Here is a 142,163-nt window from a genome sequence, read left to right as displayed (position 1 = left end):
TAAAAATAGAAATAATAATAATAATACTAATAGCATAATTTTGTGGCTATCCTGGCTATTATTTTGCTGTCATGGTAATGGGCCTGTTTTTATGTGGGGCCTGGAGCTGCCCCATTGTTACTCTGATGCTGATTAGCAGCTAAAGTTTGAAAACAATCTACAAGACGGCGGAATCCATTGTTACACCCATTAATATCGCAGTTACACCTATGAGGAAAGGGTTAAGGCTGTGGGGGTTATTCAGACCTGATCGCCTGGCTGTGAATCCATAGGCCAGGCAAGTATTGATATACTGCGCATGGGTATAGGCGGTAGTACGCATGCCTGAGGCCATCCAGTAAGTATGCAAGTAGATCGACAGAAAGCCGACATTTGTGGGTGGTAACGTTTTCTGGTATCAGAGAAAACACAGGAGCGCCCAAGCGTTTCAGGGGAAGTCGTGCGACGTCAGCTCCGGCCCCGACCACCCTGTTTCTATCGCAGCCTCCGAGTAAGTCCTGGGCTACGTACAGACTGCACACACTGGAATCATTACATGGTGACCGGCTGTTATCTGGGAGTGTCAGGCAATACGCAGGCGTGGCCAGGTGTGTGAGGGGAAGTTATGTGACATCAGCTCCGCCCCCGATCAGCCTGATTCTATCGCAGCCGCTGAGTAAGTCCTGGGCTACGCACAGACTGCACACACTGGGGAATCATTACATGGTGAGGGGCGTGGCCAGGTGTGTGAGGGGAAGTCATGTGACGTCAGCTCTGCCCCCGATCAGCCTGATTCTATCACAGCCGCTGAGTAAGTCCTGGGCTACGCACAGACTGCACACACTGGGGAATCATTACATGGTGAGCGCCTGTTATCTTGGAGTGTCAGGTAATACATAGGCGTGGCCAGGTGTGTTAGGGGAAGTCATGTGATGTCAGCTCCGCCCCCGATCACCCTGTTTCTATCGCAGCCGCCGAGTAAGTCCTGGGCTACGCACAGACTGCACACACTGGAATCATTACATGGTGACCGGCTGTTATCTGGGAGTGTCAGGTAATACGCAGGCGTGGCCAAGTGTATGAGGGGAAGTCATGTGACGTCAGCTCCGCCCCCGATCAACATGATTCAATCACAGCCGCTGAGTAAGTCCTGGGCTACGCACAGACTGCACACACACTGGGGAATCATCACATGGTGAGCTGCTGTTATCTGGGAGTGTCAGGGCTAATGCAGGCGTGGCCAGGTGTGTGAGGGGAAGTCATGTGACGTCAGCTCCGCCCCCGATCAGCCTGATTCTATCACAGCCGCTGAGTAAGTCCTGGGCTACGCACAGACTGCACACACTGGGGAATCATTACATGGTGAGCGCCTGTTATCTGGGAGTGTCAGGGAATACGTAGGCGTGGCCAGGTGTGTGAGGGGAAGTCATGTGATGTCAGCTCCGCCCCCGATCACCCTGTTTCTATCGCAGCCGCCGAGTAAGTCCTGGGCTACGCACAGACTGCACACACTGGAATCATTACATGGTGACCGGCTGTTATCTGGGAGTGTCAGGTAATACACAGGCGTGGCCAGGTGTGTGAGGGGAAGTCATGTGACATCAGCTCCACCCTGATCAGCCTGATTCTATCACAGCCGCTGAGTAAGTCCTGGGCTACACACAGACTGCACACACTGGGGAATCATTACATGGTGAGCGGCTGTTATCTGGGAGTGTCAGGTAATACGCATGCGTGGCCAGGTGTATGAGGGGAAGTCATGTGAAGTCAGCTCCGCCCCTGATCAGCCTGATTCTATCACAGCCACTGAGTTAGTCCTGGGCTACACACAGACTGCACACACTGGGGAATCATTACATGGTGACCGGCTGTTATCTGGGAGTGTCAGGTAATACGCAGGCGTGGCCAGGTGTGTGAGAGGAAGTCATGTGATGTCAGCTCCGCCCCCGATCAGCCTGATTCTATCACAGCCGCTGAGTAAGTCCTGGGCTACGCACAGACTGCACACACTGGGGAATCATCACATGGTGAGCGGCTGTTATCTTGGAGTGTCAGGTAATACGCAGGCGTGGCCAGGTGTGTGAGGGGAAGTCATGTGACGTCAGCTCTGCCCCCGATCAGCCTGATTCTATCACAGCCGCTGAGTAAGTCCTGGGCTACGTACAGACTGCACACACTGGAATCATTACATGGTGAGCGGCTGTTATCTGGGAGTGTCAGGTAATACGCAGGCGTGGCCAGGTGTATGAGGGGAAGTCATGTGATGTCAGCTCCGCCCCCGATCAGCCTGATTTTATCACAGCCGCTGAGTAAGTCCTGGGCTACGCACAGACCGCACACAGTGGATCAATCAATGGTGAGGGGCTTGCGAATGGATTTGCAGCTAATCACCGATCCAGCGAAACAGTGCTAAGAAATTTGCAGGTTTGCACGGGGCGGGATTTCACTCTGGCGGGGTGGCGTATATCTCATCGCAGGGCTCTGCAATTTAGCTGCCCAGCGATCATCTCTTATATCAGACTGTCACCTCACCCCCGGTAAACGGTCACCACCAACAGCGGGGCCCTCTATCACCAAAGCCTGGGCATAGTTCCACCTCCACCCTATCCTTTACAACAAATCAGGTGAGGGGAGAATTAAGTAGGTGTAATGTAAGGAAGGCTGAGGGCCCAGATGGTATCAGTTCACGTGTCCTTAAGTCCTGTGCTGGTCAGCTGTGTGGGATAGTAGCGGCCATCTTCAATCTAAGCTTGGAGCAAGGGAGGGTTCCGATGCTGTGGAAAACCTTGTGTGTGGTACCTGTGCCAAAGTCATCACGTCCTAAGGACTTCAATGACTACAGGCCGGTGGCGTTGACATCTCAGCTGATGAAGTCCCTGGAGAGGCTGGTCCTTGGCTATCTTCGACCTCTAGTGAGATCTTCTATGGACCCATTGCAGTTTGCTTATCAGCCTGGAATTGGTGTGGATGATGCTGTCATACATCTGATGCAGAGGGCCCTGCCTCATCTGGAGAGAGCTGGGGCCACCGTGAGAATAATGTTCTTTGACTTCTCCAGTGCTTTTAATACCATTCAGCCCATGCTCCTGGGGGAGAAAATGGTTGACTCGGGGGTGGATCATCATCTTTTTTTTTTTAATTGAGTCTTTATTTTTCATTTTTCAAAATACATATATATAAAAAAAGACAAGACGAAACAATACCTATACAATACATGACAAAATCGATATACAAGGATAAGTATAAAAGTGAGTATTACATAAAACATGACAGCGTACACATAGGGGACGTATACAGAAATGAACACCTAGTAACAAGCGGGTTTGGATTTGATGGCTTGGCACAGGCGGGAAGGATGTTAGAAGTTAGCTCCGTTGACCCGACTATTGGGCCTGGCTAAGACGTTAAGTAATGGTACTGACTGGTTTCTTGGTTATAGTGAGATATAAGTGGCAATCAAGAGATTGTTAAGAGAGAAGAAAAAAGATGAGGAGAGAAGAAGAAGGAAAGAAGAGAAAAAGAAATAGATGGGGTGTAAAAAGTGGGATGAGGGTGATTCGAGAAGCATACAGGCCGGGTACAACCTTGATAAAGTGAGACAGTGCGAAAATACCTAAAGTGCTTGGTGCTAACGTGCCGAAGATTCGACGGGCGAATTTATATGTCTTATTTTGCTACCGACATTCGCCGAGGGATATGTGTAGTCAATTGTGTAATAGGCAGGAACCTGGGCCCGTTCTGTGACCCAAGGGAACACCTGAACGTGATTCGAGAGTGTCCAGAGAGTATCTAACCGCTTCTCTTCCCTGCAATTTTAATATAAGTGACTAGAATATTGATGAACATACTTAATTTATATACAAAGTGAGATCCATTACAAATACTGACGATAGTATAGCGTTTAAAAATATAAGTGACTCACTAACAGTGCTTAGCATACACCTATCCTTTAAACTGGTAGTATGCAGATAAATGCCAAGGGTGCCAAATAGAAAAGAATATAGTGCTACGCCCTTTGGATGCGTAGTAGAATTTCTCGTGTTCAAATATCGTGTTCACCAGGTTAAGCCATTCATTAAATATCGGTCCGTTTTTTGCCATCCAATAGCGTGCTATGACAACTTTAGCAATTGCGGTGAGGTACAATAGGAGGAGACTCAATTCTTTAGTCATATCACCCTCTTGCCATAACCCCATTACCAAGTTGATATCAGTAAGGTTAGCCTGTGCTACCCCCAAACCCTTAATTACCTGGCAGACCCTATTCCAGAACTGGTCAACTCTATTACAAGACCTCAACAAATGCCAAAATGTTGCACCATTTTCACCGCACTTTGGGCAAGCGTCAGCCCCAGACCCCCTCATCTTTCTTAACCGCACTGGGGTCAAATATGTCCGGTGAATGATGTTAAACTGAATTTGTTGAACCCGTATAGAGTTTGTTGCCTTTTTCGGGATTGCTAGGGCTGCCTGCCAGTTACTCTCTTTAATATCAGGGATATCCACCGCCCACCTCTGCATAAGCTGAATAAGCCCGTCGTCGGTGGCAGCGGCGGATAAGTATTTATATATTTTCGAGACGCCCTTCCGTGGGGTAAGTTTTCTCAAGAAGACCTTGATGGGGGTCTCTATAAGCCATTGATCCTTATCCCTTCCATACCTGGTAATCGCACTCCTTAGCTGTAGAAATCTGTGAAACATTGACCTTGGCAGTGCGTACTCTGCCTGAAGCTGATCGAAGGATTTGACTCTATTATCCTGGAATAATTGGCCCAGCGAGCAGATTCCATATTGTGACCAGAGCCTCCCCCCTTGCTGTCTAGTGATCTCCGGGGCTATAGGCAGAAGGAGGAAAGAGGATTCTCGATCCTCGCCCTCGGAGTTCTCCAAAGCGCATGCCTTTCTCCAGATTCTCACAGCCTGAGATACGATGGGAGGGTAAGATCTATGTGAGGACCTAGATAACAATATTTGCAACGGGGAAACATTGGAGTCTATGCACCTTATTAGCCTAGTTGATTCCCGAGACTGTTCTTCCGGCTTCACCCATGACCTTAGGTGTGTTAGTTGGGCTGCATAATAATATCTCTTAAAGTTTGGAAGGGCCAGACCCCCATCATCGCGATCTCTGCATAGAGTGGCGAGTTTAACTCTCGGGCGCTTGCCGCCCCAGATAAACGAGGAGATTACACTGTCCAGACTTCTAAAGTACTCATCCTTGATGTATATTGGAGAGTGTTGTAGTAGGTACAGTATTTTAGGCAAGATTACCATTTTAATCAGGTTCACCCGACCCTGCACCGATAAGGGGAGCTTGGCCCAACACTTAAACTTAGCCCTTGCCTCCTGGATCGCTGGCGAGATATTATCCTTTAGAAAGTCTTCTGTTTGTGCCGACATCCTAACCCCCAGATATTTAAATCCTGAGGACTTCACCAATGGCATGCCGGGCCCACTAACCCCCAGACTGTCCTCTCCTACCACCATCAGATGCGACTTACTCCAATTCACAGTGAGCCCCGACAATTCTCCGAATTGACTTAGTTGCTCAATTACTATGGGAAGGTCTCTATTTGGGTCAGCCGTGCCGACCAAGAGGTCATCAGCATAGAGGGATACAAGGTTATATCTCATGTCTCTTCCCATATCCTCACAGTGCAGCTTAGATCTTAACAAGCAGGCAAGAGGTTCTATCGCTACCGCGAAGATCAACGGGGAGAGAGGACAGCCCTGCCGGGTGCCTCTAAACAGGGGAAATGACTGGGATGTATATCCATTAATGGATACTCTTGCCCTGGGATTCTTATACATCAGCCTCAACCATCCGATAAAGCCTGGACCAAAACCGAATGCTTTAAGGGCGCCCCATAGGTAGCCCCATTCGACGGAATCGAACGCCTTGTTCGCGTCGAATGAGGCCACCGCGGCGTCCAACCCTTTCGCATCCATGTGTTGAATGTAGGAGAAGACCCTCCTTACATTGATCGTAGTAGATTTCCCGCGCATAAACCCGGATTGATCGGGGTGTACAATATCTTGGATCACGATACTCAATCGGTTTGCCAAAACCTTGGCAATTATCTTTGCGTCGGTAGGCATGAGCGAAATAGGCCTATACGAGTCCACACTAGTTGGGTCTTTACCCTTCTTTAAAATAAACACTATAGATGATTCAGCCATAGAGGGGGGCAAGTCATCCTCCAACATCATGGCATTACAGAGTGCTACAAGCCGAGGGACCAAAGCTTTATCGAATTTTTGAAACATCTCTCCGGGCATGCCATCCAACCCGGGGGCCTTACCCAAGGGGAGGGATTTAATTACCCTTTCCACTTCTTCACCAGTGATTGGAGCGTCCAGAAGACTCTGAGCATCTTGAGTTAACAGGGGGAGATGCAGATCTGCGAAGAATTGCCGCAGGTCCTCATCACTTGTTTTCTGTGCTGATTGGTAAACTTTGCCAAAATGGCTAACAAATTCGTCCACTATGTCTGGAGTAGATGACAAAATTTGACCTTGTTCAGTTCTAATACTAGCAATGATACTGGAAGGCCTGTCCATTCTGAGCAGGAAAGCCATAAATTTGCCCACTTTATCTGAGCCGGCATACCATTGATGAGTAGATCATCATCTAATCACCTGGATCCTGGATTACCTTACAAACCGTCCACAGTATGTGAGGACCAAGGAGTGCCAGTCCGATACTATTATCTGTAGTACAGGGGAGCCGCAGGGAACAGTTTTGGCACCATTTCTCTTTACTCTCTATACTGCAGATTTCACATACAATTCATCAACCTGTCATCTGCAGAAGTTCTCTGATGACTCTGCTATTGTGGGCCTTATCGTAGATGGGGACGATAGGGAGTACAGAGAACTTGTGCAGAACTTTGCTACCTGGTGTGTGGGGAACAATCTTCAACTTAATACGAGGAAAACTAGGGAGCTGGTACTTGATTTCAGGAAACGTCAGCATACCCCCCCAACTCCTGTGAGCATTCAGGGAATGGATATTGAGATCGTAAGAACTTACAAGTATCTGGGTTTTCACCTTAACAATAAACTGGACTGGTCTGATAATTCTGCTGCTCTGTATAGGAAGGGGCAGAGTAGACTCTATCTGCTGAGGAGACTGAGATCCTTTGGAGTGCAGGGAGCGCTCCTGAAGACCTTCTTCAACTGTGTAGTGGCATCGGCCATATTCTATGGAGTGGTCTGCTGGGGCAGCAGTGTTTCAACAGCCGACAATAAGAGACTAAACAGACTGGTAAGGAAGGCCAGTTCTGTCCTAGGAATGCCTTTGGATTCTGTAGAGATTGTGGGTGAGAGGAGAATGATCAGCAAGATGACATCATTATTGGATAATGCTTCACACCCGCTCAAAAATGTTCTGACCGATCTGTGTAGCACTTTCAGTGATAGGTTGCTTCACCCTCGATGCTCAACGGAGAGATATCGCAGATCGTTCCTTCTGGCTGCAATTAGAATGTACAACTGTCATGGTCTGAAGAAGACCTGCATGTTCCTAGATTCTTGAGTTATATTGTTTGGATCTTATCTTATTATGTGTGTTCTTATTATTATGCTACTACTCTTATCTGTACTTGAACCTTGCTGTAACACTGAAATTTCTCCATTGTGAGACGAATAAAGGGATTCTATCTTCTATATATTTAGCCAGATCCGTCAGTCAAAGCAGTGTAGCAAACGGTGGGCGGGGTTCCACGGGTGATTGACAGGCCCGTCCACCGTTAGCCACACTGCAAAACCTGGCCACTTCCGTTCTACACACCACCCCCCTTGGCCTCCGTTCTCCACACCAGCTCAAACACTATCCGCCCCTTCCTCGGCCACCACTCCCCATGCCCGCCCATACATGCCCAGACTCCGCCCCATGGCTGCTCAACACCCGCACCCCCCCCCATGCCTGCCCATAGGGCATCCCCAAGGCAACGCACCGCGCAACCCCACTCCCCACCAGCCTCCCGACCCAGCCAGCCCCACGGCTACACAACGCGCGCCCACTCCACCGCCCCGCTCACTCGCATACACGCCCAGCATCACGACTATACCCCCCCCCAGCCTCGCACTCCGTCCAACGTCACCGCCCCTTCCTAACATTGTCCCACTCAGCTCAGGCTCTACGCCCCGTTCCCACACCCGCACGGATCAGCAGCCAGACACACACAATTTACTGCAGCAAACACCGGGACCCGCTGCCTGCCGCTCCCAGCTGACACAGACACAAGGGCTCCTGGCACGCTTCCACCAGAACTGACGCTTACAGCAAGGGCTCCCGGGGGACCCGCTGTCTGCCCCTCCCAGCTGACACAGACTCCAACACCGACCATTGCAGATCCCTCCCTGACGCCAGGGTCACACAGTGCCTTTCCTGCCTGGACTCCACCCTCCTCCCCGTCTGCTGTAGGCCTCGCAGAGACCTCGGGATGGTGGCCAGCACTCCCCGGCCCGTGCTGTGTGTGCTCCGTCTGGGGCTGCTACCTTACTCCGAGGCTGTGCGGGCCCAGCAGCGCTGTGTGCAGAAGCTGCGGGAGGAGGGCGGGCTGGGCACGCTACTGCTGTGCAAGCACCCGCCCCGCTATGTGTTCGGCCTGGAGGCCTCGGCTATAGGCCTGTGCCGGGGCCTGGGGGTGGCGGCAGGCCGGAGTCTGGCTGCGGGACATGAAGATCTGGGCCATTGGTGAGGACATGGGGGTCCTGTACTGTATGTACTGCAGATGGGGAACACACACACACACACACACACATACTACAAGTCCCAGCATCACACACTGTACACTACTATATACTTCAGCTGGGAGACTACAAGTCCCAGCACCACACACTGTATTGTATATACTGCAACTGGGGGACTACAAGTCCCAGCATCACACACATATGAACTACAAGTCCGCACACACTCCACCACATGCGCCCACCCCGCACCCCCCCATCCCCCTGTACCCACGCACCCAGCCCTCCCCCAACATGGGTCTGCACGCAACACCCCCCCTCGCTAGAGCAGCAAGTATGGCGGGACTGCCCCCCCTCAAGCAGCGGGTCTGCCTGCACCCCCCCCCCCTCTACCCCCGCAGTAGCGGGTCTGCCCTCAGTCCCCCCTCGCTGGAGCAGATGGTCTGCAAACACCGCTGATCCAGCAAGGGGGGGGGGGGGGGGTTGCGGGCATACCCGCTGCTTTGGGGAGTTGCAGGCAGACCCGCTGCTCCAGCGGGGGGGATGCGGGTGTAGCCCCTTAAGACGGTGTGATGAGCGCCCGGAGGGCGCGATGAATCACCTAGTTGATGAATAAGCCCCTATATTCACTCACCTGCGAAGAAAATCAATCAGACAGCGCATTGTTACAGACAGATGTTTTTGTTCAGCAATTTCTGCTGCTTTGCATCTGAAAAGTCTTTTATCCATAAGTTCCCTGCGAGAATACTGTGATCTCTTAATCACATTTGCTCCTGGATTTATGGCAAGAAGCTTATTTGCTTTGAGACATAAAATGTCAAAGGATGTATTATAAATTGTGTCTAGTGCTGACACTCTTCCCTTTGGTTAGGGGGTTTGTTCGTGAACCTGAAAGAGATACATTTTCCTTATAACCATTTTTTGTGCTTCAATAATTGCACCACACAGACATACACACACACACACACACACACACACACACACACACAGACACACACAGAGAAAGAATATTCCTGAAATAGTATCTTCAGAGACAGCACCAGATAAAAACTAAGGGAATAAATTGGAAAAAATGCAGGCGAATATATCAGCGACAGAGCGTGTGTGTGATAAATGGCATTAAATATAACCGAGAAACACTGAGTTAGGGCGCTTCATCACTTTCCAGAAACAAAAGAAACTAGTGGGAGAGAAATGTCTGCACAAGGCGCGCAGACAGAATACTGTAGGAAACATGCATTGGCTGTGTAAGGCCGGGATAAAGCGCAATATCTATTCTCCGCTGTATCATCCGTCATTCCAATCTCCTGCAGAGAAGGCACTAGTAGAACACGGCCTTTTATCATTACATTGCTGTACAGCAAAGTACAGATCGCCATCGTTTTAAAGTGGTCCAATAGCATACGAAAAAAATCACCTCCTCATTTTTTGGGAGGGGGGGGGGTGCAGCGTTGCATGAAAATCTATTTCCAGATAATAATTGCTCATGCCTTATATTTGTGCATCCGGCAGACAAAACTGGTTGAAGAATTTAGCAAATGAACAATGTATTATTTATTGTAGCATTCCCTGAGACAGCCCCAAAAAAACAAACAGCGGGAGTGCGAGTAAAAATTAATGTCTGAGAAATAAATTAATATGTACATAAATAATACAATAAAGTAATGTTTCTAAAGCAGATCTAATGGCACGGGGCCTGATTCAGTTCTGATTGCTAATCTGCATATGACTGGGAGCAAATTGCCGCTACAGAAATAAAACCCGCCCCGTGCAAATCTGCGAGTGAATTGCAAACGGGTCGCTATTGGATATCCAGCAGCAAATACATACGCAACTCCCGAACCATGAGACGATCTACCCAGTCTGTACAAATGTGAGTTATTCTGACCTCACCGGTCTTCTGTGATCGTGGCTGGAGCTGACATCACAGACGCACCCTTAGAACACCTGGGCACGCCTGCGTTTTTTTCTGAGACTCTCAGAAAACGGCCAGTTGCCATCCCGAAACATGAGCTTCCTGTCAGTCAAACTATGAGGGAGTCGCGATTATGATCTTCTTTCACTATTTGGGCTCGCACACGCATGCTATGATCAGTACACGTGCGCAGTAGTTCGATAATCGGAAAAAAAAAAGTTAAATAACAAATTTTTGTTTTTACCTACAGTATTATTAACCTCAATATCATTCATTTGCACTCATTTCCAGGCCATTCTAAACACCTCACAATATTGTTTTTAGGCCAATAGGTTACGCCAAGGTTGCTGGATGAATAAGCTAAGCGACACAAGTGTGCGGCACAAACACGTGGCCCATCTAGGAGTGGCACTGCAGCAGCAGACAGGATGGCAGTTGTAAAAACTAGTCCCCAAAGAGCACATAAGGCAAAGAAAAAGAGGTGCAAGTTGGAATTGTCCTTGCGCCCTCCCACCCACCCACCCTATGCTCCATACACAAGTCCCACATACTTGGCGGAACACCTCCGAATTACACACCTAAAGTGTTACCTCCGAATTACACACCTAAAGTGTTTCCTTACATTTTCTGTAGTGCCATGGTCATAACCAAGATAGTCTTAGAATAATAGGCCTTGAACAAATATTGACAACATCCGGAGGTATGTATGGTATACAGAAAGGGGGGGGGGGGTAATATAAATGTAGCAGGTACATATGAGAGTGTAGGGAATATTGGGCAGTATAGTGTATGGTATACAGGGGGGGGGGGGGGGGTAATATACATGTAGCAGACACATATGAGAGTGTAGAGTACATGGGGCAGTATAGTGTATGGTAATGGTATACGGGGGGGGTAATATACATGTAGCAGACACATATGAGAGTATATGGGGCAGTATAGTGTATGGTATAGAGCAGGGGAGGGGTTGTATATGTAGCAGGCACAAATGACTGTCCCCCCTCCCCCCCCCGGATTCCGCTACAGTGTCTTATATAGCGCAGCAGATTCCGTTACAGTGTCTTATATAGGCAGCAGATTCGGTTACAGTTTTTTATATAGCGCAGCAGATTCCGTTACAGTGTCTTATATAGCGCAGCAGATTCCGTTACTGTGTCTTATATAGCGCAGCAGATTCCGTTACAGCGTCTCATATAGCGCAGCAGATTCCGTTACAGCGTCTTATATAGCGCAGCAGATTCCGTTACAGCGTCTTATATAGCGCAGCAGATTCCGTTTCAGCGTCTTATATAGCGCAGCCGATTCCGTTACAGTGTCTTATATAGCGCAGCAGATTCCGTTACAGCGTCTTATATAACGCAGCAAATTGCGTTAGTGTCTTATATAATGCAGCAAATTGCGTTACAGCGTCTTATACAGCGCAGCAGATTCCGTTACAGCGTCTTATATAGCGCAGCAGATTCCGTTACAGTGTCTTCTATAGCGCAGCAGATTCTGTTTAAGTGTCTTATACAGCGTAGCAGATTCCGTTACAGCGTCTTATATAGCGCAGCAGATTCCGTTACAGTGTCTTATATAGCCCAGCAGATTCCGTTACAGTGTCTTATACAGTGCGGCAGATTCAGTTACAGTGCCTTATATAGCGCAGCAGATTCCGTTACAGTGTCTTATATAACGCAGCAGATTCCGTTACAGTGTCTTATATAACGCAGCAGATTCCGTTACAGTGTCTTATATAGAGCAGCAGATTCCACTACAGTGTCTTATATAGAGCAGCAGATTCCGCTACAGTGTCTTATATAGCGCAGCAGATTCCGTTACAGTGTCTTATACAGCGTAGCAGATTCGTGACAGTGTCTTATATAGCGCAGCAGATTCCGTTACAGTGTCTTATATAGCGCAGCAGATTCCGTTACAGTGTCTTATATAGCGCAGCAGATTCCGTTACAGTGTCTTATATAGTGCAGCAGATTCCGTTACAGGGTCTTCTATAGCGCAGCAGATTCTGTTAAAGTGTCTTATACAGCGCAGCAGATTCCGTTACAGTGTCTTATATAGGCAGCAGATTCGGTTACAGTTTTTTATATAGCGCAGCAGATTCCGTTACAGTGTCTTATATAGCGCAGCAGATTCCGTTACTGTGTCTTATATAGCGCAGCAGATTCCGTTACAGCGTCTCATATAGCGCAGCAGATTCCGTTACAGCGTCTTATATAGCGCAGCAGATTCCGTTACAGCGTCTTATATAGCGCAGCAGATTCCGTTACAGCGTCTTATATAGCGCAGCCGATTCCGTTACAGTGTCTTATATAGCGCAGCAGATTCCGTTACAGCGTCTTATATAACGCAGCAAATTGCGTTAGTGTCTTATATAATGCAGGAAATTGCGTTACAGCGTCTTATACAGCGCAGCAGATTCCGTTACAGTGTCTTATATAGGCAGCAGATTCGGTTACAGTTTTTTATATAGCGCAGCAGATTCCGTTACAGTGTCTTATATAGCGCAGCAGATTCCGTTACTGTGTCTTATATAGCGCAGCAGATTCCGTTACAGCGTCTCATATAGCGCAGCAGATTCCGTTACAGCGTCTCATATAGCGCAGCAGATTCCGTTACAGCGTCTTATATAGCGCAGCAGATTCCGTTACAGCGTCTTATATAGCGCAGCAGATTCCGTTACAGCGTCTTATATAGCGCAGCCGATTCCGTTACAGTGTCTTATATAGCGCAGCAGATTCCGTTACAGCGTCTTATATAACGCAGCAAATTGCGTTAGTGTCTTATATAATGCAGGAAATTGCGTTACAGCGTCTTATACAGAGCAGCAGATTCCGTTACAGCGTCTTATACAGCGCAGCAGATTCCGTTACAGTGTCTTATACAGCGCAGCAGATTCCCTTACAGTGTCTTATATAGCGCAGCAGATTCCCTTACAGTGTCTTATATAGCGCAGCAGATTCCGTTACAGTGTCTTATATAGCGCAGCAGATTCCGTTACAGTGTCTTATATAGCGCAGCAGATTCAGTTACAGTGTCTTATATATCGCAGCAGATTCCGTTACAGTGTCTTATATAGGGCAGCAGATTCCGTTACAGTGTCTTATATAGCGCTTCAGATTCCGCTACAGTGTCTTATATAGCGCAGCAGATTCCGTTACAGTGTCTTATATAGCCCAGCAGATTCCGTTACAGTGTCTTATACAGTGCGGCAGATTCAGTTACAGTGCCTTATATAGCGCAGCAGATTCCGTTACAGTGTCTTATATAACGCAGCAGATTCCGTTAGTGTCTTATATAACGCAGCAGATTCCGTTACAGTGTCTTATATAGAGCAGCAGATTCCACTACAGTGTCTTATAAAGAGCAGCAGATTCCGCTACAGTGTCTTATATAGCGCAGCAGATTCCGTTACAGTGTCTTATACAGCGTAGCAGATTCGTGACAGTGTCTTATATAGCGCAGCAGATTCCGTTACAGTGTCTTATATAGCGCAGCAGATTCCGTTACAGTGTCTTCTATAGCGCAGCAGATTCCGTTACAGTGTCTTATACAGCGTAGCAGATTCCGTTACAGCGTCTTATATAGCGCAGCAGATTCCGTTACAGTGTCTTATATAGCCCAGCAGATTCCGTTACAGTGTCTTATACAGTGCGGCAGATTCAGTTACAGTGCCTTATATAGCGCAGCAGATTCCGTTACAGTGTCTTATATAATGCAGCAGATTCCGTTACAGTGTCTTATATAACGCAGCAGATTCCGTTACAGTGTCTTATACAGTGCGGCAGATTCAGTTACAGTGCCTTATATAGCGCAGCAGATTCCGTTACAGTGTCTTATATAACGCAGCAGATTCCGTTACAGTGTCTTATATAGCGCAGCAGATTCCGTTACAGTGTCTTATATAGAGCAGCAGATTCCACTACAGTGTCTTATATAGAGCAGCAGATTCCGCTACAGTGTCTTATATAGCGCAGCAGATTCCGTTACAGTGTCTTATACAGCGTAGCAGATTCGTGACAGTGTCTTATATAGCGCAGCAGATTCCGTTACAGTGTCTTATATAGCGCAGCAGATTCCGTTACAGTGTCTTATATAGCGCAGCAGATTCCGTTAGTGTCTTATATAGTGCAGCAGATTCCGTTACAGCGTCTTATATAGCGCAGCAGATTCCGTTACAGCGTCTTATATAGCGCAGCAGATTCCGTTACAGCGTCTTATATAGCGCAGCAGATTCCGTTACAGCGTCTTATATAGCGCAGCAGATTCCGTTACAGTGTCTTATATAGCGCAGCAGATTCCGTTACAGTGTCTTATATAGCGCAGCAGATTCCGTTACAGTGTCTTATATATCGCAGCAGATTCATGACAGTGTCTTATATAGCAGCAGATTCCGTTGCACTTTACAATAGTAGACAGGGTACTTGTGGAGTATCACGGCTCCCACGATGGCCATCGTATGCAAAAAAATCGCATTGCATACGATTTTGCCCTGAAAAGCATCCAAATGCATTGGAATTAGTATGAAACATGTTCAATGGCCCCCAACTGGCATTTTTGAGGCTGTACCGCCCCCACTATCAACGCGAACCCGAAGCGTGCTGAGCGCAGCGAGCCCGCGAGGGGCGGCGGTACGCGTCCTACGACCTTTTCATACCCCCACTATCCACGTCGGCGTGGAGTTGAGAATAGAAAGTGTGGCGAGCCCCGCGAGGGGACGCGGATACCTTCACAGGTATCCGCGTCCCCTCACGGGCTTCACAGGTGTCCGCATCCGCTCGCCACGCTTCGGGCTCGGTGGCTCGCTGCGCTCGCCACACTTTCTATTCTCAACTCCACGCCGACGTGGATAGTGGGGGTGTGAAAAGGTCGTAGGACGCGTACCGCTGCGCTCGCCACACTTCGGGTTCGCGTTGATAGTGGGGGTGGTACAGCCTCAAAATGCCAGTTGGGGGCCATTGAACATGTTTAATACTAATTCCAATGCATTTGGATGCTTCTTAGTGCAAAATCGTATGCGATCGCATGCGATGCGATTGCATACGATTTTGTCAAAAAAACGACCAAAATCGGTAAAAATCGCATTGCATCGCATGCCACTATATATGGCATGCGATGGGAGCCGTGATACTCCACAAGTACCGTGTGTGATAAAACAAACTGGCTAACAGAAATACATAGATGTAGGAGGGCCCTGCTGCAAGTTTACAATCTATAGGGACATAGGAGGGAAATACAAGGACAGGCACCAGTATAGCATAGCAGTCCCACCAAGTTGCAAGTCCAGAAGGGAAGCTATATAATACATATGTGCCTCAGAGGTTTATGCATGTGGTACCTAAATATGATAGGCTTGCCTGAAGTGGTGAGTTTTCAGGGAACGCTTGAAAGTTTGGAGGCTAGAGGAGAGTCTTATTGTGCGTGGAAGGGCATTCCATAGGATGGGAGCAGCCCGATGAAAGTCCTGTAATAGTGAATGGGAGCTAGTGATCCATGCAGAAGAGAGACGCAGATCTTCCACAGAGCGGAGTGGAACACAGGCAACCAATGGAGGGACTGACAGAGCGGATCAGCAGACGATGAGCATCTTGCTAGGAAGATCAGCCTAGCAGCAGGATTTAAAATGGATTGCAGTGGCGAGAGTCTTGGGAAGACCAGTTAGGAGACTATTGCAATAATCAATGCGGGATATAATGAGTGCATGGATAAGAGATTTAGTAGTGTCTTATGTGAGATACGGTCGTATTTTGGATATGTTTTTTAGATGCATGTAACATGCTTTGGAGGCAGATTGAATGTGTGGAACAAAGGACAGTTCAGAGTTGAGGATGAACCCTAGGCATCAAGCTTGTGGGGTAGCGTAGATTGTCGAGTTGTCAACAGTAATGGCTATGGGGGAGATTCTCTAAGCTAAAAATTAGGTAAAAACCCAGTTATCGGGGTTTTTACCGCATTTTGGGATGCTGTAAGCATCCCTCGCCGGGTTACCGCGGCAGGGGGCATCGCCAGAAAAATCTGGCAATGCCCCATAGAAGCCAATGGTCTTCTACCGCAACCCTCCGCTGCCCCGCGCCGACCCCCCCGCCGCCCCGCACGGACCCCCGCCGCCCACTCCCCCCCCACTTGTGTCCGGGAAGCACAGCGCAGTGCTGCCCGGACCTGTGACCTCCTCCCTGCACTGATCCTCTTCCGGGTGCAGGGAGGAGGAGAGCCCGGCGCAGCAGCAGCAGCAGCGCCGGGTGTGTGAGGGAGGGGGGAGCCGCCGGGACCTGCTGGGACCCGGCGACTCTCACCGCAAAGGACAGCTCTTAACGCAAGAGCTGTCCTTTGCTATAATTATCGCATATGTTACAACATATGCGATAATTATAAATGTGATGGGCGGCGAAGGGGGGCGGAGATTCTTAGAGAATCTCCCCCTATATCAGGATGGTGACTGTTCTTGGATGGGGGGAAAATAAGTAATTCAGTTTTGGAAATATTGAGTTTGAGGTGGCAGAGAGACATTCAAAGACTCAGCCAAAAACCACTGGTGACAACTCTGGGGGTTGATAAATAGATTTGAGTATTGTCCACATACAAGTGATACTGAAATCCGAAAGAGCTGATTAGTTTGCCAAGAGAGTAGGTATAGATTGAGAAAAGCAAAGGCCCTAAGACTGAGCCTTGCGGTACTCCAACTGACAGAGGTAGTGAAAAGGAAGTAGAGTCAGAGAAGACAACACTGAAAGAGCGATCAGATAGGTAAGTGTCTTTTGGGTAAGTAAACATTTTGAAAGACCCTACCAACCCGTAATTATTCTGCCGCTCAGGAAGAATAAGCCGCCTATGCCAGTAAAGATAATACAATTAATTATAGCCATTCGCCAACAAAAAAAGACGTACAACAATCATATAGCTGTACAGTATGTATCAATTTTGAGTCTTTGTTCATTTTCCTTACCATTCAATTGCATTGTCCTTTGTTATGAATGGAATATAACTGGAGTCGGTCTGTTTAGATGAGTTTTGAAATATTACAAACTATTACTAAAACCCAGAATTCCTTCTGCATCTCCTTCCACAGCCCGATGAGTCATATTCCCATTCAGATCACATAACTCCCGGCACAATTTAATTCAGGGACAAAGCTCTAAGTTTTTCACACACAGAGAAAAAGTATAAAAGAATTCGCTCATCTTTGCGGAGCGTTTTATTATTTGTGGTTAAGCGCAAAATTGCCGTTTCTAAGTGTGGATTTTGAGTTACCTATATCTGGAAATGTGAGATACGGGTCAGAAGTAGCTGTAGTGAAGATATGACAGTCATCATTATCAACTTGAGATTGCGTAGCTAGGATAGAACTAGTAGTAGCACGCGGGAAACATACCGTGGTCAGCTTCAATGAACCGACGCCGGCATCCCGACTGCACTCACAAGACCAGTGCCGGAACTCCAAATAGATTAGGACCCCGACAGCAGCCGGTATCCCGATCGGTAAGTATGCAGGGCTAGATAGCAGGCACCTGGGGAAGGGGGTGTTAGGGTAAGGCCCTATTGGGGCGTCATAGGGTTAAGGTGCGGTGGCGTAACTAGAAACTTTGCGCCCCCTTGCCAAAAAAAGCCAGTGAGCCACTGAGCCCGAAGCGTGGCGAGCGCAACGAGCCCCGCGAGGGGAGACAGATTACTTTACATGTATTCCGCGTCCGCTCGCCACGCTTCACGCTCAGTGGCTCGCCACACTACCTAAATTCAACTCCACACCGGCGTGGATAGTGGGGGAATGAAAAGGTCGTAGGACGTGTACCGCCGCCGCTCGCCACACTTCGGGTTGGCGTTGATAGTGGGGGTGCATTTAACATTGTACGCACCCATCAGGGTGCTTGTACAATTAACAATCGCATCGCATGCCGTTTGCTGGCATGCGATATTTGATTTTACAAGCACTTTCACGGGAATATCGCATCGCATCGCACACCAATAACTACGGCATGCGATGGGCGCCGTGCTAGGAAACAAGTACCAAAACAACCAATAAGCGGCGCTCGTTGGAGATTCATTTGTTCATCAATTTTAACATTTCTTTTAATAATATAATTAAATAAGAACTGGCCAGTCTTACTAAGAATTGTTATACAATTTACATAATAAATCAATTATTACCGTTATTCCTAAAAATTATTTATAAAACAACTGCATGGAGATAGCTTTGTGCATCAATAAATACAATACACATTCACAGGTGCTTGCATGTTACGGGAAGGACCCTCCCTGCTCAGCTGCAAACCCAGACAGTGGGCAGCAATCTTTTTGAGTCACAGCGGCGGCACTATGCACAGTACTACTTCCTTCCTATGATCATCTGCGCGCACATTACTACTCCTTATACTCATGTGTACACAGTACTACTACCTTTGTATACTCCTCTGTGTGCACAGTACCACTACCCACTGCCACCCATGTGTGCACAGTTCTACTCCCTCCTGATACATCTATGGTGTGCACAGTACTACTCCCTCCTTATACCCCTCTATGAGCACAGCACTACTCCCTGACACTGTTGTGCACAGTACTACTCCCCTCTAATACTCATCTGTGTGCACAGTACTGATCCCCCCTAATATGCCTCTACTTGCACAGTACTACTCCCCCCTAATACTATCTGTGTGCACAGTACTGCTCCCCCTTATATGCCTCTACGTGCACAGTACTACTCCCCCCCAATACTCATCTGTGTTCACAGTACTGCTCCCCCCTAATATGCCTCTACGTACGCACAGTACTACTGCTTCCCAATACTTCTACGTGCACAGTACTACTCCCTCCTCATACTCGTCTGTATGCACAGTACTACTCCCTCATGGTACTCCTCGTGTGCACAGTACTACTCCTGCTTAATACTTCTGTGTGTGCACAGTATGACAGTACTACTCCCTCATCATTCTCCCAGGTATGCACATTACTACTCCCTCATGGTACTCCTCGTGTGCACAGTACTACTCCCGCTTAATACTTTTGTGTGCACAGTACTACTCCTTCCTCATACTCCCAGGTATCCACAGTGCTACTCCCTCCTCATACTCCTCTGTATGCACAGTGCTACTCCCTCCTCATCCTCCTCTGTATGCACAGTACTACTCCTTCCTCATACTCCTCTGTATGCACAGTACTACTCCTTCCTCATACTCCTCTGTATGCACAGTGCTACTCCCTCCTCATACTCCCAGGTCAGCACAGTGCTACTCCCTCCTCATACTCCTCTGTATGCACACTGCTACTCCCTCCTCATACTCCTCTGTATGCACAGTGCTACTCCCTCCTCATACTCCCAGGTCAGCACAGTGCTACTCCCTCCTCATACTCCTCTGTATGCACACTGCTACTCCCTCCTCATACTCCTCTGTATGCACAGTGCTACTCCCTCCTCATACTCCCAGGTCAGCACAGTGCTACTCCCTCCTCATACTCCTCTGTATGCACAGTGCTACTCCCTCCTCATACTCCCAGGTCAGCACAGTGCTACTCCCTCCTCATACTCCTCTGTATGCACACTGCTACTCCCTCCTCATACTCCTCTGTATGCACAGTGCTACTCCCTCCTCATACTCCCAGGTCAGCACAGTGCTACTCCCTCCTCATACTCCTCTGTATGCACAGTGCTACTCCCTCCTCATACTCCCAGGTCAGCACAGTGCTACTCCCTCCTCATACTCCTCTGTATGCACACTGCTACTCCCTCCTCATACTCCTCTGTATGCACAGTGCTACTCCCTCCTCATACTCCTCTGTATGCACAGTGCTACTCCCTCCTCATACTCCTCTGTATGCACAGTACTACTCCTTCCTCATACTTCTCTGTATGCACAGTGCTACTCCCTCCTCATACTCCTCTGTATGCACAGTACTACTCCTTCCTCATACTCCTCTGTATGCACAGTGCTACTCCCTCCTCATACTCCTCTGTATGCACAGTACTACTCCTTCCTCATACTCCTCTGTATGCACAGTGCTACTCCTTCCTCATACTCCTCTGTATGCACAGTGCTACTCCCTCCTCATACTCCCAGGTCAGCACAGTGCTACTCCCTCCTCATACTCCCAGGTCAGCACAGTGCTACTCCCTCCTCATACTCCGAGGTATGCACTCCATCCTCATACTCCTCTGTATGCACAGTACTACTCCCTCCTCGGGCTGTGTGACAGTGACAGCAGCGGTTTGGTAGTGGTACTATGCCTGGGGTGACAGCAGCGCGCTATGCCTGGCACTGGGGTGACAGCAGCGCGCTATGCCGGGTACTGGGGTGACAGCAGCGCGCTATGCCTGGTACTGGGGTGACAGCAGTGAGCGCGCTATGCCGGGTAGTGGTACTGGGGTGACAGCAGGGGGCAGCACCGCCCGTCCGCACGCACCTTGTCCCTTCTCTCTGGCGCCATTTTTGAAGTTCCCGCCGGGACAGAGAGGCGCTGCAGCACCGGGCACCGACTCTGGTGACCCCGTTATCCGGTTATGCCGCTCAGAGTGCGCTCCGGGAACCGGCTTCCAGACACCGGCAGGGACTCCCCCGTCGCCACGATGAGGGATCGGCCGGACTGGGGCAGGACGCGGGCGGCGCTGCGGGAGCTGGAGGGGAGGATGCGCTGCTCTGCCTGGTACGTGCGTGCTGTGTATGTGTGCTGCTGGGTATTTGTGGTATGCTATATGTATTGTGCATACCTCCCAGCATGCCCCTCTCCAGGAGGGACACAATGCTCTGCTCCTGGACGTCCCTGGTAATGTAGGATTGCCATCACCATGGGGAGCTAGGTAACTGATAAGAAAGGTGTCACCACAGGTGCTGGCAATCATACATTACCAGGGAAGTCCAGGAACAGAGCATTGTGTCCTCCTGGAGAGGGGCATGCTGGGAGGTATGGATAATGTATGATTGCCATCACATACATCCCAACATGACCCTCTCCAGGAGGGACACATTGCTCTGCTGCTGGACTTCCCTCTTAATCTATGATTTCCATCACCTGTGCTGAACAGGTTAATTGAAAAGAAAAGTGTTTTAACACAGGTGATGGCAATCATAGATTACGAGGGAAGTCCAGTAATAGAGAATTCTGTTAGGGATTGCCATCGACCATCGATGATTCGAAATCATCGATGGTTCATGGCCGATGTCGAATACTTTTGCCATCGATGGGGGAGTACCAGATGGTTTCCCTCCATCGATGGAATAGCAAAACGATGTTTTGCTTTTTTTTTTTTTCCAAAGTGCTGGGACACGGAGCATAGCTCCGACGCCCGCGAAGCTCCGCCCCCGTGTTTTGATTGGCACACAGGCCAATAAATCAAACACAATGGATGACCATCGATATGTAAAAATATCGATGGTCATCCACTGCATAGTTAAGCACTGTCGATGGACAGTTGCCGATTTGCCATCGATGGCAATCCCTAAATTCTGTCCCTCCTGGAGAGGGTAATGTTGGGAGGTATGGGGCGGAGTGTAATGTGGTATGGGGCGGCGTGTATGTAGGAAACCTATGTAACAACAGCTGCTGAAGAGCCAGCATGCCTTATCAGAAAATATGGTTCCGGGATAGAGGATCGACCATTTAGACATCTAAACTTGGTCGACCGCATTTATATAGACAGTGACACAAGTGAAGGATCGATAAGAAAGCGGTTGATAGTAGTGTGGTTGAAACAAGTTTTTCAAGGGTCCGGCACTTTACACTGCCACCAGCTCCACTCAATTGAACTTGGCCTGGGAGCCAAGACACAAAAAACTTTTGTTGACCGTGCTACTGTTGACCATGTTCCCGTCAATCTGACATCACTGTTTATCTAGACGCCGTTGACCAAGTTTAGTCGCCATCGATCATAGTATTGTCTACTTAAACATGGTCAATCCGCCGTCCGGATACAAGCAAATAGATTGCAAGGTATTGTGGGATTTGTGGTTACGTAGGTGCTGGCTTCTTAGGGCCGGACATCTTATTGGATGCCTGACAATACTGGGCTTAAAAATCGCCCAGTGTGTATGGGCCTTTATCTAGATTCAATGCATTTAACCTATTGCCATACATATTTGATGTGCTCCCCAAGGAGAGACCAAACAGAGCCGTTCGCAAAGCGACTGCACATTTTATTACTGATCAATTCAGTCTGAGCTGAATAAAGACAATAAAATGTCACGAAGGAAAGCAGAGTGTCCCCTATGTGGTCAAAAAAGCTCAGCAAGTTGGCAAATAAGTGTTTTCTTCCCTCGTAGCGACTAAACAAATAATGCTGAGCAGCCGTACTACCGCAGTCTTAGGGAAGGAATTTAAAGATGGAAAACCTTTTATTATATGACGGTCTTACGTTTTTATTTTATTGTGTATGTCTTTAGATTTTTTTATCCGTGTGTATATATATATTTTTTTTCTTTTCTTCTGCCTATAGTTTGTCAGTGTTAAAGGAGCCGGTGTGCCTGGGCGGGTGTGAGCATGTGTTCTGTAGGTGAGTATATTACTTTTTTTTTTATCATGTAACTGACATTTGATGCTCTGAAAAACAAAATGTAGCACAGGGGTTGCGGAACTTTATACAGTTTCATTGCTGAATGCTTGATCTGTATTAGAGAGGCCAATAATGGGTTCGGGATGTACAGGATCCCCAGACTTTCGGCCAAACTGCAGGGATTTAAATCCCGGGGTTGTAGCCTTCAAACTCGGGAATTGCGGGATTAGAGTGCGCACGCACACGTTTGTGTTCTGCCAGGCAGCACTCGGCTCAGATGCTTTGTGGCTGCGTTTGGTGTGATGTCATAGAGGTCACACTACGATAGACCGCCCTTTTGCCCTGGCCACTTGCTTTAAGCAGGGCAGAGCTAAGCGGTGGACTGGGGACAGTAAGAGTGACACACTGGTGTATAAGCGGTGCCTGTTGCCGTAGTGGGGTCACCAATCTGCCTTCTTGGTATGGGATTTTTTGGGCCCAAAGGTCGGCATGGACACCGTATCAGTTTACCCTGTCCCCTCGCGTGGCTCACTGAGCTCACAATTCTTTCTCCCTGCACGCCCTAGCGGCTGGTAAGGTATGAAATACCGTCTGTCGACAACAACAAAAAGGCTGAAAAAAAATCCTGTTTATTTAGGACTGTCAACCTAATGCTTGTGTCAACCTTCCGACCCGGTCCACCTTAGCCATGTAGACCTTTTCCATGTGTCTACCTAAGTCCTGTTGATCTTTGGTATGTCAACCTTCACAGTGTTGACCTAGTGACCCTACCCCGTTTAAGAAGGGAAGCTAATTAAGAGCATAACACAAGCAAAACGTAATGCTGCTGGCCTAATTTATCAGGTATTTGGGTCTTGGGCATTATGCCTAATGCCGTCTGCAGATGGTGCTAGACATTGAGGGTGAGATTTAATAGGATGAGAGATTCAAAAAGTGAGAGATTTGGTAAGAAATCTCCAGTTATTTTAAAGCGGCAATCATTTACACTGCAAAACCAGTTTGCTTTTGCAGTGTAAATGATTGCCGCTTTAAAAAAACCTGGAGATTTCTCACCAAATCTCTCTCTTTCTGAATCTCTCATCCTGTTAAATCTCACCCTGAGCATCAGTCTTGCTGGAAAGGGATCTTCTGATCCTTCTGCAGTGACTGGGCTGCGCATGTGTGCAGTGACTGGGCTGCGCATGTGTGCAGAGACTGGGCTGCGCAGGGGTGCAGAGACTGGGCTGCGCAGGGGTGCAGAGACTGGGCTGCGCAGGGGTGCAGAGACTGGGCTGCGCAGGGGTGCAGTGACAGTAGGTGTCTGAAACTGAGACAGGTGGAGAGAACAGGGATCGGCTTAGGGTTCCTCTCTGCACAAGCCATTTCTGCATGTTTGTGATTCCCGTGTTTTACACACTGTCCTTTCTCTGTTTCCCTAAGGACATGTGTGGATGAAAGCATGGGGAACGAATGCCCGGTGTGCCATACCCCAGCATGGGTCAAAGACGTACAGATCAACCGGCAGCTTGACAACATTATTCAGCTTTGCGGCAAACTCAATAGTCTGCTGGATAAAGGACACAAGGACGGTAAGTGACCTTCTGTAGAAAGATGCTACTTGGTTCTGTATGACAACATTTGTATATATTAATGCTTGCTTTTATTTTGCCTACTAAGCAAAATCACTTTATGAGCCATCTTCTAGATTTAACATATGTACTAAGGCATCGGAAAGATCCAGAGAGTGGTGACAGATCTAGAAAGCTGAGCCGTATGTAGTCACTGACCTCAGTTACATGCTTGCCGGGTTCTGGGACTATAAGCCGCTTCTATTAGTGGGCGGTGCATCTGTCTACTGTCACTGATTGGCTGCTTGAGCTCCATGAAGGACAGGAAACAGCGTTCCCACTGGCTGAAAACTGCTCCAGAAACTGGTGTTCAGGGACTGATGCAACCACACGGAAAGGGAGAACTGAGGAACAGGGTAACTAATACAGTGGCAGTGTCTCTATTTCCCAATGATGGACTCAATGTTGCCCTTGGATGGGTACATTGCTTCCCAGCTTATCCAAAGGCAATTGTGCCACCTGTACACACAGCATGATGCAGTGGCACGATGGGGCATTGTACCATGGCATGTTGCTTTTTGGCAGCATGGTATCATAGTAGGTGAGGCTGAAGACTTGCGTCCATCTAGTTCAACCTAGATGGACATGATATCTTCTGGTTTGCCATGCAGAGAAGACACAGGTGCAGGTCAGTGAGACAAGGACGTCAGTGTGTATGCATTATGTACCCCATTTTTGTGGGCATGTCCATGATTCGCTGGGCCTTCCCCTGCGCCCGCACATCCTGGAGCAAACGTCACGGCAAGTGTGAAACGCTCCAAAGGCGTTTGCACATGCGTATATTCGCCCACGCTCAAACCCCAGCAATCGTCCGGTGTAGCGAATTCAGCCCGTTCCGAGCGAGTCTGAATTGTACCCTATGTAACCTGAAATGAATCTGCTTTTTCTTCGTTTTCTACCCCGTATTCGGTTCTTGCAGTATGTGTGTTTTTACGGTTTTCCATCAAAGATGTATTTATGCAGCAATTTATCACTTTATCTTTAATTATACGGCCACATTCATCAGCATTTTGTATGTTTTTCTGTTACTTTGCTGTGAGATTTGGGGCTGGCTAATTGCCTTTTATAATACGCTGATCTTATACCAGGGCATAGTACATTGATGCTAGATATGTAATTCCAGGTAATGATATGGACCTGCTTGCCTGCCGGCTTTAGAAAGTGTACTTTAACCCCTTGAGTGCTGGGTTTTGCTGGGGCAGTACAAACCTACCTCCTGCCCCAGCAGAACCCACCACAGGAAGCTATAAGCACCCCCCCCCCCCCCTCCCTCACCTCTGCTTCAGCGTTAGTACACCGGAGCTTCCCTGCCACCGCTGTCCCCGCTGCATTACCCAGCCGCCTGTCACATTCAGCAGTGACGGCGGCGGCGGCTTGGGAGGACTCGGGTGCCTGAGCACTCCCGAGTCCCCCCCGAGCCGCGCCGACCATACCCGAGCCTGCCGCCGACGTCACTGTAAAATGAGTGACGGCTGGCTGGCGGGTCAGGGGAGCTCCGATCGCCGGAGCAAAGGTGATGGGGAGACTCCATGGCTGTAACGGGGGTGGCCTCTAGATGTGCTGCGCCAGTGGTGCACACCTGGACACCACTGTCGCGCACCTATTGTATATTAGTGGTATGCCCAAAATTTCCGGGCATACCACTCAAGGGGTTAATGCAACTTTGTATTGTACTGTGACCTCTTAAAAGAGAAATGGACTTTGCTGCAGGTAACCTAGATAGGTGACAGATGCGTGTCGGAATGATGGATACAGGCCCTGCTCAGGGGCAAAACCACAGCTATAATCCATATGAGGTGCAGGAAGCAGTACTTACAAACATGAATAAAGTTTAGAGTTGTGTGAGTGGGACAATAATGTAGAATAGATTAGACATTTAGGGGCTTATTTATTACCTAAAAAAAATATTCTAAATTGCGTGCTATTTGGGATAAGCTCCTCATGCCACAGATGCTGGGACACTTGGATGGGAGCCCATCCAGAGAGGGTGCCTGATTCAGCATGGATTGCGTAAACCAAGCTGCTCGCCGTAACCGCATATGCAAACCATAGCACTGCAAATGCAGGAAGCGGATACACTGGCTGCAAAAGAGCTGCGTACAGTGTATCGTATGCAGGTTTAAGGGGGATCGTGGGCGGTTTCTCCAGTTGGAAAGGTCGCCCTAGTGTCTGGGAACCTTAAGTGTCCGCCTAGCTTGACATTGTTAGTAAGTTTAGAGTTTCTCTGGAGGATTCTTCAAAGATTCCAATTGTGGAAACAAGAATCCAAGTAATGTCCCTGACATGGGGGGTTCCTCTAAGGCTCCCTAATCGGCGGCGTCAAATAAAGGAGGAAAGAACATCAGTTGTCACATCCGGCTGAAGAGGTCACAAGGATCTCACTGCCCAGCGAGTGACTATATGGGCATGGAGACAGAAGATGACCAGGACCTGCATGTCACAAGTGGCATGGTCACTACCAGCAAGTGACCCATATAAACTCTCGCCAGTGACATCATCCTTTTGGCCCTTCCACTGTTTTTAAACTACATATCCCAGCATGCCCTGCTACAGCTTTGCTATTTGGCCATGTTGCAGGGCATGCTGGGATCTGGAGGGCCAAAGGTTCCTTTACCTGGCCCTAGAACATCACTTTCTCCCTTTTTTCTTTCTCCACTCATTGCACAATTGGCTGAATGGATATTTAATCTATAATTTATAGATCAGTGGCAGTGAAAAAAATATTTCCCGGTTACTTTTTAATCTGTTTGTTTTCTAAGTGAAACGTTTTAACGCCTTAGCCGGAGACTTCTGTCTTTAAGATTCTTGCGTGATTTTCAATTATAATTACTTTAATAGTGTGCAGTGTCTGGATTGGCAGTACCTTTTGTTACACTTCATTTAATCACAAGGAGATAATTAAACTGAGATATAAATATGCTTTAGATGGTAATTATGCCTTTACTTGTATCTCTTTTTGATGGGCGATCTCACCCATAAGTAATGCCGCCAGCTTTTTTTTAATTTTATACACTTCTACAATTTTACTACTTTTTCAGGTTTGCCTGTACCATCTCTATAACTGACCTACTGTTCTTTTTAAAGGTCTCTACCATTAAAGGGAACTGTTAGCAGGGCTATTCAATTGACAGCCATGTGGCAGATGGTGTCATTTTAACCCCTTCCCGACGAGGCCTTTTTTGTTAATTTATTTTTTTTTTTTCCTCCTCGCGTTCAAATAAGCGTAACTTTTTTAATTTTCCGGCTATATAGACACGAGGGCTTTTTTTTTGCGGGACAAGTTGTACTTTTTAATGGTACCATTTACTATACCGTATAATATTCTGGGGAATCAGGAAATAATTCAATGTGGGGTAAAAAAGAAAAAAAAACGCAATTCCACAATTTTGCGCTGGTTACGGTTTTTTTGGAGTTCATAGTTCGTTTAAAATGATGGGTTATCTTTATTCTATGGGTCGTTACGATTCCGGTGATACCAAACTTATATAGTTTTCGTTATGTTTTACCACTAAAAAAAAAAATAGAAAATTTTACAGTTTTTCTAATTTGCGTCGCGTCGCCATGTTCTGCGGCTTATAACTTTTTTATTTTTCCACCTACGGACCTGGGTGAGGGCTCATTTTTTGCGGGCTGAAGTGTACTTTTTAATTAATACCATTATGGGATATGGGCGACTTTCTGATCTCTTTTAGTTATTTTTTTTTGGGTAGGCGATGCGACCAAAAAACGTAGTTTTGGCGTTGGGAATTTTTTTCCGTTTACGCCTTTAACCGTGCGGGATAACTAATGTTATATTTTAATAGATCGGACTTTTAGGAACGCGGCGATACCAAATATGTTTATTTTTTTTATTTTTTATTTATTTTTATTTGTGAAATGGGGAAAGGGGGGTGATTTGAACTTTTAATATTTTTTTATTTTTTTTTTATTTTTAAACTTTTTTTTTTTTTTTTTTTTACTTTTACTACAAGGCCCCCTAGTGTACTTGACCACTAGGGGGCGCGATCGCCTGTACTAGGTTCAGCCATAGAGCTCTATGGCGGAACATAGTGATTTTCAGCACTTTCTATTACATCCTGCCTCAGGCAGGATGTAATAGGAATGCTGACACGGCCAGCACAGGGGTCTACATTAGACCCCTGGCTACCATGGCAACCGATCGGCACCCTCCGATCTCGCCGCGGGGGGCCCCGATCGGCGCCGGAGGGGGGCGCCCCCCCTCCGATCAGCTATTTAAGCACTGCGGGCGCTTTGCCCGCGGTGCTTAAAGGGTTAAACGGCCACGATCGGCGAACTCGCCGCTCGTGGCCGTGAGAGCAGGTACCTGGCTGTAATATACAGCCATTACCTGCTCTCTTTCAAGCCAGCTCACTCCGTGAGCTGGCTTGATTCCCCCGCAACCGACATATGACGTAAATGTACGTCATATGTCGGGAAGGGGTTAATCAACTTGTTTTCTATATTTTGTACCAGCTGACCTGCCCGGTGTTGCCCGGGAAAACCTTGTGGGGTTTTTCCATTTCCAAAATTGCTGTTAAATTTTGTCTTATGCTGTTCCAAAGGCCCAAGATTGTACTTTGTTAAAACCTCCACCATAATGTTAGAATGTGTTTGCATTGATACTCAATGATGGCAATTAAGTTTTTGTGTATCTGCCCAGCGTGCACAAAATGTTGAAGCTTAACATGCAGATGTATGTATTTTGGATGATTTCGTCCTACTGTAGATGCCATACACGTCTGACCAATTTTATTTTCTGTGTGCATGTTGGAATATTATGTTTGTGCTGTATGGGGCTACATCAGATAGACTTGCCTTTTCTGATCTTTGTCCCTGTTTGTGCCCTTGCTGTGCAGCAGTTGTTAATCAGTTTGCTTATTGCCTGAATTAGATGATGTGGTCAGAAAAAAACGCCCCTCTGGCACTCCATGTCGCTTGACAATCTTAGTGCCATTGGGCTTCATGTATGTGTTGTTTTGTCTTGTTGTTTTGTCTTGTCTTGGTTTTTTTTTGCTGATAATGCGACTTTGTCACAGCACATTGTAACCTATACCCCTTTCAGATTGCACCTAATTACCGTGTTCACGCCAGTTTGTTGCCAATTCGAGACCGTAATAGGTGTGACCGGAAAGGGCTTACCGGCAGCAACCCGGCATTACGAACCGGTAAACAAGCAGGGTTCTTACCGGTTCGTTGCTGTGCAGTGTGAACGGGTTAATCGGTTCGAGTGACCCAGTTCCCGTTCACACTGATGGAGGAGGCAGAGTCGAGTTATTTGAATTGGATTCTGGAGGACACGGAAGCTAATTCTGTTTCTCGGTGCCCATTGGGAAAGCAATGATGCCAGACAGGAAACAAGAACTGTCTGGGACAAAGGTGTCAGGGGTAAAGAGCTGCCTCACTTTCTTCCAGTGCACTCACAGGAGCGAAGGCCCCTGTACACTAAAATGATTTTGAACAATTTCATTAGATTACAACCTTTCGGGCCGATATATCGTTTGTAAAGCGGCAAATCGTATGTGTTTTCCATTTGATCCAATGCGTCCCATGCAGGACTGTGGAGTCGGTAGATAAATGGTCCGACTCCTCGTACGTCTGACCCCGACTCCTCGCCTCCGACTCCTCTGTATTAATATGCGAATGTATTTGATACATTCCTTGAAGGAAAGAAAGGCAACATACATATTATTACTACAGAAACTAGAGGCTGGGAAGCCAACCGTCTACTGTATTGAACAGTTTAAGCAAAGGACAAACACAATGTTTGTCCGCTGGTTTGCTTGCTCGTCACCGTTCAATTCACGGACACAAGGAACGATTTCTTTACCGAATCGTTACTGGCGACGAAAAATGGTGCCTGTACATCAATATGAACCAGCGTAAGGAATGGCTTAGCCAAGGTAAACAAATGTCCCCGCGCATGAAACAAGATCTTCATCCACGTAAAAAGATGTTGTGCGTATGGTGGGAGAGCTTGGTTGAATGAATTTTTCGAAAACCTTATTGAACGTTGGAAATAAGTTGCAAACTACAAGGGAGAATACATTTATAAGTATTGGTGCTCCGAATTGTGCGTTGCGTGCTATATAGTGAAGCACATGAAAAGCATTATTTTTCACGGTCACTTAACGTGTTCGTTTTGCGGTTACGTGAGGCACTGCATGCATTGGTCTTTATTCTTACAGTAGAGAAGTCATCAATTATAATGTTTTAGTCGGTTTATTGTTTGCCGACTCCAGGTACTCGAAATTTACTCTGACTCCTCGACTCTGACTCCACAGCCCTGGTCCCATGAGTGTCCCAGAACACCTGTCAGGATAGTGGGATTAATCAAGCCAGTGTGTGATCCGCAAGCCGCAGAATGAGGATAGTGTTCACTCTAGGAGTGACACCGGGCAGGGCGCTGGGGGGCGGACCAGGCACACCGACGTCACAGCTGGGGGCGTGCCCGGGCCGCCAACGTCATGAAAGGGACGTGCCCGGGCCGCCGACGTAATGAGAGGCGTGCTTGGGCCGCCGATGTCATCAAAGGGGGCGGGCCTGGCCGCCACAGTCATCAAAGGGGGCGGGCCCGGCCCCTCCGAATCCACTGTGCTGCCGGGGAAGCGCCAGGCATCGCTGTCAACGGCGACGCTGGGCTTCCCCGTGAGGCTGTTTTACCGGGGCGCTGCGAGACGGGCAGGGCGCATTTTGCCCTTTAAAAATCGGGCAGGGCGCAGCACCCCGCTAAAACAGCCTAGCGGGAACACTAGAGGAGAATCCATCCCTGCTGCTGTTAGCGCTGTGATGTTGTTACAGAGCAGGATATTGCTGGGTTATGTTGTTAGTGCTTCAGGTGTAGTCCAGGATTCAGCCCCAGCTGTTCATAAACATAAATCCGCGCTTGTAACAATAAACTACAGGGATAATCCAGAGGTTATGGAGTAAATAACAGTATACACAGCATAGATCCCTGGGTGATGTGACCCAGGGGACTCGTTTGCTTGTTACCGTTCAGTTTCTCACATCCTACCTTAAGTTGCTATAGAACTGAAGTGCACAATATCTGCACATTCTGGGTTAGAAAGGTATAAAATCACGTATGCAGTGGGTTTTGTGAAAATGATGGTGCCCTGTGACCAGCCAAAAGTGTGTGTGCGTGTTTTTCATTAAATGCAGGATCGTATTGAAGATTGGGTGAGTCTGAAATCTAAAATTATACAAGTTACTGCGCAGGACCCTCAGCCCTTCTGGCAAAGGGAAGATGTTACTGATTTTCGGTTTAATTTTAATAGGCAAATTAAAGACTGTAGATGGGGTATTCGATGTGTATCGAGGTATCGCTGGGAGCACTTGGCACTGATGCCTCACTGATTGCCCCATGGAGAAAGATGACCCATCAATAATACATCAAGGATACTTTTTAGCACCCGCGATGCATCGCATCCAGTCAGGTCCTATAGTTTGCAGAGCTGGGAATCGCTGGGCAGGCGAAATGCTCTCCCAACTCTTCATCCTCCGGGGAACAGGCTGCGTTAGCGGTGAGTAGGCAGGATATTTCAAATGAATGAGCGGCCACCTAATTTAAATGGGAGTTGTAATATCTCCTGCCGCTACCAAAACTCACAATCGAATTAATGGGCGGTCACTGATTTCTCTCTCAGCAAATCAGCGGCCACCTATTCATTTGAACATTTATCTTCCCCAGCAGCTCCTCCTCATGTGCGTGTCTTTGTGTTCATAATCTTTCATGGGTAGGTGAGTGATTTTAGTAGACGCTCTATTTCGCCTTCATCCACTGGGTGGCACTGGAGTTACAGTGGGGAATAGATGGGCGACTGCAGGGAACATGGGCACTTTAAATTAGAAGTTAGTTAGAACCTAAAAGACCCTTACCTGAAATCGGTTAAGTTCAAAATGGAAGACCTGCAGTTTGTGAATTCCGGTCTAGAACGGGAGGAGTTCCTGATGTCCCTCGATATCGGGGCCATCTACCTGCATGCTCCCATTTGGTTTCCGCATCAAGCATTCTTGAGCTTTACGGTTTAGGACCTTCATTGGCAATTTCAGGCATTGCCATTCGGCCACTCCTCTGCCCCCATGAGCTTCACCAAGGTCATGGCGGTCATGATGGAGTTGCTACAGACAAAGTGGGTCACGATAATCACTTACCTCAATGACCTTATGGTGAAGTCTCACTCGCCACAGGTTCTGTTAAGACAATTTCCACCTGACGCAGTCCACTCTTAAAGAACATGGATGGATCCTGAACTTCCCGAAATCTCACCTTCAACCCACACAGCGGCAACTGTTCCTGGGGATGATCATGGATACGGTCCAGATGCGAGTTAAGACCAAATCTGCTCCCTTCAGCTTTTAGTCTATTCAGGCGAAACGTTGCAATACAGTCGCTTCCGTTCTCGTCCATTTCAACTCTGCTCAATTAGTGGCCCAGCTCTCATCTATGATAGTGATCCTGTCTCCTCGGGCATGTCTTTCTTTGCTGTGATTGCTCAACTCCACCAACCTCTAAGACGGCAAGAGGTTTGGCATTTGGGATTGGATGACAGTCTCCAGGGGTGGGGAGCAGACTTGTTGGGCCATCAGTTCCAGGCACTTTGAACACCACAGGAGACTCTCCAGTCAATCATTGTGCTGGAACTCAGAGCGATGTATTAGGCCTTACTATAGGCGGAACACCTTCTTCGGAATCGGCTCATTTGTGTCTGACAACTCCACGGCCGTTGCTTATATTAACAAACATGGCGACACGCACAGTCACAGCCATGAGGGAGGTGAGTCGGATTCTGCTTTGGGCCCAAAGCCACGCTCAAGCCATATCGGCTGTGTTCATGCCAGGTGTGGAATATTGGGATGCTGACTTCCTAAGCCGACGAGACATGCATCCCGGAGAGTGGTGTCTCCATCTTCAGGTTTTGCAGAAACTGGTATGATGTTGGGGTCACCCCCAGTTTGTTTACCTCTGTCTGCCCTTCCCGTTGTTGCCTCGAATCCTGCAACGCATTCAGAGGGAGGAAGTCACGGTTCTCCTGGTGGCACCAGACTGGCTTCGCCTGTCCAGGTACACCAGCTTAACGTCTCTGTTAATAGACAAGCCGTGGCTGCTTCCTCTTCAAGAAGACCTCAGTCAGGGCCTTTTCATCTATCCGGACTTTGGAGGTCACGTCAGTGCACTGCCATAGCATTTGGCGTGCCTATGTCTCCTGATGTGAGGGTCGCAGTGTTTTGCATGTCTTTTTCAAGAAAGCACGGCTCATTCTGTTCAATCCTTCTTGTTCAAACCTTTGGAAGACGTGGATTTAAAATAGCTCACGTGGAAGATGGTGCTTCTGCTGGCCTTGGCTTGGCCAGACGTGTCTCCGAACTGGGAACTCTTTCCTGTAGACCTCCCTTTTTGTTTTTTTTTCATGTAGACTGCGTGGAACTCCGTTACAGTCTGTCCTTTCTTCCTAAGGTGATGACAGCCTTCCATATCAGTCAGCCTATAGTGGTTTCGGCATTTTCAGAGGACTCTCCTGATTTCTCCAGGTTTCTTGATGTGGTTTGCGCTCTCTGCATTTACGTGGCTAGAACGGCTTTCAAACGATTCAACGGCGCGTGGCTGGTCGGCGTCAAAACAGACTCTGGCTTGATGGATTCACCTTTCCATTAGGCAGGCGTACAAAGCTGATGTACGTCTTCCTTCTTTATCTATCTCTGTGCATTCCACGCGTTCAGCGAGACCTTCCTGGGCGGCTGCCCGTGGAATCTCAATTTAGCAGCTCTATCGAGCTGCAACTTGGTCGGGCTGGCAAACCTTTGTCAGGTTTTACCGGTTTGATACCTCTGCGGCTCCTGCCTCTCAGTATGGACGCTCGGTTTTAAGGGGTTCTCGCTGCTGTTCCGCCCGCGGTGGGAGCTCTGGGACCCCACTGTAACTCCAGTGACACCTAGTGGATGAAGAAGAAAACAGGATTTTGTAATTACCCTTAAATCCTTTTCTCCGATTCCACAGGTGTCACTGGACGACCGCCTTGGCGCTGTTACCTTGTGTTTACTGACTTTCAGCCTATTGCAGTTTAGATCTACCTTCTAGAATTGGTTCCGGTTGTGTTTGATGGAACCCTCATATATTTCATGTGTTATTACTCTTTACGCACCTCTTTGGAAGCGTGTGTTTTTTTTTTTCTTCTTCCAGCTCCCTCCGGCACAATCCTTATGACTGCCCGGGAGGGGAAGTAGAAGAGGAGGATAAATGCTCTCTGCAGTCGCAATTCTATTCCCCATTGTAACTCCATTGACATCTGTGGAATCAGAGAAAAGGATTTAACGGTAAATACAAAATCCCGTTTTCAATAGATTCACCATTGTGTCCAAAGTCAGAGAAGATATTGACGTTGGAGAAATTCCATAGAATCTTGAGGTCCGTTCCAGACCCCCAGAAGGAAATTAGGTTCATGTAAATAATATACCTTGTATAAAATGTATCTAATTTATTCTTTTAAATCAAAAATGATTCACCCCTACGAGTTCTAAATTTGTGCTCCACATGAATAAGAAATGCCAACAAAGAAATGGACAGTGATGTAATATGTTTCCCACTGGACTAGGATTCCCCACAACTAGTGTTTGTGTTCACCACAAGTGTCTGGAAACCATTGCAAATAAGTGATTACATCTCATACTATACACTAAGAATGCTCTGTATTGCGAAAGGCCCAGTTCATCTTCATCGGATTGCTCATTTCTGTCTGCTTGAATCAACCCGATAAATGGTCTCTTGATAAGCCGCCATACTTGAATTTGTGCTAGTTTGTGCTGTGCAGATGATGTCCGTGGCTTACGCGATTGTTCTTGGAATCCAATGGAGGGAGTAGTGGGCTTCTTAGTGCTTTACCTCCTGTTGTTAGTTCTTCCGCTCGTTAGTCGCGGCCCGTCCTCCCGTTGGCATTAGGTCAACCAAGAAAGGATGAGACTGAATTTTAAATCTAGCACGATGTTCTGAATTTAGGCTTTTGCCTCCAGCTAGAATGATTGATTTATAGGAGGTTGTTTAGAAACCTCCAGTCAATACAGGGACCCTCCTTGTCTCTTATTGTGTCCAGTACAGTGGACCTAGAGGATTGACGGTGTTACAAGGCTAGTCGTCTACAACATAACTGTTACACGCACCTATATATTAGCCATTTAATGAGGCAATGCAGTCCTGGGCTTGTAGTGTTTACTCTAGCTTTTACGGCGGGCAGGGCACCAGGGGGGGAGGGACCGGGCCCATCGACAGCACAGCTGGGGGCGGTCCCGGGCCGCCGACGTCATGAGGGGCGTACCTGGGCCGTCACCAAAGGGGGCGGGCCTGCCCACCAAGTCGCTGTGCTGCCGGGGAAGTGCCGGGCTTCCCCGTGAGGCTGTTTTAGCGGGGTGCTGCTAGAGGGGCAGGGCGCATTTTGCCCCTTAAAAATCGGACAGGGCGCAGTGCCCTGCTAAAACAGCCTAGCGGGAACACTAGCATGCAGCATTGCGCGTACAATTTCCATGTGAAGACTCCTGTGAGCCTGCAGTTTTTTATTTTGAGCAATAAACATGTAAATCCTGATATCCCTGCACCATTACATAGCCGCACATGGAATGCGGAATACACACCGTGCACTTGTTGCCCTATTTCTAAGCGACCAGTCCAGATTGCTTATAAATGAAGCACGGATCGTGAGGTGTGTAGGCGACGGCGATACATGGCCCCACACGTTGCCGTCGCCTGACTAGATTTATAGTAGTGTTCACGCTAGGCTATTTTAGGGCCCTGCCTGATATTTAAAATGCAAAATGTGCCCTGCCCCTCTAGCATCGCCCTGCTAGAACAGCCTGCTGCCTGTCCCTGCTGGTGTGCACAGGGGAGCTGGGCCTGTTCCCATCGGTGATGTTGGCAGGCAGCCCCCCCTTTTGGGAACAGCGTCCGGGTCTGCCCCATTTGGTAACATCGCCGGCCAGCCCCGCCCCATTTGGTGACGTCGGCGGCCCGAACCCGCCCACAATGGTGACGTCGGCGGGCCCGGTCCGCCCCTGTATGCTGCCCCCGTGCAGTACCACCCTGCCCAGTTCCTAGAAGGAACACTATAGTGCATGCAGTAAATCCAGTCATCGCTGGTGTTCCCTTGCCAGAGAACACTGGATGTGACGGATCACTCAGCACACATTGCTGTTCTCTGAGCGATCTGTGCTAAGCAGCATCGCTCAGCACAGAGGCTCCCTTGCACCATGTGTATGGGGCAGAAGACTCCTTAGCCTTTAAGGCACAGCATGGTTTGTAGGTGATTGTACTAGTTTCCAGAAAAGGTTAAATGCTTCACAATTAACCCTTTGAGTGCCAACGTACTCTGAGAGATCCTCAAAATATCCGCTAAAAATGCCAACGTAATTCACGCCGCTAGGGGAGAGGCCGCTCAAGTGACCAAATGACGTCTCTAACAGAAAGTGAAACCAAAATAATATGTAGAGAGAGAGAGTTGTGAATCCAGAGTTTGGCGGCCGGTGCAGATAAGGGACTAAGCTGTCATTTTGATGGGCTTTTGGCCAGTGGCCAGTGATTGACTGAATGTCATTTTGAGTTGCCATTGTGCAACTTCTAGAACACTTGATTATTTTGGTAGAACTGCAATATAGCTGATCCCCCAGTTACATGGATTATGATACTGCAGCGGCTTCTGTTCATGTTCTCACCGATCTCCAAACAATACAGTCATTAGTTTTTATACACAAAACACATTTTGCTTGGGTTTTGTTGGCATTGTTGACGTCTGTGGGTATTTTCACATAATGCCCACGGACGAGTGGTTAAACGGCCGCCTTTTTTTCTTTTTCTTTTAAAGCAGAGTAACCATTGTACAGCAAAGGCAGAAATTGTCACGCAGATGGCACCGAACCATTTTCCTTTGATTCTTTTAATATGAGATGCGTCTATCAAAGAGATTCCCCAACTTCTGTTGGTAATGGGAAATAATTTGAAAGGCCCACAGTCTGGGTCATTATATTTCTTTGATGCAGATTAATGGAAGCAAAAGCAGCGTTTTGTAATTGCTTCATTTTGCCGGCGAGTTTTTTCCCTACATTAAGATGTTAGGAAGAATCGGCCTCAGTCTTGTAGATTTTACATGCGTGAAGCAGAGAATGAGAGGGCTGCCAGTTCTGAAGCAAAACCTTATTGTCTTGTAAATGATATGACTGTTTCTTTTTCGTTTCTTTTCTTCTTCTTTTCTCCTTTTTATACGTCCTGCTGTGTATGTATGTAACAGTTGTATTTCAACATCAGCTGGGGAACCCATTATGCCTTAAGCTGGCCATACACTAGTGCAACGTATTGCAGTGGTGTATGGCCATCCGATTCTCTGCGAGCCGCCTGGGACCTTCACGGGCAGCAGGATCAAATGCAATACTTTGCATGCATTGCTTTAACATGTGATGTATCGTATGTGACCGCTGTTCCCCGTGTCCAGGAGAGGGGTCCGAGTCGACCTCCGACTCGGGGTCGATGCACACGGAACCACGCATTGTACCCGATGGGACATAACGCATCCAATATGGGCCAATCCATCGGGAACGGGTGAAATCGGCCCAAACCCCAATTCTGACAGAACGGACTGAGAAATCGGGTGAACAGTGGCCAAATCGCATGTGTGTGACATCCGATACGATGCGCGGAACTGTACGTATTGAATTGGAATGGAGTCGGAGATGGGGCATGCCACACCACACGTCTGACCTCCAAATCGGACAGCTTCCCAGCAGCGGGAAATGGGAACGCATACAACATATATTATGCAGTAGGACCGCATTCGGGGTGGTTCAAGGGGCATCACATGCGACTTCACCCCTTGGAGAAGTCACAAAGTATATTTGGGGATAAACCCCAGTCTTGTAGGTGGATATCCAAGTATAAACACCGGTCGATGTCAGTATTTACTGAATAATACATTTTAATCAAGGTCTGTTGTGGCAATGTATCGTCACTTGGGTCGCGTTCCTCCTCCGTATGTTAACTGGGTGAGCCAGAGGTCTAAATAATGTGAAATTGTGTCTGTCTGTTCAGATAGATGCCGTAGATGTTTAACCTTGTCACCACCACTTAAACTCTGTTCTTCAATTATGATGTTTTTGTGGAGGTTGTTTTGTATCGCATACAGTACCGCACTTTTTTTTTTTCTTCCTTTAAAAGTTCTATAACTGTTCTTGAAAATTGCCAAATCAAGACAATCCTTTCCAGCAGGTAAAATATATTCCCACGACGGCCCTATTTTAACACCATTTTTTTTTTTTTTAAAGCGTACCATTTCAAAACAATTGCTTCTATTAGAACCTAATGGTGCTTACATAAACTGCTGAAAATGACTTATAATTTTCTCTTCTCTTGCAGGAAACAAAATGGATTTGTGTCAAGATGTATCGCTCAAAGTGAACGCTCCTGAAGGAGAAAGCAAGAAAAAACAGATAAAGATGTGGTTTAGCCCCCGAAGACGGAAGGTGAGATATGTCTTGGAACGCGAAGAAACCAGCCAAAAGATGCCGTCGAACTGCGAACAAACTCCAATAATCCCGTGTTATGAGTTTGTCTCCTCTTCACCCAACGTGGAGCCCGTAAAAAAGAAAAGTGCCAAGAAACCTAGGAAAACTAAGAAGAAGACACTAAAAGATATCAACCAGAAATGGGGCTTTGCGTCACAGAAGAGATTGGAAGACCTTAACCAGGAAAGGCCCTCTGCGGCACAGAATGAAAGTAACCACGACTTCGAGGAAAGTGAGGCATTGAAGCCGAAGAGATCAGTCTCATTTTGTAGTTCTCCTGTTGTGCTTCAGATACCTCAAGAAAGTGACTACAGATCTGGACCACTGGCTAGTAATAGTTTGGATGAAGAGAAGAGTAGGTTGGAGGAACCTACTGAAGACTATGATCCCGATCTTTTAAACTCCGAGTCTCCCACGTCAATTGTTGCGCCACAAAGTGACTCCAAAAGTGGTCAACCGGTTATCAAAAGCCCGGGTACAAGCAAAAGGAGCTTGGGGCAGCATACTGAAGTCCAACCAGATAGTGACCGTGATCTATTAAAATCTAAGTATCCTGTACTTCAGGCTCCTGTTGTTGAACAAGAACATGACTACAAAAGTGATATGTTGAAAAAAATGGGAAAAAGCAAAAACGAGATCTGGTCAGAGGAACCTACGAAGGAACAGCCGAAAATAAGGCAATCCATACGATGTACACGGCTAAGGAGTAATTCTTCTGGCAGCCCCAATAGAGAGCACAAGATTCCTGTAAAACGGAAGGATCACCCATCTGGGTCTCCCGTTTCAAGCGCATCAAAATGTGTACGGAAGAGAGGTCTTGGGACAACGGTGGACTTCAGTTCTGAGAAGTCTACTTGTGTGCAGGCTAAGAGTGGACTCTATGAGGAGCCTATACCTGCGCAAGCACGAACTCCTTCCAAGTCCCCTTCCACGCCCTCCTCTCGTCATAAAGATGGCAGAAGAACAAGCCAAATTGGTCCGACATCCCCAAGTAATTTTTCAGTCGCGAAGAAGAACCACAAGGGTGAGACGATGCTCCATGTAGCTTCTATAAAGGTAGGACGTTTATCTATGTATTTACCGTTTCTTATATAGCGCAGCAAATTCCTTTGTGCTATACAGTTGGAAACTGGGATAAAACAAACTGGGTAGTAACACAGGAAGGAGGGCCCTGCTCGCAGGCTTACAAGCTAAAGGGAAATAGACATTGATACACAAGGATAGGTGTTCTCTATTTGCAGGAAGTCCACCAGATTGCAAATGTTCTTGGTGGGCTGTATGATACGGTCACCCAGCAATCTTAGTCAGAGGTTAGGATGATGAAAAGTGGGGATATGTGTGCGGGGGTGATGTAATTGGGTAAGTTAACCGGAGATGTCATACTAGCGCACTACACATACTAAGTGTAGTGTTCTCTCTAAGCTTATTTTTGCAAGTGTCGCACCCTGCCTGTTTTTAAAACCACAAAATGCACCCTGCTCTTTTTATGTGTGGCACTGTGCGCCCTTACGCTCCCCCCCCCCCCCCCCCCCCCCCACCTCGCTGATATGCCGCTGAGAATTTTCGGTGTGTGCCATCATGTGTAATGGGTATTACGGTTTATGCCATTATGTGTAACAGGCACTTTGGTGTGGAATAATGTGTAAGAGGCATTACAGTGTGTGCCATAATGCAGGGCTCGACAAACCCTGGGTGCCACGGCGACCAGAATTTCCTGGATGGCGATTAGATTCTCAGGGGGGCGCATGGCCTGCCACTGGCTGAGGAGAGAGCATGCTGCAGCAGTGTGCCAGAGCTCCTGCCTAAAGCGGATAGAAGTATAAAGTGTCACACGTCCTCTCTGCATATCTCAGCAATCCGAACTCCACCCCCCCCCCCCCACCTCCCCACATAGAGGAGAAACTTCTGAGTGGTGTTCAGCTCCGCTCTCAGCAGCCGGAAGCCGGATGTTAGCGTGACTCCAGCCGCCGTCCTGCTGAATGTAATACTGCCAGCTATTTTAAGTCTGCCCTGCGTCCCTCCCCCACCCCGCATAGGGAACCCTGCGCCTCAATATTATTAGTACTGGGTGTGCATTTTAAACCCCTTGGCAATGAGCAGGTTAACCCCTGGAAGACCATGGCTTACTCCAGGGCTTGACAATTTGTTTTAAATCTAGTAGCCAGGATGAAAGTTTAGGAGCCAGACCAACTAAAAATAGGGCCAATGCGCACAACAAAAATTTAAACTGTATTGCCTATTACACATTTCACACACCCATTACATATTATGCCACATATCATAATGCCCATTACACGTTCTGCTAAACGCAGTAATACCTATTACATATTATACCACATGCCATAATGCCCATTACATACACCACTTGCTATAATGCTCATTACATATTAAACCAAACATATAAGGTGCATCCAGTAGCAGCCTCTTGTGCCCCCCCCCAACCCAGCAGCAGCCTCCTAACTGTAGCCCCCTAACCAAGCAGCAGCGTCCTAACTGTGCACCCTCACCCAGCAGCAGTATCCTAGCTCCCCCGACTCCCTCCCCCCCCGCTCCCTCAATCACCTAGCAGCAGCATCCTAACCCCCCCTCTCCCTCATTCACCCAGCAGCAGCATTCCTAACCCCTTCCCTCATTCACGAGCCAGCAGTATCCTAACCCCCCCCCCCATCTCCCTCATTCACCGGCCAGCAGCAGCATTCCTTCCTACCCCCCCCCCCCCCCATCTCCCTCATTCACCGGCCAGCAGCATCTTAACCCCTCCTCCCCCCCTATTGTCCCAGCAGAAGCACAGCTTGGCTGGCCTGGAAGTCTGAGTGGCATTGTAGTGGCAGAAGCGCATCCCCAGTCAGGCACAGCAGAAGAGTTGAGCAGTGCCCACCCCTCCCTACAGGTCGGCAGCATCCACTGAGCATTGAAATCCGGACACAGGCAGGTCCCGCCCCGCAGCTAGTCCGGGGGTCACGTACAGCTCAGGATCGTTCGTGTGCGGCTCCAGTGCACCGCGCTCCTGACCGCACGGTAACTAGTAGCTGCTGCGGCACTATATGGAAAAAAGCTGCAGAGATGACGGGGGACACGGCCCACGCTGTATCAGATCAGGTCCGCGGGGCACTATTTCAATTTTCAAAACCTAAGGAAAGTGGAAACTCGCAAACAGCCAATAAGAAGCTATCACTGCACCTGTTCCTGATTGGCTGCCGAACTGCTCCTATCGGCTTGCGAGCAGCGGCAGCCTCGGATTTCAAAATAGCTGCGTGGCGGACCACCAGATCTGATACAGCCGCAGCATGGTGGGTTGCCCAGCATTAACGGAAGCCACCACTGACTCTGCCCGCTGCGATCTGCTTCCTGGCAAATCTGGTCGCCAGGAAGCAGAATCTGGTCGCCATGGTGACCTCGCGCCCGTGTTTTGTCGAGCCCTGGCTTATTCCATAGCAGCAAGCATTTAACCCTGGGAGAGCATGGTAACCCCCTTAGCAACAAGCATGTTGACCCCTGGCAGAGCATGTTAACCCCTGACATCAAGCCGAAACCCATAGCAACGAGCATGTAGGTAGGTGGTCAGCAGTTCAAATGTTTGTGGGTATCACGCACCTGTCGCCATATGTTAAAAAGTCCCTCCAAAGTGAGAGACACACACACAGGGAGCCCAAGTAGTCCCCCCACAATGAGAAATGCACACGGAGCCAAAGTCACCCCCCACAGTGAGACACGCACACTCACTCTGAACCCAAGAAGTTCTCCCACAGTGTGAGACTCAGGCCGAGACAAAGTCACCCCCCCACAGTGAGACACGTGCACTCACTCTAAGCCCAAGAAGTCCTCCCACAGTGTGAGACTCAGGCCGAGCCAAAGTCATCCCCCCACAGTGAGACACGTGCACTCACACTGAGTCAAAGAAGTCCCCGTCGTTTGAGAAGCAGGACCGGGGGGGGGGGGGGGATAGTACATCTGCCCCCTTTTCTGCTGGGGGACTGGTTTAGCAGAGAGACTTCTATGCTATATGTATAATATCACTTATTATTTGCAAGGTTCGGTACCCTTGCATTTTAGACAAATGTTCTCTGTAACTCAGTATCTTCTACCCCCTACCTGACTTTAGTCTCCTACATTCTGACATTAGGAACGTAGGTGTGTGTATCAGGTTAAAAATACCACTTGTTTTTATTTTTTCTTAATTACGGATGAAGAGTTTAACGCGAGCTCTAGTTATTCCCAGCTGTCAAAGCTAAAATCCTTCTCTGCGCAGCAATCGTTACCACGTTTTATGGCCGTTCTTGGATGCCTATTAGTTCCATTTTTGGCGTCTGATTGGAGTTAATTTAATCTTTTGGAAGGCGACGGGAGCTGTGCTTGATTATTGCGCATTTTCCAGGAAATGCTCCATTGGTAAGAAAATTGGCCTGGAACTAGACACATTCTCCAAGAGAATACTAAAAAGAAAAAAAGTAAGATACTGCAATTAAGCGATCTGCCACCATTGTGCGACTAACAATAACTGCGCAGGAAAAGATGAATGAAGGCTGATAACCTGGCCCCGGAGAACGCGGCTTCGGAGTCTGACATTTCCAGTTTGATTTCCAGGAGTCTGAGATTTTCCTCATCAGTCTGGATATAGACTTTTTGCTGATTTAAAAAATAAAAATCCACATTTACAAAATTGCATATTCTCACAGCAGTCAGAGTAACCGAATCGCACATTTTTCTCCTTTTATAGGAAGCCAAAGACCAAAAATAAGTTAGACCGAGGCCTACAATTACAAAAAGACTAATTGCACATAGCTGATGGTGTATTATTGACTCATGAGAACGGCGGTCTGCGTTTGATCATTCCGTGTGACGTTTGCCACTGACGATTTGAGAACATAGCACTTAGGGCAGGGCAGGACAAATTTCTTTAAAATGTAGGAGCCAGATAAAATAATAGGGGCTCCCCCCCCCTCCTCTCTCTCCCTGTATAAGAGTCGGCCCTTTCAAAACTCGCGCCAGATCAGGAGTCATTCGGAGCTCGGCCCAACGGTCAATCAGGAGCCTCCCCCCCCCCCCCCAAATAAAAATCTAGTCGCCATTCGGAGCTCGGCCCAACGGTCAATCAGGAGCCTCCCCCCTCCTCCCCCCCCCCCCAAGTAAAAATCTAGTCGCCAGGACGGTGGATCTGGTCACCGTGGGTAACTGGCGCCCTGGGTTGGTCAAGTCATAACTTAGGGCCTTATTCAGACCTTCTAGCTAGGTAGTGTATATTCGCTGCTCAGTGAGCGGGTTAACGCCAAACGCCCCCAACGAGCTAATCCCCCTCATTTGCATGCGAGTGGCCATGTACGCTTGCACATCCACACGCTGGCCATCAAATGATTTTTCTCCGTACGGCGCTAAATTCATGGAGGGTACTGACATCATGTGACATGAGCCACCCGCCCCCAAAATTTAAATGTTTAGATTTTTATTTTCTGGGATATGTGCGTGTATTTTCACAAAAATACAATTGGTCACACAAGATCTGTTATGGTGCATCTAAAGATGTTATGCAGTGTACAATACAGTACCACGGTCATTGCTATGTAAAGCACCGCAGAGCTCCGCAAGTGTAACGCAGTGGTGAAAATAACGCTGTACATACCGGGGTCCTCCTACAGCTTGCCTGAATACACCATGCAGAGCGGAAGGCCTGGCGAGAATGAGACGCCAAGTCCCGTGCAACTCTGCGAATGCTGTCGGTTTTTCCTTTGGAGAAAAAAGTGTCTTATTCGCCACGCAATTTGACTAGAGCACACTAGGCGGCTGTGCTGATTCATTTGAACACTTGTATATTTGTGTGCGACAGAGTCTGTGTGCGGAGCACAGCAGAACTTGGCGTGGAAAACCACTGCCGCATTGAAGCACTTTGCGTACAGGCCCCTATTTGGGAACATCGAAGACCTTTGACAGTTGTCTATTATTTATCAGATCCTGTAGGTTAAAGGGCAAATTTGCAGTGATAGGTCGGTGGGCTAACGTGCACTGTTATACTTTTATCCATCGTCCCCTTTCCTGTAACTTCTGCCCATTATTGCCAGACCCTAAAGCAGGGATGGGGAACCTTCGGCCCTCCAGCTGTTGTTGAACTACACATCCCAGCATGCCCTGGTACAGTTTTACTATTTGGCCATGCTAAATCTGTTGCAAGGCATTCTGGGATGTGTAGTTTAACAACATCTGGAGGGCCGAAGGTTCCCCACCCCTGCCCTAAAGGGACACATTAGTCGCAGTAAGAGGAAACGGCATGTTTTAGGGTTTAAGTGCCCCAACCAGTATACAATCTGTATTTTCTGAGCCTTTCGGGACCCAGCACCAGCCTTTGTGTATTACCCTCCTACGTACATTTCCGCAATCTGCTGGCCCTCTGAAATTTGTTGCACTACAAAAAATAGACCTTCATGTGTTCCTGTGCTGTAGAATCACAGTACAAATTAGTGGGATTGTTCCTGTTCCAGCGACCACCCTAGAGACACCTTCCTCAGATGTTCTGCGGCAGAATCTCATTACTGAAACCCACTAGAAAGAAATGTTGTTTTCATTGCACCCGTATCCCTGATGTGTGTGTGACATGGGTTAGCCTGTGATTGCACTCGGATAGTATTACACAAAGACTGTGTCTTGCTTTGCACAGTTGCTGCTTTTAATCCATACTGTAACAGAAGATCAACATGTAAGTGTAAATGTTAGAACTGTCTGTCATATCTACACACAGGGGGACCTGCAAGCAGTGGAGGAACTTCTGAAGAGCGGAGCTAACCCAAACGTGAAGGACCATGCTGGTTGGACACCGTTGGTGAGTCTATTACAGTCGGTTTTATAACCTCAGGCATAGTAGCTGCTGCTGATTTTGTTAATGTATTTTTGTTATTTCGGCAAGCTACAAATCACTTAAAAAGCCTGGTTTAGTAAAAAAAAAAAAAAAAAAGGTACTTGTGTATTATCATGGCGTCCGCAATTTCCATTGTATGGGCTCCTAAAAACGTCATCGCATCCCCCTGGAATATTGCGGCATGCGATGTGATTTTTAATTGTACAATCACCCATGCCATGAGATGTGATGGGTGCTTACAATGAGATGTAACCCCCAGTATCCATGCCATCCTGAAGCGTGGCGAGCGCAGCGGTACGCGTCCTGCGACCTTTTCATACCCCACTATCCACGTCAGCGTGGAGTTGATTTTAGATAGGGGCTCCCAATCGCTTTCCACAAGGCGTCATGCTGGGCCACAGGTGACTTAATTAGTGACCTAGAATCCATTTCATTTCACCATTTTGAAATCCTTAAAACTTTGACCATTAGGCTCATTTCACCATTAAACCCCCGTGACCTAACCGCTACCAACCCACCAGTATCCATATGCCCCCATTGTGGCATTTCTTCTCCCCACACACCCTCTGCCCTGGGTCACGTTAGTATTTAAACTCCCCCACCCCCTCACCTTATGTGGTTTTTACGATGACTAGGCAGAACGTTATGCTATATCTTTCTTATCTAAGGTGGCCTCCAAATAACACATACATCAGTCTGTTGTGGTTCTGGCACTTACTGATGCAAATATTTGAGGCCATGCCTCTTCATTTGTTCCTTTCCCCACTTTGGCTTTACGAAAGGCCGATGACTTATACCCCTTCACACCAGAAATGCAGAGACCAACCCGGAAATTAAATTTCGGGGACATGCAGGGACATTCCCAGGTTGGGACCCGTTTGCACATGCTATTGAAGCAGGGACATCCCCTTTCACACTGAACCCGGGATGACCCTGCATTTCTATGACAAATGGGAGCTGTGTGTGTAATGCACGTTATTCCACAGCCAGTAGTCCAGGAAGGTGCCTAGCTAGTAGGGTTGAAATCCCGGGAAAATTGGTCACGGGAATTCGGCCTGGGACCCTTTCACACCAGCGCTAGTCCCGGGTTGTTCCCCGAATGCTTTGCTCATCCACAGGGTGCTCGCTATCTTTAAGAATGCATTTGGGTTGTCTCCAGTGTTCCGCCATTGTCACCTAGTGGATAAAGGTTGTTCTTACCAGTAAAATCCATTTATCAGAGTCCATGGGGGACAGAGGATTATCTCCCTGCAATGCTGTGTTCAGTGTCCCTAGTTTTATTTTTGAGCTACTGTTGCTGCGATAGGTTTACACACTTCATTTGAGATGTCTCTTACTCCTCTTTTTCCCTTCCTCTCTACTTCAGTATGCACTTGGTTCATTTAAAGTCAGGCTCCATAAACCCACTGACTATATCCCAGCCTCCAGTGTCCCCCATGGATGCAGAGATTTAGCTTTTACTGCTAAGAACAAATATCCTTTTTTTTTTTTTATCTTTTTTTTTTTAAACCCAGATTAATCCAACTGCCGTTTAGTTACTTTTTTGTGTTTGTCACTTAATTTATTGCGTTCTAAATGCATTCATTATTTTGTCTGAATTATTAGGGAATAGAGAACATTTTTAAGAATCAATTTCTTCTGAATTTTTTTTACTGTTTTAATCATTTTTAATAAACTAGTACATTCATGGTGTTTATTTTTATTTTATTTTTTACTATTTTAATCTAGCCTAGTTTTTTTATAGTTGGGAAAAATTAAGACAACCTACCTAAAAGCCATTACAGAGTAACCTATAAAAACTGCTAGAAGGTACCCCAAATATTTGATTAAAAAAAATATGGATATTGCACCTAATTACTGTTATGTTCCTTTCTACCTAGCATGAGGCGTGTAACCACGGACACACACATGTGGTACAGTTGCTTCTTCAGTACCAGGCTCTAGTGAATACCACGGGGTACCAAAATGACACCCCACTCCATGACGCTTCTAGAAATGGACACCTCGCCGTAGTCAAACTTCTGCTCAGCCACGGAGCATCTCAAGATGCAGTGTAAGTACAGCCTAGACCAGGGGTGGCCAAACCGGTCCTCAAGATCTACCAACAGTCCACGTTTTCAAAATCACCTAGCTGGTGCACAGCGGTGGTCATTACTAACTGTCACATTCCCCAGGTCACCTAGCTAGTGCACAGCTGTGGTCATTACTAACTGTCACATTTCAAACTTGCTGCATTTGTTCCTACTTTAGATCCACAGGTGGCCTGGAAAATATGAACTGTTGGTAGATCTTGAGGACAGGTTTGGCCACCCATGGCCTAGATGGTCTGGATAAGTAAGGATGGAACCCCAAAGATAATTCATTGGTAGTACTGATTGTTTATAACATTGGGTAACAAACATAGAGCCTAATTCAGCAATGATCGTGGGACAAATTTGTTCTCAAAATCGTCAAAAACTATGTTGCACTGCAGGTGGGGCAGATGTAACAGGTGCAGAAAGTTAGATTTGGGTGAGGGGTGTTCAAACTGAAATCCTAAATTGCGGTGAAAAAAAATAAAGCAGCCAGTATTTACCCTGCACATGAACAAAATAACTCACCCAAATCGAACTCTCTCTGCACGTGTTGCATCTGCCCCACCTGCAGTGCAGCATGGTTTTGCCCATTTTGAAAACAAATTTGTCCTGCGATCAGATCTGAATTAGGCCTAAATGGTTTGGAAACAGCAATGGTTCCCAAAGTTTATACTTTAAAAAATATATATATTTGCTACTTAACACTTAAAGCAAGGGATTTCTTTCAACCCTAAACTTTCTACCCCATATTCATATAGTTAATTATTGAGCGATCCGTTACTACAAGATTTATGTGCACTTTGCCATTCTGTTAAATCCCCCCATATGTAAAACACACATCTCTCAGCCTTCCAAAAACAGGACTGTAACTCTTAACCTCACGTAATACAGTCAGACACCTAACACGTAGAGCTGTTTATTTCTACATACACGTAGAGCTGTTTATTTCTACATACACGTAGAGCTGTTTATTTCTACATACACGTAGAGCTGTTTATTTCTACATACACGTAGAGCTGTTTATTTCTACATACACGTAGAGCTGTTTATTTCTACATACACGTAGAGCTGTTTATTTCTACATACACGTAGAGCTGTTTATTTCTACATAGAAATGTGCAGTATGGGTCCTGCATAGTTACTGGTAAAGTTGCAGCAGGCATCGGGTGCCTGACATTCTGGAACCAAAAAATGGGTGACTGGTCTTAGAGGGGTATTCAATGTCTTGCCCGACAGCATTGAAGAGGCAGGTTGATAGAACGGACCCCACTTTAAAAGCGGTCAGGCCCATTTTGTCAATAACAGCCGTGAATTGTCGCAATCTTGGGCGAATCTCGACAGTTCACGGCCGTTTATGTGGACACTCCCCCTTTTCGCCGATCGCCAAGCGGGACATTGAATTGCAGCCTGGCGATTATGCAAAACAAAAACAGGTCAGGATCACGGCTGTTGGGACGGATCGACAGTCGTGATTTGGGATTGAATACCCCCCTTAGTCTTTCAAAGGAAACTTCCTGGCCTCTCAAAGCTCAGGCAGCCGGTCTGCGTAACTTCAGGGTCACTTAGCTAGATGATGGTGTCTCAGACACTGTACCGGATCACACATGCATGCAGGTGGCATCTCCTTATACCAGACAACCCACGCTGCATTGCCATTCACTATCATTTACTGCTACTTCCCTTTTGCTCTTTCCGTCTACATCAGTGGTTCTCGGTCCTCAGGACCCACACACAGTGCACAATTTCCAGGTCTCCACACAGAATCACAGGTGAAATAATTAGCTCCATCTTTTTAAAATGTGTCAATGAATGAGCTGGGTGACCTGGAAAATGTGCACTGCTGGGGGCTCCTGAGGACCAAGGTTGAGAACCATTGGCCTACATAGATCTGCTTAGCTGCAATGTATTAAACTGACATTTGCAACTTGCAGGGAATATTGACTCCTCACCTTTGCAGGTTTGGCCAGCAAACATGAGAAACCAACAAAAAAGGGGTTTGACACCCTCATTTTCAGGGCATTCTGTGCATCTGAGGCTGGGATCTGTAAGGTGTGTCTAGGTTGTACAGCTGAAACGAAATTGCGGAATCCGGAAGATAGTTGCTGATCACATCATTAGACTGCAATTATATAAGAAAACTGTGGTTTTAAATCTGTCAGATGTGAAAGCTTTTATAATTGTTCTGTACTTTTTACTATACAGTCGAACAAAACAAAAAAAAAATGTTTAATCATTAGTTCCTTACCATAATTGTCCCTTGGAAAGGAAGGTTCATCTCTGCGGGATTGTGACGGAAAAAATGAAATGCAATGAGTCTGGGTGGAAAGGCGGAGGAAATATTCAGGCTTTTAAAAAATATATATATTTTTTTAATTACATGATTTGGATATTTTTGCATCATTTAACATGTTTCCCTTCACATTAATTGTTAGTTTAAGTGAATAACACAAACATAATCATCGATGTTACGTAAGAACCCAGATGTGAACAGTAAGACAAGACATCAGACGTTACTGGTGCGTCTTGTCACTCCCACCGGCATCAATGTCTAGATCAGGCATGTCCAACCTGGCGGCCCTCCAGCTGTTGTGAAACTACACGTCCCAGCATGCCTTGCCACAGTTTTAGCATTCTCTAATAGCAATTACTATCTAAGTATAGTGTTCCCGCTAGGCTGTTTTAGCAGGGCCATACGCCCTGCCCCTCTAGCAGCGCCCCGCTAAAAGAACCTGCCTCCGACCCCGCTGGGGAAGCCCAGCGCCGCCGTAGATGGCGATGCCAGGTGCTTCCCCGGCAGAGCAGAGACTTCGGAGGGGTCGGGCCACCCCCCTTTGTGAAGGCAGCGGCCCGGATACGCCCCTTTTGTGAAGTTGGCAGCCCGGGCACGCCCCTTCTGTGATGTTGTCGTCCGGGACCGCTCACAACAGTGACGTCGGCGGGCCTGGTCCGCCCGTGCAGCAGCGCCCTGCCCACCACAAATCCTAGAAGGAACACTATAAGTAGACATAAAGTGAGATTATAATAGTGTGCTGAGTGTAGCGAGCCATGCAAGGGGACACTGTGTACGCATACAGTGTCCACGGGGACCCCTGTGACATTCGCTACCAAAATAACTTTAAAAACTCATGTCACTGTCGACCCCACTCCCATCGCTCTAGCACTGGTGTCTAACTTCCATTACTGTCAATTTAGATGCGGTCAACTAACTTTAGGTGTCTAACTAGATGGGTTTGACCCAGACAGCGTTGATCCGTGATACCATAACCGTACCTTCCGTAATTGTCTGTTGTGGCTGGGCCACGTCCACAGTAAGTCACCGGCCTTGGTCCGGGGCAAGTCCGTTATTCCCCAGGTTTCTGTTACTTGTCTGCAGCAAGCAGTGAGGATTGTTGGATGCTCTCCGACACTTCTTATGTATGCAGCTGGTGTACAGTTACTTGGCTGCAGCAGACTCCTCTGCAGTGTGACTGCAAGGCCGCAGTCAGCCATTCTCTCTGCTTGGCTGTGTCTTATAGGTGCCATACACTGGTGGATATTTTTAGTTCGGGGGGGGGGGGGGGGGGGTTGTATACATAAAAGTTCTAAGGGAGTAATGTAGCGGATAGTGTACATGATGGACCGTGTACATTAGCTGAGTTCTGTTGTAGAATGTTAAACATATTCTGCTTTGAGCATTAACGAGATCATTCGTTACACTATACATCAGGAAGAAGAACCATATATCATAGTAGGTAGTCTTATGTTATGGTAAAGGAGTGTGGACTGATACATCAATATAAACCCAGCAGGAAGAGGATGATCTAGTTCTGTGTGGGGTCTGTTCATTGTTACACTAATGATTGGATTATTGTTCTCAGTTTTTCACATAGGAAAGGAAAATAACTGTGTACGTTGGTCTGAAAGATGCATGTGTTAGATTCATTGGGTATTCAATGCCGTCCGGGACTCGCCTGCAAAATGTCACGTCTCCCTATGGAGGCAAACCTGCAAGTCTGATATGGGCGCTGGATTGTCGAATCCCGCAGCCGTTTCCGAATCCGAACTCAAAATATATTCCGCTAGTCGGAAGAACGGAGACCACATTGAATAGGTCGAATGACATTCGACCTAATGGTGGAAACGGCTGCTATTTCCGTCCCGGTGAAAATAGTGGCCAAGATTGAACATCCCCCCCCCCATAGTAGGAACAAACTATCGGTAATGGGCAAGAAATGGCACAGGTAATTATTTACAGGTCTCCTCACATTATAATTAGATCCACCTGTAGAACTTTTAAAATGTGCTGGTTAGTAATTCAAACACCTGTGCACCTGCTAGGTGACCTGGACAATGTGAGTGGATTGGGGTCGTGAGAACCGTCAGTATGCCCTAGAATTAGAGACGTGCCCTAGGAAACCGTTCAATGAACTGTGGCGATGTGTCACCTCGCTTATGTCACCATTGGATCTAATGCATTGTGTTATTTCCTATATAATATAGACCAGGATGATATTTCAACACTCTGGACTTGTATTCTTAAAGCGGCAATCATTAAAAAGCCAAAAATAGGTAGGTTTTGCTTTTTTCCAATGATCGGTCTTTGACCGATTTCTTGCCCCCTGACTGCATCTTGCAGACTATTTCATAAACTCCTCGGTCTTACATGCTGACTTGTGTGGTCGTCTCCATTCTCAGGATTGTTTGTACTGTGAATCTTCTCATGGCACAGTTGGCACGGGCTCTTGGCATGCACTGTTTTGACATCACAAGAAATTTCCCATGCCCTATTATGTTGTAGATAGCCCTTATGCAGTCACCATATCACAGATGGACAATTCCCACAATGGGGGGAGGGATGACAATCCTACGAACAGTATTACTTAATACACCATCCCAGACATCTCTCGTATTTTTGGTTCATTGTGTGTTTTAGGCTCAATGCTGGGCTGAGGGTGCCTGTGTAAGGAACAAGCAAACGAGTAGCACTGGCAATCGCTTCTTATCGTATTACTGGGTCCTTAACCTTCATTATGTGCTCTCCATTGACCCCATCTGTCTAGCTGCCATGCCTGCTAGCTGCTTAACCAACCTCTGCCCTGGATACGGCTATCCTTTTGATCCTATGTGTGTCCTTTCATTGCCAGCCTCAGCCTGAGCTTGCCTTTGTGTCTCTACATTTGGACTCTGGGGGTTATTCTAGTTCACTCGCAAAGGCACAATCACTCTCTAATGGACAAAACCATATGCACTGCAGGTGGGGCTGATGTAACATGTGCAAAGACAGTTAGTTAGTTTTGGGTGGGGTTTGTACTTCAAACTGATATCTATATTGCAGTATATTAAATATAAAGAAGCCAGTATTTACCCTGCAAAGAAACATTAAAACACCCACATTTAACTGTCTCTGCACATGTTACATCAGCCTCACCTGCAGCGCATATGGTTTTGTCCATTAGAGAGTGATTGTGCCTTTGTGAGTGAACTAGAATAACCCCCTCTGTGTGGTACTGTCAATGTCCTTACTATGGGCCTTATTCTGGTTCACTCTTAGAGGCAGATTCCTTCTCAGATGGACAAAACCATGTGCACTGCAGAGGGGCAGATGTAACATGTGCAGAGAGAATTAGATTTGGGTGAGTTATTTTGTTTCTGTGCAGGAAAAATACTGACTGCTTTATTTCTACACTGCAATATAGATCTCACTCTGAAGAAAAACCCCACCCGAATCTAATTCTCTGCACATGTTATATCGGCCCCACCTGCAGTGCACATGGTTTTGTCCATCTGAGAAAGAATTTGCCTCTAAGAGTGAACCAGAATAAGGCCCGCTGTGCCTTGTTGTGGGGTAACTACATCCGGCTGTAAGAGAAAGGAGGCATCTATAGCTGTGGAGATTGCCGGTCACTGGCGTTTAGCAGCAAGTGGGTGAAATCTTGTGCATGTAACATCTCGTTACTTTTATGTACATCTATAAAACCGGAATTTTTATTTGCCGTTAGCCTTCATATCTGCAAAATTACCCGTCATCATTTCAGAGCCTGGAATACATATTTATCATTTATTTTTTTAATACTAATGCATTGGATTTCTGTGCCGGGTTTTTATCTACCATCCATGCGGGCTACGACTGGGAATAGTAACCTTGCCAGAAGCATGACAGTAATTGGAGTGACATGCAGTTTAACATAGTGAAGGCAACCCCAAAAAATAAACTTGTTAACCATTTACTTTGATCAGTGGTGGTTCCAGAGATGGGGCCACATCCTATTTCAAAATTCAAATAGGGGAGCCACACCCACTGCCACTGAGTCAGTTTGGAATGGCGGTTGGTGGTAGCTGGTGTGGCTCCCCTATTTGAATTTTGAACTGTGCTACGTCTCTCTATTATACTATTATAATAACAGGTGGCCTGATAGAAACTTGTGTTTGTAACTTTATTACACAATGTATTTAAAAACTGTTTCCGTTTATTCTTGGTTACAGCGCTCGCAGCAGGTGGTAAAGCGAAGTTATGAATTTTAAACAGATACATTTGTGATGTTTATGCGGCTCTCGCCAAATGTTACAAGCAACAGGAGATTATAACCCGTACTAATAAAAGCAACAATTTTATGTATTTCTTAATTAAATCAATAATCTGCTCTGTCGCAAGCTTTCAATTATGTTCTAAACAGACTGCCACAATGTCAGTGTTTTTAAAGCTCTTAATGAATAGGTACATCTAAATTACGTCTATGCACGGATCCTCACAGAAGAGATATTGACGTGGCCCCTTCATCTGCCCAGCCTGAAATCATAAAGATTCCAGGTTTCCGCTGCTTTCCCCTCCATTCAGGGCAATCCCCCTGTGTAGGCAAGATAGCAAACTGCAAATAGGAAATACGATCTGGACCATTGGACCTATTAATTGCCCCGCTGGTCTAGTTAATTTTTTTTTCTCCTTTAAGTTAATCTTCTGCACAGAACTAATTTATATTTTTATAGCAGCTTTTCTTCATGTACCGTCTCCGATTCCCGTGCCCCCCCCCCATACCTCGGCCGAGGCACAGCCAGCCAAGTCATTGACAAATTAGATCTGCACATTTTGCAATTTCACAGTGGTTCATAAACACTTTTGCTAAAACGGACTGTCCTGCCTGCTTTTCATGCACAGCGGGATGGGTATTACCAAAAGCTCTTTTGCATTCTCCACTTTTCTCAGGGGAGATGAGATTCCGTTGGGCGAGTGAGTGTCTGGATTTAGTTATCCCACACAAATTGGAGCTTTGCATTAAACACTTCGTGTTTAAGGGTCTGTAGTTAATATTTTTTTTCCCCGTCGCATTTTCTCTGAAATTGAGAAGAAAGCTCTGTTTTTTTTTTTTTTTTTTGTAGCTTTTTTTTTTTTTTTAAATATGATTTGTACAAGTACCTGGATGAAAGAGGATAGTAAATATAAAGTAACAATCGCGTAATTTCTAACAGCAGGAAGTAAAAAGCAGAGAGGGCGTACCAGTATGGGGTGCAGTCAGTACACTGGCAATCACAATGTGGACCTCTCCCTAATGTCCGCACTGTGGGCCTGTATCAAAATTGTTCATTAGGCTGTGTATACTTGCAGCCTCGCGAGCAGCTAAGCCCTGCCCCCAACCAACTGCCACACCGCCAAATCCTTACTCGCATGCGAGGAGATTTGTAGTGTTCATTCTAGCACCCGCCATCTTTGAAAACCCATGCAGTTCCTCTACCCTGCCTGTGGTGTCGCTGTCTGCAGTAGTGCTTCTAGCACAGTGTGGTATGTATATCAGCAAAGGCAAATTCCTTCTCAAATGGACAAAAAAAACATGCTGCACTGTAGGTGGGGCAGATGTAACAGGTGCAGAGAGAGTTAGATTTGGGTGAGGTATTTTGTTTCTGTGCAGGATATTTACTGGCTGCTATATTTTTACCCTGCATTATAGATATCAGTACAAACCCCACCCAAATCTAACTCTCTCCGCACAAGTATACCTATAAATGAAACGATGGGATTGTTTTGTTGCTTTATTCCGAGTTGTGTACTAATACCGTTTTTAGCTGTAATGCGAATCAATAATATATGTATCTAAACTTAAATACATTTTAAGCCGTCACAGTAGTAGTGCCCTCAGTATCAGGGGGTTTTAAAATAAAATTAAATTTTAGTATTGTTGCCGTTTCTTTTGTAAGATCAGGGTAGATGGTTCCACTTCCGTCCCAGAGCCTGTTCTGTACCTGAGGATGGAGCTAGTTTTATGACGGGCCAAATATCTGCCCCTTTGATGCATGCCAGAACAGAGCAGCGTGACAGTATTTAATGGGTTGGAACTCCCAGGATGCCGTGCTGAGGCTGAAGCAATTATCCGTTAATCTGGAGCATTTGTAATGTGCCAGCTCCAGGAACATTATTAATGCAAGAAAACCGGGGGCTTCTATTAGTGCAAAATTAATCAGGGCAACCCAGGAAAAAAAAGATCCAGAAGTTCCGATTGGCCAGTGTTTAACACTGCAACGCTCTCGCCTCCATGCTGAATGATCAATGCCCCAGAAATCGCTGTACTGTGCTGCAGAATATGGTGCCACTATAATTGCATTTGTAATGTGTTTTTTATTTTTAGTGGGATATTTTAGATATACATCATTATTAATACAATTAATAAAATAAAGTTTCAGTTCCAGAGAGTTTATTCCAAACGAAGCTACTGCGAAGATTTAAGGCCCCCATACACTTGTGCGATTTGGCCTCTTTTCACCTGGTTCTGACGGATTGGACAGAAATTGGGTGAAAAGTGGACACATCGGAGGTGTTTGTAATCCGATCCTGTGCCCATCGGATTCAGAGGTCTGAACCTCTGCACGTCCAACCTCCGACTTGCGCCCCTTTCCTGGCAGTGGGGAACGGGATCGCATCCGATTTTGTATACGAAAGGACCGCATGGCATATATCGTATGTGTAAGGGGCATTGTATGCAACTTTTCCTCTGGGAGACTATGGTGGCCTTTAGAAATTTTTTATTAGGCTCGTGCAAAATTGCAGTCATTCTGGTCAATGGCTGCTTTGTAGTATTCAGAGATGATAGTCAGTAATAGGACCGTTTCTTCAGACCGAACAGACTTGATACGGCGCAACCAGAATGGATTTGTCCTTAGAGGGGAAAACGGGACAGGTTTTCTGATTTGCCCACTGACACCTTGTTGTGTATCACCCTAGCTGTGTGGCCAGATGAGCTGCGATGAGGCCATATATTGGCATTCTATTAACAGTTCTCATGCGGTTTTTATTCTGTTCTCAGCTGTGGCGGGTCCAGAAGAGAGACGGACAGCTGTGGCGTTCAATCAGATTACCGACTGTCTGCAGTCCCTCGGGAAATCTCTCCACTGTGTATTAACCTTTTTATTTTGCGTGTCTCCAGTTTAGATAATGTAATGAAAATTCTAAAATACATGACCGAAAATGCTGGTACTTGCTATTTTAGGTTTAGTTATTTTAGCTATTTATTAAATATATCATTATATTATAATGTGAGCGCTTGCAAGTAGTATTGTACTTTTTCTGGTGTTTCCTCCCTTCCCCCTAACAAAGGGGGTTATTCTAGTTCACTCTTTCTGACAAAATCCTTCTTAGATGGACAAAGCCATGTGCACTGCAGGTGGGGCAGATGTAACATGTGCAGAGACTTGGGTGGGGTTTTAGTTAAAAGTGAGATCTATATTGCAGTGTAAAAATAAAGCAGTCAGTATTTTCCCTGCACAGAAACAAAATAACTCACCCAAATCTAATTCTCTCTGCACATTTTACATCTGCCTCCTGCAGTGCACATGGTTTTGTCCATCTAAGAAGGAATTTGTCAAAAAGAGTGAACCAAAATAACCCCCAAAAGCCTGTGAACAGTATTTTTGTTTCTTTGTATAACCTGTTTTGTGTATCGCTGCAGAACATTGTTAAAATAAAAGCTAATACTGCTTTCACATTGCAGAAATGGGTAATGACACGGTATTCTTAAATGGGACTTTAAAACGGGTCTGAGCCTTGAGACCTTTCACATTGCAGGTGAAAACCGTTTTAAAAATCATTTAATACCATTCACCATGTACGGCGCTGCGGACACTTTGCGGCGCCTTATAAATAAACGTACTACTACTACTATTCAAACATTCAACCCGTTTAACCCCCAAGGGACACGTTTCAAGCCATTGACATAGAGCTGTTCAAACTGCCAAAAAAAAGGCTTTGAACCGTGTAGGACTCTGCTTTATAACCGTGTTGAAATACTGGTTAACTTTAACCGGTAAATCAACTCTGGCACTTTCACATTGCAGCCTTAAACGTTTTAAAATGGAAAATAAACGGCAATATACCGTTTTAAAAGTGCGATGTGAAAGGGGTATAATAATCCTTGTTTTGTATTTTTGCTTCCATTTACCTTTTGGGCAATTCTATTTTGAGCCTGTTGGAAGCGTTTTCCCTTGAATTCCCCGGCAGCTTCCCGGTCCTTTTGCATACAATGTATCGTATGCGATACCAGTTGTGTCTGCGGGATCCGATAAACCTTTGTTAAAGCCAGGACTATCACCAGCTCCATTCCGATGCGCACGGGACTGCGCACCAGTACGGAATCCGAGATAAAACGCATACGATTTGATACTTTTCTTGCAGTGTCTCGGCGCGGGTTGAAAAGTTCCCAGATCGCACTAGTGTATGGGCACCTTTACAGAGGGGTGTCCTAAACATGAAGCCTTTAAGGCGGTTTGGTATCAATCGCAAACAAGACCGCTGGAGAGAGAGACGGTGGCTTGCGCCTTTCATTCGCGGTGTTTGATTTAGCAGCTTGTCCGCCCGCGGTCCATCTGTCTTGCCTGTAATTCCAAAGTTATTGTTTTTGTGTTGAGAGTCCACCCTACAGAGAAACAAGACACAGGGAATAAAACTTGATTCCTGCTAATGTACCTAGTTAAGAATCCAGTCACATATTGTATTTACTTAAAACCCATCTGTGCTTGTTTTACCAGTAATATATTCGGTCTGCGGCCTGTAGACTACGCAGAAACAGAGGAGATAAAGTCGGCTTTACTGCAAACACAGACAAACAAGGAGCCACTTCTGCGAATCTCTGCTGTAAGTACAGGAATCTGCCCGGTTCCGCAGACTTACTCTATGTTCTGAAATGTCACTTTTACATCAGGTTACAAGAATGCTATATAATCATACTGTATAATCATTTTACTTGCTAAATAGTCTTTGTGTCAAATAGCTTTCTTCATTCATCATAGTAAAGTACTCAGAGCTTAAAATCGGCCTTATTTACTGAAATCGCTATTTTTTCAAAATGGATAGTCGCGTTGACTATGTACCCAGAATACATCACACCATCAATGTCAGTTTGTTTAAACAATAGCAAAAAAATGCAACAGATTTCACAGAGCAATTTCATTTTCCTATTTTGAAAATTACCGTTTCAAAACCGTGAACCTTTTAACCTTACGGATTGCTGCTGTTCACAGTATGTTGATGTAACATTCACACCGTATACAGTCACGGCGAAAGCATACACCTGTTTTGGGTTTAATGGTTTGTTCTTAAATGGCATTGGTTTGTTAAGATTGTATTACATTTATACTGTTCATTTTTAGACCTACTTTGTACATTTTGGAGCATAATACACTTGTATCTTCCAGATGTGTTAAGCCCGGCATGTCCAAGCTGTGGCACTCCAGCTGTTGTGAAACTACACATCCCAGTGTGCCTTGCCACAGTTTTAGCATTCCCTAATAACAGCTGGAGGGCCATAGTTTGGACATGCCTGTATTAAGCCTTAACGAGATCAAGTGGGGAGTGATAAAGGGCCAGTGTTACCGGCTGTGTTTGATTAATGACAGAAGCTGATTAGCTGGTCCTAGGGGGGCCCATCCTGGGATCGGGGGGATCCTGGGATTTGGCCACAAGAATGCCGGTATTTCGATCCCTGTATTGGAGTTTCCAATCCTGGGATTCCGGATAAGACTGCACATGCACAGTCTAATGCCGGACAGCATCTGAGCACTCACTCAGATGCTGCCCAGCCTCTCCCGTCACTGGCTGTATGGCTCTGCGCAGCGTGACCTGGTGAAAGGTCATGCTGCGCAGGCCACGTGCTGGCTCTGTCCACCTGGCTCCCGTCTGCCCGGCTCCCAGCTGCACGGTTCTGCTCGCCCTCTGCACCGACCCCCTGGCTTCCGCCCACTCAGCACCCGCCCGGCTCCTGGCAGCACCGGGGCATTTTTTTTATTAGTGATCCCGGGATTGGAAAAATGCCCTGGGTTTGGCTTCCCTAGCTGCCCTTTATCACTCGTTATCCCTCTCCGCATTCTAATACATCTGGCCCAATGTTTCCTTAATGCTATAGGCACCAATGCCATGAGGCTCCCAGTGTGTTTACACTGTATGTGCATATGAAATGCTATGTACTGTAACCAGTTACTGCTGCAGTAACACAGAATATAGACATGCCGCTTGTCTTAATCAGCAGAAGCTGCTTGTGCATCCGATTCACTCCATTTTGCAAATAAGACTCATTTTAATGGAAAAAGTGGCAAAAGAGACGCACGGTGCTATAATCACCTGGCGCCCAAGCGTTGTGTGTAACTACTTCTAGCACAGAGGATAGATGCATGTGGATACATCTGTAGCACATTTAGCTTAATGAAGCGCAGCACCAGTCACTCGTATTGGACCTTTCTTTTTCCCGAAGTGCATTATTTTTCCAGAACTTTTCATATTAGTTCCCTGATATTGTACAAAGTACTCTGGATTAATGTTTAATATGTAGCAAAATACTTTTTATAAAGTGGATTAAGACACATTTAGAAGAAAGTTATGTGGCGCTGTTAGGTCCCAATGTCTGTAGCGTATCACTATTTTGTGCGATTTGAGGACAAGTGGATGTGGACACATCTGTGGCTGGCAGCACAAGCTGGGAATTCCCGCTGCATGAATGGTGAAACACAACGCAGCAGATCATCATTCCTGAGCCTACATGGCCTGCTATGTGCAGTCAGATGTGGCAGCTGGGGAAGGGGGTGTATCTGCTGCGGCCTTCTATTAATGGTATCTCTCTGCATTATCCATTTCCCAGCAGAGCTCAATCCAAGCCAGGGAGGACGCTGCTGTTCTTCTAGCTAGTGGCCTGTCCAGCGCTCAGAGAGCTGATTTTACCAAGCTCGCCCGCCTGCTGGGGGCAGATGTCTGCTCGAACTACAACAGCTCCGGTAAGTGGAACGTGTGCAGTTTAAAATCTAGAGAACGGTTGTTATTTGAATTTACAAATTATTTTCTTAAACTGAAGCTTGCTGCAGAACGTACATGGACATCCATGCATTATTTTTGTAATGCTGGCCATACATCTACAGATTGATTGTCCGCTCTGGCTGGTTGGAACAAAAACCTGGTAGTGTCAGTTTGGCAGTTTTCCAGCATTTCAAAACAAATGGTCAACTGTCATCTTCTCTCATCCAATACCAGGTTTTCTCTTTCAATGGTCCTGGTGACACAGCTCAACACTGGGATGTAGGAGGGTCCGAAGGAGCCAGGCACCTATCCTAAAGCTTTAGAGGGTAGGCTCCTCCCCTACTGCATCCCTGGACTCTCCAGTTCGTGTTAGGTGCCCACTGGAGTGGGTGCTATTCTAAAGGGCTGCAGGAGCAGCCGAAGAATTAGAGTAGTTAGGGTTTTTTTATTATTTTATTAACTATTACCCTAGCTAGGTAGGCACAGTGTGAGGATTTTCATAGTGAATCCTCACACTGCTAGCGCAGCAGGAGCTGACAGAAGCGCGTCCTGTCAGCTCTCTGTGCACAGGGTAGACTCTGTCTGGTCTCCCTGTGCTGCGCTTACAGCCTCTATTAAGAGGCTGCCTGGGCTCCGGAGTAGCCTGAAACCGGCTCCACATTTAGGTGGGGATCATGGGGGACAGGCGCTCCGTGATGGCGGCGGCCATTTTATGCGGAGCTTACACGCTGAGCTCCTGACTGAGAGGACAGCAGCGCTGTGACAGGCATGTTCCAAGTGGTCCCCATTTGAGGGGGAGATACTGGAACAAGGAAATCCTACCTAAGGAGCGGCTAGCTGGGGGTGGTTGGCGCCAAAAGGTCACGGACCCCGCAGCAGCAGGGACTTTGGTCTCTTCCTTCACTCTGACTTTGGCGCCTTTCAGAACGCTTGCAGCGGAGCTGAGCTGGCTTATTGATCCTGGCAGAGTGACTTGGATTTCCTGGGCATCGCTTCCCCGCAGTTGAAACCTACAGACAGCTAAGTGATTGGGTGCATTGACTTTGTATAAACGCTTGTACAATTGTTTGCACTGTGTATATTGAGATATATATATATACGCTTCACTTGCATCATGTCTGAGCATCAGGCTGTGGTTTTGGGGGAGGGAGTCCTTAGTGCACTGAGCGCGTGCAATGTTTGCACACAAAAGTTTGTCCCTGAGCAGATGGCCAAGGGGGGCTTATGTATTACTTGCGCTGATGTGAGACCCATGGGCAGTGAACACCATAGGGGAGAGCAGAGTGAACCTGCGTGGGCCAGTGCCCTAGGCAGGTCGGTAAACGCTTTGGTGCAGCTTCTGGACAGGCAGAGTGATGTGCTGGTAGAATCACAGAGACCTATGCCATCATCTCAGCAGTCGTCTGGCTCCTTACCTCTTACCCAGGCAGATCCTGCACTTATTCAGGTGATGCAGGATACTGCTAAGGGGATCAACAGATTCAGTGAAATACTGGACAAAATGGATGAGGTTACAGGGACCCCTAAAAGGTCTTATGCTATGCCTAATGTGTTAGAGGAAGAGGAAGGAGAGTATACTGACACACCCTGGGACCAGGGTGATGATTTTGAAGAGACCTCTGCTGCTGGTATAGAGGATCTTATTGTGGCTGTAAAACAGGCGTTAAAACTGTCTGTTGAGGATAAGACCCCTGTTAAGGGTGTTTTTAAGCGACAGCGAAAGGAGGCTGTTACTTTTCCCTCAGATGAGGGGTTACAGGAACTATTGGAAGGGGCTTGGAAAACCCCAGATAAGAGGCTACAGATGCCTAAAAGATTCCTTAGTCTGTACCCCATGCCGGAGTCTCATTCTGAACTCTGGGAAAAGGTGCCTGTTGTGGATGCTTCTGTGGCACGCTTATCAAAAGCTACGGTATTACCTGTACAGGGTGGTGCAGCTTTTAAAGATGCTGTGGATAAAAAGCTAGAGGGAAACCTCAAGGCTATTTTTGAAGGGGTGGGGTTTACCCTGCGTCCCCTTATTGCTTCAGCCTGGGTCTCTAAGGCCATTATAGAGTGGGCTGGTGAGCTATGCACCATGCTGCAGGCTGACCACGGTGCTTTGCTGGTAGCAGAAAAGATTAAGGCCGCTGCAGAATATGCGGTGGAAGCAGAGGAGGAAGCTCTTAAAATGGCTACCAGAGTATCCACAGTCTCCATAAATGCCAGGAGGGTACTCTGGCTTAAGGCCTGGGAAGCGGACAATGAGTCCAAAAAGGCCTTAGAAATGTTAGCTTTCAAGGGAAAGTTACTTTTTGGTTCTGAGCTTGAGGAGATTATAAAACAAGCCACAGGCGGCAAGAGTACGTTTCTGCCGGCCTCCTCAACAAAGCAGTCATCCAGATTTGCTGCTTTTAGGCCGTCCTTTCGGCCCTCCCCTAGAGGTGGTGCGTCCTTTCGGGGACAATCGTTCAGGGGAAAGTTCCAGAACTCCAGGGGCAAATCCCAAAGGTCCAAGTTTGGCTCTTTCAATAAGAAGCCTGCCTCTAAAGGAGAGGAAAAACCCTCCGCATGACTGCCAGGGGATCAGCCCGGCAGGGATAAAGGTGGGGGGGCGTCTTACACACTTCAGAGACGCTTGGGCTTCTCTAGACCAGGATACCTGGGTCTTAGAGATTATTACCCAGGGTTACAAAATCCCTTTCAGAGGGCGGACTCCAAAGAGGTTCATCCCCACACCCATACCAAAGCAGGCGCTCCTGCGCACAGCTCTTATGAGAGCGGCTCATTCCCTTTTGGAAAAAGGGGTGGTAGTCCCGGTTCCCAGGGCAGAGTGGAAGAAAGGATTTTACTCCACGCTGTTCCTGGTGCCCAAACCAGACGGGTCTTTCAGACCAATACTAAATTTGAAGTCCTTAAATGTTCACCTTTGGGTAGACCATTTCAAAATGGAGTCTTTGAGAACTGTACTCCTGAGTCTGGACCAGGGAGAATTTCTGGCGTCCATGGATGTCCAGGACGCATATCTGCACGTTCCCATTCACCCGGAACATCAGATGCTGTTGAGATTTGCCATAGGAGACCTGCATTTACAGTTCCGGGCGTTACCCTTTGGCCTAGCAACCGCGCCAAGGGTATTTACAAAAATAATGTCTGTGATGGCGGCAGTGCTGAGGCTCAGGGGAATCACAGTAATACCCTATTTGGACGATCTCCTGTTCAAAGCAGAATCAGCAACACTGCTTCAAAGTCATTTAAAAGAGGCCATCAGTTTTTTGCAGGCTCACGGCTGGATTTTAAACTTACAAAAATCTCAGTTGGTACCATCACAGAGGATCCAGTTCTTGGGAGTCATACTGGATACCCATCTCCATCGGGTATTCCTCCCGGAGATAAAGGCCAGGGACCTGGTCAATCTAGTTCAGGAGATCCTCAGTGCTCCGAGCTTGTCAGTATGGAGGTGCCTCAAACTCCTGGGGAAAATGGTGGCGTCATTCGAAACGCTTCAATTTGCCAGGTTCCACTCTCGAGTATTCCAATGGAACATTTTGTCAGCCTGGTCAGGAAACACTTTGACCATGAAGACGGAGTTGATAGTGCTGTCCGCAGACACTCGGGACTCCTTGAAATGGTGGACAGAGGTAGATTCCCTTCAGTGGGGTCGGTCATTACAGACCTGGGACTGGTTGATAGTAACTACCGATGCCAGTCTCAGGGGCTGGGGGGCAGTAGCCCTGGATCTCAGGCTGCAGGGCCTGTGGACGGCAGAGGAATCAGCGTTGCCAATCAACATCTTGGAGCTGAGAGCTGTCTGGAAAGTGATTTCCTTGGCGGGAGACAGGTTAAGGAACTCCCCCTTGAGGATTCAGACCGACAATGCCACAGCTGTGGCGTATCTGAATCACCAGGGAGGTACACGCAGCAGATTGGCCATGTGGGAGGTGTCCAGAATCTTTCTATGGGCGGAACAGAATGTTCCTGCAGTATCGGCTATATTCATTCCAGGAGTGGAGAATATAGAAGCAGACTTCCTGAGCAGGGAGGAGCTCAAGGAAGGAGAATGGAGCCTACACCCTCAGGTGTTTCACCAGATCACTGCAATGTGGGGAACTCCGGATTTGGACCTAATGGCATCCAGGTTCAACCATCAGGTGCCCAGGTTCTATGCCAGAACGAGAGATCCGCTAGCAGAGGCAGTGGATGCCATGACTACCCATTGGCAGGGAGATCTTCTTTATGCATTCCCTCCTATTCCGATGTTAGCAAGACTGTTAAAGAGGGTACAGGACCAGAAGGTCCCGGTGATCCTTGTGGCCCCAGATTGGCCAAGGAGGTCTTGGTATTCGAGGCTTCAGAGGTTATCAGTGGATTCATGGCGTCTACCTCTGAGACCAGACCTGTTAAGACAAGGCCCATTCAATCATCTGGATTCCGATCGATTGATTTTGACGGCTTGGTTATTGAAACCGCCATTTTGAAAAAGAAAGGATTTTCTGACGCAGTAGTGCAGACTATGATAAAAGCCAGAAAGGCTGTTTCTTCTGCAAATTATTATAGAGTCTGGAAGACTTATATTAGATGGTGTGAGAGGCAAAAAGCTCACACATCTCACTTCAAATTATCAAAAATGTTGGATTTTTTACAAGATGGATTTTCTTCGGGCCTAAGCCTTCAGTCGTTGAAGGTGCAGATTTCGGCCTTGTCCATCTATTTTCAAAAAAGAATTGCCATTTTACCGGAGATTCAAACTTTTTTACAAGGGGTATCCAAACTGAAACCCCCTTACAAGCAACCAGTAGCACCTTGGGACCTGTCACTGGTTTTGGATTGCCTTCAGAAGGCACCTTTTGAGCCTTTGAGGTCGGCTGACTTTAAGTTTCTCACGTGGAAGTTAGTGTTTTTGTTAGCAGTAGCATCTGCTAAGAGGGTGTCTGAGTTGGGAGCCTTGTCATGCAAATCTCCCTTCTTAATCTTTCACGATGACAGGGCTGTTCTGAGAACAGTGCCGCAATTTTTACCGAAGGTAGTCTCTGCCTTCCATTTAAATCAGGAGATAGTTCTACCTGTGTTTCAACCCCCAGAGGGTTCCAAGAAAAGGGACAAGTTGAAGACTTTGGATGTTGTGCGTGCCTTACGCATATATGTGGACAGAGTGAAGAGTGTTAGAAAGACTGACACTTTATTGGTATTGTATGACGTACATAAAATTGGTTGGCCTGCATCTAAGCAGACCATTGCTAGGTGGTTGCGATCTGTGATAGCTTTTGCATACACCAAAGTGGGTAGGCCTGTACCGGCCAGAATTAATGCGCATACCACCAGGTCAGTTGCTACCTCTTGGGCGGTCCGACATGGGGCCACAGCGGAGCAGGTTTGCAGAGCTGCCACTTGGTCATCTGTTCACACATTTGCCAAATTCTATAGGTTCCATGAGTTCGCGTCGGAGGACGCATCATTCGGGCGAGCAGTGCTGAGAGCTGCAGACCTGAGCGTACCCTCCCAAAGGACCGGCTCTGGAACGTCCCAGTGTTGAGCTGTGTCACCAGGACCATTGAAAGAGAAAAAGGGATTTTTGTAAGAACTTACCGTTCGAATCCCTTTCTCTGATATGGTCCTGGTGACACAGCGATCCCTCCCTTACGCTCAGTAAGTATGCCAGAATTTCATGATGTTCATGTTAAAATGGTTAAAAGTTAACAGTTTCTGTTATAAAATGTGCATATAATATGTGCAGGCGTTTGTACTGAGTTAATGTATTCCAGTGGCTTTGAAAGTTGAACTGAAGAGTCCAGGGATGCAGTAGGGGAGGAGCCTACCCTCTAAAGCTTTAGGATAGGTGCCTGGCTCCTTCGGACCCTCCTACATCCCAGTGTTGAGCTGTGTCACCAGGACCATATCAGAGAAAGGGATTCGAACGGTAAGTTCTTACAAAAATCCCTTTTTTGTTCCAACCAGCCGGATCGGACAATTAATCTGTAGACTATTTAAGCACCCTGAGCCTGACGTGGTTGGGAGTGCTATCAATGCTGCTTACGTGAAAGCAGCGGCAATAGTGGTAATGCAGCAGTCTGATATAAGGAGACTCACCCCGCATGCATGTGAGATCTGTGTCGGCATCTTGGGACGCAACATCTGCAACGCCATTGGCTGGCTGCATGATCCTTGTGGTTGTACAAGCCGGTCGACGCATATCCCCCAAAAAGCCAGGAAATCCCATCATCCAACAATCCTAATGTCCCTCCCACAAAACAACAGAGGAATGCTTCAGTTTGGAAAGCAGAGGCCATTGCAGCTCATAAATGTAATCAGCCCCTATCACTGCATATGACTCCGACTCCGTATTTTTTTAGTTTAAAAAGTATGTCAAAAATACAAAGAATATATTAAAAAAATATAAATTCAGCAAATCTCCAGCAGTGTATACTACTGCACCTGTGTATAATGTATAAAGCGCACACACACACACACACACTACCTGTCTAGTGCAAGTACAAAGTATAGAAGCAACTCCGTCCACCCCTGAATAAGACCCACTCAGAGTGAACAAAGAAATACGGTGTTCAAGTGTTCCCTTTTTTTGTTCGATTCTGTGCATCTCTTCTAACCAATCAAAGCTCACGTTGCTTTCCTTATGGTTTAGTGACTCACATCGTAGTTGGGGATGAGCCCTTGCTCCGTACCATGAAGTGTATGATGGGAACGCTGGCTGGCTGCTGGATCCTCCGATGGGCTTGTAAGTACTGTACAATGAGAAACTACCCGTGAATTTAAAGTGCAAGTCTCAGGAGTACGTAACAGAATAAGGTCATGGTCACTGTTTTACCATTCAGAAAACATATGTATACAACCAAAGGAATGGGATCATTCGTCAGACTGCATTTAGGTCTACAGTTATTAGGTCGACCCCACTAGGTCGACTGGCAGGAAGGTCGACCTGACTTAAGGTCGACATGGGCCAAGGTCGACATGACTTAAGGTCGAATTTGCATAAAGGTCGACATGAGGAAGGTCGCCTGGTCATAAGGTCGACATGGGTTTTTCACTGTTTTTTTGTATCTGAATGTCGACATGGACACAGTTGGCAATGAGAATCGGACCCTCGCATCGCTCGCTTCGCTCGCGATGCTTCGGACACGGTGCCTCGCTGCGCTCGGCACACTATTTTATTCTCCCACCACGACCTAAGTGGATGGTAGGGCATGAAATACCGCCTGTCGGCACATGTCTGCTCAAAAAACAGTGAAAAACCCATGTCGACCTTATGACCAGTCGACCTTCCTCATGTCGACCTTTATGCAAATTCGACCTTAAGTCATGTCGACCTTGGCCCATGTCGACCTTAAGTCAGGTCGACCTTCCTGCCAGTCGACCTAGTGGGGTCGACCTAATGACTGTAGACCTAAATGCAGTCTGACGAATGACCGCATCCCCAACCAAATTAGTCACATATATCCGCAGTTACTCTGTTTGTATATTCTATGTATCCACCGGCACTGTGTGACAATTAAATGAGAATTGGGGAAAGTCTACGATTTTCCAATAACAAGTCTGTATTTAAATATTCAAAGAATCTTTATTAGGGAGCGTTAAACATCCATGTAACACACGGGATCACTGGTGCTAGAACCTACCCAGACATTATACTAGTCTATCCTCTAATGCCGGAGAACAAAAGGGAGGCGATCACAGTGCAAGCCGTTCCTCTGATGCCTCCTCTGTCTGCGTGGATCCCAATTATTTCTAGAAAAATTGTAACGGTTGTTGAGAAGGTTCGTACGTACCTCTGAGAGGTTACCAGGGGAACATCATTAACCAGTATATCTCTGCACACTAACTGTAGCCTCCGCTTCTCTAGGTCGGATGCATTCAGTGATGCGTTCTGATCTCTTGTGCGCAGTATCGCTGTAAACTTAAAGTATACTCTCTGTCAGTGCGTTTATATATAGAGGGCGATATCTCTGTATAGAGACTGTTACATGTAACTGTAAACAAAAATAAGAACCGTAAAAAAATATATATTTGCAACCGAGAATGTGAGAATTTGCAGTGGACTGTGAGGTGAAAGCCACCGCCGAGACAGAGGGGGGTAATCAATCTGTGCCCATATTTCCAGACCACCGAAATATCGTCACTCACCTATTCAATGCTGTTCTGCCATTAACAACAGCAATGAAGGCTGTCGGATCCAACTTTTCTTTAAATTGTATCTGTTTTGTCGGAAATTGCTGCTGTCACTCTCCGGTCGGAACATTGAATTCCGACAGTCGAATTCGTGTCAGGTCAGATGAAAACGGCACAGGATTCCCACTGTCTGAATTACGGATTGAATACCTCCCAGAAAGAGAATCCGCCCCTTTCTAGCTTGCGAGAGAATTTCAAATAAATCACGAACAGTCGACCGTTTTTTGCCATCTGCAATTGTGAGTCGGTCTGAGGCTTCCTCTAATCTGCGAATGAGACCGGGTGGAAGTGGTTATTGCTGGCATTGCCTACCCTCCTCATAATCGCCTGGGCATGCTGCGGTTTTCTTCTGGCATACCCAAATAACGTCTGTATCCCACCCAAAAATGACAGCTCCCTATCAATCAGATTGCGAAAGGATTCAGTTTACAATCCACAAGCAATTTCTGTTGTTATTCGCGCACGTGCGATGCGTATGATATGCATGCGTAATCGTTCAAGTTGCAAATTCTCTAATTAACGATGAAATCTGAGTCGGACCCATAGAGGTGTTATGGTACAGTTAATATCACATTTTCCAGCGTCCGGTACAGCATCGCAGAAAAGTGGATTGTACTACGATAAATCTCTGTGTACAATTTCTGTTGTGTTTAATCAGGGGTGAAGGCTTGCCTGGAGTCACATGAGCAAGAAGCAGAAGAGGAGCACGAAGTCCAAGGCGGACCCCACAGAGCTCGCCTCAACAGGGAACAGCTGGTAAACGTTTTTTATTTACAGCCCTTTATACAGATCTCTGGTGCCGGTAACCCTTGCTCAGGGGAGAGGATGTAGCTGTGTAACTTACAGACGTGGCTAAATGACGTATTCATAAGAAATGCCTATAACTTAAACTCCTACCCCTTACCTCCATGTAGGAGAACGGTACCTTAGTCCACCAAGCAGTTTTAGTACATGTCTGATCGGCTGGAATTAAATCACTCACGTACCAGGACAGCTGGACAGAGGTCAGATCAGAGGTTTTACAGGGCATAAATGAGGGTCACATGAGGAGAATAGTTTGTGAGAAGCTATTTTAAGTCAAGGGGGGAATTAATTTGTTTCCTTGCCGGCAGATGGCACCCAACGGAGCTATTCAATTGTTGCTCCGTTCAAATGCGGCCTGCCACTTTCACCTGCATTCCAGCTCACACACCTCAGTGGTGGAGGGCTGAAATGAGCGAAAAAAAGTGGCCCGTTTCACTGCTTAAACTGCACTTTTTGTGTCCCGCCAATCAGTTAAGTCTGGTTTAGTTGTATTACATGGATATTATCTCCACGTGATCTAACATCACTTTAGATGGGATATTAGGGGGTGATAAAAAATTGAATTCCCCACAAGGGATAGTAGTATGTTGAAACAGTTTCATTAAGCAGAAAATGAGCTGAATGTAATGGCGCTTCGAGTCCAGCGGCAGTGCAAGATGTCCGCCGAACTCGGACGTTTTTTTAAACGGGAAATAACTTACAAGGCAAAACCATAGAACTCGTAAGTTAATTCCCCTTTAAAAAACCGTCCCAGTTCGGCGGACATCTCGCACTGCCGCTGGACTCGGGCGCCGTTAAACTCCACCCAACATTTCTATTGCATTAAGTTTGTACAGTGGCTGCCCCCGACTCTGGACAATGGAATATCTCTCTGATCCCTAAATATGGTGCATATTAAGAAATGCTGCACAGTCACAATTCCTTTGCTTTGCCAGAAGCACCATATTTAATCCCAGTCTGGCACATAAATAGCATCCTATTCGCAGCTGTAAACAGCACAGGATACTTATTATGTATAGAAATGTTAGTATCTTAGTCCGGGATACGGTCGTATTGTTGACAGCACTTAGGTCGACACCGTTGGGTCGACATGGTTTAGTCCTGTATCTCACTTCGAGTAGCTACTGGCAGTTTTTCTTTCCGATGTTGATGGTTTTGTCTTTTGGTTTTTCCTTGATCGCCTGTATAATTGACTAATTGCAGAGTGTCATGAAGAAGTTCCCTGACGTTCTTGTCGTCAAATCCCTTAATTAAGTCTCTTCTCTTGTGTAATTTGGCTCCTGTTATGTCTCCCGTAGCTGCCAAGACTGCTGGATGGATGTCATTTCTACTTCCTGGGATCTTTCAGAGAACACAAAAAGGAAGACCTGATTGAGTTGGTAAAAGCTGCGGGGGGTCAAATCCTCATTCGCCAACCGAAACCAGACAGCGATGTGACACAGACTATTAACACTGTCGCTTACCACGCCGACGCGGAGTCCGACCAGAGGTACTGCACGCAGTATATCATCTATGATAAAGCCTCCAAATACACCCCGAGCAAATTGCGCCAAGGAAAGGTCTGGTTTGCCCCCTCCAGCTGGCTCATTGAATGTATCACCTGCTTCCAGCTGCTGCCGGTGCCCCAGGAATAAGGTGGACAGAGGCGCAAGGTGACCATCAAGATACCGGGACTCTTTAGAGAACCCTCGCATGATGATCAGACCGATGCGGGTTCTAGTCTCCTCTGATAGGCCTTTGGCTCTGAGAGTTAGTAGGGTTCTTCTGGATGAACCCGTAAGAGCCTGACCCACTGCTATCGTGGCATACATGGAGCTTGCTGCTTATCCCCCGATCATCTGCAGTCACTGTGCAAGATGTCCATTGGAAAACGCCCCGGGCTTTCCAGCTCCAGTAGTCCGGGCACCCAAGCACCGCATTTTATCCGGTATCCTCACATAATCACGAATGACGTAATTGGCACCATCTGCGAATATTTTAAAATATGTAGTCCGTAATGAATGCACCTTCGCTCTAGCAAGGAGATATGGAAAACATGCACAGGTTCCTTGGAGTTAGGAAATACTGACTTGACCAAAGCCTTTCTGACTCATACCCCTCCTGTCAAATTCATGACACTGTTACTGTGGAGCTACAAACCAGGACAACGTCATCTCCTCCCCTAAGCCTTTAACCAGAATGTCATATCCTATTCTATGCCTTCATCCGGAATGGTCCGCAGTGACATCAGCCGCAAGGAGCCGACCCACGCATTGCCATGGGATCAACATTTCATGTCCTTTTACATAATACCACCCCCACTACTTTATTTTGGGGAATAATGAGAGGACTTGTCAGCATATGTATGATGGACAATAAATATTGGATTGTTGGCTCTACAGGTGCCGGGACTGTTGCAAATGATTAAACTTTTTTTTTAAAGCTGGAGAATATGGTAGCATTATATAAATAGAGGTTAATAATGATTATCTTACAATATTACAAACTCTCTCCCAAAAACGCCTAGTTAAATTGTGTGCGCTTCTTAATTAAAAAATCATAATTATATTAAATTAAAAGAAAAATCTTTTTTAAAGAACGCAGTGCGTCATATAGTAAGTTGATGAGAGGAAAATGTACTTACGGGGCCGTACCTTTTATCATTAATACTGGGAATCCGCTCCATTATCCATGTTACTTAGAACACTACACATTGCCCCGTACACACGGTTCGATGTAGTTTAAGAAAAATCTAAATCAAGCGCATTCGATTTGAACCCATAGCCCTGCCGCATCAAAATCGATAAGAAAAATAGACTGAACAGGCCAGACTATATAGTACAGATGTGTACTATATAGTCTAAATCAGGCATAGGCAACCTGCGGTCCTCCAGCTGTTGTGAAACTATACATCCCAGCATGCCTTGCCAGAGTATTGCTATTAGGAAATGCTAAAACTGTAGCAATGCATGCTGGGATGTGTAGTTTCACAACAGCTGGAGGTCCGCAGGTTGCCTATCGCTGGTCTAAATCGAATGTGTACACGGCTCCATGCGATTCGATAAGGATGAATAGAAAGTACATTGCACCGTGTGTACACTACTTAAGAGTAGATTACAATAACGTTTTGGTTTTGTGCTTTTATAGAGGTTTTCATTTCTGTGTGTTCTCTGTCCCATTTCAGCCATTGTTGCCAACATCTGTGCTTTGCTGACAGAATAAAACAAGTGGGCCTGTCATCTAATACACGCTTACTTATGTCTTGAAAAGATTATTTCTGTATCCGACATCTACAATTACCTTTGTTTTCATCATCCCAACCTGCAGTCTACAGGGTCATCTTTCATTTCAGACTACTAGAATTGCAGCAGAATCCATCTCTCTGCTCCCTCGTGCCTCTGGCGAAAATTGCATTAGTTAATAGTTTATAAGGCAAATAACTGAAGCAGAGCAATATATTATATGGTACTATTAACGTTTACACCACTCGTCCGGCCACTGGGAATGAGATCGAGGCGGCATCCTGCATCTCGCGTTCCCGACCACCCTTCTTTCTCCAATGTATTTTATTTTTTGTCCTTTTTTTTATAAGGGACGTTAAAATCTGAAGGGAAAAAAAGCAACAAGTAAAAATGTATACAAATGTTTTTACATGTGCAAAAAACAATATTTGTCTTATGGTCTTCAGCAATTCGTAATATTAAATTCTCTCTTATCTGTTAAACTACCTTAAATTGTAGAGATGGAGATGATTTTGCTGATACTGTTTTATGCAGGGGGTTCGCCAACTCCAACCCAGAGAGCTTACCAGCGGTTCATGTTTTCCAGACCACAAGCCGGTGCACTGGTGGGGATGCCAATCCTGGGGCATTTTTTTCAATCTCGGGATTGGCCTCCCTATATGGGACCAAGTGCACGCTTCTTTCACCTGCCAATTGGTCGCAGCTCCTGCTATCATCTGCCAATATAATTTCCAATCTGGCGCTGGTGGGGGCACCTGTGACAGGGATCCCTATTACTAGCCGCTGCCAGTAGTAGGGCTGGCCATCGACCATCGATGATTCAAAATCATCGACGGTTCATGGCCGATGTCAAATACTTTTGTCTTCGATGGGGGAGAACCAGATGGTTTCCCTCCATCGATTGAATAGCAAAACAATGTTTTCCTTTTTTTTCCCTTCAAAGTGTCGGGACACGGAGCATAGCTCCGACACCCACGAAGCCCCGCCCCCTGTGTTTTGATTGGCCCACAGGCCAATCAATCAAATACAATGGATGACCATCGATATGTAAAAATATCGATGGTCATCCATTGCCTAGTTAAGCACTATCGATGGCCAGTTGCAGAATTGCCATCAATGGCAACCATCGATGGCAATGGCAACGATAGCCATCCCTAGCCAGTAGCCAAGGGAACACCGGGTAAACTTCCTAAACCGCAATGTTCTAAATGTTGCGTCACTAAACTATGAGCAGGAAATCATGGCAGCATTTTAACTCGCGGCCCAATCTTGTCCCATCTGCGGGGAAAAGAAGATGCAAATTCAGAGCAGCCATTGAGGTTAGATAAGACAATCGAAGCAAAAATATCAAAATACATACAACTCACACGGGCAGTAACATCAAACGTAGAACAGTGCAAGACTATGATTACATTGGCGAAGGAGATAACGTGTTACTGGTTTAAGAGCAGTTCTAGAACTTACCATTTGAAGAACTGAATATAACCAGTACCTTGATGGAAGCTTACAGTATGTTGTGTACACACGGTGCAATTTGCGATATCCCTCCTTCGGATCGATATATACAGCCGCCAAATTGCGCCGTGTGTAACGAAATAGATACAAAGTAATTGCAATACTTCTTGCCTAGACTAACCTCCATATCTATGTAAAAAAATGTCTGCCGGCGCTGATTAATGTTTTATCCCTTGTCATTGAAAACTGTTGTCATCTTGTAAGTTATGGCATTAAGGATAAATTAAGTTCCAAGCAGATTGTCTTCTAAGGCTTTTTTAGCATTATAATTCATTTTCTTAAACATACTCAATCATGATCTTTGGGAACACGTTACATTGACAGACTACGGTGCACACAACTAAAGTGTGATTATCGATGTTGGATGGCTCTCTTGTAACTGTACGATGGATCCCAATTCAATAATAATAATAAAGTTGATACAGTTGACTATTACTCTCTGTTGTGCCTTATTATAGTGAAAACCTAATTGTGCTCTACAGGAACCACCACCGGCATAGATGTAATCTCTACCATGGCAGCGATAAGACTGTGTTCCTATGGTAATGCCATTTCCAAGCTATACATGAGTAGTGCTGCTGTAATTATCGCCAGATGTACAAAGCTAGTTCTCCTAGTCTGCTGTCAAATATACACATTCTAGTTTAAATATAGGAGAAGGGAGGCGGTGCTTAAAATATGCGCCGATACCACTTGCCTGGTGGAGTTGCATCAGATGTGACCAGTCAGATACCCTCTGAGCAAACCCCCCCCTCCTCAGGTGGTGAAAATCGGATGGTGTCCCCTGAGAAAGTAGGCAAGCCTCCTGGATCTGTTCTGCAGCCCTCCATAAAGTAGGTGGTTCAGGGTGGGTGATGATGTGATTTGCACTGAGCACGTCATCATTGACCTCCCTTTACAATGCCTACGATCTAGGGCAACGGGGATGTGATGATGCTATTGGGCATCCACATCCTCGTACCACCCACCCAGGAAGATGCCAAACCTGGCTGTCCACTCCCAGACGGGCCAGCCAGAAAGTATGTAAGTATGGACTATATGAGCACACTGCACTGAATGAAGAGGGGAGGGGCCGAGATCTAGGAATTGGCAAGGTGACCACCTTTCTCCAGGTTCCATGGGGACTGCCCATATTTTTGTGTTTTCTGGGCATTCAAGGAGGGTGGGTAAGTAAGTACAGTATGCTGTGGCTAAGGATCAATTGGAGGATAGCCAAACTACAACCCCGCTGTACGTATTGCCGCTGTTTTGTGACATCTCATGTCTACTTTTGCACATAATACACTGTTATGAGGATTTGTGGGCCAACACACCAGCGACGCCCAAGCTGCCGCTGTAGCATGGCTCTCCTAAACGAGGACCTCCTTCACCAGAACATGCTGAGGGGGGTGTTAAAGTGCAGGGGTGCGCATCATTGACCATATTAAGTGTACACACTAGACGATATTCTGTACATCGCTCAAAAGACCCTTTATGAGCAATATTGTACAGAATATCATTTAGTGCAGGCCTGGCCAATCTGTGGTTCCGCTGTTTTAATATTATGGAATGCTAGAACTGTGGCAAAGCATGCTGGGATGTGTAGTTTCAAACATCTGGAGAGCCACAGGTTGGCCAGGCCTGGTCTAGTGTGTATGCACCCTCTGTCCTCAATGCACCCTAGTGGTCCAGGTTACAAGCAGTCTTGTTTACCAGCTGAATCTGCCACGGTGCGCATATCTAATAAAATCTATTCTCTATATGGTGCCACTCACTGGACTTTCTCACATAATTAAGACAATAAACAGTACACAGCTTTGTTGCAACGTTTCGGGCATTATATCCAGGTCGTTAGGCATCAAATACACAATTACACAAAGCGCATACCTCATTTATAACCGTGCAGTATGCCAACACCAAAATCCGGCCCAGTCTACCCATGGTGCTTTGCAGCGGTTGCCATGGAGACGTTGCATAAAAACAAATGCACCATACATATTAAAAACTATGTTGTATAGGCTTATATTTATAAAAGATATAGATGTTATATAGTAGTATAGTTTATACACTTCTTTATTGAACTGAAAGAAAATGGATTTGGACACATTTGGTTATACCACGTGCACTATTTTTATTCAGTAACAATACTTTAGTAATTAACACACTCAATATACTGCTATACACAGGATTAAACCCATAACCTGTTGCATTCCAGTCAAACACCTCAGCTACAATGCTGATAATTTGTTTTACAAAGTACAAGGTGAGCTTAAAATAGCTAGAGTTGAATAGAGTGTCTGACCGCAATGTCACATGGTCATGGTTTGAATCTCGGGTATGTCACCATCTTGAAATGTAATGAAGGACAGCGTGACTGAATAACAAAGAACTCTCAAGTTAAGGTTTTTTGAATGTTGTATAGGTATTAGCGATGGCAGGGTAAGGAGGAATTGACAAGTGCTGCCAACAGCACCCCCTACCCTCTAGCTTTGTGGGCGATGGCGCACTCTGTCTCACCCTAGATGAGTAATGTAAGACAGAGATGAATGTAATCTGAGCTTTGTTGTTGAAAAATCAAAGCAAATGTTTAAAGAGATAATGGATGAAATGCATACATGCCTAGTTTTATTGTTTGCTCTCTGGGAGAAGTCCGAAGAGGCAGTGGGGGGAGGGGAGGAAACCAGGCTGATGTCACCAAGCCCCACCCCATGGCACACAAACGCCGTGATTGGCAGGTCCATGGAGAGGGAGTGGTTCTTAAATGTCACAAAATGATGCTAGTTATGTAATTTTAGCCCCGCCCCCTCTCCACGGGCCTGTGTATTCCACTATTTGTGACAGCTAGGAAAGGGGTTGCGGGGCTCTGGGGAGCAAGTGGGAGACTTGCCCACCTTTCCGTGGGCCAGGAGGGGAACACAATTTTTGGGAGCTGTGGTAGCTAAACACTAGGGAAGAAACCGAAAATAAACTATAATTCCCAGCAACACAATATTGTACACAGAATATCGTCTAGTGTGTATGGGGCTTAGCACCCTCTGTACTCAATGCACCCTAATGGTCCAGCCCTTGCTGCAGTGAGCTGTGTAGTTTACTTTCAGTTTCATCACTACATTGTGGTGCAGCCCAGGACCAGCGGAGCCAAATTAAGACAGAGGGAATTGGGAGCACAGGGGGTAAGTTACCTCAGCCCACCCCCTGTCAGGCTCCCAAGTGTTTTACCAACCCAGCAGTGCAGCCAGAGGTAAGAAAGGGGGCGGAGCTACAAAGCATTGTACTCCTGTACAGTGTACAGCCTGTGCCAGGCCAGCCAGCAGCATGAGCAGGGGAGGACACCTCCAGCACCAGCCCGAGCCACCTTAAATGGTGAGTTTGACTCATGGCAGAGGCACTGTATGTGTGTGTGCAGCCTAACTCTAACCTCCTGCAGCCTAACTTACTCCTCCCACAGCCTGACCCTAACCTCCCCTAACACAGCCTGACCCTATCTAACCCTAACCTGCACTCCAGCAGCCTAACCCTAACCTCCCCTCATGCAGCCAAACCAAATGTGCATGTCTATAGGTGTGTGATTTTAACCCACCCGTCCTGCAGTCTAACCTCCCCTCCTGCACCCTAACCTTCCTTCCCACAGCCTAATTCTAACCACCCCTAAAGCAGCCTAACCCTTACCTACCCTAACCTCCCTCCCTCAGCCTAACATCCCCTAACCTGCCCTGCAGCAGCCTAACCCTAACTCCCCCTCATGCAGCCTAACCCTAACCTCTCCCGCAGCCTAACCCACCCCTCCCGCAGGCTAACCCTAACCTCCCCTCACACAGCCTAACCCTAACATCCCCTCATGCACCCTAACCCACCCCTCCCGCAGGCTAACCCTAACCTCCCCTCACACAGCCTAACCCTAACATCCCCTCATGCAGCCTAACCCACCCCTCCCGCAGGCTAACCCTAACCTCCCCTCACACAGCCTAACCCTAACCCCCCTCATGCCGCCTATTAAAAGTAAGTTTTAATAAAAACAAAATATAAAAAAAACATTAACACAACCACACACTCTCCACTGCGGCAACCCCACACCCAGCCCTCTCCCACCTGCCCTACTAATGCACCCCCGCACCCGGACCTCCTCAACCCGCAGTACCCCAAAACACAGCCAAACCAACACCTCACCCACCCATCACCCATACGCAGTACACACACACCCATACCTACCCCACCACACCACCATTGTTACCGCACTCAAAGGACCCCCTCAACTGCCCCTCACTCAACCGGTGCACCCCACCAACCCACGTCAACCACACGAGGCACCTGCAACTCCACCACCCACAGTATCCCTGCACCCGCCACCGTGAGTAAGGGAGGTTGATTGGGGGTGGTGTGGGTGGGGGACCCACATCACCCCCAATCAACCTGCCTCACCCACGGCACCCTTGAACCCAACCCTCACCCGACCACTCCACCAACCAAAGCAGGACCACATCCACCTGTCGAAACACCACACCTGCCCCTCCCGCATCCGCACTACTTCCCCACCCGCCCCTACCGCACAAACCATATTTCACGCAATAAAGACGTTCACAGGTTAAGTGGGTGGAGCCCCTTACAACGGTGTGAAGAGCGCCCGTATGGCACGATGAATCCCCTAGTTATACTATACTTTTTTGATTTTTTTTTTTTTCTTGTTTGCTATTTCTCATATTATCACAAATATATTATCGTGGTTATATTTTAACAGACAATAATAGTTTAATGTACTGGTCTGGCAGTTTAATATATACATATCAGTATGGATTTTAGGTTGTACATTTTTCACTTATACTTGAGAACTGTTATACAGCAGCCTGTGGAATAATATATACAGTGTATCATGATTATATACGATAAACATTGCTGTATCCTTTCTATCTCAGACCTTGAACAAGTATTCGTTGAGCTATGTTATATATATTTAACAGTATGTATTCAATTAATGATGTGTCTATTGTGAACGTATGGATAGCATTTAAATAGCTTGGATATTTTATTTTTTGCTTGACAAAAGGCCTAAAATGTTTCAGCTTTACAATAAATGACTGGTTATCTTTTATTCATTGCATATTCATATGTTCAATTATTTATAGCCATGATTTTATTTGTATCCGTTACTCTGGATTTTTTGCAGCGGACCACATTGCACTGGCACTTACATTGTGTGCCACTATAAAACCGGCTCACCACCAGTCTGCTAATGCCAAAGTGGGTACTAATGCCCTCTTTCAGCTTGGCTCAATAAGCAGCGAAAATCGCTGCTTACGAAGCGCTGAAACGCTACCCCGCCGAACGCCGCACCACCACCACCACCGAATTCGCTAACACGTCCACTCGCATACCTCCGCTAACAGGAGAAGTCATTCATTGATTGTTTTTTCCTGCCTTCGGAAATAAAATTCAGTCTTAACTGACTTATTTCCTCCGCAGATCACCAAAGGCGGGTCGGCGCTGACAACAGCCATCTGCCCCCGGCTCCCCTGCATTTGTGTAACTCACCAAAGACTTTATTTGCTGGGGATCTGCACATACGCAAATATGCGCTTGCGTATGCGTAGACCCACCAACACCGGAATTCGGCACCTTCTGAATGATGGCGAATCAGGGCCTAACTTAAGACATTTTTGGGTTTAATTTTATGTGGGCCAATATAGTATCTTAATAATCATAGTAACTAAAAGACACAATAAGAATTTTTATATTGTTGTGGAGCAGTAATATAACACATTGGGGCAGATGGATTTAGCCCGGTGAAGTGATAAAGTGACCGGCCAATCAGCTCCTATATGTCAAGTTACAGCCTGGGTTTGAAAAATGTCAGGAGCTGATTGGCTGCTGCCTAACCACCTTTCACTTTATCACTTCTCCGGGCCCCATTGATTAAAGGTTTACAATTTACAAGTGGAGTTTATAGGGGGCAGTAAGTAGTAATACGCTGTAGGGACGATCATTGCAATGTAGGGCTACTGATTTAACAGTGGGGCTTTTTGAGGGCAGGATGCGGCGGTGGCGGCGGCCTGCTTATTGAACGTGGTTGCTATTGATCTAATGTTTATGTTGGATGGGAGAGGGGATGCCTAGAATGTTAATGCATTTCCCAGTTGTTCAGGCAATGAAAAATACCTACAGTAGACCTTGAACTCTTTGAGAGATACTATAAGGCTTCACAGCATGGCCATATCCCCTCTTAGCATGTGTTTCCTGGCTTAAAGACCCTTACTCCCTTTTGGAACCACCCTCTTCCTAAGCACAGCCTTGTTGCTTGAGGGATCTAGTACAATATATCCACATAATGCCCATTACTCTTTCATAGATCTACATGGGGGCAGATTAACAATAGGGTGGACGGAGCTGAAGATCCAGGCCTCCACATAAAAATAGGCCCAACATGATGGTCATCAGCTGGCCACATGGTTGACCATAAATCATTAAAGTATTGAAATTGCATTCCAATTTCCCAGGGAGACATTGGGTTGTATTGTATAGTGTATTGGCCTCACCTCCCCAATTTTCATAATAGGCCCTAGATCAGGCATGCCCAAACGGTGACCCTCCAGCTGTTGTGAAGCTACAAGTCCCATCATGCCTTGCCACAGTTTTGCTTTTAGGGAATGTTAAAACTATGGCAATGCATGCTGGGATGTGTAGTTTCAGCTGGAGGGCCACCGTTTGGACATGCCTGTCCTAGATCATTTTCAGCCCCATTCATGAGAACCTTAGTCTGGCCCTGGATCTGTATTCTAAGCATAGTCCTCTTTCCAACCTCCAATTTGCGTATCTTCAATGAAAGATTTGAATTCACTCACAGTTACAATCCCCTGCAATGAGACACTACCCTGTCCTATAGAACACAAATGCCTTTACAGTCCTGAGACCCAAGCTGCCATCTCTGTGTTGCACCACACTGTTGTGTCTCTCTTTCCTCAGTACTTGAACCTTTTTTTTACCAGGCCTGGCAGGCTCAATGGAGGAGGGTGGTAACTCGGTCACACACTGGCCAAGACATCTATTAACACTTCAGTTAGGGAAAATGCCCACACAATATACACAAGATGGTATATGGTCCCAACAAGTGGGTTCCTTATTACATATTTCATGTTGTTGCTTAATAATATCACGCAACTGCTTAATGTAGCCCAAGTCCATCACACGCCGCTATCTAAGGACCCTTTCTTTGTATTCCAAACAAAGTTCAAGTAGGGGAGCCACACCCACTGTCGCAGCTGTCATTCCAAACTGACTCAATGGCAGTGGGTGTGGCTCCCCTATTTGAATCTTGAACTGTGCTGCAGCCCCGTATCTGGAGCTGCCATTGATTCCAGTCATTCCAATGACTGGAAGTCTTCTCTGTACGCAATCATCCACAAGATCCGTAATACTGACTCCATCTATCATCTTACCAGTGTTCTTCATGAGTGCAGTGTCCCATGTGGATTCTTGTAATTATTATTGTCTGCTTGCTGGTTGGTGTTCAAGACCTAATGCTTGGGACTTCCAACCCCCCCACACACACACACACACACGCGCACGCTCACACTCACTCCCTTTCTACTGCACCAATGACTTTATCATTGCATCAGTTCTGCTCGGTCCTGAAACTGTTACTCGTTTTCATCTTTGTCGATATTGTTTTCTGTTTGGCATTCTATGTGAATGTACTGTTTTCCACCTTCTGTCACAAATAAAAAAATATATCCAGTTGTATTCCATGGTCTCATATACACCGCCATGGTTTATGCTTTTTATTCCCTTTTGAATAAGAAAACATCATAAATACGCTAGGCAATGTGTGGCTGCTGAACTACATGAGCAATATCATCAATGATTTCCCTTGAATTCCTGGGCAATTAATACAGCACATACACACTGAACATTCTCATTAATAATATTGTTCAGCGACGTCATCGAACATGCAGTCGCTGCGTGATATAGTCAAGTTGATCTGCATGTACAGATGATGGGAGGAGTTGGGGTCGTTAACGACTCGCGGGAGGGCACATCGTCCATCATTCGTAGGGTACTCGCTGGGTGATATTTTAAACGGTGTCACTCGAAAGGGACAAAAAGTGCAATATTGTTTGAAAACAATCGCCCAGTGTTCGCACCTTAATCCTAAACCTAACCCCAGTACTGACCACTGGGACCCTGATCACATCCCCAATGTTGCTTAAATGGGAATATATTTCTTATATAAAGTTACTTATTTACACACAAATCACTGGTTTTTGTTTTTGTCTTAATTGGATTTTGGTTGAGCTTCCAAGTGGCCTGGAATTCTCAATGGTAAGACGGAGATCCAGTCCTCAGCACTCCATCAAAACGGAGGCTGTTTCTGCCCGCTTCCCTCCCCCAGTCAGCTGCCTCCTGCAGATGTACGGCTTCCGATGACACACAACCCATACTGCACAAGTGCATGCACAATGGGATCTGAATGAGGCCCATTGCCAGCAATTTTCTTAAAAGGGTAAATCTGGATTTTTTTTCTAAATGATAATGATAACCATGCAAAGTTGAAACATTCATTTCCTCCCTTTGAAACCCTACATATCACCAGATAGCTGTGCTGGAGGCTTAGGTCTTTGCACACTCTATGAAGAGGGAACTATACCATCCCCCCCCCCCATAAGTTCTTAGTTAAGGGGATCTTCAAGTCCGCCTCTGCCACGGCTCAGAGTAATCCCTTGATATGCCCAACTGTCAGTGCCTTAAGATCCTTTAATGAGCATGGGTCGTTAGTCCCAACTCTGCTTCCAGACTCCTGTGGACATCTTTCTACCTGAGGTCAGCCAAAGCTTCCCAGAGGGTATAGAATCTTTAGATCACCCCTAAGGACAAGGGAACCACCTACTGAGAGTGATGTTTAACCTAATAGCATCTACACTCAGTCTTGGCCAAAAAGCGAGAAAGCTAGATGAAATATGATTGTTACAATCATATAAATGGTGATTTTACCTGGTGTAGAAACACAGCGATTTTGTATTTTTTTTCCTCTGGGTTAGATTTACCTTTATTATTGTATTAGTAACAGTTTCTCATATAAGGCAGCAAATTCCATTGCATTTTACAAATGGAAACAGTTATAAAACAGGGTTGTTACAGACAATAAAATGGTAGGAGGGCCCTGCTTGCAAGCTTACAAAGGGAAATAGGCATGATACGCAAGGATAGTTGTCATCTCTTGCATCGTGGTCCACCAGTTTGCAAAGGTTCTTGGTGGGCTGTATGATACGGTGACCCAGCAATGTTGGTCAGAGGTAAGAAGGACAGAAAGATGAGAGAGAAAATAGGTGAGGGTATGTTTGGGCTGTACAGAGGGGATGTAATTGCATAGGAAAGGTTTATGAAGAAAGTTATGTGGGTGGTTCTGGAATCTTTCCTGAAGAGGTGAGTTCTCAGGGAAAGCTTGAAGGTTTGGAAGAAGAAGAAAGTCCAGCAATCGTGAATGGGAGCAGGTAATGCTTGTGGTTGAGAGACGTAGATCTTGTGAAGAGCGAAGAGGTCGGGTTGGGAGATATTTTGAGATACGAGAAGTACATTGTTGTAGTTTGGCTTATGGCCTTGTGTGAAAGTAGTAGTATTTTATATTGAATACTATAGAATACGTGTAACCAAAGGAAGGACTGAGCAAGCAGTTTTGCAGTCCATGGCGAGAATATCTGGTGAGGAAAATCCACTTCGCTGCTGCATTCATGATGGATTGTAGCGGTGAGAGTCTGTATTGGGGAAGACCAGTCAGAAGACGATTGCAATAATCAATGTGGGAGATGGTGAGAGCATGAATTAGAGTTTTTAGCAGTGTTAGTGTAAGGTATAGGCGTATTTTCAATGTTTTTTAGATGGATGTAACATGATTTTGAGACAGATTGAACCTAGGGAATTAAAGACCGTTCAGAGTTGAGGATGACACCTAGGTAGCGAGCTAGTGGTGTTGGATTGATTGTTATGTAGTACGGTACCTATTTATTTTGCAGTGTTAATGTCTCCGTTGTTTGTTCTTGAACTGACTCATGTTTGGCACCATACCTTAGTGGAATAATTCTTTGCACTTGAAATGTCTTCTAACCAAAGTCGCGGTTGGAAGACTCAGACTTGGCCGTTGCTGCCATTTGGCAGACATGTTGTGAATATCTGACACTCCTAAGCAATATCTGTAACCACGGAAACAGAACGGATTGCAACGACTGTTTCCATGGTTACGAATGTTGATAAGGAGTGTCAGATAAAATTTTAGCTTCCTCTTTTTAATATATCATTTTTAATCAAACATAACTGCTAGATAGTTAGAGAGAAAGAGACTCGGTTCCAGCGGCAAACAAAATAAATAAATTCTCTATCCAAATGAAATAATCTCAAATGTACAAATAAATGTTGATAATAGTTTTTTTTTTGTTCGAATGAATTAAAAATGAATATTTAAATATCACTAATTAGTACATAAATATTTATAAATATCTAGCTAATGAGTTGACTGAACTACATAATTGATATAATTAACTAATAAATTGCTAACATTTAAGAACTCATTCATGTGGATTCATTTATCTACGATATGCCAGACGATCATTAAGTGTGTGTCTAGGATGTTTGGGAGCCATTCGTGAATTATTAACCAATATTTACATGATAATATAATATAGTGATATTTGGCTTTGACATTTAAAGGTAGCAACTGATTATCCGAATGTTCACATCACAGTATCCTACTAAATAGTGGAAGTTCCTCATCTGTACACCTAAGGAAATAATCATTTTTGTTGAGAAGTGCCTCCACTGAGGGTAGATCCCTCATTGTTACTCGTCACTTTCGCCTGGCAGTAACTTGGTGATAATCATTATATTATTATCCTTTATTTATATGGAGCCACAAAGGAACTGCAGTGCCCAATTACAGAGTCCAAAAACTAATAAGAAAAACAGGAAACGGTGACTTACAGACGAATGCAATAGAGTAGGGCTGCCTACTCACCCGGAATGGCCGGGAGGGTCCCGAAAATCGGGTCCCTGTCCCGGAAATATGGGCAACCCTCCCGGTTTCTGTAATAACCATTGAAATAACCGGATTGGCCGATCTTTGATGAGGGTGTGTGGCTAAAGTGCCAGAATCGTGTCAGTTTACCCCCATCGTGGGGGTGGGGCTTAATGACGTCACGCTCAAGCCCCCGCCTCCCCGAACTCCAGCTGAAAGTCTCCTCTCTCCGGGCTTCTCCCGGAGAGGAGATTTAAAAAGTCGGCAACCCTGCAATAGAGGACAAGTACAAGGCACATAACCATAGCTGCATTAGCAGACCGACAATGGGTGGCAGAGAACCACAGGATTTGGTGCCATAGAAGGTGGTTTATGTAGGATAAGGAAAAGCAAAGGAGGGCAGAGGGCCCTGCTTGTGAGAGCTTACATTCTAAAGCTTACATTATATATGTCAGCAAAGGCTGGCAATCCAATCAACAGAGAGGCACTGGACCAGCTACGGGCTATCCATGAATCATATTATAATGAACTTATGAATTTCTAATAATGGATTTGATTTAAATTCCACAACCAGATCTTCTTATTTTATTAATTGCTATGCATTCATTATTTATATTTAGCCCCGTGTGTTATTTAAGTAGTTCATATGGCAAATTATATTTCAAGAAGCATTTTAAATATATTGTTTCCATTATTTTCACATTGCTGTTGATTCTGAGAGGGTAGAGCATTATTCGTTTATTTGATGTTGGATCTGAGTCTTTTTTTTTCTGTGTGAATTTGTGTGCACAGTATGTGTATGTGTTTATGTAGTCGATGTGTTTGTGTGTGTGTTTGTGTAGGGGATATGTGTGTGTTTCTGTAGTGGATGTGTTTGTGTAGTTGATTTTGTGTGTGTATATGTGTGTTTGTGCATTGGATGTGTGTGCACACTATGATGATTCTAGCACATTAATTTCCTTGTTGACTTAATTTATGAATTCATTTATTTATTTTTAACTCTTTATGTCCATATTGCAAATTCATATAATATTTATGCCCTGGGAAAGGAAATAATTGTAAATTATAGGGGCAGGTGTATCAAGCCAGGTGAAGTGATAAAGTAGGCCCCGTACACAAGGAACGATTTGAAGGACAATGTGGGCGTTCCCCATCAATGGGAACAGCCAATCGGTCGGTACTTGTTTCCTAGCACGGCCACAATCGTGTGGATCGTGTACCTTTAAGTTAAGGTACACGATCCACACGATGGACCCGATTTCCTTTGAAATCAGGTCCATTTTGCCGGCAAAGGGTCAAAATCGGGGGCATCGCGTCGGTCGGGACCATTAACATTGGTCCCGACGTGACCGACGCGATGCCCCCGATTTTGCCATAGGCTTCAATGTTAAAATATTTTTTAACATTGAAATCGGGAGGATCGCGTTGGTCTTGTGCCATTATAATGGCACAAGATGAGATGGACTTGATTAAGTCCATCTCACCTTTAAAAAAATGTGAAAAATGTGAAATGGGCCAATATGACCCATTTCACATTATAGATGTCCCCGTCGTCACCCCACGATAGACGTCAACCCGAAGCGTGGCGAGCGCAGCGAGCCCGCGAGGGGCGGCGGTGCGCGTCCTCCGACCTTTTCATTCCCCTACTATCCACGTCGGCGTGGAGTTGAGAATAGAATAGTGTGGCGAGCGCAGCGAGCCACCGAGCCCGAAGCGTGGCGAGCGGACGCGTATAACTTCACAGGTATACGCGTCCCCTCGCGGGGCTCGCTGCGCTCGCCACACTTCGGGCTCGGTGGCTCGCTGCGCTCGCCACACTATTCTATTCTCAACTCCACGCCGACGTGGATAGTAGGGGAATGAAAAGGTCGGAGGACGCGCACCGCCGCCCCTCGCGGGCTCGCTGCGCTCGCCACGCTTCGGGTTGGCGTCTATCGTGGGGTGGGGTTTACGTCGTTAAATTTGGGGGTCTAGGGAATATTTTACATTGAATCCAATGTAAAATCGGGTCCCAGGGACCCGATTTACATTTCATTCAATCAAAAAATCGGGTCGGTCGCGTCGATCGCATCGCATGCGACCAAATCGCATGCGATGCGATCGACCCGATTTTTCCGACACGACCACCCCAATGTAAATCGGTGTGGCCGTGCTAGGAAACAAGTACCAATCGGTCAAATCGTTCCGTGCATCGCTAACGATACGCGTACCCGCCAATCGTTGACAATGGTCTGTGATCTTCCCTGCATGCAGGAAGACCATAGACCAGTCTTTTGTGAAGTGTATCAAATCGTCCCATGTGTATGCACGAAGAACGTTTTGATACACTGGTGAATGATGTCATAACAATTCCAGCATCGTTCCGTGTGTATGCACCGGTAAAGGTGATAACGTACAACCAGCTAGGAGCTGATTGGCTGCTGTGCTATGGATTAGCAGGGGTTCTTAAACTCGGTCCTCGGGACCCCACGCAGTTCACGTTTTTCAGGTAACCCGGCAGGTGCACTCATTACTCATTGACACCTTTTAAAAGATCCACAAGTGGAGCTAATTATGTCACTTGTGATTCTGTGAGGAGACCTGCAAAACATGCACTGTGTGGGGTCCTGAGGACCGAGTTTGAGAACCTGTGAATAAGGGGCATGCACTGTTTTGATGCATGTGATACAGTATATTGTTCCAGACTTGTAGCAGACTTCCCTAACTCTGCCATTACAGTCCAGGTTTTAAGAATATCTTTCTTGAAACCTTATTGAAACTTTAATATACTGAATTCCACCCACGTAAATGTGAAGTTTGTAGGGGAGAGTTCTCTTTCAGGTTCCAGGATTCTGTGTTCTGTACAGCACAAAGGTGGACGATGTCAGTACTCTACGCTAATGCGCTGTGCAGACCGCCTCATCGAGCGCCTTTGTCAACATTTTCACTAGCCGAGGCATTCGCATTTGATTGGTGGTCAAGGGGCGGTGTAAAACGGTGGGCGCGCCCATAGAAACGCTGGGCATGCCCAACGCAGGCATTCACTGGCCAGCCAGGGGCAGGCGGATGACATCACATGACGCCAGCACCTGCCCCCCAATTCGGAGAAATCCGTGCAGCAGAAAAGTAAGCGCTGGGCTCAGCGGCGTAACTACATTTTAGGCGCCCCCCCCGCCGTTAAAGGGAGGGCGCCCTGCCACTCACCCGCCCCGCCGCCCGCCGCACCAACCCCCGCAAACCCCCCCATCCCCCGCAGTCTTACCTAAGTTCAGTACGCGCTGGTCCCGGCTCCCTTCTTCTGCTATGAGGACCACCACAAAATGTCCGCCCCCATACAGCAGACAGTTTCGCAGACTGTCTGCTAAATGGGGGCGGACATTTTGTGGTGGTCCTCATAGCAGAAGAAGGGAGCCGGGACCAGCGCGTACTGAACACAGGTAAAGACTGGGGGTTTGCGGGGGTTGGTGCGGCGGGCGGTGGGGTGTAACTATAGCACTGCAGCCCCCGGCGCCCGCACATGCATAGCGCCCCCCCGCGGTCGCGGGGGCTGCGGTGCTATAGTTACGCCACTGCCTGGGCTACTTTTCTTCTCCGAACAGAGGAGCAACTATCGAATGATTTCTCCTCTGCGCGCACGCTTGCGAGTAGAGGTGTAATCGTACACATCCCCATGCAGCATAGCGAGGGGCTATGGGTGGCAGCGGGGGGGGGCATGTGCTCAGCAGGGCGGCGTTCACCTGCTCTATAGGCTCCGAATGTGAGCAGCCTAGCAAGCAGATCTCAATGGGGCCCTTAATCCAAATCAGTACTCAACTGGGGAGTGGACGTAGCCTAGTGGACGAAGCCTAGTACAGGTTGAGGATCCCGTATCCGAACACTCGGGACCACAAGCATTTTGGATAAGGGATTTTTTTCAGTTTTTGGAATAATTTTTTTCCCATACTTCCCTGGTGGTGCCCTGATGGTCCCCCGACATCCACAGTGTCCCCCGGCGTCCACGGTGGCCTTCAGGATCCCCTTCATCTGCATCTCCGGTCCCAGGGGTACGTGCCGCAAGTGCGCGGCTGCGCCAGTGACTTCACCGTTGCGATCGCGCAATGCACCCCTGGGACCGGAGATGCCGCTGAAGAGGATCCCGGAGGCCACCGTGGACATTGGGGGGACGAGATAAGTATGAAAAAAAGGGGTGGGAGGAAAGAACCCAAAATATTCTGAAAAACCCACGGTTTTCGGAATATTTCGGTGTTTATGATACACGGATAAGGGAGACCCGACCTGTACTAACCATATTTATCCATCCACAACAACATTACAATCACAGTGCGTCGCTGTGTGATACAAACGGTAGACCTGTGTAAATGATCCCCCCACTTGCGCTACATACTTATATCTTTCTTTCTGTGAGCAACGAGCGACAGGTGACGTAAATGGCAAATTGTAGGATATACTTACCAAGACTTTTTAATGATCTTAAAATGATCACTCGTCTGCCAGTGCCCACTGTGTGGGTGTTCGAGGCTTGTCTCAGATAAGGATCTCTGCTGTATTATAATGACATATTCTTCTTGGAATTCTCAACCCCGCAGTGTGAAACATTCGTAGATGTAAGGTTCCGAAGAGGACGCACAAAGCACATGCAGAATTGTATTCATTTTAGAGATTCACTATCGCTATGAATTAATAAGGTTCTCACTTGAGAAATCTCTGGAGTAATACGGCATGACTAATTACACGGTTTAGGAACGGAATAGCAGGCTTGGACCACAGGCTAGCGCCATGCGTCAGAGCGCGTTTCTTAGCGCATAATGCGTTTATCGTGGGGCTCATGTAGCATTGGATGAAAAGTGCCTGTAAATCGCTAGTGTAACATGTAATTAGCTGGCCGAATGTGCGAGATGTTCCCAGCTGGCACATACGGCCAGCTCATCAAAGGAAGCATGTGTGGAGTTTGTATGTTCTCCCTGTGCTTGGGTAGGTTTCCTCTGGGTACACCAGTTTCCACCCACAATCCAAAACTGTACTTTTAGGTTAATTGGCTCCCAACAAATTAACCCTAGAATGTCCGTGTGTGCGTGTACATGTGGCAGGGAATGTAGATTGTAAGCTCCACTGGGGCAGGGACTGATGTGAGTGTTTAAACATTTGTCTTTACATGGATTGTCGTCAATTATAAAAATGAATTATATAAATAAATAAAAATATTAGAAAATTTACACAATTCATACAAAATACAGCAGTAGCCTGCCAGTGACATAAATAGCGAACAAAATTGCAGCAATACGCAACCCTGCTATTGGCCAGGCTCTTTTGTCCTAGGTAGACAATCCAGGTTATGTCTCAATGGTGCAATCCGTGATTTTACTCCCAGATCGCAACCCGAGTCCTCTGATTGGCCAGCCAAGATTCCTGGGATCCCGAGATTGGCATTCCTAAAAGAAAACCGCCCCTGTCCCCCTTACTTTAATACGGTGGAGCGGGGCAGGCGGCGGCTGTACCCCTTACATAAGTGGTGGAGCGGGGCAGGCGGTGGCTGCGACGCCGGACGGAGAGGAATGCTGTGTGCGGCCGTGAGTGTGTTCTGGCCCCTGAGGTGCAGTGCTGCGGCCTGTGCAGCGTGACCCATAGGTCACGCTGCGCAGGCCGCAGAGCTGCACCTCCGGCGCTGAAACACGCTCGCCGCCCCACCCCTCCAGTGTCATGGAACAAGTCACAGAGGCCGCCATCCAACAGAATGAGTGACAGAGGGTGGAATCTTCTCGCCGCCTGACCTCTCTCGGCCGTACCCTGCGTCGGGAACAGCCGGGCAGCGTCTGAGTGGGTGCCCGGCAATAGACTGCACAATCCCAAAATCCCGGGATTGGATAGACCAATCCCGGTATTGAAATCCCAGACATTTTGGGGCCAAATACCGGGATCGGTCCGATCCCGATCCCGGGATTGGCCACCCTACATGTGACTCAGGAATTTGCAGGGTCTAGCAGACGGTAAATTTCCGGTTCTCAGCTCCATGACCCTGGTCGGAGCTTCTAAAATTGAAAAGAGCAACCAATTGGTTGCCCATACCAACCAATCAGCATTCACATCCATTCGCATACCGATGCGGACATTCATGCGACAGCAGGGGGGGCAGGCGAATGTACACTGCTTAGCGAGTCAACGTGAATCAGGCCCACTGTGTATGCACCGTAACTCTTTCTTTTCACACATCCACAGCTGTAATGTTGAATTGCAAGCAATCTATCCCGAACTTTAACTCCCTGCAATCATATGTATTCCTATGCAGCGAAGCCTTTGCTGAACTACATCTCCCATAATGATCTGTTTGCTAGCATTTAATGAAATGTAGATCTAACAGCCGTAGACACGACAAAATAATAGAGTTACGCTGAAGTAACATTGAGCAAATTAAAGTTCAGTCATGAGCATTGTGTTGTTATTAGGCAAATGCCGATTTATATTAGGGGGGCACAGATTCGTGGTGCGCAATTCTTAAGCCACGTATACAATATTTTGGCTTCTGCTATTATGGCCACCCTCATAAGCTGAGGCTTGGGTAACTCCCTTTTCAGTGGTTTAGGGTGGTGGCTGGAAGCTGAAAGTAAAGTGCTACGATCAGTTTGTTTGAATATACTTCAGTGGTGATTCGACCGTTAGACAGTATCGCCGTAATGTCCAAGAATTGATACTCTCTTTCTGGATGTTATAAGTATACTTAATTGGAGCATCTTTCGAGTTGATGGTCTTCCAGTACTTTCCGTGGACCCGTCCACACAGAGCTGGATTAAGCCTTCGGGGGGCCCGTGGCACTTTAGAAAGGGGGGCCCCCTCCTACTTACTGTCATTACTGGCTGCAAACTGCACGGGAGAATAATACACCGTCAAAACACAGAGTAAGAGCAGTATAAACTTGGTCAATGGTCAACTGCAGGGGGGGGGGGGGTTAAAATAAATATATATATATATATATATATATATATATATATATATATATATATATATATATACTTGTTTGGTGTGGCCGAGCACACTGCCCTGCTGCTGTAGCTGGTCGGGTGCCCCGTCAAAGGTTATGTAGACTGTGGCGGGTGTGGACGTAGCACTCCAGACATTGTAGTAATCCAAAAAAATTGTCTGCAAATAAATTTTTGGGATTACTACAATGTCTGGAGTGCTACGTCCACACCCGCCACAGTCTATATATATATATATATATATATATATATATAAATGCCACATGAAAAGCCTGTGTTTGTCCCTCTGTGCCTTACTCTGTAGGAGCCCTGACAGGCTCAGCGCTGCCTCGGATTAAAAACCCTCCCATAACAAGGCAGCTGCTGCTGCTGGTATCCTTCATGGTCCTGAGAAGCATATGATGAGCTCCACCAATCAGAGCTCAGCACAAGCCACTCAGCCTCTGACCTCTTGTGCAAAGTCTTATGGGACTTCGTCAACTCCCAGTAATGCACTGCACACTTGTGCAGTCAGTGTGCCTTGGCTCCCAATGCTCAGCACCATTAATCATTGTCACATTGGCAGATAGGTGAAGCTGCAGCACTACCCCACTCCCATGCACAAAACCTTTACTTTTTACTTTTTTAAATATATGCCAACCACAGGGGGCCCCTAGATAGAGGGGGGGGGCAGGAGTACTGGCCCCTTGTGCCCTCATTATAATCTGGCCCTGCGTCCACAGGAAGAATAAGTCATCCTGTGGACGGGTAAGACTGCCCAGGTGGCCTAAATGAGCATATGAACTGGAATGTGTTCTTGTAATGCTTGTAGCTTGTATATGTAGGGGACAGCGGTCCTAACTTAGGTTGTCCATAATTGAATTAGCACATGTTTATACCAGGGTTGCCGACTTTCAAAAAATCCTCTCCGTGAGAAGCCCGGAGAGGATTCTTGCATTACGCGTTTTGGGGGCGGGGCTTAACTGTGACGTCATTAAGCCCCGCCCCCATTACGACAAATAGCCGAAAGAACTGTTATCCATGGAGGAGGCGGGGCTAAAACGACACGATTGTGCCGTTTTAGCTCTGCCCCCTCCCCTGAGACCCGCGGATTGCGGCATATAAATGCCGCGATCGGGGGGCTCAGTGGGGGTCCCCCTGATTCCGGGAGGGTTGCCCACCCTTCCGGGGGCCGGGAGGAAGGACCCGATTTTCGGGAGACTCCCGCAAATTCCGGGAGGGTCGGCAACCCTGGTTTATACTATGTAAAGTGATACATTCCTCATTGTCTAATACATATCTATCCTTAATCTGTAGAGAGGTGATACAGCCTCGCACATGTTGCAGTCCGTCCGGATCTGCACACCGGCCGGGAACAGCATCCTCAGGGGAAGATTTATAAAGCGCGGTGAAGTGATAAAGTGTCTGGTTTTTATCACCGGCCAATCAGCTCCTACTTGCCTTTTTTCAAACCAATCCTGTAACTTCACAGTTAGGAGCTGATGGCCGGTGATAAAAACCAGACACTTTGGGGGAAATTTACTAATATGAATTCGTAAAAAAATAAGTGTATTCGTAGGCAGAAATACACCTATTTTTTACACATTTGTATTTTCAGGATTTACTATCCCAAAAATACAGCAATCCGTATTCTTAAAGATGGGACATTTGTATTTGTATTTACAAATTCGAATGTCTACACCATCGATACACAATAGATAGGATCTATTTTTTTACACCAGTATCAGCCCGGTGGCCACCGCACAGGGCCACCGGGGACAGCACCAGGCTTCAGCCTGGTCACGTAAGTCCTGGAGGGGGGGACCCCTTTATTGGGAGGGTCCCCACTCCCCCAGGGTCCCTGGCCAGGCTGACTGGTCAGAGGGTTAATGCTTTGGCCGGGGGGACTTGTATAAAAAGTCTCCCCCCGGCTGTGGCATTACCCTGCTGGCTGGTTTGGCCTGGGGCTGGTTCTTAAAATACGGGGGACCCCTAGTCATTTTGTTCCCCGTATTTTGGGAACCAGCCCCGGACCTAGAGCCTGGGGCTGGTTGTTAAAAATCGGGGAACCCCTATTTGTCGGGTTCCCTGATTTTTTAATTACCGGCCCCGGCTCTTTCAGCCTGGTGCTGGTTACAGCTGTTGGGGGGACCCCACGCTGTTTTTTTTTTTACATTCATTTATTTTTCTACCTTGCAGCCTGCACGGATCTGACTGATCCGTGCAGACTGCCTTCGCTAATTCGTATTAGCGGCCGTATATATGGCCGCTAATACGAATTAATACGACATCGGAGGGTTACAAAGCAGTCGTATATGACTGCTTTGTAAATCCCCCTCCGGAACACGACTGTGCATACGGCTGAAACAGTCGTATGCAGTCGTAGGGAAAATACTAATACGAAAAACTAGGTTTTTCATATTAGTAAGTTTCCCCCTTTATCACTTCACCGAGCTTAACCCCTTCCTGACAGAGCCAGTTTTTGCCTTCCTGACAGAGCCCTTTTTTTCAAATCTGACATGTATCACTTAAGTGGGGATAACTTTTTTTTGCTTTTACTTATCCCAGTGATTTTGAGATTGTTTTTTCGTGACACATTGTACTTCAAATTAGTGGTAAATTTGGGTCGATACAGTCTGTGTTTTTTTGTGAAAAATACCAAAATGTCGTAAAAAAATGGAAAATTTAGCAATTTGCAAAATGTTAAATTTTCTGCTTGTGAGACAAATAATCATACCACTCAAAATAGTTAATAACTAACATAGACCATATGTCTACTTTATGTTTCCATCATTATTTCAACTTCCTTTTAATTTTTTTGGACACTAGGAGGCTTACAATATGAATAGCAAATTCTCAAATTTTCAAGAAAATTTCAAACACTGATTTTTTTAGGGACCAGTTCAGTTCTGATGTGACTTTGAGGGACTTGTATGTGAGACACCCCCATAAATGATGCCATTTCAAAAACTGCACCCCTCACAGTATTCAAAACAGCATTTTGGAAGTTTGTTAACCCTTTAGGTGTTTCACAGGAATTAAAACAAAGTGTAGGTGAAATTTCAAAATTTCATTTTTTTTGCAGATTTGCAATTTTAATACATTTTTCTAAGGAACACAGTACATTTTACTAGAGAAATGTGACTAAAAATTGATTCCCCCAATTCTTTTGTTTTCATAAATATCCTATATGTGGCCCTAGTGTGCACGTTGACCAAACCACAGGCTTCATAATAGAAGGAGCACCTACTTGATTTTGGAGCCTCCTTTTTATGAGATTATTTTTTAGGCACCATGTAGGTTTCTAGGCACTATAAGATGCTAAAATTTAGGAACCCCCCCACAAGTGACCCCATTTTGCAAACTACTCCCCTCAGGGAATTCATCTAGGGGTATAGTGTACATTTCAAACCCCCAGGGGTTTCACCAATTGTGGTACAACTGGGCAGTGAAAATGAAAAATTAAATTTTTTACACAAAAATGCAGTTCTGGCTCCAAATTTGTCATTTTCACAAGGAATGAAGGAGACAAAGCACCCCAAAATCTGTGCCCCAATTTCTCCCGAGTACGGCAATGTCTCACATGTGACCAAAAAATACCATTTGGGTGCATGGCAGGACTCAGAAGGGAAGGAGTGATTTTTGGATTTTGCAGCTCAGATTCTGGTGGAATGTTGGTGGGTGCTATGTCGCATTAGCAAGACCCCCCAAGCACCAATACAGTGGAACCCCCCCACAAGTGACCCCATTTTGCAAACTACACCCCTCAGGGAATTCATCTAGGGGTATAGTGTACATTTCAAACCCCCAGGGGTTTCACCAATTTTGATACAACTGGGCTGTGCAAATGAAAAATTACATTTTTTACACAAAAATGCAGTTCTGGCTCAAAATTTTTCATTTTCACAAGGAATGAAGGAGAAAAAGCACCCCAAAATCTGTGCCCCAATTTCTCCCGAGTACGGCAATGTCTCACATGTGACCAAAAAATACCATTTGGGTGCATGGCAGGACTCAGAAGGGAAGGAGTGATTTTTGGATTTTGCAGCTCAGATTCTGGTGGAATGTTGGTGGGTGCTATGTCGCATTAGCAAGACCCCCCAAGCACCAATACAGTGGAACCCCCCCACAAGTGACCCCATTTTGCAAACTACACCCCTCAGGGAATTCATCTAGGGGTATAGTGTACATTTCAAACCCACAGGGGTTTCACCAATTTTGATACAACTGGGCTGTGCAAATGAAAAATTACATTTTTTACACAAAAATGCAGTTCTGGCTCAAAATTTTTCATTTTCACAAGGAATGAAGGAGAAAAAGCACCCCAAAATCTGTGCCCCAATTTCTCCCGAGTACGGCAATGTCTCACATGTGACCAAAAAATACCATTTGGGTGCATGGCAGGACTCAGAAGGGAAGGAGTGATTTTTGGATTTTGCAGCTCAGATTCTGGTGGAATGTTGGTGGGTGCTATGTCGCATTAGCAAGACCCCCCAAGCACCAATACAGTGGAACCCCCCCACAAGTGACCCCATTTTGCAAACTACACCCCTCAGGGAATTCATCTAGGGGTATAGTGTACATTTCAAACCCCCAGGGGTTTCACCAATTTTGATACAACTGGGCTGTGCAAATGAAAAATTAAATTTTTTACACAAAAATGCAGTTCTGGCTCAAAATTTTTCATTTTCACAAGGAATGAAGGAGAAAAAGCACCCCAAAATCTGTGCCCCAATTTCTCCCGAGTACGGCAATGTCTCACATGTGACCAAAAAATACCATTTGGGTGCATGGCAGGACTCAGAAGGGAAGGAGTGATTTTTGGATTTTGCAGCTCAGATTCTGGTGGAATGTTGGTGGGTGCTATGTCGCATTAGCAAGACCCCCCAAGCACCAATACAGTGGAACCCCCCCACAAGTGACCCCATTTTGCAAACTACACCCCTCAGGGAATTCATCTAGGGGTATAGTGTACATTTCAAACCCCCAGGGGTTTCACCAATTTTGATACAACTGGGCAGTGAAAATGAAAAATTACATTTTTTTACACAAAAATGCAGTTCTGGCTCAAAATTTTTCATTTTCAGAAGGTATGAAGGAGAAAAAGCACCCCAAAATCTGTGCCCCAATTTCTCCCGAGTACGGCAATGCCTCATGTGTGACCAAAAAGTGCCAGGACTCAGAAGGGAAGGAGTGATATTTGGATTTTGCAGCACAGATTCTGGTGGAATGTTGGTGGGTGCTATGTCGCATTAGCAAGACCCCCCAAGCACCAATACAGTGGAAGCCCCCCACAAGTGACCCCATTTTGCAAACTACACCCCTCAGGGAATTCATCTAGGGGTATAGTGTACATTTCAAACCCCCAGGGGTTTCACCAATTTTGATACAACTGGGCAGTGAAAATGAAAAATTACATTTTTTTACACAAAAATGCAGTTCTGGCTCAAAATTTTTCATTTTCAGAAGGTATGAAGGAGAAAAAGCACCCCAAAATCTGTGCCCCAATTTCTCCCGAGTACGGCAATGCCTCATGTGTGACCAAAAAGTGCCAGGACTCAGAAGGGAAGGAGTGATATTTGGATTTTGCAGCACAGATTCTGGTGGAATGTTGGTGGGTGCTATGTCGCATTAGCAAGACCCCCAAAACACCAATACAGTGGAACCCCCCCACAAGTGACCCCATTTTGCAAACTACACCCCTCAGGGAATTCATCTAGGGGTATAGTGTACATTTCAAACCCCCAGGGGTTTCACCAATTTTGATACAACTTGGCAGTGAAAATGAAAAATTACATTTTTTTACACAAAAATGCAGTTCTGGCTCAAAATTTTTCATTTTCAGAAGGTATGAAGGAGAAAAAGCACCCCAAAATCTGTGCCCCAATTTCTCCCGAGTATGGCAATGCCTCATATGTGACCAAAAAATACCAGTTGGGTGCATGGCAGGACTCAGAAGGGAAGGAGTGATTTTTGGATTTTGCAGCTCAGATTCTGATGGAATGAATGGTGGGTGCTATGTGGCATTAGCAAGACCCCCGAAGCACGGTGAAATGATGAACCTAATAATCCATAGATGTGTGGTATATTTTAAAACACTCCTTTATACATAGGCCGGGTTTGTCGGGGCAAGTTTCACAGTGGAAAATAGTTTCCTTTCTTATTCCCTTTTTATAGCAAACTTTGCACCTTTTTTGTGTCCTGCCCTTTCTTGCAGTGGAGGGGATTTCGTTAGGAAAATGCTGCCCTGGTACAATATGGGGGCCAGTACTAGAAGTACTGGGGCCCTCTGCCTGCTGGTTCCCAAATATTAGGCCCTTTATGACTTCCTCTTGAAAGTGCATAAATGTCCCCCTCTGGCTGGTAGAACGGAATAGCACGTAAGCGTTATACAGTGCCATCTGGATGATATACACGGCCAGCTTCTTGTACCAGATTTTTGTTTTCCGCAGGGCACTGTACGGCTTCAGTACCTGATCTGAAAGATCCACTCCGCCCATGTACCTATTGTAATCCAGGATACAATTAGGTTTTGAGGTGTGGGTACTGGTACCTCGTACAGGGACGGAGGTGGTACTGTCTCCATGAATTGTTGTCAGTATAAGGACATCCCTCTTGTCCTTATATTTGACCAACAACATATTTTCGGTGCATATTCCCCTGCTTTCACCCCTTCTCATTACTTGGGCAATGTGCGTTTTTGGGAGGCCTCTTTGGTTCTTACGCACAGTACCGCAAGCTGCTGTACCTCTTGAACCAAGGGCCTTAAACAGGGGGATGCTAGTGTAAAAGTTATCCACATAGAGGTGATAACCTTTATCCAGGAAGGGGTGCACTAAATCCCAGACAATTTTTCCACTAACACCTACGAGGGAGGGGGGGCATTCTGGCGGTTCAATTCTTGAATCCTTCCCTTCATATACCCTAAACCTGTGGGTGTACCCTGAGGTGCTTTCACACAGCTTATACATTTTTATGCCATACCTTGCCCTTTTACTGGGAAGGTACTGGCGGAATTTAACCCTTCCTTTAAAATGTATAAGGGACTCGTCGATACAAATAAATTTTTCAGGGATGTACATCTCTTCAAATTTGGCACTGAAATGATCAATGACCGGCCTGACTTTGAATAGCCGGTCAAAGGTGGGATCATCTCTGGGTGGGCACTGTGCATTATCATTGTAATGCAAAAATTTAAGGATCATCTCAAAACGAGCCCGAGTCATGGCCATACGGTAAAATGGGGTGCTGTACAGAACATCTGTACTCCAATATTGCCTAATTTCTGGCTTTTTTACTATGCCCATATGAAACACCAGACCCCAAAACGTCATCATCTCTACTGCATCTACAGGGGTCCACCTAGCAAATGATGACGTGGGGTTTTGAGCAATGAACTGCTGGGCATATAAATTAGTTTGGTCCACCATTAAATTTATAAAATCATCAGAGAAAAATAATTTGAAAAAGTCAATTTCTCTGAGACCTGTTGAATCAAATTGGATTCCTGGGATGGCCAAAAACTCAGGAACCTGGGGCTCAAAATTGTCTGGTGGTGGGGTCCATACGAGATCAATTATTGGGGGGGGGGTCTCAGCTGCTCTACGGGGGCGTCTTTGAGGGGGTCCCTCATCACCAGAGGAGGAAGAGGAGCTTAAGACGAATCCTTCAAATTCCCCGCTTGCATCACTGGCTGTGTCAGAGTCAGAGGCAAGCATGGCATATGCCTCCTCCGCTGAATACATTCTTCTGGATGACTGGGATGACATTTGGGATGACATTTGGGATGCCATTTTTATTTTTGTGTTACTGGTAGTGAAATGTTTCAACACGTGTATAGTGTAGGGGGGGGTACAAACTTTATTTCAACCCAGGGGGGTATGTAGTGTGTAGTGTGTATGTAGTGCAGAAAAAAAAAATACTTTATACAGGAATTTGATCCCAATAAAAAAAAAAAAAATTGAAGGGGTTAAAAAAAAAAAAAAAATTGAAGGGGTTAAAAAAAAAAAAAAAAAAGGTCCTGCGCCAAAAATTGAGCACAGATGTTGGTCAGAAACGTCCGTCACTGAACAGCGCTCAAAGGCAACAGGAATTTGATCAAAAAAAAAAAAAAAATAGATCAACCCTGTGCCGAAAAAGCTGATCAGTGATGTACGTCACTAATCAGCGCACAGTGGCCACAGGACACCCACAAAATCACAGTGTGTGTAAAAAAAAAAATTAAAAAAAGACCCCACAGCACCCTCAAAAAAAAAAAAAGGTGATCACTGATGCGACACTGATTACCAGTGAGGGGCAGCAGGTGCACAACCTTTGGTGCAACTGACAGTGCAACTGGCAGCAACTGACAGGTATATATAAAAAAAAAAAACCTCTGCACCCCCAAAAAGTTGCTGATCACCTCAGATATAGTGATCAGCACAAAAGGCGGGGGCAGCAGACACAAAATATAGCACTCTCTATCACTCTCTGTCACTATCTCTCTCTATCTCTCTCTATCTCTCTATCTCTCACTATCTATCACTCTATGACACTGCAGCAGCAGCACTGACAGTAATATATATAAAAAATAACCCCTGCACCCCCAAAAAGTTGCTGGGGGTGCACAAAAGGGGGACAGCAGACACAAAATATAGCACTCTCTGTCACTATCTCTCTCTATCTCTCTCTATCTCTCTATCTCTCACTATCTATCACTCTATGACACTGCAGCAGCAGCACTGACAGGTATTTATATAAAAATAAAACCCTGCGCCCCCAAAAAGTTGCTGATCAGTTAATTTATACTGATCAGCACAAAAGGGGGGGCAGCAGTCAGTTATATAAAAAATATATAGCACAATCTGTCACTATCTCTCTATCTCTCTCTATCTCTCTCTATCTCTCTCTCTCTATCTCTCTATCTATAACTTTATCACACTGCAGCAGCACAAAATATAGCACTCTCTGTCACTAGCCCTCTCTATCTCTCTCTATCTCTCTCTCTCTATCTCTCTATCTATACTCGATGACACTGCAGCAGCACAACACAGCACAGGAAGTCACAGCAAGAAGCAAGAAGTAGCAAGATCCAGGCAGTGATCAGGTAAGTATTTTGTAAGGTTCAGGTCAGTATACTGCGGCAGCTAGGCACGGTGACCGCACTGCACGCAATTCCAGACCGGAATGGCGTCTGCAGTGCAGTCACCGTTAGTTTAAACCCCCCTCCATGGCTGTGATTGGTTCGTCGGTCCGACGAACCAATCACGGCCTTTGGGGGCGGGCGGGGTGAGGTGGGGTGACACCAGTGTCACCCTTACACCCCGCGGTGATTGGTGCTGTACTTTACAGCACCAATCACCTCCGATCCCTGTGTCACCGGCGAACGTTATTCGCCGGTGACACAGAAAACGCTGTAATTGGCTGTTCACACTGAACAGCCAATCACAGCGATCGCCGACGGGGGGGCGGCATCGCAGCCCCCCCTGGGCATGCAGGGACATGTCTGCTGTCAGGGACAGCAGACATCGTCCCTCTGTCACTGCGTCTCTAGACGCAGTGACAGTTTGAAGCCATGACGTATATATACGTCATGTGTCGGGAAGTACATCCCGGCCATGACGTATATATACGTCAAATGTCGGGAAGGGGTTAATAAATCTGCCCCTCAGTTCGGCAGGTTGTCTAGACAACACAGTGGCGAGGATGATGTCAGTGGAAGGGGACCCGTCCCACACCTGGCTGCTGGGCACGTCAGCGTGGACTGGTAAGTACTTAAACTTTTCCCGCAGTATAGCGGGTTTGGCTTATCTGTTTAAGGTGCACACTTGCCTTGAAGAAATGCCAATAGGCATTGACACGTCAACTATTGAAATGTGTTAACCTGCTTATCTTACTATACAGCAGCTATATATAAAATACTCCTGGAGTGACGCTTTCATTTCTCCTCTCTCTCTCTCTCTCTATATATATATATATATATATATATTTAATGATATTGTATATATATATATTATGGTCAAGTACAAGTGCGCGTTACTGCGGTTCTTTTACGAGCTTGTGAAATAGAATAAAGGAGTACGCTGTAAATTGTTCTCAAGTATACTCTTATATAAGCAAAGAGAAAATCAAACTCTAATTATAATGTAATTATAGTCTTTAAGTACTAGATGCATAATTTCACTTCCTGAGGACAGAAGGGTGGAATTGAGAGAGAATTAAACCTTTCGAATAAACGATTCAGAATGAAACAATATTTTGTATAAATAATAAGTAAGGAAACACGAAGACGGACACATTTCGCAGGAGCGGATGCTGAGCACTCATATACATACAGTAACCTGTGTTCTGCTTTGGTACTTATGTAGTATCTGGGCTGCCGATTTTTTGATTGTATGCCTTAAGTTAAGGCATACAATCAGATGCGATGCGATGCGATATCGCATCGCATCGCATCGCATGCGACCATCGGATGCGATGACCCGATTTTTCCATAGGAATCAATGTTAAAATGGACTGAGTCCATTTTAACATGGAATTCAATGGGAAAAAGGGGTCCTTTTCATACCCCTACTATCCAAGTGGGCATGGAGTTGGATATAAACCTGTGGCGAGCGTAGCGAGCCACCGAGCCCGAAGCGTGGCGAGCGAAGCGAGCCCCGCGAGGGGCCGGTATTCTGTGTCCCCTCGCGGGGCTCGCTACGCTCGCCACGCTTCGGGCTCGGTGGCTCGCTACGCTCGCCACAGGTTTATATCCAACTCCATGCCCACTTGGATAGTAGGGGTATGAAAAGGACCCCTTTTTCCCATTGAATTCCATGTTAAAATGGACTCAGTCCATTTTAACATTGATTCCTATGGAAAAATCGGGTCATCGCATCGCATCGCATCGATGGTCGCATGCGATGCGATGCGATGTGCCCGATTCGACCCGATTTAGAAATCGGCAGCCCAGATACTACATAAGTACCTCTGCTTTTCTCAGAATTCCGTTCGTGAACGGAGGTTCTATACAGAACTATATTTAGACTGTCACAGCGCTACAGATTCTGCAGGTGCCATCTCAATGTAATCTAATACATCATTTAGGATATTAGAAATGACATGTAGGTTGGTGGAGTCAGTGCTCTTCCAAGATGTCAGCCTGACTTAATTTGGGAGAAGTTTGCTTGCTCCTGTATTAGTACCGACTTTCTCCCTGAATTAACACAGACTCAATTAATTGATGTAAAACAAGCTTTTTGCGTCCAGTAATTAATTGTGCCCATGTTCATTCAGTCAGAATGTCAGCACTGAGTCCTTGAGCAGACAGATTGCTTCCGGTTGAAGTGTGTGAGGGTGACATCTCTGCACCTTGCGGAACTTGACGGGGCTGGGTGGCTGATGCTGGGCATCCCTATGCTCCAGCCCCCCGCACGCCCCAGTCTGCACCCAATGTGTGCGAACGTTTCAGCAAGTGCAATACAAAGGCATTTGCACAGCGGGTGTGCACATGTGTATTTTCTCTGATGCGTATGCGCAGACACGCAACTTCGGACCCCGTCGCAAATTCGCCTCATTACGAGCCAACGTGAATCAGGCCCTATGTGACTAATTCAGAGAGGCACTCACATCCGATGGTCTGCGTACTTCTCCGATGGTGGGTGGGCTGCGCATACACAGGACCTATTCAGCGCATGTGAAGAATGAAAAGTTTCATTCATCCAGCGTTTAGAAAACATGCCTTATTCCAGTGGTGGACCTAGGATTTGGGGATCCTGATGCTTGAACTGTTTCAGTGCTTGTTCATAACCAGCAACAATAGGTCAATATCCAAAACGGTCCAAATAGCTACCTCTCACAGCACCACCGCCCCTTCAGTAATCACCTCACAGGCACCCCACCCGTCCTGTCAATAATCACCTAAACAGAAACCATCCTTCATTAATCACCTCACCACTCAACGTCAACACATTGACCTTATTAGATACCTCCGTGTCCTGGGCGGTTATGGTATATCAGGTCTACAGTGTCTGGATCTTCAGTCAAAAGCTTGACAACTATTGGTCAACAGTCCGAAGTTCAACATGGAAAAATTAGACATGAGTCTTTCATGGTTTTTTTTATGTCTATGCCGACATAGGCTGACATAGACAAACGTATTTGTGTACCACGTCCACTCGCATGGCTGGCTTCATTAGTTTCATAGAAGATCCACCCCAGCCTGCTTCGGACAGGTCCAACTGCTTCAGAAAATGGATTGAGCGAATGCAACATTGGAACGATTCCTCTGGCAAATACCGTTACGTCCACTTTGTCTGTAAAAAGAATATTTCTTGTGCGCCAGGAAACTTCTTCACAACCCTCATATGTACTACGGAGGAATCTCCAGGTGCAGATCCAACCAAGAGCCCTTTAAATAAAAAAAAGTCTACCGTCACATTTCTCTTCTCTATCTGCCTGGATGTACAAACGTAATGATGATTACGGTAATGGCTTCCTTTTCTCTTAAGTGTTTATTCAATTATTTAAAAGGAATGTAAAAAAAAAAAAAAGCAATGTGTGTTTGTGGCAGTTAGGGACGCTGCCCTGATTACTGCCCGCCCAGGGTGCTTGTGGATGATTTGATAAATGATGAGGAAAGCCATCTTGGCAGAGAACGGGATGATTGCAGGCTCTGCGTGCCCCAAGGCTATTCATTTATCTCCTGATCTAGTGCAACTGAACTGAAAACTATACGACTGAGCAGAAGGTAAATGTAAACATGCATTTTGCCCCGTCTGTCTGTATATTGTGTTAGTTCTTTCTAAAATCCAGTTATAAATAGCAGATTTGAAATGACATAAAACTACTTGTCTATGGGGCGGATTTGGAGTCTCGTACAAATCTGCAGCCGCTTTGCCAGCATGGCTGTAAATGTGCATCTCCGCCTGTGTTTTCGGATGTAAGTTGCCGTTATGGAGCCACAATGCCATCTCCGTATGCTTGTGGTGGAACAGCAGCTACAGCCGCTGACATGGATATGCTTCCCGCTGCTTTCTGATCACTAGAGACAGGATTATATGCAACATAAAAAGCTTGAAATATGCATGCAAATATGCATGAAAAATACTTAAAATATGCATGAAAAGTGTTAAAATATGCTACATTAAACAATAAAAAAAGTAATTTTTAACTTATTTATTTAAAAATCATCATAAAATTAGTTGCAAATAAACCTCAAAAATAGTCCCACAGCATTTGCAGATGTCTAGCGCTATACACAGGATTTTTTTTCTTCCTGGCTGCTACAGCATACTGCAGCGTCCAAAGCTCTTCTTGCATCAACTACACAGTCCCTCATCTCCAGCGCCGATGGATCAAATGTATGCATAGCGTGTGAGGGCGGCGCAGTGGAAGGCTTCCTCCCTGCGGCGCATACTCACTGTGACACGGCATTTCCTCTGTGCCGCGTGATGTCACAACCCTTCTGCCCACCTCCTCTGCTGCAGAAGTTTGCCTCTTGGTGTTAAGTCCCAGGCCAGGGGCAGGCAAAGGTTCAGGAGCTTTGTAATGTCATCCGCCCAGACTGACTTTTATCAACATGGATTGGCCACCTAGAGCAGTGTCAGACATATTGTACATCCAAGGTTCCCCACAATGCGCACATATTGCCCCAGCCTGCACACTCTACCACTACCTGGCCAGCAGCAGCAGGGCAAAGCAGTGCTGTGACTCGTGGGTGGAAAGGGGGCAGGGCCTAAAATATGCACCATCACTAGATTTTAGGTAAAATATGCAATAACCAGTGAGAATGGGATAAAAATGCAAATGCATATGCAAATATGCAAATGCATATAATCCTGTCTCTACTGATCACAGTTGCATCCTAGGACGTAGCATCCTGCGACATGATTGGCCAGCCGCGTGACCCATGGGTCCGCGCAAGACGGCTGCCACAGATACAACGTGGCCAGGATATTGCCAACCCCAAAGTGAGATCCCCGCCTCGTCCCTCCCCCACAATGGCAGCAACAGGCTTCTGTTTTAGGATAGGGATGGTCACCGACCATGGTTGATTGAAAATCATCGATGGTTTATGGCCGATGTTGAATAGCTTTGCCATCGATGGGGAGAACTAGAACTGTGAAGCTTAAACAAGTAGCTTCGTTTTAGTTTTTTTCGCCAAGGGGCCGGGACACGGAGCATAGCTCCGCCCCTGATTCTCGCGAAGGCCAACCCAATATTTTAATTGGCCCATGGGCCAATCAAGCAAAAAAATGGATGACCATCGATATGTAAAAACATTGATGGTCATCCATTGAATAGTAATACACTATCGATTGGCAGTTGCACTTTTGCCATCGATGGCAAAGGCAATGAAAACAGCCCTCCAAAAATGGCCACCTCCTTCTAGGAGGGAATGGGATCATTCGTCAGACTGCATTTAGGTCTACAGTCATTAGGTCGACCCCACTAGGTCGACTGGCAGGAAGGTCGGCCTGACTTAAGGTCGACATGGGCCAAGGTCGACATGACTTAAGGTCGAATTTGCATAAAGGTTGACATGAGGAAGGTCGACTGGTTATAAGGTCGACATGGGTTTTTCACTGTTTTTTGATCCGAATGTCGACACAGTCGACATGGACACAGTTGGCAATGAGAATCGGACCCTCGCATCGCTCGCTTCGCTTGCGATGCTTCGGGCACGGTGCCTCGCTGCGCTCGGCACACTATTTTATTCTCCCACCACGCCCTAGTGGATGGTAGGGCATGAAATACCGCCTGTCGGCACATGTCGGCTCAAAAAACAGTGAAAAACCCATGTCGACATTATGACCAGTCGACCTTCCTCATGTCGACCTTTATGCAAATTCGACCTTAAGTCATGTCGACCTTGGCCCATGTTGACCTTAAGTCAGGTCGACCTTCCTGCCAGTCGACCTAGTGGGGTCGACCTAATGACTGTAGACCTAAGTTCATTCTAATAGATGACCGCATCCCTCTAGGAGACAGATGCTAGAGGTCCAACTTGACCAATGGCTTTGCCAGGGGAGCGCAGTGTGTACAGTGCTACCCAGAAGTGCCCGATTTTGGGAATGGCTTTGAACACCTAACCCCTGACAACAAGCATGTAACCCTCTGTCAACGAGAAAGAAACCCCTGGCAATGATCATGTCATACCCTCCAACATGACCCATTCCATTAGATACAAAATGCTCTGTTCCTGGACTTCCCTGCCAGTGGCAGTTACAGAGGTTGGACTCCAGCACAGCCCAAAATTCAAAGAGGGGGTCACAATAACTGCCAGTGAGTCCAGGACAGTGATGTTTGGGGTGGCAGTAGGTGTGGCTCCCCTTTTTGAATATTGGACTGTGCTGCAGCCCCGGCTCTGCAACTGCCACTGATAAGGAAGTCCAGAAACAAAGCATTTTGTACCTAATGGAATGGGCCATGTTGGAGGGTATGTCATGTAACCCATGGCAACAAGCAAGAAACCCAAGGCAATGAACAAGAAATCCCTGGCAATGATCAGGTTACCCCTGGCAATGAGCATGTACAGATGGAGCCCTCGTCATCTAGCCCTTTAATAGAATAAGTGAGTAATAGGATTACTCTGCTAATCCCCTACTGTATTGTTATATGTATTGTATTGCTGCTGAGAACAATAGGATAGCCATGGTGAGCAAAGACCTAAGGAAGATAGTTGAGAGGGGATCCATCTGTAAGTAAAATAAATCTTATTTATTTTATTGAGAAACTTTTTTGGCAAGGGGGGTGCAACATTTCTAATTAAGCCACATATACTGTAAATACACACTTACCTGTAGTGTTACATATTTGACAGCATATTTTGGATTGTGTATCAGGATGCCAGTGGTCAGAATACAGACACTGGTCAGTAGAAAGGCACAGGTAACCCTACATCATTCACAATGCCGGCACAAGAATTCCGATTGCCCAAATTCCGATAGTAAAGTAAACAGTGAAGGTTAATGTTATATTGCGGAGGGAGGGGGTTAGGTTTAGGTACTAGAAGGAGGGTAAGGCTTAGTCTGGGGGGTGGGGGCGATTAGGGTAAGGCTATGAGAGGGAGGGTTAGGGTTAGGAACTAAGAATTTAGGGTTAGGTACTAAGGGTGTATGGTTAGGGTTAGAAACTAAGAAGGGAGGGTAGGGTCAGACACTAAGGGTGTATGGTTAGGGACTAAGAAGGGAGGGTTTGGGTAAGGCACTAAGGAGGTATGGTTAGGGACTAAGAAGTTAGGGTTAGGAACTAAGGGGGGTATGGTTAGGGTTAGGGACTAAGAAGGGAGGGTTAGGGTAAGGCACTAAGAGGGTATGGTTAGGGTTAGGCACTAAGAAGGGAAGGGAAGGGTAGGGTAAGGCACTAAGGAGGTATAGTTAGGGACTAAGGGTGTATGGTCAGGGTTAGGAACTAAGGAGGGAGTGGTAGGGTTAGGCACTAAAGGTGTATGGTTAGGAACTATGAAGGGAGTGGTATGGTTAGGCAGTAAGGGTGTATGGTTAGGAACTAAGAAGGGAGTGGTATGGTTAGGCAGTAAGGGTGTATGGTTAGGAACTATGAAGGGAGTGGTATGGTTAGGCAGTAAGGGTGTATGGTTAGGAACTAAGAAGGGAGTGGTATGGTTAGGCAGTAAGGGTGTATGGTTAGGAACTATGAATGGAGTGGTATGGTTAGACATGGTATGGTTAGGGTTAGCAGCTCTTCCAACACACCCATGAGGTGGCTGCCTAATGTCGTTTTTTTATGGGGTGTCGCCAGTAGCCCTAATCCCCAGTTTTCTTCTCTGTTCAGGTTTATGATGATTAGGGCATGAGAGCTCCAACGATAATGGTCCGTCAGGAACAGTTGGTATATATTGGAGCTCACCCTTAAACCTTCATACAATGGGCGCGACCCTGTTGCGTCTGTGGATTACATTCAGCACTGATGTTCTAATCCGTCTCATTAGTCGTTGCCACCAGAAGCGTGTGGTCTGATCACGGCGGCTGTCACGGGTCTCTTTCTGCTGATGCTGTAGGTCTTTCCGTTCAGCATTCTTCTGCTTTATTTCAGCATGGTGTTCTATGGCCTGTACGGTGTCCTCATTGGGAAGAGATTCCACCACTTCCACCAGTCGGGCATCGGTCTCTACAACCAGGCTGCCATTATCTCCATTCCCGGTGTCACCATCAGGCTCATCAGTGGCAGTGGTGTCCCGTTCTGCTCTCACATCGAGGGTCCACGTTGAATAGTAATCCATCTGCATTTCCATCCAGCCATTATGAGGAGCATAGCGGTCAAAGCGATGCATGATAGTCTCACCGAACATCGCAATCTCCACTTTTCCATTCTCTCTGGTCACCATGAGAGTTTCCTCCTCAGTTGCTGGAGCCGTCGCCGGTCTGAGCTCATAGAAATGATCGCCGCATTGTTGTTCTCCCAGATCTTCGGCCATAGATCCCGAGAAAACAGACTTATTAGTGGGTGGTTCTCCCTCAGGACCTACACCCTGTTCTTCATAATATCCTCCATCATCCATCCATGGAATGCTTGATTCCCCTGAGCTGACATTCGAGGAATCCATTTCAATATTCACTTGATGCTAATTAATAGCAAATACCAAGTAATAGCTGCTAACTCTGTACAGTGAGTAATAGGTGCTAACTGTCCAGTGAGCCTGCAGCAAAGACACCTGTCTGTGCAGTGAGCTGGGTTATGTAGCACAAAGCCTTTGTGACATCATAATACACAATTACATCATAATAGCAGCCTGTCCCTCTGCATATATTATTTTTGTCAATAAAGTTTTAATATTTTTGTAAAAGAAAAAGAAACATTTTGAAGAAATAAAGGGTGATGTAATAGGGTTAGATTTTGTGAAGAAAAAAAACTTGAAATCGCACATTTAAAAAAAATTGCAAATGTAATTGGGTGCGAATTGACACAGTATTTTACACATTAAGATTACCTTCTACTATCGCCCTCTCCCCTGATGAAGTCCTGATGGACGAAACTCGTTGGGTTTTCTTTGTGTTAGATTTAGGTACTAGGGTTATGGTTATGCACTAGCAGAGAGGGCTAGGGTTGTGTGTGTGTGTGTGTGCGTGAGGGGGGTCGGGGTGTTTTAAGGCCCCCACACACTTATCCGATTTGGGCCGATTTACATTGATTCAGACTGATCGGGCCGAGAAATCGGTCCAAATTGGATGTGATTGACACCCCATCCAACCTGATGCGTGGTCCTCTGTGCATTGGGCCGGACCCTACAGATTGATCCTGCTGCAGGTTCAATCTGTTGGATCGAACCCATCAACTGCCGATTTTTCTGGGCCTGTTATCTGCCTATGTCTAGACTACAGATATGATACCAGCCATAATTCCTGCTTTTTAGTGGAACCTAAAAAAGGAACTTCATGTGTTGAAGTGTCCCACATTTCACCGCTATCAATTAATATTTTTTATGGCCCATGGTGGAACATAAATTTCACAGTATTTTACACATTAAGATTACCTTCTACTATCGCCCTCGCCCCTGATGAAGTCCCGATGGACGAAACGCGTTGGGTTTTCTTTTTTTGATGATTTCCAATTATGGAAGAATTAAACTAAAGTGTTATACCATTGGGATCCATTGTATGGATAATCATCTTGACACATTGGGGTTTATTCTAGTTCATTCTTTCTGACAAAATCCTTCTTAGATCGACAAAACCATGTGCACTGCAGGGGGGCAGATGTAATATGTGCAGAGAGAATTAGATTTGGGTGAGTTATTTTGTTTCTGTGCAGGGAAAATACTGACTGCATGATTTTACACTTCAATATAGATCTCACTTTGAAGAAAAACCCCACCCAAATCTAATTCTCTCTGCACAAGTTACATCTGCCCCACCCGCAGTGCACATGGTTTTGTCCATCTAAGAAGGATTTTGTCAGAAAGAATGGACTAGAATAACCCCCATTGTGTTTCTTTTTTAAAATAAAAAAAATGAATTTCTGTTATATGAGACAAGTAAAGGTTCATGTTTATGTATTATAATCTGGCCGGATCTCAGCTTGCCTATGGACTGAGCATGTGAGAGAGGAAGCTCAGCAGCAGCACTGACCCCTGGGATTCGGCATGAAAAGCCGGCGGTCGGGATCCCGGCGTTCAAAATCCCGACGCCGGAATCCCAAACGCCGAAATCCCGACAAGGGGTAATACGCTCGGCACGCTAATTTATTCTCCCTCCGAGGGTGTCGTGGACACCCACGGGGGGAGAAAGTGTCTGGATTTCGGCGTTCGGGATTCCGGCGTCGGGATTTTGAACGCCGGGATCCCGACCGCCGGGATTTAAACTGCATCCCGACCCCTGGTATGCAGCAGCAGCAGTTATGAAGAGGGGTGAGCATTATCCCAAGTGATGCCCAATACTGAGCAGTGCAGCCTCCCCCTGCTCTGTGCCTCCTCTTCTGCTGCATGTAATGTACCCTAGCACTCCTGATGATTGTGATGATTGAGAGAAGGTGTATCCCCTCCTAGATCCCCCAGCTGTATTCCCACTGTCCACCGCGCTCCCCCCAGCAGCATCCCCCGCCATTTCTCGGCTCCATCTATCCACAGCTGTCCGCCCATAAGAGGGCCTAGAGCTGGCACCTATGATGGGCGGCATGCTGCCTGTGACCATGACTGAGTGGCCAAAAGCAAGTGACAGGTGACGCTGCTCCCCGCTCGACCATAAGTGCATGGAGGGGAAGCAGAGCACAGTGGGGTACAGTACATAATAGTGCTTCATACCCCACCTACACCACCCACAGTATCCCCGCACCCACCACCCCACCCACACAAACCCCTAAACACCTTCCCCCACCCATTGCCCCCTTGAACCCAACACTCACCCACGCAATAAATGCGTTCACAGGATAAGGGGGCGCAGCCCCTCATGATGGTGTGAAGAGCGCCAGTAGGGTGCGATGAATCACCTAGTATTTCCTATATAAGGTAAACATGACAGGTCAAAATGGTTTGCTTGGCATTTTTCACATATATTTTGACAAATTCCCTTGGCATACAAAGGGATAAGGTTGAGATATAAACACAATTTAATATTTAATGAAACCCCCCCCAATTTTATCAATGAGAAACTCATGCTGCTTTCATGCTTTCACATCGCAAAATTAAGGTTCGCGTCGGGACTTTCAAATGGTTCAGTCCCGGCGCAAACCTGCATTTTGGGTTGTTCACATCCCCACAGTGAACCGGCAATAATGCCGGTTCGCTGCCACCATCCGGGGTCGCGGCGGGGAGTCTAAGCATCATTGGGGGCAGGGGAGGAGGCAGGGCTTAGAGCTGGCACTGCCTCCTCCATAGTGTGACAGGGAAACGGGTCGCTCGACCCGTTTAACCCTTTCACACTGCACAGCAACGAACCGGTAAGAATGCTTCTTTCTTACCTGTTCTTATTGCCATGTTGCTACCCATTTAAAGGACACGGTAACCCCTTTCACATTGCATTAACAACCGTGTCAAACCGGCCTGTACCCGGTAATTAGCTACGATGTGAAAGGGGTATTATACTCTGGGGTGCCATGGAAAAAATTCTGATACTCATGGGCGCCGTGACTCAAAAAAGTTTGTGAAGCACCACTGTGTATACATATATACAGTAATATGAGCACAGAAGAGGATGAGAGTCTTATTTTCTGCCTAACTGAAGAAATTGAGTTTTGAGCCTGAAAGGGAACCACACTGATACCTTACAATGTTCCCTAATGTTGTAAAGTGGTAAATCTCTGTGACTTATTGTGACAATAGAAAAGTCCTTGGAGTTAGATTGCTTGGTTCTGCATTTCTGACAACTGCACAAGAAGAAAAGCCGCGCTTGGCAGCCGCATCATTTCCAGCTCTTTGTGTCCCAGTGGGAATGGAAATCTGCTTGTGTGTGTTTTAGCTTCTCAGAGCCTGGAGGGATGTACATAATATCACATGAACTGGCGCGCTGCCCGCAGCTGCAACAGGTTCCTCCCTGTATATCAGCCAGCCAGGGAGCGACTTGTCTGTGTGAGATCTGCAGCGATATGGTGACAGCGCAGCCGTTATATCATTGAGAGGGTATTATCGGAGGCTAAAACATTTTTCAAATACTTTCTGAGATTTTATTTACAGACTGACAAATAAATGCTGCAGTGGTTAAGAATGGATGTGGTTAGGCTGCAAGGTGTTAGATTCAGGTACTAGGGTTATGGTTATGCACTAGCAGAGAGGGCTAGGGTTGTGTGTGTGTGTGCGTGCAGGGGGGGGGTGTTTTAAGGCCCCCACACACTTATCCGATTTGGGCCAATTTACATTGATTCAGACTGATCGGGCTAAGAAATCGGTCCAAATTGGATGTGATTGACACCCCATCCAACCTGATGCGTGGTCCTGTGTGCATTGGGTCGGACCCTACTGATTGATCCTGCTGCAGGTTCAATCTGTTGGATCGAACCCCATCAGAAGCACAGTGCTTTTTAGCATCCACGAAGTGTTGGTCCGATCCACCGCTGGCGCACACCTATGTGAAGGGGGCAGGCAGCGTGGGGTTCGGGCTGTGGGTGCAGCTTCGCAGGGGCTGTGGGTGCAGTGTTGCGCAGGGCGGGCAGTCCGCAGTGTCCAGGAAGCGCTGAGCAGACACTGCGGACAGCGGAGACAGAACAAGAAAAAACATTATTGGCCTGCCGCTGATTGGCTGAGTATGCTCTCTCTCAGCCAATCAGTGGTCTCGCTGTCTCGACGCTGATTGGCTGAGAGAGTGAGCTCTCTCAGCCAATCAGCAGCAGGCCTATTTAAAAAAAATCACATTCTGCTGCCACTGTCCGCAGTGTCCGTTCAGCGCTTCCTGGACACTGCAGACTGCCCGCCCCATGCTACGCTGCACCCACAGCCCGGACCTCCTGTCCCCGTAGCTCCCTGGGAATTACATGGGATCAATCGCATGTGATTTATCCCATGTAAAAAAGGGCACATCAAGTGCCAAATCATAGTGAGCCTCCCGGGCAGCTGCCGGGGTAACTCAGGGCAAATTGGGTTCAAGTCAGCCTAATGTATGGGGACCTTTAGGGTCAGGGAGGGTTATTTTTAGGTGGGTAGGGAGAGATGGTTAGGTTCCTTATGGAGCCCCTGTCGAGATACTCAGTATTGGGTTGCCGGGCTCGGTATTTTGACCACAGTATCCCTACCGCCGGGATATCATATGTATATTTATTATTTATTTATTAACAGTGTCTTATATAGCGCAAAAAACAATTGGGGGGAGATTGCGCAGAATTGATGACAGAACAAGGATTAGTATAAAAGTAACAATACCAATTTATTTATACATACAATAATTTAAAATGTGGTGCAATTGCATGGGGGGATTAAAAATGCAAAAATGGGAAATGGAAAATTGAAAAAGCTGCGTCCAGTACTGGATGTTATCACCTTATTCTCTGGCCAGTGGAGAGGGAGAATGTGGACAGTGGAATAGTCCTCCTAGACACTGGGACTGAAATCCCTTTGCAGAGTGTCCTCCAAATCTGAACTAGGATGGTGTAAGTCCTTGATTTGGATTCTCTGTGATATAGGGTTCCGCTTTAAACCATAGGTCAGTACCTTAGATAGGTGGCGTTCCTTCAAAGGTGGGTCCAATTGAGATGGTTGGTGGATAAATGTCCCGGTCTGGTTCTCCTCTAATGGTAGAGATGATATAGTTTTCTTTTGCCAAGGTGATGTCTGGATTGGCAGCAGGAATGGGGGGGGGGGGGGGTGGCTGGGTAGCCTGGCCAACGCTCCTAAGCAGTGAAACGCGTTGGCCGGCTACCCAGCCACCCCCCCCCACCCCCATTCCTGCTGCCAATCCAGACATCACCTTGGCAAAAGAAAACTATATCATCTCTACCATTAGAGGAGAACCAGACCGGGACATTTATCCACCAACCATCTCAATTGGAGTACCCACCAGGAGTGTAATATATATATATATATATATACTAGGTGATTCATCGCGCCCTACGGGCGCTCTTCACACCGTCGTAAGGGGCTGCGCCCCCTTAACCCCTTCCCGACATTTGACGTACATTTACGTCATGGCCGGGATGTACTTCCCGACACATGGCGTAAATGTACGTCATGACTTTAAAGTGCCACCGCGTCTAGAGACGCGGTGACAGAGGGACGATGTCTGCTGTCCCTGACAGCAGACATCTTCCCTCATTGCCCAGGGGGGGCATCGATACCCCCCCCGTTCGGCGATCGCTGTGATTGGCTGTTCAATGTGAACAGCCAATTACAGCGTTTTCTGTGTACCGGCGAATAACGTTCGCCGGTGACACAGGGATCGGTGGTGATTGGTGCTGTAAAGTACAGCACCAATCACCACCGGGTGTAAGGGTGACACTGGTGTCACCCCACCTGCCCCCAAAAGGCTGTGATTGGTCCGTCGGACCGACGGACCAATCACAGCCATTTCACCTCAGATGAAATAACGGAGACAGCCCTGCAGCCGCCATTCCGGTCAGGAACAGCGTGCAGAGCGGTCTCCGTGCCCATCTGTGCCCTATACTGACCTGATCGTTGGTGGCATCCGTGCTGCCAGCTCCTGGTGTGACTTCCTTGTGACTTCCTTGTGTTGCTGCTGCTGCTGCTGCAGCAGCGTCATTGTGGCAGAGATTTAAATTGTGTGCTATTATTTTGTGCTATAATTTTATATCTGCTCCCCCCTGCTGCCCCCCTTTTGTGCTGATCACTATAAACTAAGTGATCAGCACCTTTTTTTGGGGTGCAGGTTTTTTTTTTTTTATATATATATACCCTGTCAGGTTGCACCCACAGTTGTGTGCCTGCTGCCCTTCACTGCTAATCAGTGTTGCATCACTGTGTTGCATCACAGTGTTGCATCACTGATCAGCAGTTTTTTTTTTTTTGGAGAGTGCTGTGGGGTTTTGTTTTTACACCCACGGTGCTTTTGTGGGTGTCCTGTGGCTGCTGAGCGCTGATCAGTGACGTACATCACTGATCAGCATTTTTGGCACAGGGTTGATCTAATTTTTTTTTTTTGATCAAATTTCTGTTGCCTTTGAGTCATCAGCAGTTTTTTTAAATTTTTTTTTTTTGGAGAGTGCTGTGGGTTTTTTTTTTAAATTGTTTTTACACCCACGGTGCTTTTGTGGGTGTCCTGTGGCCGCTGAGCGCTGATCAGTGACGTACATCACTGAACAGCATTTTTGGCACAGGGTTGATATAATTTTTTTTCAGCAGTTTTTTTTAATTGTTTTTTTTTTTTGGAGAGTGCTGTGGTTTTTTTTTTTTTATTGTTTTTACACCCACGTTGCTTTTGTGGGTGTCCTGTGGCCGCTGAGCGCTGATCAGTGACGTACATCACTGAACAGCATTTTTGGCACAGGGTTGATATAATTTTTTTTCTGCAGTTTTTTTAAATTGTTTTTTTTTGGAGAGTGCTGTGGTTTTTTTTTTAATTATTGTTTTTACACCCACAGTGCTTTTGTGGGTGTCCTGTGCCCGCTGAGCGCTGATCAGTGACGGACGTTACTGACCAACATCTGTGCTCAATTTTTGGCGCAGGAGCTTTTTTTTTTTCTTTTAAACTTACACGTGTTAAAGCACTACATACACACTACATACCCCCCGTGTTGAAATAAAGTTTGTACCCCCCCCCCTACACTATACACGTGTTGAAACACTACACTTAAAAATAATAAAAATGTCCCAATCATCGCAAAGACTGTTTTCAGCGGAGGAGGCATATGCCCTTCTTGCCTCTGACACTGACACAGCCAGTGAAGTAAGCGATGAATTGGCATTTGTCTTAAGCTCCTCTTCCTCCTCTAGTGATGAGGGACCCCCTCAAAGACGCCCCCGTAGAGCAGCTGAGACCCCCCCCCCAATGATTGATCTCGTATGGACCCCACCACCAGACAATTTTGAGCCCCAGGTTCCTGAGTTTTTGGCCAACCCAGGAATCCAATTTGATAGTACAGGCCTCAAAGAAATTGACTTTTTCAAAGTCTTTTTCTCTGATGATTTTATAAATTTAATGGTGGACCAAAGTAATTTATATGCCCAGCAGTTTATTGCCCAAAATCCCACGTCATCATTTGCTAGGTGGACCGCTGTAGATGCAGTAGAGATGATGACGTTTTGGGGTCTGGTGTTACATATGGGCATAGTTAAAAAGCCAGAAATTAGGCAATATTGGAGTACAGATGTTCTGTACAGCACCCCACTTCATCGTATGGCCATGACCCGGTCTCGTTTTGAGACGATCCTTAAATTTTTGCATTACAACGATAATGCACAGTGCCCACCCAGAGATGATCCCACCTTTGACCAGCTATTCAAAGTCAGGCCGGTCATTGATCATTTCAGCGCCAAATTTGCTGAGATGTACATCCCCCAAAAATTCATTTGTGTGGACGAGTCACTTATACATTTTAAAGGAAGGGTTAAATTCCGCCAGTACCTTCCCAATAAGAGGGCAAGGTATGGCATAAAAATGTATAAGCTGTGCGAAAGTACCTCAGGGTACACCCACAGGTTTAGGGTATATGAAGGGAAGGACACAAGAATTGAACCGCCAGAATGCCCCCCCTCCCTCGTAGGTGTTGTCTGGGATTTAGTGCACCCCTTCCTGGATAAAGGTTATCACCTCTATGTGGATAACTTTTACACCAGCATCCCCCTGTTTAAGGCCCTTGGTTCAAGAGGTACAGCAGCTTGCGGTACTGTGCGCAAGAACCAAAGAGGCCTCCCAAAAACGCACGTTGCCCAATTACTGAGAAAGGGTGAAAGCAGGGGAATATGCACCGAAAATATGTTGTTGGTCAAATATAAGGACAAGAGGGATGTCCTTATACTGACAACAATTCACGGAGACAGTACCACCTCCGTCCCTGTACGAGCTACCAGTACCCACACCTCAAAACCTATTTGTATCCTAGATTACAATAAGTACATGGGCGGAGTGGATCTTTCAGATCAGGTACTGAAGCCATACAGTGCCCTGCGGAAAACAAAAATCTGGTACAAGAAGCTGGCCGTGTATATCATCCAGATGGCACTGTATAACGCTTACATACTATTCCGTTCTACCAGCCAGACGGGGACATTTATGCACTTTAAAGAGGAAGTCATAAAGGGCCTAATATTTGGGAACCAGCAGGCAGAGGGCCCCAGTACTTCTAGTACTGGCCCCAGTACTTCTAGTACTGGCCCCCGTATTGTATCAGGGCAGCATTTTCCAAACGAAATCCCCTCTACTGGAAAAAAGGGCAGGACACAAAAAAGGTGCAAAGTTTGCTATAAAAAGGGAATACGAAAGCAAACTATTTTCCACTGTGAAACTTGCCCCGACAAACCCGGCCTATGTATGAAGGAGTGCTTTAAAATATACCACACATCTATGGATTATTAGGTTCATCATTTCACCGTGCTTCGGGGGTCTTGCTAATGTGATATAGCACCCACCATTCATTCCACCAGAATCTATGCTGCAAAATCCAAATATCACTCCTTCCCTTCTGAGTCCTGCCATGCACCCAAATGGTATTTTTTGGTCACATATGAGGCATTGCCGTACTCGGGAGAAATTGGGGCACAGATTTTGGGGTGCTTTGTCTCCTTCATTCCTTGTGAAAATGAAAAATTTTGAGCCAGAACTGCATTTTTGTGTAAAAAAATGTAATTTTTCATTTTCACAGCCCAGTTGTACCACAATTGGTGAAACCCCTGGGGGTTTGAAATGTACACTATACCCCTAGATGAATTCCCTGAGGGGTGTAGTTTGCAAAATGGGGTCACTTGTGGGGGGGTTCCACTGTATTGGTGCTTCGGGGGTCTTGCTAATGCAACATAGCACCCACCATTCATTCCACCAGAATGTGTGCTGCAAAATCCAAATATCACTCCTTCCCTTCTGAGTCCTGCCATTTTTGGTCACATATGAGGCATTGCCGTACTCGGGAGAAATTGGGGCACAGATTTTGGGGTGCTTTGTCTCCTTCATTCCTTGTGAAAATGAAAAATTTTGAGCCCGAACTGCATTTTTGTGTAAAAAAATTGTAATTTTTCATTTTCACAGCCCAGTTGTACCACAATTGGTGAAACCCCTGGGGGTTTGAAATGTACACTATACCCCTAGATGAATTCCCTGAGGGGTGTAGTTTGCAAAATGGGGTCACTTGTGGGGGGGTTCCACTGTATTGGTGCTTCGGGGGTCTTGCTAATGCGACATAGCACCCACCATTCATTCCACCAGAATCTGTGCTGCAAAATCCAAAAATCACTCCTTCCCTTCTGAGTCCTGCCATGCACCCAAATGGTATTTTTTGGTCACATATGAGGCATTGCCGTACTCGGGAGAAATTGGGGCACAGATTTTGGGGTGCTTTGTCTCCTTCATTCCTTGTGAAAATGAAAAATTTTGAGCCAGAACTGCATTTTTGTGTAAAAAAATGTAATTTTTCATTTTCACAGCCCAGTTGTACCACAATTGGTGAAACCCCTGGGGGTTAGAAATGTACACTATACCCCTAGATGAATTCCCTGAGGGGTGTAGTTTGCAAAATGGGGTCACTTGTGGGGGGGTTCCACTGTATTGGTGCTTCGGGGGTCTTGCTAATGCAACATAGCACCCACCATTCATTCCACCAGAATCTGTGCTGCAAAATCCAAAAATCACTCCTTCCCTTCTGAGTCCTGCCATGCACCCAAATGGTATTTTTTGGTCACATATGAGGCATTGCCGTACTCGGGAGAAATTGGGGCACAGATTTTGGGGTGCATTGTCTCATTCATTCCTTGTGAAAATAAAAAATATTGAGCCAGAACTGCATTTTTGTGTAAAAAAATGTAATTTTTCATTTTCACAGCCCAGTTGTACCACAATTGGTGAAACCCCTGGGGGTTAGAAATGTACACTATACCCCTAGATGAATTCCCTGAGGGGTGTAGTTTGCAAAATGGGGTCACTTGTGGGGGGGTTCCACTGTATTGGTGCTTCGGGGGTCTTGCTAATGCAACATAGCACCCACCATTCATTCCACCAGAATCTGTGCTGCAAAATCCAAAAATCACTCCTTCCCTTCTGAGTCCTGCCATGCACCCAAATGGTATTTTTTGGTCACATATGAGGCATTGCCGTACTCGGGAGAAATTGGGGCACAGATTTTGGGGTGCTTTGTCTCCTTCATTCCTTGTGAAAATGAAAAATTTTGAGCCAGAACTGCATTTTTGTGTAAAAAAATGTAATTTTTCATTTTCACAGCCCAGTTGTACCACAATTGGTGAAACCCCTGGGGGTTTGAAATGTACACTATACCCCTAGATGAATTCCCTGAGGGGTGTAGTTTGCAAAATGGGGTCACTTGTGGGGGGGTTCCACTGTATTGGTGCTTCGGGGGTCTTGCTAATGCAACATAGCACCCACCATTCATTCCACCAGAATGTGTGCTGCAAAATCCAAATATCACTCCTTCCCTTCTGAGTCCTGCCATTTTTGGTCACATATGAGGCATTGCCGTACTCGGGAGAAATTGGGGCACAGATTTTGGGGTGCTTTGTCTCCTTCATTCCTTGTGAAAATGAAAAATTTTGAGCCCGAACTGCATTTTTGTGTAAAAAAATTGTAATTTTTCATTTTCACAGCCCAGTTGTACCACAATTGGTGAAACCCCTGGGGGTTTGAAATGTACACTATACCCCTAGATGAATTCCCTGAGGGGTGTAGTTTGCAAAATGGGGTCACTTGTGGGGGGGTTCCACTGTATTGGTGCTTCGGGGGTCTTGCTAATGCGACATAGCACCCACCATTCATTCCACCAGAATCTATGCTGCAAAATCCAAATATCACTCCTTCCCTTCTGAGTCCTGCCATGCACCCAAATGGTATTTTTTGGTCACATATGAGGCATTGCCGTACTCGGGAGAAATTGGGGCACAGATTTTGGGGTGCTTTGTCTCCTTCATTCCTTGTGAAAATGAAAAATTTTGAGCCAGAACTGCATTTTTGTGTAAAAAAATGTAATTTTTCATTTTCACAGCCCAGTTGTACCACAATTGGTGAAACCCCTGGGGGTTTGAAATGTACACTATACCCCTAGATGAATTCCCTGAGGGGTGTAGTTTGCAAAATGGGGTCACTTGTGGGGGGGTTCCACTGTATTGGTGCTTCGGGGGTCTTGCTAATGCAACATAGCACCCACCATTCATTCCACCAGAATGTGTGCTGCAAAATCCAAATATCACTCCTTCCCTTCTGAGTCCTGCCATTTTTGGTCACATATGAGGCATTGCCGTACTCGGGAGAAATTGGGGCACAGATTTTGGGGTGCTTTGTCTCCTTCATTCCTTGTGAAAATGAAAAATTTTGAGCCCGAACTGCATTTTTGTGTAAAAAAATTGTAATTTTTCATTTTCACAGCCCAGTTGTACCACAATTGGTGAAACCCCTGGGGGTTTGAAATGTACACTATACCCCTAGATGAATTCCCTGAGGGGTGTAGTTTGCAAAATGGGGTCACTTGTGGGGGGGTTCCACTGTATTGGTGCTTCGGGGGTCTTGCTAATGCGACATAGCACCCACCATTCATTCCACCAGAATCTGTGCTGCAAAATCCAAAAATCACTCCTTCCCTTCTGAGTCCTGCCATGCACCCAAATGGTATTTTTTGGTCACATATGAGGCATTGCCGTACTCGGGAGAAATTGGGGCACAGATTTTGGGGTGCTTTGTCTCCTTCATTCCTTGTGAAAATGAAAAATTTTGAGCCAGAACTGCATTTTTGTGTAAAAAAATGTAATTTTTCATTTTCACAGCCCAGTTGTACCACAATTGGTGAAACCCCTGGGGGTTAGAAATGTACACTATACCCCTAGATGAATTCCCTGAGGGGTGTAGTTTGCAAAATGGGGTCACTTGTGGGGGGGTTCCACTGTATTGGTGCTTCGGGGGTCTTGCTAATGCAACATAGCACCCACCATTCATTCCACCAGAATCTGTGCTGCAAAATCCAAAAATCACTCCTTCCCTTCTGAGTCCTGCCATGCACCCAAATGGTATTTTTTGGTCACATATGAGGCATTGCCGTACTCGGGAGAAATTGGGGCACAGATTTTGGGGTGCATTGTCTCATTCATTCCTTGTGAAAATAAAAAATATTGAGCCAGAACTGCATTTTTGTGTAAAAAAATGTAATTTTTCATTTTCACAGCCCAGTTGTACCACAATTGGTGAAACCCCTGGGGGTTAGAAATGTACACTATACCCCTAGATGAATTCCCTGAGGGGTGTAGTTTGCAAAATGGGGTCACTTGTGGGGGGGTTCCACTGTATTGGTGCTTCGGGGGTCTTGCTAATGCAACATAGCACCCACCATTCATTCCACCAGAATCTGTGCTGCAAAATCCAAAAATCACTCCTTCCCTTCTGAGTCCTGCCATGCACCCAAATGGTATTTTTTGGTCACATATGAGGCATTGCCGTACTCGGGAGAAATTGGGGCACAGATTTTGGGGTGCTTTGTCTCCTTCATTCCTTGTGAAAATGAAAAATTTTGAGCCAGAACTGCATTTTTGTGTAAAAAAATGTAATTTTTCATTTTCACAGCCCAGTTGTACCACAATTGGTGAAACCCCTGGGGGTTTGAAATGTACACTATACCCCTAGATGAATTCCCTGAGGGGTGTAGTTTGCAAAATGGGGTCACTTGTGGGGGGGTTCCACTGTATTGGTGCTTCGGGGGTCTTGCTAATGCAACATAGCACCCACCATTCATTCCACCAGAATGTGTGCTGCAAAATCCAAATATCACTCCTTCCCTTCTGAGTCCTGCCATTTTTGGTCACATATGAGGCATTGCCGTACTCGGGAGAAATTGGGGCACAGATTTTGGGGTGCTTTGTCTCCTTCATTCCTTGTGAAAATGAAAAATTTTGAGCCCGAACTGCATTTTTGTGTAAAAAAATTGTAATTTTTCATTTTCACAGCCCAGTTGTACCACAATTGGTGAAACCCCTGGGGGTTTGAAATGTACACTATACCCCTAGATGAATTCCCTGAGGGGTGTAGTTTGCAAAATGGGGTCACTTGTGGGGGGGTTCCACTGTATTGGTGCTTCGGGGGTCTTGCTAATGCGACATAGCACCCACCATTCATTCCACCAGAATCTGTGCTGCAAAATCCAAAAATCACTCCTTCCCTTCTGAGTCCTGCCATGCACCCAAATGGTATTTTTTGGTCACATATGAGGCATTGCCGTACTCGGGAGAAATTGGGGCACAGATTTTGGGGTGCTTTGTCTCCTTCATTCCTTGTGAAAATGAAAAATTTTGAGCCAGAACTGCATTTTTGTGTAAAAAAATGTAATTTTTCATTTTCACAGCCCAGTTGTACCACAATTGGTGAAACCCCTGGGGGTTAGAAATGTACACTATACCCCTAGATGAATTCCCTGAGGGGTGTAGTTTGCAAAATGGGGTCACTTGTGGGGGGGTTCCACTGTATTGGTGCTTCGGGGGTCTTGCTAATGCAACATAGCACCCACCATTCATTCCACCAGAATCTGTGCTGCAAAATCCAAAAATCACTCCTTCCCTTCTGAGTCCTGCCATGCACCCAAATGGTATTTTTTGGTCACATATGAGGCATTGCCGTACTCGGGAGAAATTGGGGCACAGATTTTGGGGTGCATTGTCTCATTCATTCCTTGTGAAAATAAAAAATATTGAGCCAGAACTGCATTTTTGTGTAAAAAAATGTAATTTTTCATTTTCACAGCCCAGTTGTACCACAATTGGTGAAACCCCTGGGGGTTAGAAATGTACACTATACCCCTAGATGAATTCCCTGAGGGGTGTAGTTTGCAAAATGGGGTCACTTGTGGGGGGGTTCCACTGTATTGGTGCTTCGGGGGTCTTGCTAATGCAACATAGCACCCACCATTCATTCCACCAGAATCTGTGCTGCAAAATCCAAAAATCACTCCTTCCCTTCTGAGTCCTGCCATGCACCCAAATGGTATTTTTTGGTCACATATGAGGCATTGCCGTACTCGGGAGAAATTGGGGCACAGATTTCGGGGTGCTTTGTCTCCTTCATTCCTTGTGAAAATGAAAAATTTTGAGCCAGAACTGCATTTTTGTGTAAAAAAATGTAATTTTTCATTTTCACAGCCCAGTTGTACCACAATTGGTGAAACCCCTGGGGGTTAGAAATGTACACTATACCCCTAGATGAATTCCCTGAGGGGTGTAGTTTGCAAAATGGGGTCACTTGTGGGGGGGTTCTACTGTATTGGTGCTTCGGGGGTCTTGTTAATGCGACATAGCACCCACCATTCATTCCACCAGAATCTGTGCTGCAAAATCCAAAAATCACTCCTTCCCTTCTGAGTCCTGCCATGCACCCAAATGGTATTTTTTGGTCACATATGAGGCATTGCCGTACTCGGGAGAAATTGGGGCACAGATTTTGGGGTGCTTTGTCTCCTTCATTCCTTGTGAAAATGAAAAATTTTGAGCCAGAACTGCATTTTTGTGTAAAAAATGTAATTTTTCATTTTCACAGCCCAGTTGTACCACAATTGGTGAAACCCCTGGGGTTTGAAATGTACACTATACCCCTAGATGAATTCCCTGAGGGGTGTAGTTTGCAAAATGGGGTCACTTGTGGGGGGGGTTCCACTGTATTGGTGCTTCGGGGGTCTTGCTAATGCAACATAGCACCCACCATTCATTCCACCAGAATGTGTGCTGCAAAATCCAAATATCACTCCTTCCCTTCTGAGTCCTGCCATGCACCCAAATGGTATTTTTTGGTCACATATGAGGCATTGCCGTACTCGGGAGAAATTGGGGCACAGATTTTGGGGTGCTTTGTCTCCTTCATTCCTTGTGAAAATGAAAAATTTTGAGCCAGAACTGCATTTTTGTGTAAAAAAATGTAATTTTTCATTTTCACAGCCCAGTTGTACCACAATTGGTGAAACCCCTGGGGGTTTGAAATGTACACTATACCCCTAGATGAATTCCCTGAGGGGTGTAGTTTGCAAAATGGGGTCACTTGTGGGGGGGGGTTCCTAACTTTTAGCATCTTATGGTGCCTAGAAACCTACATGGTGCCTAAAAAATAATCTCATAAAAAGGAGGCTCCAAAATCAAGTAGGTGCTCCTTCTATTATGAAGCCTGTGGTTTGGTCAACGTGCACACTAGGGCCACATGTAGGATATTTATGAAAACAAAAGAATTGGGGGAATCAATTTTTAGTCACATTTCTCTAGTAAAATCTACTGTGTTCCTTAGAAAAATGTATTAAAATTGAAAATCTGCTAAAAAAATGAAATTTTGAAATTTCACCTACACTTTGTTTTAATTCCTGTGAAACACCTAAAGGGTTAACAAACTTCCAAAATGCTGTTTTGAATACTGTGAGGGGTGCAGTTTTTGAAATGGCATCATTTATGGGTGTGTCTCACATACAAGTCCCTCAAAGTCACATCAGAACTGCACTGGTCCCTAAAAAAATCAGTGTTTGAAATTTTCTTGAAAATTTGAGAATTTGCTATTCATATGTCCAAAAAAATTAAAAGGAGGTTGAAATAATGATGGAAACATAAAGTAGACATATGGTCTATGTTAGTTATTTACTATTTTGAGTGGTATGATTATTTGTCTCACAAGCAGAAAATTTAACATTTTGAAAATTGCTAAATTTTCAATTTTTTTACGACATTTTGGTATTTTTCACAAAAAAACACAGACTGTATCGACCAAAATTTACCACTAACTTGAAGTACAATGTGTCACGAGAAAACAATCTCAAAATCACTGGGATAAGTAAAAGCAAAAAAAAGTTATCCCCACTTAAGTGATACATGTCAGATTTGAAAAAAAGGGCTCTGTCAGGAAGGCAAAAACAGGCTGCGGCGGTAAGGGGTTAATTTGTGAACGTTTGTATTGTGAGAAATATGGTTAGAATTGTATGAAAGATGGCCTGTATTGCAACTTGAGTTATAGGTGAAATGTGTTAAATAGAGAGCATATGATGTGGAAGGGGGTGTGTATTGTTTTGTTTAATTAAAAAGCGGTTACAGAGTAAGATGTACATTGATAGTGTGGATGGTACAGTGACATTTGTGGGTGTGGGGGGGCTGTGTGTGCGCATGTTGTTTAGGTGTGTGTGTGTGCAATAGTATAGTAGGGTGTTTTTGAGTCAGCGGCTCCCCACTGGCGGAGGTCACGACACAGGAAGGCTGGGTAGTGATAGGGGTGTTTGGGCATAAGTGGGACTAAAGAGGAGGGTGGGAGACACTGTGCAGCTTCTGACAGTGGGTGGGGGTCCAGCGTGGCAGTACAGGAGTGCAGGACGGTGGCCCTGAGTCAGTGTCTCCTCCTACTGGGTGGGAGTTAGGGTGCATGAGAGCAGGAGGCTGGGCTATGAGGCATGATAGGGGTATGTGGGCAACACATCATCAGCAACTCCACAGTGGTGGAAGTTACTGTTCAGGAGAGCAGGAAGCTGGGTAGTGATAGGGGTGTGTGGGCATATGGGGGGGGGTGGCTTGAATTGCGGGAGGGGGGGGCGCGGTGGGTTGCCGCGAATCGCGGGAGGTCGCGGGGGTTGCAGCGAATCGTGGGAGGTCGCGGGGGGAGTGGGGTTCAGCGAATTGCGGGAGGGGGGGTCACGTGGTGGGGGGGGTTGCCGTGAATTGCGGGGGTGGGGGCGTGGGTGCCGCGAATCGCCACAAGAAAAAATAAACACAGAAAGGTCAACACATGTAAATGTTGACATAAGTGTGGCACTTCGATGGTGTCCATGTCGACACATGAGAATGAATATGAAAACATTCAAAAAATGAATCTTCAAAAACTCATGTCAACCTATTTCATTGTCGACCATAGCCATGTCAGTGTTTTGCTTGTGCCATTTAATCCTCGGGTTGCTGTGAATCGCGCGGGGGGGGGTCCTTGAATCGCGGGAGTGTGCAGTGAATTGCGGGAGGGGGGGTCACGGGGGATGCGGGGGTGGGTGCCGCGAATCGCGGGAGGGGGGGTGCCAATCACGGGGGGGGGTTCGCGGGGGGGGGGGTTGTGCAGCGAATTGTGGGAGGGTGGGTCGCGGGGGGTGGATGCCGCGAATCGCAGGAGGGGGGGCATGGGGGTTTGCAGCGAATCGCGGGGGGGGTTCGCAGGGGCGGGGGGGTTTGCTGCAAATTATTGGAGGGGGGGTCACGGGGGCGTGGGTTTCCGCAAATCGTGGGAGGGGGGGTCACGGGGGGTGCCGCGAATCGCGGGAGGGGGGGTCGCAAGTCGCGGGGGTGTGTCGCAAATCACAGGGGACGCGGGGGGGGGGGTGCCGCGAATCGCCACAATAAAAAATCAACACAGAATGGTCAACACATGTAAATGTTGATATAAGTGTGGCACTTCATTGGTGTCCATGTCGACACATGAGAATGAATATGAAAACATTCAAAAATGTAAAAATAAATCTTCAAAAACTCATGTCAACCATTTTCATTGTCGACAATGGAAAATCACTTATACCCCTTTTACACCAAAATCTCTGGTCGGACCCTGGTCTTTGAACATGGGAGTTTCCAGGGTTGGACCCAGCATCATACCCCATTTTCACAGCACTGTGACCCAGGTCGGGCCCAGGTCTGCGCCGTTTACACTGAACCTGGGTCAGCACTGCTTTTCCCTATGGATGACATTAAAAATGTCCATTTAGGATAAACTGCCAGCCAACCTTCCCTCAATGATTTAAAATAAAAATTAAAAGACATGACAAGTTAGCTTTCAAAAATGTTGGTTTGTTTATTTAGTAAAATATTTATCTCCCATGTGCCACCCCCCCCCCCCAAAAAAAAAATATAATAATAATATAAATGATACTGCATCCAATTATCCAATTATGATTTCTGTGTGCACTGCCCGTATCCTTCCTGGCTGCTGTCTTTTGCCACTGCAGCGCACTGTGGAAAGGCGTCCAGCACTTCTGGTATCCTTTCAGCACTACCCAGATGTCCCAACCTGGGTTGGGACCATTTACACCGCCCACGACCCAGGTCCAACCAGTGTTCAACCCTGGTCAGGACCTGGGTAGGAGACCAGTGTTACTGGACCTGGGTTGACCCCTTTTACACCAACGCTGACCTGGGTCCGACCTGGGTCCAACCTGGGTTATTCCTTGGTGTAAAAGGGGTATTAGAAAGACAGAGAGAGGTGCACGTTGAATAGGGTTGTTCGCATTTTGAGACCAAAATTCTCCTTCCAACGCGAGAAAAGCACAAACTCGCCATAAAACACGGCAATTTTTTCTCATTGAATACTGCCCTTAGAAGATAAACTGAAATAGCTCTGAGCATATCCAGCTTATGCAGTCTTTCCTCCTCTTCATTTTTTGGGTTTGGAAAGAAAACCGGCAAGATTACAGTACTTCCTGATTTAGGTGAAACCCTGAGACTACTTTTGGAATTAATCCAGGGTTCGTTCTCAAAACTACTTTATCATGGAAGATATTTAAGTACGGCTGCTCTGACCACAGCGCTTGAAGCTCGCTCACCCTCCTGGCGGAAGTGATGGCTTTTAGAAAGACTACTTTCCAGGTCACATGCTTCAAAGACACTTGGTCCAATGGCTCGAAGGGAGCAGACATAAGGGCGTAAAGGACTAGATTTAAGTCCCATGGAGCCAAGGGCTCTATAACTCCTGGCCGTTATCTCTTTATGGCCTGGATGAATCTTTTGACAAGCGAGTCATCTGATAATTTCTTATCCAGAAGGACAGACAGAGCAGATATCTGGACCCTTAAGGTTGAAGCTGCCAGCCCCAGCATGAAACCCTCGTAGAGAAATTGCAGAACACAAGGCGTTCGAAAACTTATATTTTCAGGGTACGATTGTGCCCAGGACAGGAATCTCTTCCAGATCTTGTGATATATCTTTGAAGAAATTGCTTTCCTTGCCTTCAAAAGAAAACCTGCCACGTGTGCTGTTACCCCTTTCCCTGTCAGAATCGCCCGGTCAAAATACATGCAGTCAATTTCAGGGTCTTGAAATTGGTCTGAGCTGCCATCCTGAGGACTGTTGGAAACCAGCTCTGTCTGGGCCAGTAAGGAAGTAGAATTACTAATGTGGCTTGCTCCTGCCTTACTTTCTTGTGCCAATTATCCCCATTTGGACCCATTGCTTTTTTTCCAGGCTTGGATATAAACACTATTCATCCACCATCATCCTCAGGAGGTTGAGGACTTGCTTTCTGCAAAAAGATCTGCGGTAGGAGTTGGATGTTTGTGCCACCTTGGGCCACTCCTGGCATCACCTGCTATTTAAAGTTCTCCCTCTGGATGACCATTCGGGGACTCACACCTTCATCCACAGGCCTAACATTCAGGACTCTCCGGGACACTTGAACCCAAAAGCTTGGTGCAGACTATTTCAAACTCTGTCTTCAGTGCACAACTGGGTACTTGTTTAGTTTCACGGCTGCCGATATATCGGATGCGATATCGGCTGATCTGATCCAATGCGATTTTTTACCTGTTCATAACCCCACTATCCACTATGCATGGAGTTGATTTTATATAGTGTGGCGAGCGCAGCAAACCACCGAGCCAGAAGCGGATTACTGCGCTCGCCACACTATATAAAATCAACTCCATGCGTAGTGGATAGTGGGGTTATGAACAGGTAAAAAATCGATATCGGCCGATATTGCATCCGATATATCGGCTGCCGTGAAACTAAACAAGTACCCACAATTGTTTTACCACCTTGTTTTTATCTATGCTGGCATCAAATGAATTTTAAATTCTTAGTATAGTAGTAATAAACACACCTATTGTAATAGATCAACCAGTCTGTTTTTTTTTGTTGTTTTTTTTAAGCGCTGCATATTTTTGTATTTTTCTTTGTTGTATTGTACAGGACTGACCATCCTGTTTTTAAAGAAACAGCTGGGTTTTGCTACTCTTAGTGAGATTGGTCCACACCACGTTCCCCTGAAGCGCTGAGCCACCTGCTCCCAGCGCCGCACCGCTGAACATGAATGGACACAGCATGGAGGGGCAATAATCCGGTTGCCACAGGACACAGCCTGATAACTGGCAGCAGTTCCAGGCACACAGCGCAGGACGCAGCAGACAGGAAAAAGACTGCAGAGTGAGAAGGAAGGGGAGGATATATACCCAAGGTGGGCGGAGTTAAATTTACCTGTCTAAACCTAGGAGAAGAGGAAATAACCCAGAGTAATGGCTGCCAATATAGGGTGAGGAAGATATATATATATATATATATATATATATATATATATATATATAGATATATCAGCGAGCAATCAATTTTATTGCCGCAAATGGCGGCCATATGAAAATTATAATTATATTGTCTAAAACAGGGCATGTCCAATCTGTGGCCCTCCAGCTGTTGTGAAACAACACCTCCCAGCATGCATTGCCATAGTTTTAGCATTCCCTAATAGCAAAACTGTGGCAAGGCATGATGGGACTTGTAGTTTCACAGCAGCTAGAGGGCCGTAGTTTGGAAATGTCTGGTCTAAAACAGGGTTGCCTACCCTCCCGCAATGGCTGGGAGGGTCACGAAAATCGGGTCACCCTCCCGGCCCCCCGGAAAGGTGGCCAACCCTCCCGGATTCTGGGCGACCCCCGCCCCCCCCCCCCCCCTCTGATTGCACACCCCCCCCTGACCGCAGGGGTTAAATTACCTTATATTTGCAGATCTCCGGGGAGGGGGCGGGGCTAAAGTGTCATAATGGCGTCATTTAGCCCCGCCTCCTCCACAGAGATAGGCAAACGAAGTAACTTTCCTTCATGGGGGCTGGGCTTAATGATGTCACGTTTAAGCCCCGCCCCCGAGCTCCTGCTGAAAGTCTCCTCTCCGGGCTTCTCCCGGAGAGGAGCTTTTAAAAGTCGGCAACCCTGGTCTAAAACCTTTTGGCTGATAAACTTGCCCCTTTATGTTAACAAAGAAAAGACTCCTAACTTCACAAAACTCCATCTTTATATGCAATTCTACAATCCAGTTCTCTTAAAACTTGATTCTGATTCAAGGTTACCAGCTAGTTAATGCCCATGGACATTGGCTAATCTAATAGGCACAGAAAGAAGTAGGAATCATTGATTTTGTTTTCCCTTTTGTATAGAGCACAAAGTAATCCTTGTAATATATGAAGACGGGTGTTTCCAGCTTGCAATTCTACAGCGCTCTGTTGGAATAAGAATCCAGATACTATTTGAAAACCTTTCTCATTCTTATATAAATTGACATACCCTTGTTACATCATTGTACACACTTTGGTTGATTCATTCTGATTCAGGAGCAGAACAAAAAGAACAACTTCTGGGCAAACCATGCAGAAATGCAAGTGGTGCAACTGCAAATGCATTTATCTGTTTTTGTATGCAGGGTTAATACTGTCTGTTTTTGCCAGTAGCAGCTCTATATTTACACTGCAATTTAGATTGCAGTTTGAATTCACCCCTAGGAAACCTAATAGACCTATTAATTATCAATTATATGATAAAAAAAACTGTGGGCGAGATTAGTAGAGTACGATTTCGCACATTTTCTGAAAATTTTATAGGATGTGAATTGCACTAAAAATTGCACATTTTGACCTTTTTTTCTCACACCTCAATTCGCCTCCAGATGTTTTCCCATTCTAAAGTAAACAACTCACAAATTTAATAGGGTGCAATTTTTGGTAAACGTTACCGAAAATCGCAAAAAAAAAAGGTACTCTTTACCAAGCCTGGCGCCCATCGCGGCCATCGCGGGCATTGAATGCACTTAAAAATCGTGTGCGACGCGACCGACGCGATGCCCGCGATTTCCCATAGGGAACAATGTTAAATTTCTCAATTGACCCGATTTTTCTGTTCAATGCCTCAATTGACCCGATTTTTCCATAGGAAACAATGTTAAATGGCCCACAGAGGCCAAATAGGCACCCTAAAGTGTGAAATGGCCCCCACAATTGTTAACGCCACCCCACGATCAACGTGAACCCGAAGCGTGGCGAGCGCAGCGAGCCCGCGAGGGGCGGCGGTACGCGTCCTACGACCTTTTCATACCCCCACTATCCACGTCGGCGTGGAGTTGAGAATATAATAGTGTGGCGAGCGCAGCGAGCCACCGAGCCTGAAGCGTGGCGAGCGTAGCGAGCCCCGCGAGGGGACGCGGATACCTGTGAAGCCCGCAAAGGGACGCGTTTACCTGTGAAGGTATCCGCGTCCCCTCGCGGGGCTCGCTGCGCTCGCCACGCTTCGGGCTCGGTGGCTCGCTGCGCTCGCCACACTATTCTATTCTCATCTCCACGCCGATGTGGATGGTGGGGGTATGACAAGGTCGTAGGACGCTTACCGCCGCCCCTCGCGGGCTCGCTGCGCTCGCCACGCTTCGGGTTCACGTTGATCGTGGGGTGGCGTTAACAATTGTGGGGGCCATTTCACACTTTAGGGTGCCTATTTGGCCTCTGTGGGCCATTTAACATTGTTTCCTATGGAAAAATCGGGTCCATTGAGGCATTGAACAGTAAAATCGGGTCAATTGAGAAATTTAACATTGATCCCTATGGGAAATCGCGGGCATCGCGTCGGTCGCGTCGCACCCGATTTTTAGTGCATTCAATGGCCGCGATGCCCGTGATTTTTTTACCTGCGATGCCCACGATCAAAATCGTGGGCGCCGTGCTAGGTAAAGAGTACCAAAAAAAAAAATAGACCATGTTCTGATTGGCAAATTTAACAGAACCATGCACAGATCATTGAGATCTGTGCATGGTTCTGTCTTAAAATGTGTAAAAGTAAACATTTTTTTAAAAAAGGTGTGGGGTCCCCCCTCCTGAGCATAGTGCCGGTCCTGGTTTCCCCTAAATATGGACGACAAAACGAGTAGAGGTCCCAGCCAGCAGGTAAAGCATTCACCGCCTGACCGGTTAGCCTTGGCAGGGATCCCGAGGAAGTGCAAACCCCCTAAAGAAGGGGTCCCCCCCTCCAGAATTTTCCTGCCCGGGGCTGTCCCCGATGCCCCTTGGGCGGTGGGCATCAGGCGGATAAGTGGTTAAAAATAGAACCACTATTGTAGAACTGTTGTGGAACTCCAAGTCCCAGCAAGCTTGCACTGCATGCAGTGACTTGGAGAACCACAAGTCCCAGCATGCGGGGCATTAAAGAGCCCGCTGGGACTTGTTGTTCAATAACAGTACAAATAGTAAAAATAAAACACAGACTTGTGTTTACATCTGTGGCTCCGCCCACAGACCGGGAGTTAGGCCCACCCACCAGCCTATCATGTTCAGGCATCGGTATTACTCAAAACATGATTGGCTTGTAGGCGGGCCTAACTCCCAGTCTGTGGGTGGAGCCACAGATGTAAACACATTTTCTTGACAAAAATCGCTCCATATCGTATTTTTTGCCGCAAATTTGAATCTCATTAAATAGTAAAAAAAAAATTCAAAAAATTCCAGATTTTGGAAAATGCCATAATGTGGGATGTTAGAACCTTATTAAAAATGGCATCCCATTAAATGTCACCGTGTATCCCTTTTTTGCCTTTCAGTGATAATGTGGCCCACCGTCCACCATACAATAAGCAAGTACATAATTCAACAGGGCCGTTTCCAGTGCCTGGCGCATTGTGCAGTCGCTTGGGGTGCCGCAGCCACTGGATAATCATCATCAGGGCCGTTTCTAGATCCAGGCGAGCCATGCAGTTGCATACTGGAATACAGTTGAAGAATGCCTCTTTTAAAATGATCACCACCTCAGTAAACACACTTCTGAACGATGTTGGAGGAGACGACGGCCATTTTGGCAGGGACATTTACTAGACAGAGCCAGAGGGAGGAGACAGGCAAGAATGAACAGCAATGCCAAGACGACAACAGCGGCAGCAGGAGCACTGGCAGCATGGTGAAACTACCCCTGACAACGAGCCGATAGTGGAAATGGTAAAGGGCATTACTACGTGAGGGGCATTACTGTGTGGGGCATTATTTTATAATATGGTATAAGGGGCATTACTGTGTGGGGCATTATATTATAATATGGTATAAGGGGCATTACTGTGTGGGGCATTATATGTTAATATGGTATAAGGGGCATTATTGTGTGGGGCATTAAATGTGGTTTAAGGGGCATTACTGTGTGGGGCATTATATGATAATATGGTATAAGGGGCATTATTGTGTGGGGCATTATATAATAATATGGTGTAAGGGGCATTAATGTGTGGGGCATTATATGATAATATGGTATAAGGGGCATTACTGTGTGGGGCATTATATGATAATATGGTGTAAGGGGTATTACTGTGTGGGGCATTTTATGATAATATGGTATAAGGGGCATTACTGTGTGGGGCATTCGATGATAATATGGTATAAGGGGCATTACTGTGTGGGGCATTATATGATAATATGGTATAAGGGGCATTACTGTGTGGGGTATTATATGATAATATGGTTTGAGGGGCATTACTGTGTGGGCATTATATGATAATATGGTATAAGGGGTATTACTGTGAGGGCATTATATGATAATATGGTATAAGGGGCATTACTGTGTGGGGCATTATATGATAATATGGTATGGGCATTACTGTGTGGGGCATTATATAATAATATGGTGTAAGGAGAATTACTGTGTGGGGCATCATATGATAATATGGTGTAAGGAGAATTACTGTGTGGGGCATCATATGATAATATGGTGTAAGGGGCATTACTGTGTGGGGCATTATATGATAATATGGTGTAAGGAGAATTACTGTGTGGGGCATCATATGATAATATGGTGCAAGGAGAATTACTGTGTGGGGCATCATATGATAATATGGTGTAAGGGGCATTACTGTGTGGGGCATTATATGATAATATGGTGTAAGGGGAATTACTGTGTGGGGCATTATATGATAATATGGTGCAAGGAGCATTACTGTGTGGGTCATTATATGATAATGTGGTGTAAGGGGAATTACTGTGTGGGGCATTATATGATAATATGGTGCAAGGAGCATTACTATGTGGGGCATTATATGATAATATGGTATAAGGGGCATTACTGTGTGGGGCATTATATGATAATATGGTGCAAGGAGCATTACTGTGTGGGTCATTATATGATAATGTGGTGTAAAGGGCATTACTGTGTGGGTCATTATATGATAATGTGGAGTAAGGGGCATTACTGTGTGGGGCATTATATGGTAATATGGTGTAAGCGGTATCACTGTGTGGGGCATTATATGATAATATAGTGTAAGGGGCATTACTGTGTGGGGCATTATATGATAATATGGTGTGTGGGGCATTACTGTGTGGGGCATTATATGATAATATGTTGTAAGGGGCATTACTGTGTGGGGCATTATATGATAATATGGTGTGTGGGGCATTACTGTGTGGGGCATTATATAATAATATGGTGTTAGGGGCATTACTGTGTGGGGCATTATATGATAATATGGTGTAAGCAGCATTACTTTGTGGGGCATTATATGATAATATGGTGTAAGGAGCATTACTGTGTGGGGCATTATATGATAATATGGTATAAGGAGCATTACTGTGTGGGGCATTATATGATAATATGGTGCAAGGAGCATTACTGTGTGGGGCATTATATGATAATATGGTGTAAGGGGCATTACTGTGTGGGGCATTATATGATAATATGGTATAAGGGGCATTACTGTGTGGGGCATTATATGATAATATGGTGTAAAGAGCATTACTGTGTGGGGCATTATATGATAATATTATAAGGGGCATTACTGTGTGGGGCATTATATGATAATATGGTATAAGGAGCATTACTGTGTGGGGCATTATATGATAAAAAGGTGTAAGGGGCATTACTGTGTGGGGCATTATATGATAATATGGTGTAAGGGGCATTACTGTGTGGGGCATTATATGATAATATTATAAGGGGCATTACTGTGTGGGGCATTATATGATAATATGGTATAAGGAGCATTACTGTGTGGGGCATTATATGATAATATGGTGTAAGGAGCATTACTGTGTGGGGCATTATATGATAATATGGTGTAAGCGGCATCACTGTGTGGGGCATTATATGATAATATAGTGTAAGGGGCATTACTGTGTGGGGCATTATATGATAATATGGTATAAGGGGTATTACTGTGAGGGCATTATATGATAATATGTATACCTCCCAACTTCTGTCTGTATGAAATAGGGACACTCGCGCGGAGAAGCCGCGCGAGCGCCCGAAAAGGGGGCGGGACGTATGCAAATGAGGGCGCGGCTTATGCTAATTAGCCGCAACCTCATTTTCATACGAGAATAGACGCTGTGCGCATGCGCACAGCGTCTATTCTACTAGATTGGGGGTCTCCCAACTGTCACCCCCCCGCAGCGGGACAATGCCTGCCGCGGGTGGGACAGCGGGACAGGACCCGAAAATCGGGACTGTCCCTCCAAAATCGTGACAGTTGGGAGGTATGTAATATGGTGTAAGGGGCATTACTGTGTGGGGCATTATATGATATTATGGTGTAAGGGGCATTACTGTGTGGGGCATTATATGATAATATGGTGTAAGCGGCATTACTGTGTGGGGCATTATATGATAATATGGTGTAAGGGGCATTACTGTGTGGGGCATTATATGATAATATGGTATAAGGGGCATTACTGTGTGGGGCATTATATGATAATATGGTGTAAGGGGCATTACTGTGTGGGGCATTATATGATAATATGGTATAAGGGGCATTACTGTGTGGGGCATTATATGATAATATGGTGTAAGGGGCATTACTGTGTGGGGCAGTATATGATAATATGGTGTAAGGGGCATTACTGTGTGGGGCATTATATGGTATAAGGGGCATTACTGTGTGGGGCATTATATGATAATATGGTATAAGGGGCATTACTGTGTGGGGCATTATATGATATTATGGTGTAAGGGGCATTACTGTGTGGGGCATTATATAGTAATATAAAATAGCATGGGGAAAGCAGATTAACAGTAACTGTCACAATACTGCTCTGTTTCTCCGGAACGGTGTGGACAGAAGAAAAGCTTTGGTTCACAATGAAATATATTTCTTTCCTTACACTTTGAACGTGGGATTTTTGTTCTGCTTTCCCCGGGTGGATGGGCCAGGTCTGGGAATTCAGTTTGCCAGCTCCCACACATCTGCCTATCAGCGGAGACCGGCCCGGCATTGTGATAACTTAATCCTCAGCTCTCAGGGCCAATGGATCACTCAGCTGCCTTGGAGAGATATATTTTATACATTGCGCCAGACTAGTCCCTGGCAGGATTGAAAACGCCACCTCCAGCCTAACAGCTAACATGTCTGATAGATTGTGCAACGAAAGGAGGCTGCAGCTGGTTTCCAGATTTGTTTTACCATTCTTAAAAGAGTTTCTTCACCCAAAGTTCAAAAGGAAGAAGGTTCTGCTGGTGGGTCGCTACGGTAGTCGGGACCATTTTAGTAGCTCTGAGATCAGACATTGGGCCTAGGCCCTCATTGTAGTCTGTATGCCCCCCTGCGTGTTCCCTTTTATGCAGCCACTTGGTGTGAGTGGGCGCGGCAAACTGCTTGCATCGAAAGGGGGGGTGGGGGGGTGAAGTGGGTCCTTTTTTTCCTGGGCTCAGATCTGCTGGAGTGGCCCGTGTCCCGCTCCCCAATCCCACGCTGCAGGGAGTCTGGCAGTGGGCAGAGAGAGGACAGGATGCCGCCGCAGCACAGTCTCTCTCCCCAGCTCAGTGCTGTGTTGTCTGGACGTGTCCGGTCTGCTCTGGGGAGGGCCGCAGCGGCTGCGTGACATTACATGGCCAATCTGGCTTCGCAACTAGGCTTTGCAGTGGGTGATGTGTGGGCATGTTGCAGGGTGTGACCCAGACTGGGGCCACGGGTTGTTGTTTTGCCAGGATTTGCAAAAACTACCACCCAGTCTGAATTAGGCCACTTGTTTTAAACCCCATCCAATGTTCTAGCGATCCAGACTGATTGCTTTGCAATGAAGGAGTTAATATACCAAGGATAGGCAGAACCTGGGAATTCCTGGAAGCAAAACACGGATCCTTCAGTTAGATTAAAGAGTGACAATTAATCGATACAGCTCAACAAATTAAATTGAATCTGCAGCTGAATGTCCAAAAAAGAGGGCAGTGAAATGTTGTATCCCTGACGCTGTGATTAATTGGGAAGAGAATGTGAAGCTCTTAAAAGCCTTGAGAATTTGTTTACAAAACATTGAAGCCTACGGCCATCGCCACCAGGAATACGTTGTTTTTCAGAAGCCGTATATGTCTCTCTGCAATGATACGTAATGAGTTGTTCAGATTCCACGGTCTGTATCACTTTAGGAATATGATCCCAGAACAACGTAAGAAGAAGATAAATTTCCTGCTCGGTCAAAGTTGATAAAAAAAAAAAAAAAGGAAAGGTAACAAATTTTAGAATTTATGCTAAATTATAGTTTATAAAAAAACAACTAATTACATTTGACATTTTTAATTAAGTAAAAGAAGCCCTTGTCCTTATTTTTCAATTAATTTATCCCCTACGGCAGAAACAATTATATCTGTTTATTGGATTCTAGGAAAGACATAGATAGCATATGAGGATTTTCAGAATAATGGTGTAGTATGGTCTAGGTCAGTGGTTCCCAATCTGGGGTACTTGTACCCCTGGAGGTACTCTGCAGACTGGTTGGGGGTACTTGAAGATAATATTGATAATGGCGTAAGAAGAAGAAGTCTCCTGATGGTGGAAGAACTCTCCTGTTGCCATGGAGATGAACCACGGTGCGTCACTTCCGTCTGCAGCATCATCAGCATCTCCTCATGTTTTTGCCTGATCAGCAATCAGCTGGGAGCTACCCGTGCTGCCCCCAGACATCAGCGATCATCAGCCCCACGCTGACATGGGTGGAGGAATCAGCGGCATTTATCCTACAGGTGTTAGCGGGAACCCCGGAGATAGTACACAGCCAGTGGACAGACACAGAGGGACCCAATTCCTGACCGCCCACTACTCCTCCGCTATTCCGTAATATAAAGACATGCAGACCGGCCGCTCACTTCTAGTCTACTCATAAGTACTTGGATATTTCAAATCGTGAGGAGGGGTACTCAGAAATGAAAAGCCTAAGCAGGGGGTACTGGCTTCCTTACTGTCTAGCTGACAGCACTGTATAGTCTGAGTACAGGGGGTTCAGACTCTACTACATACAGTTTGGGCAATCCCTCTACTACAGAAAACGCCTGGGAAAATGGGCACCTTGCAAATTTTTCTAATGATAATATCCGCTTTTGCCGCTTCCGACAGGGGAGAGAAATAGGGCAGCCAGCTCAGGGAGGAGTGCCCGCCAGGGTGACGAGAAAGTTGCGGGTGGAATTACGAGGGTAATGTGTCATTTGGGGGCATGGCCAGAATGATCGCATCATCGTGTTCAAGCCCCGCCATGCAATTCTGGAATTACGGGCAATGCAAAGTGGCTACAATGACGTGATTTGTGTCATTTGATCCCACAGAACCTCCCCCCACCGAGGCAGTAGAGAGCCTGGCCAGTCCCAAGTATTCCTCGGGGGCGTGGTATAATAATGGGAGGCGTGGACACGCCCTCATAATGTAAAATACAGAAAGAATAGTATTGTAAGTGCCTTCCTGGCCACTTTGCACCCCAGCACACAGCAGCATGTGCTGGGATGAGGAGAAGAGCTGATGGAGCGCCTGCTTCCAGGTAAAGGGGGAGGACCAGGGCCCCCACTGCATCCTTCCCAGCATCTGCAAACTGGGAGTGGGGACTCATTTAGTCACTATGGGGGGCATACCCTCCCCACCGCATCCGTGAATCAGGGGCGTAACTATAGCACCGCAGCCCCCGCCACCGCGGGGGGGGGGGCGCTGTGCATGTGGGGGCGCCGGGGGCTGCGGTGCTATAGTTAAACCCCCCCTCAATCCCCCGCTGGTCCCGGCGGCTCCATTCTTCTGCTGAGGACCACAAAATGGCCGCCCCCATATAGCACACAGTTCTCTGAAACTGTCTGCTGTATGGGGGCGGCCATTTTCTGGTGGTCCTTAGCAGAAGAACGGAGCCGCCGGGACCAGCGCGATATAGGTAAGGCTGTGGGGGATTGAGGGGGGGGTTTGCATGGGCGGGGGGGGGGCGGGGTAGGGGTGCTCGGCGGGGCGGCGGGGTAGGGGTGCTCGGCGGGGGGGGGCGCCCAAAACGTAGCTACGCCACTGCCGTGAATAGACACTGTGGGCATGCGTACAGCATCTATTCCCCACTGGCAAGGGGAATCGGACGCTATACATCGATGTGTTGCTGATGATCCCATTCCCACGGGATCACGCATCGGATCTGATCACAACACCTCTGATATGGGCCGATTTCACCTGACATATTGGCCCAATCCATTGGAATTGGGTGAAATCGGCCCAAATCGGACCTGTGTCTGGGCACCTTCACATGAGACCACCCATTATCCAAGTATTGAAGACAACAGTAACTTTATTTATTGTCACCATTCCCTAACTATAGAGTAACACAGATGACCATCTCCCCATAACTGTATATGGTCAGGATCAGGAGTAGATGGTGTTGTAGTCTTAGGGCGGCTGTTCTACAGTATTTCTTCCCAAGGTCAGTGACAAAGCAGATTCTGGGCCTGATTCACATGGATTGCTAATCTGAGAAGTTGCAGTGGACTGCGAGGGGAATGCTGCCACCCAGACAGAACGAGAAAACACCCCGCGCAAAATTGCGAGAGAATCGCGAATTAATTGCTATTGGGCACGTTCTGCCCTTTGTCTGACACACTCAGAAAGCTGGCATCCTGACATACTGTGAGTGATCTACATTTACCGTCCATTGTCATTGTCTGTTACTATTTCCCCACGCGCAATGCATAAGGGAGGTTATTTTGGTTGATTTGTTCGGAGGCGAATCAACCAGAACCCGCCGTGCGAATGGTGGTACGCCGGCATACCATTCACACGGCGCCTACGTCAGGGCCGGTGCAAGGCACCGGAGCAAGTCAGGGTGGGGGCGCCCCGGTGCCGGGGGGTGGGGGGTACCTGTTTCGCCATCTGGAGAGCGGGCAGGGGGGTCCATGCTGGCATCTGACAGGAGACCGCAGTGGTGTCCTTGCCGCGCGGGTACCTGCGGCGCTGTGTATAAATCTGGCGGCGGCAGGGGGTCCCTGCAGTGAATAAGAAATAACTAGCGCT

At 46.4% G+C, this 142,163-nt stretch overlaps 1 protein-coding gene across 2 annotated transcripts; it reads left to right on the top strand.

Annotated features, from left to right (window-relative positions):
* Positions 1-20,887: 20,887 nt before the first annotated feature.
* BARD1 (BRCA1 associated RING domain 1) lies at positions 20,888-75,490 on the top strand. 2 transcript variants are annotated; one of them, XM_083154494.1, is made up of 11 exons: positions 20,888-21,214; positions 23,001-23,057; positions 24,477-24,625; positions 39,048-40,252; positions 45,924-46,004; positions 47,921-48,093; positions 59,102-59,207; positions 61,204-61,336; positions 67,975-68,067; positions 70,174-70,271; positions 71,618-75,490. In XM_083154494.1, the coding sequence occupies exons 1-11, from the start codon at positions 21,072-21,074 to the stop codon at positions 71,951-71,953; spliced, it is 2,574 nt and encodes an 857-aa protein (XP_083010620.1). In that variant the 5' UTR covers positions 20,888-21,071; the 3' UTR covers positions 71,954-75,490. The 2 variants fall into 2 exon arrangements, with proteins under 2 accessions (XP_083010620.1, XP_083010622.1); XM_083154496.1 differs by having other exon boundaries at positions 20,889-21,214; positions 61,207-61,336.
* Positions 75,491-142,163: the final 66,673 nt, after the last annotated feature.

Source organism: Crinia signifera, chromosome 7 (genome assembly GCF_055691185.1).
Source record: "Crinia signifera chromosome 7, ASM5569118v1, whole genome shotgun sequence".
NCBI classification, from domain to species: Eukaryota; Metazoa; Chordata; class Amphibia; order Anura; family Myobatrachidae; genus Crinia; species Crinia signifera.
Note: the sequence above shows the minus strand (reverse complement) of the source record. Positions and strands in the feature narration are given on the sequence as shown.

What these genes read in the sequence shown, in the direction of transcription:
- BARD1 (XM_083154494.1), top strand. Translation starts at nt 21,072, where the DNA reads ATGCCGCTCAGAGTGCGCTCCGGGAACCGGCTTCCAGACACCGGCAGG. An exon ending in ATGCTGGTTGGACACCGTTG is followed by an intron (nt 46,005 to 47,920) that starts GTGAGTCTATTA and finishes CTTTCTACCTAG; the next exon opens with CATGAGGCGTGTAACCACGG. An exon ending in CACTTCTGCGAATCTCTGCT is followed by an intron (nt 59,208 to 61,203) that starts GTAAGTACAGGA and finishes TCCATTTCCCAG; the next exon opens with CAGAGCTCAATCCAAGCCAG.